The 117,644-nt window shown below is 36.9% G+C and overlaps 1 protein-coding gene across 5 annotated transcripts; it reads right to left on the bottom strand.

Annotated features, from left to right (window-relative positions):
* Positions 1–35,781: 35,781 nt before the first annotated feature.
* On the bottom strand, positions 35,782–106,916 carry KCNN2 (potassium calcium-activated channel subfamily N member 2). 5 transcript variants are annotated; one of them, XM_021524996.3, is made up of 9 exons: positions 106,815–106,916; positions 105,386–106,584; positions 105,118–105,213; positions 85,352–85,770; positions 60,727–60,868; positions 47,925–48,035; positions 45,790–45,917; positions 41,189–41,258; positions 35,782–39,331 (listed from the first exon to the last, which is right to left on the bottom strand). In XM_021524996.3, the coding sequence occupies exons 1-9, from the start codon at positions 106,834–106,836 to the stop codon at positions 39,044–39,046; spliced, it is 2,475 nt and encodes an 824-aa protein (XP_021380671.2). In that variant the 5' UTR covers positions 106,837–106,916; the 3' UTR covers positions 35,782–39,043. The 5 variants fall into 5 exon arrangements, 4 of the variants coding, with proteins under 4 accessions (XP_021380671.2, XP_077646591.1, XP_021380672.2 ...); XM_021524997.3 differs by lacking the exon at positions 41,189–41,258 and having other exon boundaries at positions 39,197–39,331; XR_002464905.2 differs by lacking the exons at positions 35,782–39,331; positions 41,189–41,258 and adding an exon at positions 53,833–53,975 and having other exon boundaries at positions 45,803–45,917.
* Positions 106,917–117,644: the final 10,728 nt, after the last annotated feature.

The following is a 117,644-nucleotide window of genomic DNA, read 5'->3' as shown; positions in this document are numbered from 1 at the left end:
AATAAAATATGTGCTTAAGTCTGTGATTGTATCACAGTGCTTCACGAATATGAGATCTGGAACAAACCTTTTACTGGGAGCTATAGGCATAATGTAAGCTGCTACCAAGTTATTTCACCAGTCTGAAGCTTTAGGCAAGTAGTTCCAAATCTTGTGGAGGCTGAAATGTAACAACAAAGGTATCACAACACAGACATTACCTTTTTAGTAGGACATGATCTCAATGACATCCATAGGAATAGGTATACTGAACTATAGTTTAAATATTATGACAGAAACATTGCTGTCCTTATCTCTATCTGTTTTTCAGGTCATCTCCACATTGTAAGACTTGGGCAATACTTTGAATCAAAATATATAGCAAAGTCTTGCTAAAACAACCCCTTATTAAAAAAATGAACTCGAAGTTTGGCAGTTAGACATTAGTAACACTTAGGTTATTCAATGACAGATTTTTCAGTTCATTTCTCTTTAATGCAATCTTGATGCTCATTGTTGTTCCTTTCTTGTGTAACTGTTGAATCTGCTAATGCTAATAAATATTGCATTCATTTACAGCAATAAATGCATTATAGTGGCCTAATCTACTCTCATTAGGGTATTTCCAAGTAGATGATTCTTACTAGCATTTATGGAATTGCTACATGGTATGCATTGTTGGGGGAGGCCTTGGCAAAAAATGACAGCCTGAAGTTGTGTACCCTTTCATCATATAAGTATGTGGTTAAATTTAAAAATGAAGCTCAAAGAGCTAATTAAATTAATTATGACATCTGCAAAATTCAAAACTGTACTACCCCTTTTTACTTCCCTGCTACACAGTCTCCACACAAAAGTCAGCTTTACTGTTTTCTTTGTTCATTCTGCTTTTGCATAATAAATCATATGAAATTAATCTGCCTCTAGTGGCTAAAAAAAAAAAATCTTAGCAATTTTGAAATGTGTGGAGTAGTCATCTATATGGAACTAACATATAGCAAGTATACATGTAGGCATTAAGGTGTCAGCTTTCTCAAAGAATTGTAATTAAAGTAGCCATAGTGTGTTTTGCTCTATGTCATTGTGCTGTTTGGTTGTATTTTTTTTTTTTTTTTAAGTTTGCAGTCCTCTATCATCCAAATATGACACATACACTCCACAAATGTAACCAAAGAACCAAAGAACTGCACTCAGGCAGCAATGGTGGTCCATGCAATGTAGGTGTTCTGTGGGTCATTTCCTTTAAAAATGCTTTGCTTCCTGATCTCCATCTACAACATACAGAAATCCAAACTCTACACATACAAGTGCAGGAAATTGTATGAAATGTCAATGAGAAAACCCTTTGAGAGTCATGACAAAGATAATATATCTAATACTAATGAGTAAATAGACATATTGATATTTTTTCAAAAATAAACAAGGTCAGCCTTTAATTTCTAAATACCTTTCATAACTCAAGAGAAAGGTTTTAACCAAGAATCCTTGTTCATGTTGTACTTCTGTGAGAAATATTATCTGACAGAGCCAAGAAACAATCATGCCCTGATATTTGAATAAGGTCTCTGATCTTCAAGCTATACCTCTGAAATTCTTAATTTTCTTTAACCAATATATCATCTGTATAACTTATCACTATAAACAGTTTAGAGTTGACATATATTCTTCTATATGACATTGTTTAATTGTAGAGTGTATAAGTATCTATAATTTTCCTATAATATCAACATCTTTCTTTTGGAAACAGACCATGGAAGTCTTACAGTCCTTCTGTGTGTAAAAGTGGAGCTTTGAATTTACTGGCTTGTGTGCACTGTCTATTTTTGCTGATGAATTGAAATTACCATAAATATTGCCATAAGTATTTCTATAAATAAAACATAGCAAAATCAATACTCCAGAGATTAAAATTACCTAAAAAACCAGAGAATAACTTTTGCATCTGTACCTGGCTCGGCACAGTTTGTTATCCAGTATTCTGGGATTTTTTGGTTTTGAAGATGTATACCATTTTTCTTGGAACTGCATTCCACATGCAAGGTGATCAATTGTCATGGGCTATCCTTTTTATGTCTCATATCCTTTTACCCTTTGTCATTTGAGCTAATGTTTCTGAATTATATTTCTCTATACTGTTATAATTTCATGTCCATTTTTGCAAACTAAGAAATTCTCAGATCAGCATATAGAGGAAAATTTCACCAATGAGAATAGAGAAAAATTATAGGATATTTTTAAAATTCCTCGGGGCAAAGCTTCTTTTTGCATCTATGATTATCAGTAGGAAGTGTGATGGGATCTACCTGCAGCTGAGTTCCCATATAATATTGCAGTTCAAATTATACATCACTTAATAAAAGTTGCAGTGTGTAAGAACAACTTTCAAAGTGGATAGGTATGTTACATAATGTAAGAATTTTCCACTAAAATTATTTTTAAGTTTCACTGGGGAAGCTTGACATTAGTGAGCAGAGCTCAGCCTACAATATGCATAGCAGAATTATAGCAGAGGCTGTGTATGTCTTATGTCTTATGGTGTTATTATTCCAACTGAAGTGCACAGAAGCCTACTCAGTGATGCTTGAAAAGTGAAATAAAAAGTGGGCATGGAGAATTACCAAAGTTCTAAATTCTTAATTAAAAATCTTAGAGAATTTTATTTTAAAGCAAACATTTTACCCAGTTTCGTGGTAATGTCTATAATTTGCTAGTAAATACAAATTCATTATTTTCATGTGTTGCCTTTTATAAAACCTTGCTAATTATAATTCATAAGTGGTTGTCCTATATATAACTTACTTGAACACCCCTGTATTTTTAGAGTTAACAGTTATACTCACTCACCAGTGATTCAGCTGAATTATTCCTTTGGAACAATAATGAACATATATATTAGGCATATTTAATGTGCTATTTTTTATGATACACATATTTAAAAAAACCAAATGACAACAATATGCTGGGGATAAATATGTTGCACTTTATAATTTTGGGATGAAATGAAACATTATTACCATATGATCTCTGAGAAAAATTATAGACAATTCTTTTCACTAGTCACATCCAGAGAAGTAATAGCATCTAACTATTCATATTACAATGCCAAATTTACTGCAAAACTTCTACAGTAGTTTCAGTGTAAACGTAATTGTGATAGCTTTTTCTGGTTCTAAAATCATGAGCCAGACACAGTTAGGTGATAAAATGCAGTTATCTTTATAAAGGTTCCTTTATGGTACACAACACACTGAAATACACACCAAATATACACCAAAGATGCACACTGTAACATATAGCAGGCACGACTTTATATGTTTAGCAAGTTAGCACAACTGACAAGAATCCCCAGTTAGAGACACAGGTGATGAGATTATCCCCCTTTGGTTCAACTCTTCTCTAAAGCTCTCCCTTTAGATACTAACTAAACATTGTTTATGAAAAAGTGTCTCAAGAAGCTGTTTTAACCTTGGTTCCCAGTGGAAGCAAGATTAGTATTGGAAGTTTTAGGAGTATGTTTTGCATTTCTATGTAACACAGTCAGTGAAAGGCTAGCTATGAATCTATGTGGTTATACAATAACAGGCTACAGAGCTACAAATATATATAAAAATATATATAAAAACAAAATGGCAGAAGTCAGTTTGGCATCAGTTGGACAGAATCAAATGGTGAATTATAAGATTAAAACATATGGATAATCTGTTCCTCCATGTTTCTTCTTAGGAGGTTATAGAGTAACAATTAAAATGATACCTGAGCACTTACAAAAAATTAAAAAACTCTAGTGGTAATGCACCAGAGGCATCCAGGACCAAGAGGACATAAAGTGAATTCAAGCACAATTTCCTAATCATATAAAGATGTTCCATTCCCCATCAAATCTGTCCTTTCCAGTCATAATGTGCTTGAGGCCAAACTGGATAAGGAACCAGATTCCCCCTCCACAATACTCACCTAAGAGAGAGGTTAACTGGTCACAGAATCAGAGCTCAGATCCTGTTAGACCAACAAAATTATTCTGACAAGTTCTGACACTCTGACAAGTGTCTAATGTTCACTTGTGCCACCTGACAACCTGGACTATTAGATATACATATAACATGGTTTGCTATGTTTGTAGCTGTTAAGCACAAAGGTAACTCTTTTAACAGAAATTAAGTGGTATGTATCTTTGCCAAATTTGGTCTTTTTTTAGTGTGGTTTTGGTACCCTGTTCAATACAAAGCACAGATATGACATCTCCTTTAAGGTCTGGCTTTCCACAGCTGCTGCAGTTCTGCCCTGCCTTGGCAGCACAGCCTCCATTAGGAGGCTGGGAATCCCACTGATGCCAGCAGTGGGTTTTAATATCCCCTACAAGGAGGGCTTAGCTGAAGTGCCTAAGGAGAGAAACATGAATTTGTTTTGTAACAGAAAGGATTTATTATGGTCCCTCAGGTGAGAAAGAGAGAAAGAAATGGAAAAAGATGAAAGGCAGATGTCTTATAGTTACTACAAGCAGAACAATTCACTGTCCTTGAAGCGAAAAATAGTGATGTGAGATTTATGGTATCCAAAATGCAAGTGAAACATCAGTGAACAGGTGAAATGCTTATGAACTTTATCTCTCTCACAGAAACTGTCCACATATGAAATATCTAGCTTTAACATCCCTGAACTGAGCTTTTTACAACAAAATGAAGACTAGTTCTCTGAAGAACAGTAGGCTATGTCCCTATGACACCAATAAAACCTTTTGAGTGGAATGTATTCATTAAATACCTTGAAGCCATTCTCATTTGGGAATTAGAGAAAAGCTGTGCAAAATATCCAGCAGAACATGTTTGTCCAGTAGAAGCCACTCAGAGACAGCATCCAGGATGGTGTAGCACAGACTGCAGGCTCTCCCTCACTTCTCATTCAGACAAGGAGAGTGCAGCCTGCTCACGCTGCAGCGTTTCAGTGGCATGGCAGAGTGGAGCACCTCTCTGCTACCAGCTATGATATGACTTGGCAGGATACAGACATACATTAAAGCACCTCCTCTCATCAAATGCACAGCTCAGTCGAAATAGCAGTTTTTAAAACATAAGCAAAAGTCTTCAAAAAAAAGACTTCATATCTGGATCATCCTTTGTTTCTTCTCTCTTCTCAATGACAAATGAAGGACAGCAGGTCTTTTTCTGCACTAAATAATTTTAATCTCCTTTAAAAAAGCTGATTTTTAAAGAAAGTTTTATTATTAAGGTTTTTAGACTATCTTTCTTTAGGACTGAGTTTGTTATTATCCATAATATTGTTTTTTCAATTTCCTGAGCATAAAGTAATATGATCAATCTCAAAACCTATTTTTAATTACAATAAATTAATGGATAAAGTGTTCTAAAATTAGCTTAAAAATTAATTCTGGGTAAAAAATGTGCAGTCTGATTTAATTTTCTATATATGCAATACAGTCTTAGAATTTATTTGTGATATTTGACCAGTGATTGTTTTTCAGTTAATTTGAATCAGTCCTCATCAGCTTCTACACGAACACTTATACACATTGAATACCTGTAATATCATTAGAAATATATTACCTGTTGTACTCTACTCTGATAAATAGGATGTCAAGAAATTACTCCAATTTAGCTTATTTTACTTTAACTTGTTTATTTATTTATATATTGATCCCTATATATATGTATATATCTATATCTATATATGTGTATATATATATGTATATATAAATACATATATCTCCCTCTCACCTTGGTCTTAAAAGGAAGTATATTTCTGGGTAGAAGGGATGACAGTCAAACACCTAAGTATTCAAGTAATTGCTGGCAATCAGAAGAGGCAGAAAGGGCCAGGATACAGCTGCTCACGAGTGAAAACAATGCTGAGTAAGCTCTAACTAATCACAGAGACTAGACTTTGCTTTATTCCTTATCCCACATCTATGAGGATAAATCAGGGGCAAATGCAAGAATTAGTCTGTGACAGCAATTTTCACCAATGCATGAATATCCAGAGTCCTATCAATGTACAAACACACTTCTGTTTGAGTGAATGGATAAAAATTACAATTAATGCCCCTTATTTTACCACTGTAAGCATAAAGCATGTTTTTACATCTAGAGATACAGAATTGTTCAGTACAGCTGTATCACACTAAAGTTTTCTGGATGAGGAAATGACCTCATACACTTCTGTTATGTTACATTTAGGCCTCTACTATTATACTGTGGAGGAAAAAAATTTCCTTTCTTATGGAAATGATGGAATTTGAGATTCTGAACCTTATCCACCTTATGTCTATTTAAAATAATTCTTAACTTCTAGTAGTTGCGGTTAATGAATGTGCTTAATTCTAGGAGCACCTATTTAAATATGATTGACCTTCACAACTCTTGTATTTTCAATGTCTGAATGAGATATGTCTCAAACATTCTAGAAATTTTTGTTCTTTTTTCTCAGTACTGATTCTGAACTTTATTCAGAATCTACAGTATCTTTATAAAACAGCTCTCTTGATATTTTGAATTATTGTTTGCATCCTAAGCAGCAAAATCTGACAGATGGAAACTTGATTTATAGTCATCACTTCTGAGAACAAAGTAGTTTAGAAAAAGATGTCTTTTATTCCCCTATTATTTCAAATTTAAAAGAACAAAAATACCTAATTTTGAATGCAGAGAATAGTGGATCAGGAGTAAACAATCTCTGTAGACAGTCATCTGAATATTTTGAGGGATTGTGGTTGTATTCATGGAGCCTGTGGTCCAGTGCCATGTATTCCTGCACAGGGCCAGCCTATGCCCCTCCATCTGCTGAGATAAGTCACTGTAGGAGATGCAGCTCAGCTGGCAGGGAGTGGAGCTCACACTCTCCTTCAAGTAACAAGTAGCTATGGCTGGGTACTAGAAATTGTCCTTAAGTGCAGTAGAAACAAGAATTTTGGGTTCTTCTTTACAAAAATAGTTGTAGATGTGACATAGTCTCAAAGAGAAAATGAAGAAACTATGCCCTGAACTTCTGTTAAGCATGAAGATAAACTTTAATGGCAGATTGCTAAAAGGTTCTTATAACAGAGGTTTTCAGCATGGAAGTGGCATTGTTATTTTCCCAGTAGAAATGACCTCAGGAAAAAAATGCTGAAAGATTCCTTATGTCATTTAGTCTGTGTGGGAAATGTATTCAGAATATTTTAGTGGCAGTCTTGCAAGGCAAGTCTTGTTGGGTATTCTGGAGAGTCTTTCTGAGGCTAGTGTGGCATTGACTTCTAGGATAACAGTCTCTCTTGGTGTTTCCTTTAAAAATGCTGGAGGCATTACTCTCAGCTTTACCTGGGGCTTAATTAGTCATACACTATTTATTTTCTTTCCAGCATACAAAGCTAAATCTTCAAATTCACTTCCTTCCTTCCTTCAGGATGTTACATTAAAAAAAAAAAAAAAAAAAAAAAGGTCCTCTGGCTATTTTGTCATGTTATTGGAATGCAAAATATAATGACTGTTGTCTTTTTCTCTAATGATTTCCTCTTGCATTAAGGATTTCTTTGAATTCCCTGGTGACATCAAACCATCAACAGAACACTGGTTATGTAGCAATAGGCTTTCTAAGCCTATTCAATTTTTCCCCAATTTATTGTATGGCCTGTTAAGCACACCAAAAAAAGCCAGATCAAAAGATAGTAGTAACTTTAGGAGTAGGATTTTAGTAGTAATTTAATTTATTATCCTAGTAGTACAAATCTTTTCAGTAGTAGTGCTTAAGTAGTGCTTTGTGCAACATAATTTTAAATCCCATGCACAGGATAACAAATTCCTCTTTTACTGCTATATGACTTGGGATATGCCCACCATGGTGCATTATATGGTGCATTAATGCTTCATTATATAAAGAAAAATAATAAATATGGGACTCTCATCATATTTGGAGGGAAACTTCTACCTATCAGTGATATGCAGAAGCATGCTAATTTCTCTATAGGTCACCTTGTGGTAGAAGTCAGCTACAGTCTTCTCAGTTTCTCAAAATTAGTAGTAGTACTACTAATAATAATATCCTGAGGAAGAGGCACAATACTGAATGATGTGAGCCATCCTTTCAGGGATGCTGGAGCCTTGGAGTAGCACAGGACTCTTCTCCATCCTGGATCTTGCAATCTCTGCGGGTTTCAGACCTTCCTTGAGTTTTCTCTATGTGCCTTTCCAGACATTCTGTATTCCAAGCAGCTGGATGCTTTTGTTTCTCCTCATTCCAGACCCAAGCTCTGCCTGGCTGCAGCCACTGGAGGAGCCCAGTTGTTGGTTGTGCTCACATTGCTCACAACTGGCCTGAAGGTACAGAGAGAAGCAAACTGCTCTGTGGGCAGCTTGAGCATTTCTAGTAAACAAGGGGAGCAGAAGAAGGAGGTGCAAGATGTTAACCATGTATGAGTGTTTCATGCATAGGACTGCCTGCAAGGTGAGAAGTAAGTAGGTTGAAAACTGAAATGCTGACAAAGATGCTGACAGCAGCTAAGATCATAAGGAGGAGGAGTCTGCATGAATGAGAGAGGATATGGAGGAGGAGAGAGCAGGGTAACAGGTGACTCAGGTGTAAGCATGTGACTTAACCTGTGGGTCAGGATAGATGAGGGTTTAGATAATGTTTCCTCCTTTCTGCCTCCCTGTCTGAGTACTGAGCCCTAAAGTCTTCGTTGTAGCAGCTGCCAAGGAAATGACAGTGCAGAACAGAAACCTGGGTGCTTGAGTTTTGTTACAGTTTTTTTTAAAAGAGTGGAAGTAAAATGGTAGAGAAACATGCTTTTTTTAGCAGTGGGGCTGGTTCTGAAGCTTGCATCCTGTCTCAATATCTGCTTTATCAGACAGATATTTCAGGATCAGCAGCTCTCTCTTATTTTACTGTTAGATTAACTTTGTCCACAGTTCTTGTTAAACTTGCCCTGTTGCTTTTCTTTCCTATTTGCTCCAGTTTGCTTCTATTTCCCTATAAGGGAATATCCTAGAAATAAATGCTCTGTTTTACATATTGCCATAGTAAATCTGCTTAGTTGGAATTTGTGATTTCCTTTTCCTCTGTATAGAAATGGAAATTGTGCTGCTTCTTTTGTAATAACCCATGGCCTTGCACATGCACATACTTGTAATTTTCTATTGCTGACACAATAAATTTTTAGCTGATTAACTCCTCAGGTTCTCCTGACTTTTCAACATCTTTTCCCTACACCTTATCAAGAAAAGTGTTCTTATTATGAGTAGCACGGAAAACAATTTCATGCCGGTAGTCTTTTTAATTTATTGAATTTCTTATTATTCTTCCACTATTTCTTGGGCTCCAGCCTGCTATGTTTTCCAGAACTATCCAGAAATAGCATTACTATTTTGAAATGCATATTTTCTGCCTTCCCAGTTTTTACAGATATAGAATTTGACTAAAGACATCAAAAATTTGAGACAAACATCAGAACATTTTGTTCATTAAACTGTCTCTAGAATTTTCAGTAGCCTTTATGTGAGAATGAAGGCTATATTGTTTTTAAAACTAAATAAAATACCTTTATGTCCCATCCTCCTTTTACTCCTTGTTTCTTTGTGGTGAAGACTTCTTAGCTCAGTAATTTTGCTCATTTACCTTTCTTAGATGTTTATATGTTCTCAGAGTTTAATCTTCTTTTTAAGTAGCCAAGGGTAAGTATCCTGATGATCTTTCATGAGCATTTTCTATTGGTTATGAATTTAAACAAAACCTTAAAGACATCTTCTTCTATGGTGCACCAACAATTTGAATAGTTTTGTTCCATCAGGAATCTGTTTCTCTACAGTGTTATCCTACACATCAGTTAAGATGTGGAGTCTTTATAAATCCAGATCTGGAGTTCCTGGTAGGAACAAAACAACACAACATTTTTATAATAAAGCTATGAGACGTGATATTGTATAGGATCAGCATATGAGCTGCTGTGTTAGTAGACAAGGTAAGAGTTACACAGATTTTATAATAGGACCTTGTGATGGTTTGTGGGCTGGTGTCATAAGAAAAGGAAATATTGGCTCACTAGGTCATCAAGATGATGCTTCTAAGCATCTCTCTAAGAAAGGGTTTAGTGTACACATGGGGAAAAAGAGCTATAAGAAATGTGGAAAAACTCTGTTAAGCTCTATATGACCACTTTAAATAGCAAGACAACTTCTTTCTGAGATTTGTGAAATCCATGAAAAAAAGTGATGGCATGGATAGGGTGGAAAGAATTATATGTGAATAGATGTATGGCCTTAAAGTAATCAGTTAAACCACATGACATGGCCAGGGCATGGAAAAACATTTTTCATCACATATGCCCTATGAAACAGCACATTTAAAGTGAAGTAAAATTTAAGTTAGCCTGTTACTCAGCTAGACGGTGTCAGGGATAGGAAGTGTATGGGGCAGAAGGGAAGCTGAGCAATGACAAAAGTGACTTAGACTCCGTTGTAGCTTGAAGAACTGTCATCTCCAGTTGGCTGAACCCTGTGGCTAATACAAGTCCTCTCAGGCAATTGTGCAGTGCAAAGGGATGGCCAAAGCCCTTCAGGAACACACAGGAACAGTTTTCAAGACCTTAACTCATGGCTGCAGAGCCAGCTTGCACAAGTGAAGATCTGGAGATCTAAGCTTACAGGAGTAGGTGTTGAGAAGCATTAGTATACCTTTTAAATAAGCATCATGGTCAGTGGGACTATCTCCCTCCTTCTGTGCTTCCCTTATATCTTTGAAGATGTGAATGGAAAAAAGCATATTTCTAATTTTGATGTGTTCATTTTATTGTTATGCACAAAAGTCAAGATGACATTCCTCAGATCTTCCTATAACCCCTGTGTGACTGTTTAGCAATGAGGATGAACACTACAATTTCAGCACTTACACGGTGGGACCCAAATTTCAGTGGTGCTGTTTCCTAACCTGTGTCTTATGGTTCACTTTAAAGAAAATTCGACTGTGTGGATATAAATAATAGTGTGGTAAAAGATAAATAAAAGAAAAAGGAAAAATGTATTTTGTTCTGCAGAGTCCTGCATCACCCGCCTAGCCTCCTGCCTTCCGGAATGAAGAGATAGGAAAAATATTTTTCTTTATTTCATGTTCATTATAATATCAAAATGAAACAGTATCATAGCCATTTCTCCCAAAATAATGAACAAAAATTTTAATAACTTACTGAATAAACAAAACCAAAAAAAAGCTGGTTCACAGAACTGTTCCACAATTGACTTGTTTACTGTGATATAAAACAGAAGTCATAAAGGTGCAATCAGTTCTGTACTGAATACTTTGGAAAAGCTGGTTAGTATAATTTTCTGCAGTGCTTAGTTTGGTTTTCAAGTACTGACCAGTCCTGGGACTATTGACTATTTTATGAGACAAGATCAGTGCTACTGGTGGCTTGGTTGCCATGGTAAGAAGAGTGATCCTGTAAGAGATTATAATGAAACATTGGAAAACAGCAAAAAAATGTTTAAGCATTGTGAGAAAATTTCTAGAAGCACTAAATGAACACTTATAAGTGAAGAGACCTACTTAGAGCTGAATTATGCTGTGGGATTTGGATGGTGCTCATTTTCAGGCTACTGCACTGGAAAAACAGACATTTCAGGTACTTGAATTAGTATTTGCCTTCATGATACCTGAATTTACAGTATGTTGAGGCTCATAACATCTAAAGGCAAATTGTCATCAGAGAGGTTAAAAACTGTCATAAATAATCAGTATGCTGTAGGGAAAATCCAGAAATTCAGTGTTCTCTATGAAAAAAAATTAACTGGGAACCATGTTATTATTCTTGTCTCTCTGTGACTGTCGGTTTCCAGTTAGAGAGGAAAATGGTTTCATACAAAAATATTTTCTGATCTCCCTAGAAAAAAATTAACTTTACATCGTCTACTACTACTGTTTCAAGCAGTGTGAAATACTAACTTACTGAGAACTTCTAATAAAGAAATATAATCTCCCGTGAGACTTTTGGAACATAGATTAAAAAGAGAAACAGAAGGATACAATCTCAAAACTTAAAATAGCTGAAATAAAATGAGCACCACTGCTTAACTCTGGGGTAAAAGTGATTGAAAATCTATAATATCTCCAGGGAGCTAACACTCGTAAGAGCCAGGAGCAAGTGTTGAGGGTGTTAAGAAGGTTGGTGTAGGATTATGCCTACATCAGCCCATGTACAGACCCATCGCATCCCAGCAAAGAGAGTGGCCTAGGGCTGGACAGAGTGATCAGGGATGACCAAGGGATTTGTGGCCATCACAGCTGCACCAAGTAGGAGGATGCTCCAGGCACAGACAGGAAGCCAAGTCAGCAGGTCAAAGATAGCCAGGGTCTGCCTAAGCTGTCATGCAGCTTCCAAGCTAGGAAGGTAGAGGTGGTCTGCAAGTCATTGCACAGCTCACTCTTCTTTCTCTCTGGGAAAACACTTTTTTCCCAGCAGTTCCATTCAAGGTTGCACCATGGCAGAGATGACCTTGAAGGCAGGCATCTAAACACTTGTGGCAGAGGGAAGCAGTGTTTGAGTCTTTAACAGTGCTAGGTCATGAAGTTGTGGTTAGTTTCTCCTCAGTATAAATAACAATCTTGTGTTAACTGGTGTTAAAGCAGAAGGCTTAAGAAAAAAGAACAGATACAGTTACAAAATCCAGTGGAGAGATATTTATTGAAAATGTTAGAGCTGTTTATCTCCTAATAACTTTGCATGTGCTACACATGGAAGAGAATTTACTTGTGAGTGTAAGGTTCATTATCTTATAAACATCTCTTCCATTTTTGACTGCTGTTTCCACAATCATAGAAAAGGATGGGCACAGTACAAACTCAAGTTTTCATGAATGAAGATCTGAATTGGGCATGGCATGGGACCACAGTTCTGTAGAACTACTCAAATGATGTGATAAAAAAACAGAACAGGTAAAACCTTGTCTTTCATTTATTAGCCAAGATAAAACTATCCCAAAGCCTGCTTATGCAAAATTGACATTTTCTGAGAGTATGACCTACCCACAATAGTTTACACCACAGCAGGACTGTGCACTTCATGGCTGCAGCTTTTTATGGTCCAAAAATGGGAGTTCAAGAGCTAAAGGCACTGTGTTCCTAGCATTGCAGTGTAAATCCTTTTGTTATCCATGGATTCAATGCCACCAGGATGTCATCTAGGTTGTCTCACTCAAACCTAATTGTTCACACATTAATTCTATCCCATGTTGAAAGAGAAGACGTATTGACTCTTGTGCAAATGGGAAATGTGTTTAGAAAACAGGTGAAATTTTATTTCAAAATTACAATTTTTATTACAAAATTAACTGCTACTAGTTCACTGGTGTGAATGTTTTTTAAAGAGTGCATTGTTTTCTTTTTTTTTTTTTTTTTTTTTTTAGTTGGAACCCTTAATCTAAAAAGATGTTACAGGATGATTTCCTGCTATGATCCATGAACCTAACATAACATGTTTGGTCTTTATAATGATGACTGAATCTCAGTGTGAAAAATACCTTGCATTTGAGCTACTCTTACATATTTTACGTAAGCTGCAAGCAATGTAGCATGCAGGACTAAAGACCACCTTTCAGAGTGGAATGGAAATCTGAGTTTATAATCGAAGCAGTCTTCAAGCACAGCAGAAGCCCCAGCCCAGAAAAGACTTGTTAATGTTCATATGCTTGAAAGTAGTGAGCAGGAAATGTCCTGCTAAATTAATCTATGCTGGCATTTATACCCCTGTGGTGGTTCTGGCCTCCCACCCCTTTCCAGGCTGCAGTGTGATCTGAGAACTTCTTCTTAGGCCTTGAAAATAGCACCTGGGTTCATCTCTCTCCAAGCTTATCTGGAATAAGCTTATCAGGAACAGTTCCTGTTCCCAGGAATTGCTAACAAGATCCTGTTTTCCTTATGACAAGCCTTGGAAAATATTCCTCTGGCCTGAATGGCATAACCTTCCCATTCTCACACTTTCAAGGAAAGTGCCAACCCAAACTGTGGCTGCGATGAAAATCGTTCTGACTGAAGCCCACTCTCTTGTCATCCTATAAACAGCAGTCCAAGGTGGGGCCCTTTGAGATCCTCCTGGGTCGCAGTGGGCCTTGACCAACAACGTCCCTCAGAGTGGGACTCAGAGCAAGCACACCCTCAGCTTTTCTGTGCCTGAAGAGTCACCAAAGCATTGCATGTCCTGGGTTGACACCTCAGTCCTTGAGGCCTGATCCTTCTCTTGTTGTGAGATGCAAAAGCATCCGAAGTGAGGATTTCACTGACCTCTGAGGGGAATTTTTCACAGGTTACCTTGCCTGCACTATTTCTGTCTGCACTTAGGCCCCTGTGCATATGTTACAGCAAATCTGAGAGAAATGCTGCTTTCTTAGATGCTTAAGTATCTTGGATATAAAAATAAGTAACGTTAGTTATAGTTATAAACTTAAATGCTGTTAAGTGTTGTTCTTTTTCTAAATTGTTAAATTGTTAAAACATAAGTTACAAGCTAGGTGTTGCTGTGTGTCCTTCTGTGTAGTTGCAAAGTTTGATGTTGAAGTAAGGGTTATAACTTAGGTTAAATGCTATTAAGTATTATTCATCTGTGAGATTGTTAAAATATAAATTAAGGCAAAAGCTAAACTGGTTATCTGTTAAGTGTTTTTCTATGTTAAATTGCTAGGTTTAAGGTATAAAGTAAGTCAAACTACTGCTAAGTTTCAGTGTTGTTAAGCTTTTGGGCTGTGTTCCTTTTAATCCTTGCCTGCACTGTTTTTTGACTCATACACCCACACCCACACTCCTAAAAACACACAAATACCCCCCTAGATAGTTCTCAGTTAATTTCTTTTTTATTGCCTGGATATTTGGTTTTTTTGTTACTCACTTTCCCTTGTGCCTTAGCTGTCCTGTAAGTAGTAGAGTGAATCTTGCCAACAAACTTGGCGTGCTTAGTCGCTTAAATATAAAATCTGACTTTTGCTCATGCCCGTGCCAATGATTTTTAAGTGATCTCAAACACTCTAATTTGTAACAACTTGTAAGCCTAACTCTATGCAGTCTGGTATGGGAAAAGACAAATGTTTGGATATCAAGTCACATCTGTTTTAACATCTTAACATCTGGGAGGTCTATAAGCAATTCTAAACAATTTTTCAGCATAGACTAGAAGCTGAACTGGGAAAAGATCTGCACTAATCTCTGGAAAGGGTGAATCTGTAATGGACAGTGCAGACCAGAAATATAGAGGACCATGCAGACTAGGAATATAATGTTTATATAAAGGTGTATGATAAGGACCTAAGCCTTGGGCTATTTCCTTTTAAATTGATGAAATTTAGCATGGAGCTTGCTTTTATCTATCTCCCAGGGGATTTTTGTTCTGAAAAGGCAATAGTAGTTTCTGATAGAAATGACAATAGTAAATTAGAATTGCAAAGGAGCAGAATAGTGAATATGCCAAAAAGCAAGTAGCAACTATATATATATATTGGGATGGAAAAAAAGTGCATCTAAATTGTTTTTTGGTTTTGTTTTTCTTTTTCCTTTGTTGTTTTTTCTGATTTGTTTTTGGCCTTTTTTTAAAACATTTATTTTTTTCTGCTGGGGAAGAAGATTGATTGAGGCAGATGTTAAAGTTTAAGGGTATGTCTTCAAGGAAAAATATATACATCTACCTTATTTGCATGTAGAAATTCTTTCCCTACAAGCTTACAGGTCTTTGACTTCTTTTGGCATGTATTTCCACATGTGTTCTATGTCTGACCAGAAATATAGACTCTCAGTGGTTCTGATAGTTATTTTATGCATACTCCATGAAATCTGTAGCAAGTTATGGAAAAAATGCCCCAGTATTGCCTCAGCAGTTTTCTCTCTGCAACCACATTCTAGATGTGGCAGTTGAAGAAAAAAACAAAACCAAGACCAAACAAAAATACACAAAAAATAGCAACATCAAATCTACAATTTAAAAAAATTCCTGGCTTTTATTTGTCTCCTTTTTTTTAAAAAGCATAAGCTGAGGGAGGGAAAAGTTTTTTTATGCTATATTCAACTTCACTTTATTTGCATGGTGAATATACTTCCTCAGTAGTTTTAATTCTAGATTTTATTTATCTTGCCTTTTTATGAAAGTTTTGGGACTAACTAAAGTGAGGAAAGGCAATGCTTTAATGCAGTAGATGGATAGTATTTGATTTAGCTCTGCAGCCACTCAACCTCAGATTGCAACAAAGATTCTCAGAATGAGTTTGAGAAGACTATGTAACAAATGTTCTCAGCAATATAAAAAAATCATGTTAATGTTATGGTTACTGTCTTGGCCTTTTGGGGGATTTTTTTGATGGATCTGACCTTGTATTTCTGAATTTCTATGAGGCTGAAATGTGCAGTCTTGAAAAATCCTAATGACTACTTGGAAACACATTCAAGAAGCTAACTTTTTATCTACAAAGGTTTGGCCAATGCCAAAGTCTCTTGCTCTGTAATCACTATGGTGCCTTAAAAACACCTGCAGAGTAATTATTGCTTATGAAAGAAAAACTAATAGCTAGTAGCCAGCCATGGTTAATATAGCATGTGGAAGAGTTGATGGCAGTGGTGAGGAAAGGCAGTTTTGGTTCATTTTTGTAGCAGTGTGGTGGGTACCTTTTAGAGCAATCCACTGAGAAGGCAGGTCAGAGTATGGTATAAGCGTAGATAAGATGATTTTGTTAAAGGAAAATGGATATGATGGTGGGAAGCAATACAGAAATTATCAAACTAAGGATAGCTTTAATAAAATTGGATAAGGTGTATATATATATATATATATGATTTTTGAAAACAGAATCTTGCCCAAAACGTGACAAATTTGAAATATATGATGGAACTTGATTGTAACATGTGTACTATTAAGCAATTACAATCCTAACGACTGTTTTCTTCTGGAATGGAAGCATGAGTGGTGTGTGGACAAATCACTGCTTGTACACAAAGAGCTGCATTGTTTGAAAATGTAGCATTGCATGGTAAAAGTTTCTATTCCTGATGGAAATTAGAGTAAAATAGAAGGTTTAATTTGAAAGATGAGATAGCTCAGAGTAGCTGCATTTTAATGCCAGTAAATTGTAGAAATTTGTGTTTTGTAAAATACGGTGCTTTTTTATAAGCAAAAAACTCAATGTTTGTTGTGCAAAAATCTTTTGCTACATAGTTCACATGCTGAAATGATACATGACAACTTGCTTAAAAAACTCCCACCAATTGGTAATGTAATATTATGTATTTCTAAAGATTTTTTTCTTAAATAAATAATTCCCACTATCTTAATAGAGCTGTTGGGTGAAAGAAGAAGAATGATGGTTTTCTATTCCTGCTATTCAGCAAAAAACCTATTTCTTCGTATCACAACAAAGGGCAAAGAACTCATGTCCCAGATAACATTTTATTTTTCTCTTGTGCTATATGAAAGTGAACAGCAAAGCAGCAAATGTCTGCTCCAAATCAACAGCACTTGAAAAGTGCTCCAGATTAACCTAACCCTCCTTCCTAGACAAACCTCAGAAACTGAAGAAATTAAAATCTCCAAATGGGCACTTAATTCACTGGAATGATTGCAAGCATTTCTTGGTGAATGTTTTCAGAAATTTCTGACATGTTCTGAAAATAGAACTGGAATTACAATAATTTGATGCCTAGGGGCTGCAGTGCAGCAGAGCTGAGCAAATATGTAAGAAGGAGTATCCCTTCCCTGAAGCAGATATAATTTGTGATTTATACATCCTCCAATATGTCCTGATTTCTGTTTTTTAGCACCCCTGGGATCCCACGCAGACTGCATAGGATGATTGGCATGTGGTTTTACAGGGTGAGTAAGAAAATATATTTGCTCCTCATGGATTTCCCCATCTGCCACCTCCACTCAAACACGAACAAATTCTGAAGGAATTCATCAGGCTTTCCTGCCTTCTGCCCCTGGCACACTGGCTTAGCCTTGCAAAAGAAAACAGGCAGGGGTGGCTGGAGAGAGCTGCTCAGGATGTTCTGGGATGGGCATCCATGAAAGAAATCAGAAAATCATCTGCAGAAGGAGTAGCATAGTGCATCCTCCAGATAAGTTTGTGATGCTAATACTCTGGTTCAAAAGTCTTTTCATTTTTAAGACAATCTTTGTCAGGGACCAGCTGCTGACAAAGGGAGAGGCAACTGTGTATCTGCATGATGGCTCAAGAAATGACCAAGGAGCAACACCCTGAGCTTTAATGAATCTCCTGAGCCAAGGGGTGCTCCAAAGTCATCACAGAGCTCTTTCTTACAACAAAATTATCAACACAGGAATTTCACCCAAGACTGCACTGTGGCAGAGCCAACCACGGACATAGGCAGCTAAACCCTGAGACTCAGTATGGAAGATTGCAGTGTCCCCTTCTCACAGGGCTCTCACATCCTATAACATTAAAAGAAATACTTTATCTCAGTTAATTTTTAAATTTAAATATTTCCAGGCTCATGGAATTCTTAATATTTCATGGATTCTCTTTTATAATCATCTTTCAACCAACCGGACTTTAGAATATGGACCAGGAAAACATTGCAAATAGCAATGTATCAAGCAGGCTATTAAAGCTGATTTCTTTCAAATGTTCAGTTAGAAGTAAGCAGAACAATCACATGTTATGAAATTACATTCTCAAAAGAACATTACAACTGTAACTGCAGAAAGTATTAGAAATGGAAAACTCTTAACCTTGTCTTGGTTGACTGCCTTCATCCCAGTACAACACGCCACAAGTGGAGATCTGTGATTCCCTCTCCCCATTCCTGTTGAGTCTGTTTTCCAGTTCCAAAAATTAATGTAGCAGCCGCACAGTCTTCCTCCAAAACCTTCCCTTTCATACCTCATTCTGTCACTACTTATTCCAACAACCCAAACAACAGAAAGGGATGCAACAGAGCAGCTGTGGTGATGGAGGTGGAGGCTTTTTGGAGGTTTGTAAAAGAGGCAACACTTTCCCTTGGCCCCAGTGCTGTGCTACTGTATTAACTCAGTTTGGTACCATGTGAGTTTGAGACACCCACATCGGCAGAAAAGTGCAGTATTGTGAGAACTGAGTGTGAAATGCTGTGAATTGTTCAGATGAGACAGCTTGTAAATGGAGAAAACACCTCTTAAGTTATACTCAAAGGAACTTGGCAGTTCCCAAGGGTGAACTTGGGAACATCTTTTGGTTTCCTTTCTCCTCGCCTCCCTTTTCGACCTCATGTAGTACCAAAATGACCAAGAAAGTATAAAAGTCAGGGCTTTGAAGCATACTACACTGAGTGCTCTGAGTTTGTAGGGATGAACTCAGATTTGACCTGAAAGAAAAATATCAAGAAAAATATCTCTCTTTTCCTTTACAAATGCACTACCTATTATTATTCAGTTGTGATTTTTTTTAGCTTTGGGTTCTGTGGTGAAACAAATCTGGATTCTGATAGAACTTCTGAATGACATCTTCCCATAAATCCACCCAGGAGCAGATGCAGCTCTCCTGTTGGTGAGCCAGCCCTTGTCCTGTCAAGTCTTGTGACAAATGACAGGTGGGACACTTGCCAGCATGGGTACAGTGAGCTGGCCAACCTTTTCCCTGAGGAGTTCTCCAGTTCTAGTTGGGTACCCTCCTTCTAGGTGGAGGGACAAAAAGGCTGGGGAGCTTATGAAAGTTACAGGGAAGAGCTAAGCACCCTCAAAGTGTTTCTGTGCTATTCACTCCAATAGTGAGCTGCAGTTTTGAGTCACAAGCTGGAAAAGGATAGAGGAAGGATTAATGCTAGAGTTATGGGGGTGTCGTGGTTTGACATGGGAAAAGAATTTTCTTGGAAGAGGTCAGTCCAGTCAGGGGTCAGGTTTGGATACTGACACTTGGGGTGACCAATTGAAGGTGGACACGCCTCTGAGAACACAGAGGGGTTAAAAGCAGAATTCCCAGGAGGACTTTGGTTCTGGTCATTGGGGAGTGCAAACCTCCCCTGCCCAGCCATGAGCTGGGTGAGGGAGGGGAAAAGCCATGTGGCCTGGGAAGGTAGGCCAGGGGGTGAAGGATCAGGAGCCGAGCTGGGCCAGTTCCTGCGGACGGAAGGGTGGAGAACGTCTGGGATGTCTTTGTTCCCCCCCAACCTAGAGGGAAAGAGATGGAGAGCCTGCAGACACCCAGGAGTTTGCTGGCAGAGGAGGAGGAGGGGGGGAAGATGCCCAGCGTGGAAGACAGCACAGCGTCCTGGGCCAAGATTTCAGCTGTCTGGGGAGTCCAGGAATTTTAACCCTTTCCTGTGTAACGAAGGCTTTGTGAAATATTGCTCCTCCTCAATTTGAAGGAAAGAGAGACAGCCGGGGACCTCAGTTGTTAGGGAAAGAGGTTGGGGGGAGATGATGGAGTGGCTGTTGGCTGGACTCTTCTTGTCATCCATAGACTGAACCAACTTCTCCAAGAAAGATTGCATTTTAGGGGGATGCAATGGTGAGCCAAGAGACTCCTTCAGCAACTACCAGTTCAGGAATGAACAGAGAAAGGCTGAGGAGGGTGTGAGGATGCCATCCATCTTCAGAGAAGAAGAGAAGGTGATCTCTGTTCTTGAACCCCCGGCCCCAGGGAAATGGGGGGGACTGTAGTCCCAAAATGAGACACTGGACTGTTGTTCCTGTTGGTCCTTGGCAAAGCATCCTTAAAGGGGCCCTGTGAGCAGTCTCTGTCCATGCATGGTGGTGAGAGCACTGTGACATGGAGAGGAGAGTGTCACACTGGCCGGTGTGTCTGGGCAGTGCCATGTGTGACATGGAAACACAAGAGGTGGCAGCTGTGTGTCCTGGGGGTCTATGGTGCAAGGGAGACTCCTCTCTCCCCGTTGGACTCAGTATTGATTATGTGGAAGGGTGAAGACTGGATTAAGGGTCCAAATGTGTCTCACTGTGATTTATTGGAGTTGGGTGGTGGGAGGAGGAATGTTTTGAAAGGTTTTCATTTCGAATTTTGTGGGGTTTTTTTCCCCTTTTATAGTAGTAGTAGTGTAATAAAATTTTTCCCTTGTTATTAAGTTTGGCCTGCTTTGCTCTGTTCTTGATTCCATTTCACAGCATTCAATTGATAGGTTACATTTTCATGGGGGTGCTGGCATTGTGCCAGTGTCAAACCATGACAGGGGGCTGTGCAGACCTACAGCAGTTTGTTCATATTCCTTTTAAGTGCTATCCTCTTGAACATACCAAATTGTGATTAGGCCCAAAACTGCCAATTTGCCCTACCCAAACACAGCTAAACCCAATTTTACAAATATATAAAAATTTGTGCAGCCCTTTTATGCTCATATGATATTTTTTTTTCTGAGCAAAAATTTGTTGCTTAGTCTATAGATGGCTTTATATTCTCTGGGTATTTTTTGGAAATAAGTTATGCAGCTCCACTTGCTCTATATGTGCCAGTAGTTACAGAAGTTACATGTCAGATGAGCTAGCTAATGTTCAGATGAAACAGTTCTTGGCTGGGTCTACCTGAGATCTGTGTCTCTGCAGATGTCTTATTAAGGAGTTCTGACCTCTTTGCCTCATTCCTCTAGTTTAGACTATGAACACTCTTTTATAAAAAGTGAATTATTTACCAGCACTACAAAGCAAATATTATGGTTTATGAGTAAAAAATTCTCTATTTGTATTAATCACATATCTGAAAACTTCTGAAAAGTAATGTGGATTGTGTTTCTGTGTGAATCTTTTGTGTCAGCAACCAGAAAAAAAATAAATGCTCAGAATCTGGCAATCATTTTGCAATACTTATAGTTGCCTGTTTTCAACTCACTGGGGCAAATCAATATTTGGGGAATTTCTTGACTGTCCTCTGTAGCAGAGGGAATGGAATACAAGGTGGTTTAACTTGCATTGTAAGCAATCCTAGATTTTTAAAAATAGATCAAGTGTTGTCTCCCTAATAGTTACTGGGTTGGCTGCTTCAGTCCCTTCCCAGTGAGACAGATGCTATCAGTGCTTTAAAGTCTGGTGGCTTAGCAAGAAATCAAGAGATAAATGAGTTCTCTGACCCAGAAAGTTTTAAAAATTCTTCTGACCCTTGTATCAAGAGGATCCGTTCTTGAGCCTGGAAAATGCTCTCTGCAAGGAGCTGGCAGTTTAAAAACACTGAAGCTGAACTCCTCAGGCACAGCTGCTCATTACAGGCTATTTTGTTTCACAGTCTTGCCTCTAATACAGTTCAAGTTTCATGGTAATTTCAACAAGCCCTTACAAACAGCTGCTGCATTTTAACAGAAGACTCCTGCTTTCTTATGCTGCTGAGCTTTCCCTCAGAGCGACTGACAGAATGGCTAATTAAAAAAAATAAAACAAAAACCAAAAAATACCATAACATGGTGTTTCATCATTTCATTTTCAGAATATGAATTTGGGTCCAGTCTAAGATAATTGAACTTCCTCTTATGACACTGGGATTGACAGTATTTATAGCAACCTAATTTAAGTTTTCCCTTCCCCAAATGGATATGCTGTTAATGCTAAGTTTAAAGAAGTACTTGGATCTCCCACCAGGCTCAGTTTTCTAGTCTAGAAGACTGTTGTAAGTGGTTTTCAGGAAGCTGCTGGAAGACAACCTTGTGCCTCAATAATAAGTTTGCTTATGTTCAACTGCTCATGGAATTTCAGTCTACTGGCAGAAATTAATGCCTGCTGTAGGACTGTGGATTTGTGAAAATAAAAGTTATTTTTAGGTGCTTCTCATGGCTGTGCTCTGAATAACAGGGAAGATTCTTGCACCTTATGATTATGAACATCCCCTCACTATTCATGTCCACCTCTGTCCTCCCAAAACTTCATTAAAAAAGACTTAGGCTTCCTTGGTATATGTGTTTTCAGATTCCATGTTTTATTCTCGTCTTTCATTGCACACAACAAAAAACCTGCCTATAGGTATGAGAAAAGATAAAACAATACTTGGTCAACAGGATTTCCTGTCATAGGTTGAAGACAGTTCAGAAGATGGTCACAGTACCATCATTTGCATTATTTTAATGAGCCTCTTTATCTCCCTTATCTTTTCAACAACCCTTTGCCTTCCAGCTGTGACCATAGTTTCAGACAAATAAGTCATACTGACATTTGATGACCTCAATCATACAACAGGAGATTTTCATGGACTCTTCCCAAGCCTATAAAAGTAGGCACTACATTTTATACAGTAGTAAAACAAAATAATTCCAGATTGTTCAGTATTTTGTGGGCAAAAAGGCAGAATTTTATTTAAAAAATGAAATCTTTACAACTCCTCAGTTTTCTGACTGAAGCAGCAGTCATGCTGTTTTATTCAATTTTCTTGAGTGTGTCTACATTTAAAAAGGAGACCAAAATGGTTGCTATCAATGGTTTAATGGTAACCAGAGAAATCTTGATACTCCAGAAAATTTCACCTAACTGTTCTGCCAAATGGTCCTTATTTCTACTTCTGTGGCTTTTCAGGGAAAATATGCTGAGAGCTGAAGCCAAAACAAAACTTGAAGGTTTTGTCTAAGCTTCATGTCATGGCCAGAGGTAAAGGATCAAGATGTGTATTACTCACTCCTGAGGTCTGTTATTTAGTAGAATTCTTTGTTGTTGATGTGAAGGCTGCAGCTTACACCAGTACAAGGCAGTTCACCCATGTGGGAGCCATGTTAATTAGATAATCCAAGCACCAGAATCTGTGTTGCTCAACAAGAGTATCTGCTGAAATCCCACATCTGTGGAGAACTGCTGCAGCTTCCTGTAAGTGCAGATCATTTCAAAGCCACTGCTGTCATCCAAGACAAAAAAATCCAGTTACATGCTTCATTTGTCCCTCCCACACACCCAGCTGTTGTTGGGCACATGTCTCTAAGTGTACACTGTATTCCTGCAGACTGCTGAACATTGTCCTTCTGACAGCAATAAGTCTAAACCAAAGCCCTTACTCACACCAGCCTCTGATCAGATCTCTAAAGCAGCAAGATAGAATTGCATAGGGCTGAGACTATATTTCTGCTTTCTGCTAAGAAAGAATGGACTCAATATGCATCTCCTATTCTAGCTGCCTGCTGTGAAGCTGTGGAAGTCTTAATGCTTCACAAAGATCCTCCACTATTTAGTGTATGAGGGGAAAACATTTTAAAAATTCTAGTTAATGCCAGAAGACAGCTCCCAAAGGAACTCCGTGCCAGCGCAGCCAGAAATAAATTTTTCTTCCAGTGTCATCATGGTGAGAAATATCATTGCCCAAAAAAGTTTAGATTAAGTTAGTTATTTGTTTAAGAAGATAGAATAGCATTCACTAAAAAGTTTATATTTTAAAAGACATGATCTTTGCACTGGTGTAAGAAATATAATATTTCTGACCCATGCTTTTTGAGGTGCAATTTCAGAATTGTAGTGTTAAAATGAATCTCCTTTGGTTTTGCTCTCCTCCTTTTCCCTACCTCCTCCTTCTCCAAGGTCTCATATGTAAAAGCATCCAGTTACCTTTTTCTTCATCTTCTCATATAGGAAGCACAGAGAAAAAAGGAAGACCTCCTTAAAGACTTTGGTCCATATCTCTTCTGAAGCAAAGTATTTAGGAACTAAAAATACACTGCTTTTAATTTTAAATTGGGATTCACTTAAGTTTAAAATAAGTTTTTGGTTGAATTCACACAATTTTGAAAGAAGTAAGTCTGTGATACCATACTCTATACTGGTGTCAGCAGAAGCTGAGTGACTCTAAAGATATGTGATACTGGCTGAAGCTGCCTGTGACACCAATATACCAGGGGGGAGGAGGGCACAAGGGAAGCAAGCACACTTGTTCCATGTTTTGTTTGCTATCACTGGATCTTCACATTAATTGTTGGTTGTAGTTAGCCTTGCAACTTGCTCTCCAATTGCCAAAGTAATGCTTCATATGAGAAGTAGAGGGCTGCTCTCCACAAAGGAGACTGCAGTTGATATTTGTTCTGCAGTATGACACTTGAATTTTCTTTGCAATAGGATACTTATCTTTACTTATCATGTGCTTAATATTAACTACATATTTTCCTTTTAGCATTAACGTACTTAAGAAAAAGGGTTTAATCAGCAACATAAATGGATTAGATTATCCCATCCTAGCTTTAAATCACATTTGACAGAAACTTTATATCACTGCCAGAGAGTACAATAATTATGGCAGAAGTATTTATTTTCATATCTAATTTCACCTTATCACTAAGGTCTGATTTCTTCCTTTTGTTTTCTGTTACTCTTCACTCAGATGTTTACCTCCAAGATTCATTGAAGTGACTGGAAAGATAGGTGATCTTTCCTCTTCCTGCAACTAGTCCTGATAGCAGACTGAAGAAAGCTTCCATTTCAATGGAAGACAATGCAAGACAATGTCTGTCTTCCTTATGAATTGTACTACTAAGCAACCCTGCCTCTTGCAATGCTGGATGTTCTAGGTATGTTTTAGAGGAAAAAGAAACCAACAAACCACCATCCACTTTATCCTTTCCTATTTTCTTTACTACATCTCTATGAAATGAGATGCATACAGTGCCTCAAATAAAATGTAAAATATTTAAGAGAATGGAGACTCAGTATCTGCAAACACAGTAGCAGATGATACAATTACGGTTCAATTTTAATTTTTTGGGTGGTGCAGTCCATTATGTTGAAGCTGATAAAACTGGACAATGGTATTTTTATTTACATGATAGGCAACAGTTACACTTGTTCCCAAAACAAATATATTAATTAGTTTAAATGGACAGTATGTTCAGAATTCAAGGGGGCATGCTGTTGTTCAGGGAAGCAAAGTACTTTAGAAATATTATGATATGTAAAGTATCAGGAAATTTGATTGAAGCTAATGCATTCTCAAAGCTCTACAACTTGGCTGGTTATTTCTGTACTGGCATAAGGATTTAGGAACTATATCTGGAGTCATTTAAGGCCAGCATAAAGAAGTCAGTATTTCTCCTCAAACTTACACCAAGAAATGTGTCATGACATAACTGTATAAAAAGACTAATACTAAGTCCTCCTTACAGCATTAAAACTTTGAAATTGATTTACTGTGTATAGGAAAATCAAGCAAGGTGTGCTCTATATTCACCAAGAATTTGATATATATATTGGCATCTCTCTAAAATTATTTTTCACATACCACCATCCAATCAAAATTTTTTTTTTTCAATCCATGGAAATAAAAGCTGGACAGATGTTAAGATTTAATGAACTGGGCTCTTTAGTAAAAGCTTTTGCAGAAAGAAAGTCCAAAAGAGGAAATCTGATAACTAATGCGCCAAAGTAATATTTACAAGGCTTTTATTTCCAGTGAAGAAAGAATGCTAACTGTTTTTTGGGAGATTAATTTTGGTTTTATTTCCTGCATGTATGAATGTAATGTACATCCTGTGGCTTGGAGTAACACATAATTAGTGACTAAGAACTGTGGACTTACTCAGCAAAATAGTAAATTATGGGCATGACTGCCAAGATGTGCAAAAAGTTTTGAGAATTAGTAGTAGTACCTGTACATTTTTTTCAGTTATGTGTGTGCAATAAAATATCTGAATACATAGTTATTAAATACATGTTTATTTAATATAAGTGTCTAGGAGGGAACTACTGTGGTGTGGGCTTTCTTCTCCTATGAAAGCACAATTTTGAGGTATCTGGTAGAGTGGGGATGAAGGAAGAAGAAATGAAAATCTTTGTCATTGTTGTTGTCATGCTAAAGACAACTGCAAAATTTATATCGATTTCATTACCTAGACTTCATGTCTTCTGTGATTCTGTGATCTCTAGGCAGGATGGGCTGAAGTGTCATGCCATACCAGTGTATATACACACACTGAAAATGGAATGGATAACTAATATCACATTATATGGTGAAGAAATCAAAGAATCATCTGGGCTGAAAGGAAAAAGTATGCTTCTTTATGTGTACATGAATAAATGTATTTGCTTCTGTATTTATGTGGCTATGTAGCTGTGGCCTGAACAGCTGTATTTTCAGGTAGTCAGGGTCTGATGTATTCCAGATACTTTGGACTCCAGCTCCCAAGGAGCTGACAGCACTTTCTAAGTAGTCATGCAGTTAATGCATAAAGCATATATTAGAAGATATAGGCAAACATTTTATTTTTTTAACTCCTATAACTGCACCCACCAACTTCTTCTGAAAGGTGAGTATGCACATCTTCACCACAGGTCAGCCAGGAGATTTAATTAGCAAATACCTGTGTATGGAAGGAGCCTTGTGGAGATATCCATCTTAGGATTCTTTGCAGTCATAGGGGAACCAGATTTTGTTACTCTACCAATAACTGCAACAGCAAACTAGCTAGCTAGTTTTGGTAGAGATTGCTACCAATCTCCACCAAAGCACTTACACACTGTGTACAGTATATAAAGTTATTTGACCTGTGTTCTTGAATCAGGGAGGCATGCAGGGTTATAAAATTAATCAGTCCCTCCTCTCTTCTTGAAAGTGTTACCTAATTTCAGAAACAAAACCCTAATGTTGTAGTAGAAAATTAAAACTAAATATTTTTTAAAAACTTCTAGGATCTTAAGAGCCGGAGAAAGAGAGGATCTATTACTACAATGCTTGTGGAAGAGCCATTTCAGTGGCAACACCCTTGCAAGAGCTGGATCCACAGACAGTTTCTGTTGGGCAACCAATTTTATGGCTTCTCCACTCAAGGGAATGCTTATCTGTCAGTATTTGTGAATTATGTGGAACATGTTGAGTGATATGTTTGGAGAAAGGTGGATAGGTTTGAGTTTGGGGTTTTGTTGTTTTTTTAAGTAGTTTTGTAGAGGATTTGGGATCTTTCCTTGCTCTCTCTCTCACTTTTTCTCTCTCTCTCTCTCTCTTTTTTTTATTTTTCTATAAGAAGACAGTGGGATCATCCTGACTCTTTTGGAATCTTGCACCAACTTTCTTGCAAAGACTTTTAGACCAAAAGTTGTAACAACTTTTTTTTTGTTTGTAGCAACCAAGCTAAAAACAGGTCTCTGAAGTTTGGTAAAGTCACCAGCCATGCAGATCCAGCGAGGCATGAGCTGGAAGAGTGCTGAGGTTTAGAAGTGTTTGTCAGAGCTCCCATTTGATTAATGTGACATTCTGCATCTATTCACCTGCAAGACCCAGCTATGGCCAGAAGTCCCCTTTTTGTCTCACAGCTTTACTAAAACTTACAAGTATTTGTAAGGAAGATCCAGACATCAAAAAAGGATTTTCCAATATTATTCTGTCTAAATGGTAACATACTTTAATCAACATGGATTCCTCTCTTTCCTTTTCCAATTTCATCTGTTGCTACAAGCATTTTTGTATTTGCCTCTGTGGAATTCTCCGCAGAAGTTTGCCACATGTTTGGTCTCTGGCTGCCTTCTCTCAGGGGGAAAAACTGTGCATGACTCTAAGGACAGAAGTTCTTCAGTGAGAGTTCCAAAGCAAATACAGAAATTGCAGAAACTCTCAGGAATTTAGGAACAGAAGAAAAATAGCAAAGATTAAATATTCAAATAAATTAATTTTAGAAATACATTATTTGCATCTTAAATCTTGTAAAAAAGTTGTCTACAGCATTAGTTTTTTATTTAGCTTTCTTAATGCTAGATAGAGAACAGCCTTCAAATTTTTATGGTCTTTGGTACACATCCAGGTCAGTTGCTGTGACCAAGGAAGTTATATTGGATGTATAGAGACACTTCAAACCTTCAAACCAACATAATAAGGAAAGGGAAAGGAAAACTACTTAACGAGGAGCATAGAAATCCAGAGTCTTAATAAAAGTTTTCATATTTTTTGCACGATAACTTTATAGAGCTGCAAAGGTTAATTTGAACAAAAGATATCATGGGCCAAAGGCACTATCTCAATACAGAGTAAAAATGTACTAATAAAATTAATACTATGACATATCAACCTTTTTTAACTAAAATACCCCACCCAACTCAACTCATCCTCCCCACAAAAAAAAAACTCAACCCTGAAAAAAAAACAAGAAAGAAAGGCAGGAACTGTTGTGACGAAAGCTTTGGTTATATGAGACTTGTGCACTTCCTTGCTTATCCTGTGTGACCCTGACTGCCAAGGTTGTGTCAAGGATTTGCAGGCAATGTATCTGAAAGGTGATGTCTTTTTGAAATGTGATATGCAGATCCTGCATGCTTAGCAGAGAGCTGCCAGAAGATTGCTGGTAGAAGTACTGGTAGGGCAGCAGGTGGCCCGTGAGCTTAGGGGTCCAGTCTAGATTGAAACCTTGAAATTCCATGATAGTTTCTCATGGGTGAGTTTCCCCCATGCTTTTAAACTTGCATAGACTGAAATGCATTTGAGAGAGAGTAGGAATTGTCTCACTGTGTTCAGTGACACCCTAAACACAAGACAGCCCCACTCATTTCTAACCAGAGTAAACTTATGTTATTGTCATTACAGATCTACAATACTCCTAATAAAGAAATAAAGTAAATATAGAGAAGAATGTACTGCACCTATTGATTTCAATAGCCTGTTGCTTTATTATGCTGCTTTCTGTTTAATTCTGTGATGGATGTCACACAGTTTGAAGCAGAGTGACCAAGGTAACTGCAAGATGAACATATTTGTGTAAACAAATGTGATTTTGTATACCTCAAACAAAATCTGGAGAAGTACTCTTCTGTTACTGAAGTGAAGGAAAAGACCTAATAATGTATAAACATCTTACATTAAGTGAAGAAAAAATATATTAAGGGGAAAAAGTAAGTTGCACTTAAATATCAGAAAGCAAAAGCACAGAACTTGATAGGACAACTGGTGAAACTGCTTATTTTTAATTCTGACTCCTTATGGGATTAGTCTCCCAAGTGCCAAATTATTCCATTATTTCTGGAAAAAAAAATTTTGTTCATTCTTTCTGTTCTAGAAGAACTTTTAAAGTAATTATTTTTTCTTTCTTCTTTTAAAAGTGCTGTAGGCTATTTTTTTAACACCTCTTTCTTTCCCACTAAACCAGACTAGGGACAGGATGAGCCAAGGACTAACTTCACAAGAGGTATTTAACAACAGCATTAGTTCTCAAACACTGTCTGGCACTTGCATCATTGACCTGCTCTCTGTCTGGTTTGCTTTCAAACCCCACCAGAAACAGCTTCATGTTTTCTTGGCTATGTTACACTTGCACAGTGTTGCCCGATAGCAGAAGTTCAGACTGTCTCTGCCTCACAGAGGAAGAAGCTAAGCACCAAGCTGCCCGGGGTCCTTCCCAGACAATAAGACAAGAAAGAGGCTGTAGGAAAGTACCTGCTTACTACTTCCAACAAGGATCTGAGCCCAGTTTTCCTGCTTTCTCAAGGAGAGCATCCTGTCACTGAAAGAATGAAGTTGATGAATGGGGAGCTATTATTGCATGTACCTGGAAAGGAGGAGAAGAAATCTGCTTACTGGTGCTTGCTCCAAGTGTCTTTATACTTCAGTCCTTTGAGGACACAGAGAAAATTAGGCAGCTAAACCTTCCAGAAACAAAAAGTATCTTTTTCCTACAAATGTCATTGCTACCCTGCTTTGGCGTTAATTCAAATGTACCTCCCCCCTCACCTGCCTGAAAATAAAAGGAAATATCTATTTACAGGTGTGGGTGATGTACATCCATGCCTGATGGTTTAGAAATCAAATCTCAGTGAAAAGAGTGGTATTTCCTACAAATTACTTTGGATAAATAACTTCATTGTTCTCAGAGACTTCCATTCCATATGAGACTTATCTAGCAGAAATGCCAGGGCTTACCAAATAAAAATTTATTTCTATCATGATTTTCTGACAGTCATCTTGGAAGTTATTTGGAAGAATAACACACATGCAGGGAAGCTTCTGGCTCTCTTTAAGTGAATTAAACAGAGTTGTGGGAAAATGTTTCTTCATTCACAAAATCAAATCACCACACTCTTTTCTGGGCACATTTGTGCAGCTGCTTTGTACCCAGCCGTGTTGCTCAGCCTTTTGCATTTCTCATGCACTCAGCTGAGCTGAGCCAGAACTGTTCAAGAAACTGTGAAACTTGAGAAGTGTGAGGTGTGCTACTCTGTAGCTCCTTGCAGAGCAAATCGCATGAGTCACAGAGAGCAGAACTTCATACCATGAATTGTGCATTCAAATACCACCATGAGTCTCTGGCCATTTCATACACACATAAGAAATATTTTCTCCAATGATTTTTTTTTTTTTTTTGTAGTCCATTATGAATCATGTATACTACAGCTGCAGATCTCTGAGCAGAAAGCTGATGGAGAAGTAGAGGTTCATGAGCAAAATGTTGGCAGCAAAGAGATGCCTTTATGCTGCTACACGACACCAGACTCTTGCACTGTCTGCAAATATGGCCTATTTCCTCTCCACAGCAGATGTGGGCATAGTCTTCAAGGGACAACCAAGATCTATCCATAGACCACTATTAGAGGGGCTGAGGATCACACCCTCTCTGTCCTATTTTTGCCTCTCTGGAATTCATTGCAAAAATTATTTGAAAATCCTACCTGCTTTTTTGCCCATCTCTCTTCTGTTTCCCTTCAACTGAAGAGTATCTGTAATTCTGGAAATGCATATAGATTCATGCTGCTCTATTACAGTAATTGCTTCAAACTGAACATAAGTACAACTGAATTAATAAATGCATTTTAAAGGCTAGATAAAACAGGGTAGAAAGGCAGGAAGTATAACCCTGAATATATAAGCTCTGGAAAAGCAATATATTTCTTATGTTCAATTTTTGTTTTCATTTTATGAACCTGAAAACTGAAAAAAATATGACCCAAATTCCTGCCACTGTGCTATTGATAACTGAACATCTTCCTCTGTGTGTAGATTGCAACTAAAAAGTCTGAACGGAAAGAAACTCTTGCAGCTGTTCTTCCATTATTTTCCAAAGTAGCTTGGGAAATCATCAAGGAGCTTCTTCTATGCATACCTGACTGGGGGTGATGTCCTGAGCTCAGTGGAAGGAGTTACAGTACAACTGACCATGTGAATTCAACAGGCAGAGATATTTTCTGTCAGGTCTGCAGAACTGGCTGGGCAGCAGTGCCAGCTGAGCAGCCTCAGGTCAATGCAAGGGTACTGAGCTCTGCAGAAAGAAGTGCTTTCAAGCATGTTGAAACTACTGGAATTGTGATGTGTTTGATCCACCATTATTAGCCACAGTGACTGAAAACTCTGTTTCAAAGAAAGGCAGCAAAACTAGGTGGTTTGATAGCACATTTCAGCCTTGGGACTGTTTTCTGAACTTGCATGGTTAGGAGTCAATCTACAAGACTTTTGTCTCATAACCATGCAGCACAAGTGAGACTGAACTCCAGCCAACACAGACTGGACTAATTGACATCTCTTCTTTTGCTATTTTGTCCCTATTTTTTTAAAAGTAGATTTAATTTTAACTATGGAGAAGCCAAGATTCCAAATCTCATTGCCAAACCAGAACACTTTTCTAATGTTTATGCCCCTTGAATCCTGATAACTGATGCTGGTGGAGTGTTGTTGGTTTCTATCTTGAAATCAGTTCATTGTCATACAGAATCCTGCTGAGTGGCACAGCATTGTCCTTGCCCACAGTGGAGAAGCAGACCCTGTGGTTTCTTCACAGTAGTAGCATAGCCTGTCACAATGAGTGACATCACATTTCAGATGTGGTAAGAAAAGCATTTTTAAGTCTATTAGACCATTTAAGAAACAGAAGAATGTAGTGATACAGTGGTGTGGGGGGAAGAACAGAGGTTATACTCTGCTGCCCCATTGAGGGGCCATGGCCACCTTCAGGCTGGGTGTTGCTATCTGCTCTCTCCAGTGACAGGCACTGGGCCAGTGGCCTCTCAGGTGCCCCAGGGCCACCTCCTTTCACATCAGCCTGGGCAACTTTGTACCAGGGATACTGACAGAGGCAACAACAATTCTCAGTGCTCAGCAGTTGCTGGAGGAATAAACAGAACAAAAGGTTTGAGAGTGTGCTGCAACAACAGAGGGAGTGGCATGCACCCTTCAGAGGCCTCTTATCCAAAATGCATTCATTTGTGCTAAGTGTTAGGATAAAAAAAACCCAAACAAACTGGAGCTCTAATCGTTACTATTATTCTACCTAGGGTGCCATACTATTTGAAACTGCAGGTTAAATTAAACAGTGGTTCCAAGAAAGATTTCTTGTTCTCCTACATGCATATATGCTCATGTGATTATCATTCTAACTCCTCCATCAGGAAAATTGATCTGGCACATTTCATTTTGTGAAGATTTGTGGTACTGAGCACAAAAACAGTGATGTTTTGTAAGTTCCAAACTATTCCTGAGATACATATTTTTTTAAAAATTTTGCTCAAAACCACTTGAAACCTCATGTCTTGCAATTTATATTAGCTGATGGAGGCTAGAGGCCTTGTAAGAGAATAGTCTAGCACAATGTCTTTCAGATCTACACATTTCTATTAGAGTTTGGAGTTCTTTGTTAAAAAAAAAAATTCCTGCTTTATTTTTGTGTAACGATCAGTCTTCATATTACTCACATTTGGAGACCCTCTCCATATAAGGCTATAAGCTGGTATTGAACACTTACAGTGTACCCCTATAATTCATTGTCAGGAAATATAATTGCACAGTCTCTCATATTTCATTGATCCTCATGAAATTCATATATGGAATGAGGCTTCACTTAAACCTTTTCTAAGCTCTGAATCAAACATTTTAATTCTATTATTATTCCTGGTGCTATATGATGGTTGGTCATTTATCTGGACTGAAAATGCTTTTTTGTTCAGAGACCTACTTTGCTGTAATCCACATAGGAAAATATGCATGTCCTTTTTGGACTCAGGTACTTTGAAATTCAGGTTAGAAAGGGAACAGTAGGTCAGAATAGGAATAGTCTTAAAGTAAAACCTTTTAATCTAACTAAAAGCTTGTGGCTCACTTCATGTATAATTGAAAACAGTATAGGTTCTCCTAAATATTTGAAGACACTAATGGATTTAAGTGAATCTAAATGAAAGGGAAGTCAGCACAAAGCTTCAGTTCTCCATCTAATTTTGTTACTTGCCATGCTAGTTCGCAACAGGATCAAGACTGTGGCTAATGTTTTTCCTGTTTTTCCTTTCACTGACACTGTGTTGCATATCCTTCAATGTGCAGAAAAGTTTCGCAATCCTCTGCAAAGGAATCTTCTTCACATAAAGGTCTGAAATTTATTTATCTAATAGATCTTCAACTATATCACTGTAACAAAATCTAATACATGGCAGTATGGTGATGCTAATTCTGGTAACTGCCTCCATTTTAGGATGTCTACATACCCTAGTCCAGACCATGCTGCCACCTGCTCCAGCCATGTGCTGTACTGTCCAGCTGCAATTCTTGGCAGGGAATCAAGTGTCTGCATTGGACTTGATGCTGTGCTAAGCTGTAAGTCTTGAGTAGAGTTGCATAAATTATCACAATCGTCCTTTCGTATTTATTATGGTCATCTTTCACACCGAGCTGCTCTTGAGAGATGGGATTTACTTGCTCAGTGCTGTGATAATTCCCTCTATAGTGAGAGAAACCTGCTCTTTCTGGAGCGAATAAAACCCTGTGGTTTTTGGGCCAGAACTGCTGTGCAATGAGGATGCAGGCAAGTCAGAGTTAACCCTATTCACTCCTGACTGCAAAGCATCTTCTAAGTGTCTCTTTTTCTTTATTCTCTAAGTCAGAGAGAGAGGTAAGATCTTACAGGTACCCCTTAAAATGCTCAGAATAAAAAGGCTAATATACATTATAGCTTAGTTTTTGCTGAATTTGTGCCAACAGATATAGGACCACATTTGTAAGTCCTAACTGACACCTGTAGGTTAATTTTATTATGCACATATAAGGTTCTGTGGTCATTAATTTCCACACACAAGAATAGTTGCTTTGAGTGTGTGTAAGCTCAGAACTTTTCAGATATGGCAGTGCTCTTCCCAGGCTAGGGCTGGATTGGACCTGGGTAGCCAGGAGTGCTGGCTAAAATTTTTGTGTTTTTCTACCTGAGCATTTAGATATGCTGATGCAGTGGTGGAATTCTGAAAATGACATACATAAGTGTTAGCTCCTTCCTACCTTCCCCTCTATTATTTTATATTTATTATTTTATAATTATTTTGTCACCCCTTAATAATTATTAATAAAAGGATAAAAAGCCTTTAAGGACTTTGATGTAAAAAATAGAATGGATACGAACAAACAGTTTGACAGATGGGGAGAACACACATTAATCAGAAAACCTTCTGTGGATAAAGCTTAGTAGAGAATTTTTCATAAGTGTTAGGGGAAAAGAGTTTACAAACAATTTAAATTTTTAGTATTGATAAGGGTTACAGATTTTATTCTGAATTTTAGACACATTGAACACCTTTTATTTTTTTATGCTTAGATATGCTCTTAATGTGTGGCATATCAGCTTGAATGTTTACATATGATCTGACATGGAAAGAGTCTTACAATTTGTAAAACAGTATACGTATCACTTATGTTTGCTCTAATGATGACAGTGATTCCAATTCAGTCTGGGTAGCTATAGTTTTGAAATAGTTCACAAGGTATGAACCTCCAGAAGGCATTTAGAGCTCCTAAGCTGGATGCCAAACTTCTAGATAGTAAATCTCTTTCCATATTAGATACATCCTTATGGAGCAACAGGAGGTAAAGAAAAGCTGAGTTGCACAAGTCTATCTGGAAAGATCTGCAGGCTTAAAATACATAATGATTTACAGAATCAAAAATTGCAGAGCACTTGCAAGCATAAAACATATTAATGTATTATTCTGATTCTGCAAAAAACATAAATGCAAGTAAAAAGTACTATTTAAATCAATGCATTTAATTTTAAGCATAGTGAACAGGTCTACTTGTGATCTTACATTTCAGTCCTCCCAAGCAAGTTATCTTCGCTTGGTGTCTTTACAAAAGCAGACTAGCAACAAGACTCCCAAGAAACTTATAAATGGAATCAGTGTCTGGAATGTAGTGAAAGGAGTTTAATAGCAACTGAAAGCAGAATTTTCCTACTGGTGAAACTAAGGCAAGAGGTGCATGAAGCTTTACAATATGGTAAATATGCCATATGCTTTGAGAAAGACTCGCCATTTGTAAACAATCTTTACAAGAAAAGTCTACATTTAAATATACAGTTTCCACGATTTGTCATAATGATATGTTTTCAGTGATTATATATGTTGACAATGATAGAGCTAAACTTTTAGAACTAAAAATTCAGTAATGGAGTTTGTGGTACTACAAAAGTCAGACAAGGGAAGACTAAAAGGAGTTTAGTGTCAAGAGTAAGAAAATCAAACCAAGAGTGCTTTGTGCTCTCCTGAATAAAAGTTTATATCAGTCCTTTCATGTATTGTATCCCCATGCAGCACCTTAGTGCTGAAATCAGATATTACAAGAAAAAATCATATGTGCTGAAAATGCAGATAAAATATCTGTAGTGATCTTGAAGGTAAATTAAGATGTAGAACTGGAGTATAACATGGTGACATAATTTGTTTTTTGCTTTAAAAAGAAGAAAGGAATCCAAAATTATTTGGCAGGTTGTTACAGAATGCTACTGATGGAAATAATTCTGATGAATCTCACCATTGCATAAAGCTGTGGCAATAATATTAGGTTCAGACTTCTGAGTCCTAGTGAGTAAAAGAAATAGAGAGGTCAAAGATTGACAGCTGCTCTTTCACAACAGAAATAGCCAGCTCAATACTTGCAGCTGGATCTTAATTAAAATTGACAGATTGACAAAAATTTTCAAAGTGGAGCTACAGTTCTTTAAAAACCCTGTTATGCAAAAAATGGGTGTTATATTAAAAAGATGTAAACAATGAAAGAGCTAGTTCAAGCTGACAGGAGAAAAAGGAATGTATTCAAGCTACAGAAAGTGTATTTCACATTCAATGTCAAGAAAAGTACTCTAAACTAAATGCAAAAAAGGAGAAAAAAGATTTCTAAAACTTGACTATTAAATTCCAATATTATTAATTACTACTGGCCTTATGACCACTCACAATCTCACCTAGTTAAGGACTGCACTAGAAAAGTATTAGGACTGTATAATATTCATATTTTCCTTTGAAAATGATCTCCATAAAATAAAAGCAGAACTGCAAATATGCATACTGTTTGTTATTTCCAGTCACAAAATACCACAGTCTGTAAATAAGGCACGCCAAAGGCATGCAACTGTCTTGCTCTAGGGGGAAAAATACTGAAGTCATCATCTTTCTCAAGGACATAAAAAGTTGGAGAAATTCTTGACCTTTTAATAAGCATGCAAGACCTCTGGATGTCACTTGTACATTCATCATTTATACATTCGTAACACCAGAAAAGGAAGATCCTCTAATTTGAATAGGCCTAAAGTGTCTGCTGTTTGATTTCAGATTATGTATTTGGTTAGGGGAATTCTGGTTGCTGGAAAGCTCTTCTGTCTTTCCCAGAAGGGCTCTGCCCTGACTTCCTGCATTACTCTTTCCTGCCTGTCCTTGCTGACCAGAAGTCACAGTGTTTCATGGAGCAATGTGCATTTCCTCAATTCCTTCAACAAGAGGTAACAAGTTGGTTACCTCTAGGCAGACAGAAAGTCAGCCATGTCTACTTTCTTAGCTACAGATATCACCCTTGGCTGTAAACTGGGGGAGGGGCAGACTGGACTGGCACATTTCATAAATAGCAAGTACTAAAAGATATCTCATAAAGTCAACTAATTTCCTGTTTATAACTAGGAATTGTTAATGCAAGTTGCATGTACTAAGCATTTAAACTTACCTAGTTTTGCTATTCTGGAACATAAACCAGGAGAAATGCCAGTCAAAACCTTTTCACCAGTGCCTACTGGTGACTATGCTTTGTGATTTGTGGGTTTTTTTTTTTTTTTTCCTTAAAAAAGTAGGAGACCTTCTTTTTATGCATGAAAATAAAGTACTATAGATACCCTACTGTTGTAACTCCAGTCTACAGCTGGCTTTTTACAGGAGATTTTGGAAATATTGCTAGAAGTGTTTTGCTAAGCTTGACTGCATAGCAGGAACCATAGGGGTTGCCCAAACATAATGTATACAGAACACTGTGCTGCCATCACACAACCAGGTGTACTGTAAGTCTGTGTGTCAGTCATTCACACCAGAAACTCAAAGAAAGGAGTGGAGAAAGCAGCAACCTAACACTTTCAAAACCCAAATAGCATTATTAGGAGACTTCTGGGTGAAAGTGATGTTTTTGATCTGGACAAACGTACCTGGCATTTTTATGAGACTCTGAACAAGTAAACAGGACTTTGCCTGTGCTTTTTGCATGCCAGTAGCTTTACGAATAGTCAGTTTAAAAGATCATTGCTATGGGCATTGCATAAATAATTTTATATACATAAATACATATGTATATATATATTATCTATGTGTGTGTGTGTGTACCAATGCATGTTAAATAAAAGCCCTAACAATACTTTAAAAACCCATAGCTTACTCTGAGACTTATTTTCTAGGATAAACTATATTTTTAATTTATCACTTCAGAAATCAAAGCTGTTCATGACCTTTTAAAATGACTATACATATTACAGCACACTGTTTAAGATTAAGATTGGTTTTTTTCCCCCTCCACTGTAAGCAAAGTTTAGACAGTTAGCTTTCATACTTAGAAATAATTATTAAGCTTTGATTTAGTTTCTTAAAGTTCATAATTAGGTCTTTTGATTGTGATCTTTTTTTTTGGTTGTATAGGTCAAAGTAATCAAGTAACTATGTGCAGAAATTAACATTATTATATTAGATTATGTATTGCAGTAGTAAAGCTTGTTTGAAGTGCATGAATAAAAAGTGAAATTACAGGAAGAACAATCTAATATAGCAATACTAGGTGCATTCACTGTGCATCTGAGAGGAGGAGGGGGGAAAAAAAGAAGAGTTTTCACTCATTTTGGCCTAAAATGTGTTCAGGTTTCCAGGATTCTGACATCAGAACCCAGATAACTCTGGCTAGAACCATAGGGCTTTACAATAAAAGCTAAAATATTGACCATATGATGGCAAAAAGTCTTTATTTTGCGGTTAACTTATTCTCTTCTAGCTACTCTCTGATGAAGTTGGTGGTGCTGTGGAGGATGATCTCCTTCTTCTTGACAAAGATCGTGATCGTTCAGCACTGTAGGCAACATGCTTATCGTAATTTTGTATCTGAGCCTCGAGGAATTCCCTCTGTTGCTGGCTGATTGTCTGGCTAATCAGTCCAGGAAGAGCTTGAATGCTACCAATTAAAGTTTCCAGTTTAGTTTCCAGAGTAACAATTCTCTTCTCAAAATCTTCACTTCTTTCATTTAAGTCAGAAATCATGTCATACATGATGTTTTGAGTCTGAAAGTAGAAGGATGTAAGTAAAGGTTTAGAGAGACCTTACACGTATTGTAACAAGTAGAACAACTCTACAAGGGTTTGTAAAATAGGATGAGTATTATAACAGTATCTAGTTTTGTGAAATAATTTTTCCTACAGATTAAATTACAGTAGACTAAACTTTCTATTAGATTTCTTGAGCAGAAACATAATGCCCTTTAGTAGCACTTTCGATGTTGAAGTTGAAATCAATTAAAGACCAGACCCTTTTAGGACATTTGGGTGCTTGGGAATGTACCAGGCCAAGCCTTTTGAGCAGTCAGGCTAAGCCAAAAGGGAACCGAAGGCTCCACTGATGTGCTCCATCCTTAAGTGTTTTTAATTCTGGTTTTAAATACCTTCATTCTTCTAAGTGGAGCACAAATGTTGTTCACTGGCTTGCTCCTTAAACTGAGTAGATTTTCTTTAATTGGCAATAAGAGGAGTTCAGTGGATTGTTTTTGAAAAGTAGTGCAAGGAGTAAAAACTCAATCGTATGCTTTTCTACTTTTGCACTCTCCAATCTATCTGGCCTCTACAAAACACTGCTGGAATACAGCAAATATATAGAGTGTACTTTAAAATGACACAATGGTCAGTGAAAATGTAATCTGAAATGTGTAATTTCATAGAGACTTGGTGAAAAGGTAATGGCTGAATGTCTGCCTCTTATAGACTGAGACTTCAGATTGTTTAAACTAGAGTCAAAACTGGATGTAATTCAGTAGAAAAATCAGTTGAATTTTATGAACAATCTGAAGGAAAGGCAAATTAATTGAATGAATGCCTGAAGTGTAAACCACTTCAGTATCAGGTGTATTATAACCTATTGCTCTGCCTCTTATTTTAGGATGCTAGCATAACTCTTGAAAGTGAAGTAGTCTACACAAAATAGTATATTAAAAGTCCTTATTAGCTGCCAAAAGCATTAGACTGAATTGTATTTTCGCCTGAGGTTGTCACGTGGTTCTGTAAAGCAAGAGGGGAATGAACACTGAAGAGTTTAATCTTTGCTTTGATGTATTTGAAATTGAGGAGGATTTTGAGGTAAATGAAGAGGTGTACAAGAAACCCTTAGGAAGAGCCCATTAATGCTTCTAATGTAGCCTCAAATTAAGCTCACAGTAACTGTTAAATATTAAGTTCTAATGAGAAATCCAAAATGCTATCAGCTCAGACCTCTCACTTTTTAGTTTATAATATATGAATATTTATGAAAAATATTAGCAACAGCAAACAAGCAGATCACAACTGGATAGCCTCTTTTACTTCAACTCTAATGGTTTAAAAAAGATTTTAAAAGACTTATGGTATATTATCAAAGCAGGCAGCTGTTATTCCCTATAAAAACTTAAATAAATGCAGATCTAAATTTACTTGTCTGAAGTTACTGCTGCATAAGACAACAGGAACAGGAATCCAGAACCTCTAACTCCAGTCTAGAGGCCATTTACAATGGTCTGTCATGGCACAGTCACTATCACCACATGGCAAATCTTCTTACTTCACAGCGCAACACAACTACAGCCCGTTCACAGTTCAGCGTTTACCATGACCACTGCAGTCAGCTCAGGAGCTCTCAGGATCAGCCTCTCAATTGTGAAGTCTTTTTCAAATGTACAAAAAAACCATAAATAAATATGGCACATTCAAACTTTCATCAGGATTCTTTTTCAGGATGTAGGTGCTACCACAAAACACACACATATTTTCATTTCCTACATATAACACCTTGTTACCTTGTTAACCATATTTGCACATACAACGCATAATATTTTCACTTAAAAACTGTTCGTTTTGAAAGGATGAATGTTGAAACAACAGTAACTGCCTACTAACCTTTGCCAGGTCCACCAAAGTGTTGGCTTGATCATTCAGTTTCCTTTGTTCCATTTTTACACTTCTTAATCTAAAAAGTGGAATTTTAAGTCAAATTTTTTTCTTTGTATGAGGTCATACTAGGATTTCTAGAGAGCATGCACAAAACTTACAAGAGCAAATAACTGCATGGACAATGCCTTGACTACTTTGTGTAGAGTCAGAATCTTTAATGTGCCTGCTACAATGAGAAGCATGCTTCTTCAACACCGCAAAAAAGGAAAGAGCAAGGAAATGTGATGTCCTTGAGAATACCATTTGCCATGGTCAAAGTTGAATTCAAAAAAGAAGATAACAATTTATCCAGACTACATGAAAGAAAGCCAAAACATTCCTCAAAGCCTCAGTATCGTGACAAGTAGATATAGGAAGAAACATAGAACAACAGGTTTTGGTCATTATTGTTGTAGTAATCAAGAATCTTCCCATGCCTACATGACTAGATACAGGTATTAGCCCTGTTCTGTCGGAAATGGATTGGGTTAGCAGGTGTTGGAACCTGATGAACATACAGTGATAAGTGAGTTTCTCCTTTAAACAGAACTTCCATCAGACCAGCAGCTAAATAACCAACATGCTTGCCAATACATTTGGATTTTTCAGATAATTTGTGAATCTAAATATGATTACCTTTTAAATTGACATCATTCTTTTTCAAAGCACTATTTAAACTACAGCACTGAAAAGCTAAGAAAGAAGCAGCAAAGGTATATTTGTTTCTTTGATGTGTACCTATCTGCATTATTGTTGGTTATGCACATTTTTGGCAAGATACATGACCCTTTGTATGCATTCTCTGATATGAACACCATGTTTTTCAGATTACCTACTAGAGGAGTGGTTTGTAGATTCCATTTTCACAAATAGGCAATTTCTCCCTTAAGTATGATTAATTTGTTCAACATCTCATAATAGATCCATACCTGGACTTTCAATGGCTTTTCTGGGTGTTCTAGAGCAGGAAATAGGGTTTGCAAAACCAAGGTATCAATTTATATACAATGTGTGATAAGGCACCACTTCAGTCTACCAGTCTGCCAAGGGCCTACCAAAATTACAATTTGCTTAGCTGTCAAATGGAAGTATGGCAGCATTTTGTGACACGTGGGTTGCTAACGCATTCTCTGCCCATTTCTCAGTGAGGGTACTACTTAGAAAGCTAGTTTAAAGAAAACCTTGAAGGTAGTCCAAAACCAGAAATTTTATTTCATGTCTTTAGTTTACAAGCAATTCCTTTCATATGTAGTCTAACCGGTATGAGAAAATAAGTTGTGGAGAGTGAAGTATCATTTAAAAATATCTTTAAAATATAAATGGAAATAACTCTGTTAAGGTAGAAATGAACTGATCACATAAAACTGGCATTCCAGGAGGTTTGTCACTGGAATGCCATATGCTCTTCTTTCCCTGGAAGCTTCTTTCAGAGCACAGCATAGATGTAGATGGTATGAGTGGTGTTTTCACAGGCTACAAGGTGGAGTTTTTCTAAATCAAAAACTATATAGGAGTCTCCAAGGTACAGAATTATATAATCACAGTGTCAGAACAGAATAATTATTCAAAGGAAATTATTTCACTGGAGAAAGAAAACCCCAGTGTTTTGATGACCATTCTCTCAAATAATTTGCAGAATATGTGCTTTCTGCTTTTCTTAAGATTCACTGAGTCATCTGTTTGACAATCAGGATTTTAATTTTAAATTCCAGGAAGTTCATTATTATTGTAGTACTACAAGTACCAGTTGACACTAACATGATAATTCTTCATAGTAACCAAGCCAACACCTACCATAAGCTGTAAGAATGTAAAGATATGGCAAGTCTTTAGCTGCAGCAGCCGGATTTAAAGAAAACCAACAGACTTTCTTAGTATAATTCATTAAGATAAAATTTTGATTTTATGAACTTCACTTATCACAGAAAAAGATCATGATTCTGGATCGCATTTCCATGGCAGCAATCAGACCACTGAAGTTCACAAATAAAAACTCTATTTTTTGCATGCAGACAGTGGTAAATTCTGCAAGTTTAGAAAGGAACAGCTTGTACAACTTACTTCCGAGCTCTATTTTCATTTTGTTGAAAAAAAGACAAAACAAAAGAAAACAAAGTGTAAAATATACTAAAACAACCAAATGAGCACAGTGGGCTCGATTTAGCAGGTGGAAAGTCCTAGGGAGTTGCTACTTTTGATCAGTAGCTGCCTGAGGAGGCGTCTAACTTGCATTCATGATGAAGGAAGTGCCTTCAAGCCTTCCCATTAACTATCATCTGTAGATTTTCTTATTCATACAATACATAACATGCCTTTTTATGATTTTACCTTCATCTTATCTAATGTGCATGAGAAGCAGAACACCTAGACCAGCTGAACACATTTCAGAGCTGTGACCATGACTGTCATCATGATAAAGTCTGGTTTCTTTTACGAAATTGGCCCTGAAATGCCACTCTTTTTATTTTTGTCTCCAATGAAATGGTTGGAAGGTGAAGGAGAGGGACCAAACAAAACTTAAGACTCTGGGAAGATGGAAAACTGTAAGTCATTTGAGAAAAAGTGCAAAGATGGAAAGGGACAAAAAATTAATTTGCATCCGTCTAATCAGCTGCAGGAAGAAAGCAAACTGCTAGTGCAATATTTTCTTTCATGTTGCAGTCTTCAGCATATTGGAAAAATTATCTTTCATTTGCTTTCCTGAATACAAAAGTTTTGGGGCTGTAGTGCAAAGTGGTAAAAGAGAGAAATTATTAAGATGTGCAACCTGGCTGTCACACCTAGGAAAAAATTACTGATGCCACCTTTTTCCCTCCACCTGATTAATTAATTTTTAAGGGAGGTGCAGAACACCCTTTACATCCTGAAAAGTTCTTCTGAGCTTGAGTGATAAAAAAAGCTGGAGATCGAGCCTGCTGTGCTTTATAGATTCTTTTCTGAACATATGTGCTCATACACACACAGACACACAAACACACGCACACACACACAAAATAAACAGTAAAGTTAAAATATTAAGGCACAACCTTTGCAATCAAGGATTCAAGTCCAGCAAAGATGCACATGACATGCTATCCTCTTCCCAGAACCCTTCCACTCCCCTCCACCTCCCAATCCTTTAAGCTAAGCAGGATGGCTAAATTACTATATACAAATATACTTCTTTATAGTCACATAAAAATCCCTCAACTTCTATTGTATTTTTATTCCTCAAAGTATCTCCACAATAACACAGTAACATTTAAATCTGCAAGTTTGCTAAACATAATACAGTAATCAAGGTTTACAGTGTACTTCACAACTTAAGCTTAGCTACTTACTGCTTCAAAATTATGAAATAGAGAAAGATGGTTAGTCTAAATTTACTAATAGAAAATGAGTAAACCTGGACTTTCCTTCCTGTCTTTCCTGTAAGATGCTACACAGATGTTCTTTTCATCATAGATGCTTCCTTCACAGCTCTTCCCTGGTTGTCTCAGACACAGGCCTACGCTATAACTGATGGTTATGAAACCATCAGTTTGAAAATAAACTTAATTAATTTACTTCTTCCCTGTAACTCATGAGAACTATCTTCATAGGCTATACAAATGGCTGCCTCAGGCTGAATAGGGATAACAAATAGAACAGACAAACACTGACTGACCATTCCTCAAAAGAATTCTGGTTCCTGAGGACAAAAAGGTTCCTGAGTTTTTTTTCCCCTCTCATGCAGTTCAAGAATAGTAACCATTGTGCAATTCTGCTCATTTGGATGTGCTTTATGACAAATACATACTGCAAATTTTAGATAAATACTCGTAGTTTGGCAATACCATAGCACAGCTTAATCCTACAACCAGTTTTAGGTCTCAGGCTTGTTTTCAGACTCCCAAGTAGAGGGGAAGAACTCATTTGAATAATGCCAGAGATGCTCAATAGTCTCAACTATTGGCATACAGTCCCATTTTCTAGAACAGATGGCAGGGGTTATAGCTGACATACCAACATTTGATTTTGTGCACTGACAATATGCAGTGGAGAGAGGCAACTAAATGCTGGTGGGCTATGAAATGATACTTGATGAATATTCTTTTCATCAAACACTTCATACATACTCTCTTCTATCACATCATTCTGATTTTAAGATATTAAAACATCTACTACAAAGAAATTTTTTTTGTTTTGCTTTGATTTTTTTTTTTTTTTTTTTTTAATTTCCCTCTGTCTATTGTAGCTCACATCTTTCTACCTGGAAGAAAATGCACAAAGGATGGTCTCAGTGGCATAGAACAAAAAAATATTGATAATTCAAGAAGTATAGGAAGAGTCCAAAAACCATTGACCAGTTTATATGGACATAACTTGCCAGTGTACCTTTTTATTTTATTGTAAACACATAATACAGTAAATGCTTATTTTTGTCTTACTCTGAAAGAAAATAAAACTCCAGAACAATCTTCTATGAAGGGAAGGGAATAGTGAGGGGAGAGGAGAGAGGGGGCCAGATGATATTAAGAGTGACTGAGAGAGAAGGAAACTACCAGCAAAACACCTTGGGAGGGAAAAGAAAGCAAAATAGTACTTACTGATGAATAGCTTGCAAGAATTTGCGTTGATGTTTCCTTACTTTTGCATGGTCTATTTTTTTAACCAGCTTTGTGTTTTTATAAATTAACCATGTTTCCCTGAGTACATTGGCCGCTGCATTTTTCACCTGTTTAATAAAAGAAAAAAAATAGGCTGACAAAAGTAGAATAATCTTATGTTTTCACTTTTCTGTTATTAACTCCTCCTAGAGCTTTTGAAATGCTGTCTTAACTGTGAGAAGTGGGTACCTCAAGAAGCTGCAGCACTGAGGGAAGAAAGCAACAACTGGATTAAGGGGACTGCTGAGTAGTTTCCTTTTTATATAGATGTGATGTTCAGATCAAGTATTTTTGCGTCCAGGAATAGTTTTCCATCTTCAAAGAGTTGGAACTGTTTGGTGTTTATGGCAATATAAATTACAGTGAGAAAATACTATTGCATTATCTGTACGTTAATTAAATGTATTCAATAGGAACATAATCTTTCTCTCTTTCTTGTTCTTGTTATCACTTCTTAATTCTCTTAGCATTAATGGTCTTTTAAAATTCCAGAGCTATTTGAGCACTTTGTCCTTTTTCTTGGCTTTCCATAAGATGTTAAGAGAACCTATAGTTCTCTTATTAGGCCCTCCAAAATTTTCACGAATGCTTAAAAACATACAAATAATTTGAATGCAATATTGATTAACGGCTGAATGACTAGGCTACTTGGAAATAAAAATTGTCCTAATTATTCACCTTTATTTTCTCTCCCTCCAACTTTATATCATGCCAGTCACTGCAGTGTCAGAGCTAAGTCAATGGCTTAGACATTGCAGGAATGTCATGCAATAGGTTGGCCCAGCAACAGGCCCCCCTACCTTGCACCTGTAAGTGCTGGAGGACCTTCTTCTGTCTTTACTGAAAGCACAACCATGGTTTAGAGACCTCCTCACAATCCCTAAGTAGCCCTTGCATTTCCACAAGGTATGGCTACCATCAGGCTGTGCGGAAAGCTCCCAGCATCTGCATGATTTGTGATCTGATGTGCATCTTGAATTTGTTTGCTTGGCTCACTTTTCAAATGCTTTGAGTTTCACAAGATTAAAGCTCTGAAAGCACCACCTGGATAAAGTATTAGATTAACGTTGAGATTTATATGAAGAATAGATGAACAAATGAACTTTAATATGCATAAATAAAGACTAGACTCAAAATCTGGCCAATCTCTGAGACACATTTTGGCCTCAGATATCAGATAACACTAGAAAACTAACTGTGTTAGGAAGGAAAAAACTGTTTTCTATAGTCTAGTATCAACACCTTAACTGACTCCAGTAGGAATGTAAATCAACAAGCTCAGAAAGACACCTTGTCAGACACCCTTTATACCTATATAAGACCTGTCTTCCCACATTGGCTCTTCTCAGTAATGAAGACTGAACGAGTTGAGTGGACTGTACAGCTACTACTCATGTTTTTGTTTCCCTAACACTGACCTGTTTTATTCAGCAAAGGATTTGTATTGCCTTGTTTGCTGCATTTTCTTTCATTTAAAATATTTCTACAAATATCAACGATTCTTATTTTGTGAAAAATAGGTACTTCTAAAAATAATATACAAATATCTTTCAGAGTCCTTCGGTACTGTATACCACTAAATAAACCATGTGTTGTGTACAAAAAGAAGTTGAAAGACTGCCCCACTGCTCCTGTTCATATGTTGTCAACATATGAAAATATATGTTGTTGTCTTAAGAACATCTCTCATAGCTTGAAATTTTTGTTTTTATCTATCATTTCACCTATTTTAATTACAAAAAATATATTTGCATATACCACACAAAAGCTTTTGGTTTAATACGATGGTTTAGTTTTACAGCACTTAACTGCTAATTAACTCATTCACACCAAATACCTTCCAGATACAAGGGCCCTCTATACAATATTCTATACAAATACTTAAAATTTGCTGACAACTTGCAATTACCCTCAATTTAAAGAAAAACTCAAGGCATCCAATTTCTAATCTTTCAAAATAATACCCATGATAAAGTTCAGCAAGGATACCAATCAGGAGACTACTTAAAAATAAATGCAGAAATAAATTAATACATAGTATTCCTTTTCAGCTGTAACTTTAAAATGTGACTTACTCTTTTAGTTAGCTGGGTGTCCATCATGAAATTATGCACATGTTTCTCAGCTTTGGTAAGTTCTAACTTCCTTGCCACCACAGCTACCACCAGTGCAGTGCACCCAGCACCCTGAAAACAATAAAACAAATGCCCAAGATGTTATTACTGCATTTTGCATAGTTTTTAGAGGAAGTTTCTCCTTTCCTGTAGAAGTGTAGCAGGCATCAGGTGATTCATCCCAGTTAAATACAGTGAACACGCTACAGCTGTTTCATTTCAGAGTATTACGACAAGTCAGTATTTACAGGCTGGTAAATTATTAAGGCACCAAAATAATTAGTGACCAGAATGACTTAAAAGTTCTGTTGTTTTTTTTTTTTTTTTTTCCCACAGAGGGTGAAAATTTCAGCATATCCCATATCTAATGCATAAACAAAGGGGGTGATAAAAACAACTTTTTAATCCCAGTAATAGAATACCCTATTCTTAAAATTTTTCTCAAGGTTACAATGACTACTAAAGAGGAAATAAGATTAGATTAGTATTTAGCACACACACACACGAAAAAGAAAAGTTTCTTAGGATTATCTGCAGGGCCTAAAAATAATAGTAAAATTAGTATTTACTCACTCTAGATATTTTCACGTTGTTCTGAATCCTTCAGTGATCTTTTCCAATATTATTCCTGCTTATATTATTACCATATAAAATAGAACACATACACAGGACCATATCTTCAAAACTTGGACAGAGGAAATAACAATTTTCTCATTCATGCTGTGTATATATATGCACATGCATATATACACGTGGACATGCATGTGCACAACAGGCAAATTCCAGAAGGTGCCTTCTCTTTGTAATGACAGTGGCTTTATCAGCATCACAAATTCAAATGCTTATTTATGGGGCAGGTTAAAGAGAAAGGAGGCTAAAATAAGCCAGGTAATAAAAACAGTGTCAATTTTATACATTGATAGGTATCATTTACTTTACACTATAAATTGTTCTGCCTGAATATTTTGTTTTAATAAACAAATTTTTACAGCTTTTTTTTTTTTTTTAAAGTATAAATATTAAATATATGAGGCTACATTTAACTTGCAGGTTCATTCCCATCTAGCTCTTATTCACTTCTGTTACCATTCAATATAAAGCAATCTCTCATTGCTTCTCATTTAAGCGTAGCACGTTTTGATTCACAGACCTTTCTTCTAGTCATTCTGTATTTCTCCCATAAACTTATTCTCTATCCCCCACATCTATAACTGCCTTACCCTCTCCAGAAAATCCAGAAGAAATCTCAGAATTTAGTTTTCAAAATACAAAATCCATTAATAAAAACATAGAGAGTGCAAAATAAATTAACTCATTGGAAACTCCTTTTCCACACAGAATCCTTAAAAAACTGGATCTTGTCTCTCTATGTACTTACTGAGGCATGGAATGAATTCAGTGAAAGCCTTCAATTAATAATTTCTCCATTTCCCTGGTAGACTGTTCCAGAAAGTTCATCCAATTATCTTCTCATTTTCTCCAATTAATTCTCATCTTCCAACCTCAACAACTCTCAGCATTCCTTCAAATGAGTCCCTCATAATTTTGTTTCATTTCCTGCTTCTTCCTTGTCCTTGATACTAAGCCTTTGTTTTTCTCTAACTCTCTGTTGTCCAGTCTTGTGACAATAGACGTCAAAAGAATTTACTTGTAGTTTTGCTCCTTCCATGAGTCAAAATGGTCCTAAAAGTTCTTCTGCTTCTCTAGACTCCATTAACACTTTAAAAGAAAGAATACAGCCCACACAGCTTAAGGCTAAACAATTCAGAAGCTCATTGAGCCTCTACTGAGAAGAGGACAAGGCAGAAGATGCTCTAACACATCCTACATCCCCAGAAAACAGACAGTGCTCTTTAGGTCTTCCTCCTGTCAAGGGAAATGCTAATATGCAGAAGACTTCTCTGTAGGCAAATAAATTAATAAATTACCCCATGTAATAACAAGGAAATGAAGATAAAAGCAGACATCTTTTGGTTCAGTCATATCAGGAAAGCCAGGGCCAGGTGTTGATTTAATGACACAACCAGAGTTCTGCCTGCTCACAGCAAGAAAGTTAGAATGGAAATGAGCTTATTAATATAGAACCCTGGCACAAAACACTTGTTTAATTTCTCTCCTGGGGGAGAGAAATACTAGATGGTTCTTTCCCAACCCTCCTCAAAAAGGCTAGAGGAGTCGTGGCAGGCAAAAGAGGCAAAATCATTCCAGCCTTTGTGATTGAGTCCCATGCTTTTTCAATGTGGCACAGTAGCTGTAAGGGCCAAACGATGTCAAAAGTAGGAGTTTTATGTCTCACATAAAATATACTGCCTGCAGCGTCACCATACTGTCACTGGTGAGCAGTGACAACCACTTCTATGGTGTATGTGCACTCCTATCTTCCTCATCTCCAGAACAGCTTATTGTGATGGCAAAGTATTCTAAAGTCAGTTTAAACCTCTTGGTTTTGTGGCAAGAACATGAGTTCTTCTAGTGTTTCTTCAGAAGTAGGAAGTATTATACTACCTGCATGTTTACATTTCACATTACTGTGAAGGAAAAATAATCACTCATAGCAGCTTACAACAATGACTAAAATTGCACTTAAACTGCATGTTCATGATTAATATTACACCAACCTGCAGTATTACATGGTTCCTCTAAAGAGCTCTGCATCCTTAAAAGTATTAATGAAGTGAGAATTATTAAAAATTGCAGAAATTAAATGGAGGAAATACAGTTGCTTTAAAAATGGTAGCATTGTGTGCATGATACTTGCCATGTTTTCTGAATATGCTGGATTCATAGGAAAATCAGTAGGTCAGCTTATATGCCCAGTGTCCAGTTTGTCATATCAGTACTATGCAATGCATCAGCTACTTATTTATTAAAATTACTCAACTAAGTAAAAGCACCAATAATTATTTCAACTGCAGGACAGGTTTTATAGAGAATAAAATTCTACAAAGTCTTATGTTTGACTACTCTATTAACTTTCAACATCAGCATTTTTATCCAGTTTTGAAGTAAATAATAATATAAATCATTGCTTCAAGCTCTTGCTCAGGAGAATTATATGTAAGATGAAGAAAATGAAAAAGGCAGGACCATATGTATTTTCAGGTATCAAAGCATTAATAAATTCTATCTGGAATTCATACTCCTTAATCAGCTGCCTGAGCATCTCCTGCTTTACAGAGTTATCGCAGTGTATTTCGGCTTGGTAAGCAGCCTGGTTTCAAAGGCACTTAGGACAGAAATTATTACAACACATGCAGTGTAAGCAAATTGATCAAGCTAAGGCTAAGGTTTGACTACATTGTTCATCTGCTCTACTTAGTGGAAACAGGTAATAACAGAATTAACCATACATTAATTTGATGGTGTTCAAGTACTCTGTGATCAAGTATTTGCCAGCAACCACCCATTTTAAAAGCTGATTTTGATACCAGAACTCTTCTGTTTTCCAGAAAACATGTACAAGCTGAATGAAATTATCTACTAAAGCATGAGAAGCTCTTAAAGATCACAGATAGAAGAATAGGCAAGATTAGGACTCTGCTGATGAGTCGACTAATGCCTATTTCCTGTTTGCAAGGATCAGAAGATGAAGCACATGAATTTCATCCTGAACACACAGCATTTCTTACTTGATATGACATGTAGCATATTTGTCTACAATAAAGCAAGAAGTCTGAACTGAAACATATACACAATCTTTCAGCTGAACAAACTCTGGATTTTACAGCGACATCAGATCTCTGATGGTGATGTAGAATTTGCATTTATGAGCAGCACAACCTCTAGCATAAGTTTCACAACCATTTACACAGGAAAGAACTTGTCTTGACTGTCAATCTATTTAGCTGTTGTCCCTTATGAAGACAATTTGATGTGACTGCAAGCAACTTGAGGACATTCTTTTTGTCTTTAATTCTAAGTACACTCTTCCTGTTAAGGACAAAGAATGACACTTAAAGCTCAAATGTTCATTTAGGTCACAAGTCTGTGAAAGCCATTCACCCCTCTAGCCCTCTTTGATGCCTAAAATACAAAGTGAGTTTCCCTGATAGAAATGTAAGTGGAAGTAAATGTTGGCATTTTACTCAAATATGGTTAGGCAGTTCTTAAACACTAGTAGGATAATAATTTTCTCTGTTACATAAGCCTAAATGATGACTGATACACCTTAAAAAAATTAATGGAAGGATAGTTTCAATTGAGTGGGATAAAATAATGTCATCAGGCATTAATGTCAAGCCTATGCTATTTGAAAAGAGAACAAACATGAAATTAATTGTATTTTAAGTTATACTTCAAATTTAGCAACTGAATGTGACATTAATTTAACTTAACCATGACCCTCAGAAAAACGCATAACTATTACTTGGTGTTGTCTTTCACTTTACTTTCAGGCATCATAAATTACAACTTTCCATATTTTCCGCACAGTCTTTCTCTTGGCACTTACTTCTGAATTATTGCAAGCCTCCTTTCAACTGCTTTAACAAAGAAAACTATGTCTTAGACACATCCGAGATTGCTGCAATGGTTATTTTCTTTGCCTGTCATTCTTAAAATGTTACACTGCTACGTGACGATGTAGTCTCTTCTCTGGGGCATTGTATACAGAGCATTTGCCCTCAGTTGCAGTATTTTATGACTTCTCATCGATTTCAGCTCTAGCAAGACCTTTCAGACAAGATTCTTTGCATCACCTGTTTACTTAGTAAAAGCTCCCTAGAAACATATAAATCTAATACATAGTTTTGTTTTAAAACCTTCCCCTTCTTTGTGTAGGATTTTACTTACTACACAGCCTAGCAAAACCAGTGAAGGTACATCAGATTCTGGTATGCCAAGATCACTTCTACTGACCCTACATAATTCCTCCTTGTTTCTCATTCTTTTTGCTCTGTGGAAATGCTATGCCCATCAGTAATTTGGACCATGTATTTCTATTCTCTTTATACAGTACTGGTATCAATAGGATTAGGAGTCCTGAAAGTCTACAGGGATATAAATAAGAATTGATAAAGACAGTAGGTCTGTATTACCCAGTTATAGCATGTACACCATACTAGACCTGACTTTTCCTTTTTCTTCCTTATGAAAGTTACTCTTCAATATACTTACTACATGCCAGCTGAGATGCCTTTTGCAGTCCAATCACAATCCTCTATCCTCTTCACTTTTGCAGTCAACACTGAGGTTTCTGCTTATATCAGCAGAATCACCGTATCAAAGCCGACAAACTAAAAGTTACTATAGGGTTTACATTACAGTAAACCACATCTGACACAGCTATGGCTGCTGGAGGGGAAAAGCTGGTGTTTCTCACAGCACACAATGAATATGTGGCTGTGGAATCTGGATCAAGACCATGCCTTTACTACCACTCACAAGGGCTAAGACTGAAGGTTCACACTACCGCAAGACAGTGATTGCAAAACTGCAGGGTTCAGACTTCAAGCGCAGTCTAGCATGTACATATAACATTCTTGTCAAGGCCCAGTTTTACTGACAGCCAGAGAAGTGCTTTCAACTCTTCAACCAAGGGTTTATCTAAGGCAAATAAAGCTTAGCACTGGCTGCATCTTCAGTTAGAACTGAAAGCAGCATTTGGTCAGTAGAGAAACCCTGTAGTGCTCTAAGTAAATGCCTAAGGCATTGTCACTTGGTACTTGTTTTGATAAGGTTTTGAAATACCTTTACAAGACTATTGAGTCACTCCTGCAACCACCTGGAGGGTGCTGTTGGTGAGAAGGGAAACAACACTGTTCATCAGTGTCTCTGTTGAAAGTCACCTGGCATCTGTGGTTTACTGGACTGGAAGTGAAGTGCAATCTTAAGTGGTGTAGGTGCCACAAAAATGTCCTGCTGTACTTGCCTGTAGCTGAAAGAAGGCAGTTGCCACATTTCTTGCTCACTTCTCTTGGGATCCACTGAGGGAGAGAGAAGGTGCGCTTTGCAGACATATGGTTCTGGTGGGAAATTTAGCTCTGCACCAGAAAAGGCACAACATTCCTCCTGCTGCTCTGCATAAAATGAAAATCCTGTAAGAATTTAAACAGGCATTTTGTTCATTTGGCTCTCTCAAAGGTGGACATACATGACCACCAGGGAAGGGGAAAAAAAAAATCTAAAATGTTGCTTGAAGTAAAAAAAAAAACCTCTCCAAAACAATACAGACAGAGACTAGGGAAATGGTGCTGTATAAATGTGGGTTTGCATTTGTTACTGTTTATTGGGAAGGATGCAAAACCTTGCAAGACTGATTTTACTAATCATTTTATAATGAGTAATAGGACAATAGCTATGCTATCTCACCAAAGGGTGATCTAAAAAAACCTTTGCATTATTTATATTTTCATGTATTCAATATTTGCCTGGCTACTATTGTCTTCAGTGGAGTTTGTCTGCATCACATTTAGAATTTCATTGCAACATTTAAATTTCTGATATACATAAGAGTAGATGAGCACGTTTGTTTACTTCTAATTAAGCCATAAGGTTTTTAGCAACGTTGTGAAAATAAAAACTATGAAGACCATTAAAATGTTATGTATAAGTGTGACATTGATTCAATAGTGTCACACATAGAATGGATAGTCATAAGTAAAGGTGAAGTAAACTTCTTGAGAAATTAAAGCTGTGTACTAGAAGAGACGTGGGACAGCACAGGACAATCATTTATAATATGAAGACAACATCTCTTCAACAGGAGAACCTGTAGAAACAATCTCTTTGAATGTGGAATACAATGACTGTAGTGTTAATGACTGCAGACTGTCAGAGAACCCTGACAATTGAATATGCCCTGATGACTAGGCTTCTGGGAGACCTTTAGTGGTCATAACAGCTAAAACACCCCTGGACAGTTTATCCCAAAATGCATAAAAAACTTTTTGCTGTGCAAGGGTTGAAGTCTGATTTCCTTAAATGAGCAGGCTTAACAGCTTGTTCCTCACCTGTGTTGTAAATACAAAAGTTTTATAAGAATATGTGTAAAAGTATATGAAAACCCTTGTATTAAAGCTAAGGTTACTGCAAATGAAATTATATTTTCTCAGATCAAAGAATTTTTGCTGCAACAGTCATCAGCTCTAGTCATACCTATGTAAGCAATGGCAGCATGAGACAACTGCTTCTCATTCCAGCCAGGAACTAATTGCCTTTAAATTTATTGAAATACATCCATAACTAGACCTTAGTGGGAAAAAATTCCTGTGTCCTCTGACACTTCAAAAACTTCCCTGCTCTACTTGTACAAACTAAAGACCTTCTGAAGAAGTTTTTTTTCCTTAATTTTTCTAGTTTTGAAAGATGGTAAAATCTTTCAAGAGGTGTTGTTTACTCAAATGGAGTAGAATCTTTGTCATTGTCTCACCTTTCAGATTAAAGCCCTCTCAACCATTACTACAGGGATCACATTTTAAAGCTTCTCAACTTGAATTTGATCATTTATGATCCTTTACTTCAGCTAGAAGTTTCATACCACCAAGGCACAGACATGAAATAATCCCAAACTACCTTTATTCCCTACAAAAGTTACCATTTTTGCAATTTGCTGTGCTGGAACAACAATAGTAGAGGAGCTGACAAATTTCTCAGAAGCCCAACCTTTAATAGCTTTACCCCAAAGAATGCAGGCATCATTAACTGTCTTCTCCATATAAAATTTCTGCTCAATACATTGTCTACTTAGGTTGCACTACGATAGAAAGAACAGTCTGCTCTAAATCCTGATGTCACTTATATTTATTACTAAATTATCAGAATCTAACGCACTATATTCTAGCATATATCTGAGATATGGACCCAAGATGCTACCAATTCACACTAAAAGCTTTTCATATTTTCTCAGAGAAGTAAAAACTGAGCAGTGTTCTAGATGTTTGAGGTATCTTCTTATCCACAGAATGATGCACCACAGTGCTTTAACTTGAATTGATCATACCTTTTCAACCTTTAGAGTGTAATTCAAAATACATTTCTGTATTTTATAACTCATTATGTTTCTCTGACACACTACACAATTAAACAATGTGAACAGAAGTTTTGATAAAATCACACATTTTAGACATTATTATGCACAATAATTTATGACCTTTTTGTATATTATACACGAAGTTCTATAAAATAAATTCCACATTTTACCTTATTTAACTTAGGTAAGTTTACCTTATTTTTCTCTTTTTAAGGCCTCATCCCAGAAGACATGCAGACAATGTTAACTATGCAGTTAGAATCTATTTGTTTTTCACCTCTTTTTTCTTACAATCTAGCAACTATTAAATTTCAAAAATAATACAGTTCAGATCTTGCTACCAACAAAAAATAAGACAGTTAGAAACTGCTACTCTAAGTGCCATGTTCCTATTTTAGACAGTTCTCTGTATTTTTTGGTAAGACCAGACTGTCTACAATTATCATTTGCACATACATCACAATTAAGCCTTAGATGAAGAGTTCTCTGTTCTTATAGCAGAAACACCTCATCCTCATCACTTTTTCAAGATTCATGGCAAAGAAACCGTGATTGTTTAGAAGTAAATGCAGACTTCCAAAGGACATTAAAACCTTCAGCATGAGAAGATTTAAAATGAGATCTTATTAATTTTTGATTCACCATTTGGAACTAATAAAAACTATTGTCCCTAAAGCCAGATTGTACACACTGACTTCATTGCAACTACTCTAAAAAGACTACTTCATCTACATGAGTGATCTTCAAATAAAAGATGCCACTTAAAATTTTTGCAAGGAAAAGCTTGAATCTTGTCCACAGCTATTGTATACATTTAAGAAACTTCCCTTATTTATTTGGTTCTTTCCTAGGCCTAACAATCTCTTTGAAGTTCATTTCAACAAGAGAAGTAAAATTTCCACATTAGCAAAGCAGACACTTCAAATAACATCTATTTCATTTAAAGCAAAATTCATCAAGCTATACCCAACAAACTGCATCCTGTGACAGGACAATTGCAAATTCATCCATTTTATTTCTAGCAACATAGGTTTGGCCTACATGTCTGCTTCTACCTGTTGGCGGGTGGCTTTGAGGAAGATTCTGCATCATAAACTTTGCATCATACAATAAATGCACCACCTCACCACATAATGCTGGTTCTAAAAGGAAAAAAAAAACCTTAGAATACTTGTAACAGGTCCTTGTATTTGCAGTCAGAAGAACTGATTGTCATTGTTTTATCTTGCGCACCTGCAGAAGCTTACAAAGGTCTGGAAAAGTTATCCATCTCACAGTCTATAATTATGCATATTTTCATATTTTCTCACACTCCTTACCAATTCTACTGACCTTCTTTAAATTTTTTGCTAACTTCATTAATCTCCTTATAAAGCAGGGAAAATCGTGCAAACCACTCCAAGGCCCTAGATGCAAACAGCCATTAAGAAAGTAGAAGTGCTGCCTTACACAAGCAGTTCCACTTAGAAATCATACAAGGAAAGTGTTCCACCTGTAGCTGAGATCACCTTGCTGATGAGCATCTGAGAGATCTCCTGGGTGGGCACTGACAACCGGGCACAGCAGCTTCAGTAGGCATAAAACACAAATGCAGCACACTGACAAGCTGCAGGGCATGGTGAAGATGCCATAGGTCTCCCTATTTCCTCTCTATCCTCTTTCTCTCTCTGTGATTCTGTGAACAATCACAGCAGCTATATATGTATCCATCCAATACACTATTGCAGACCTATGTAATGTACGCAGGGGCAGAGGATGCATTTGCTCTGGATTTATAGTCCACCTGGCCCACAGCCTGCTACTTCTGCCTAGTAAAGTCTCACTGGAAAAACACAGATTGCTAATTGAGTTGAGGCATCCAGTTCAGTTTCACTTGCTTGACTGAAAACATCTCTGCATTTGCCCTTCTTTGTAACATGCCGTGTCAGTATTTTTATGAAAGTTTCATATATTTAAGTGCTTTGCAAGATCAAAATGTAAATTGTTCTTATTTTTTAATTGTTTGCCTTTTTGGTTCACATTCTTTTGTTTGTTTGTGTGTTTTTTGTTTTTTTTTTTTTTTTTTTTAAATTTTGATTTTTTTCCCTATTTCTCTAATACATTAATCAAACGTCTTTGCTATCTTACTCTCAACAATTCTAAAGGCATTTTTCCTTTTGGTGTAATCTGAGTATGTGTAAAGATGCCTCTCTTCTCCATCACTGTGCATTTGTAGAGTTTAAAAGATGTCACTTGACCCCAGTGAGTCAAGACAGCAGTAGTTAAAATTTCAATCACCAACAGAATTTGATGCCACCAGCAGACTGCAGAAAGTCCCCTTCCCAGGCTGGAGTACATGCAGAATTCAGCCTGAGCACCCCCATTTCCATTGCACAGACAGCAATTCCTGAGGCAGAAGTGGGAAGATAGGATTTTTGCTTCACAGGGATCAAGACACCAAAGTAGGCTTCCTTGGGCCACCAGTTCCACAAAGCCAATATTAACTCTTGAGTTGTCTGTGTATCTGCTCTTGTATTCACAAGTATTTCTATTTATTCCCCCTTCCATCCTTTTCCTTACCCAAAAACAAACAGCAGTATTTGGCATTGATCACACTAATCCAATGCATTTTCTGCTTCAGACGCTAGGGAATTACATTTACCTCTTAAAACCAAAAATATGGTTTTATTTTACTACATCCATTCAACAACTATCTTTGTGTGTCTTTTAATTAGATCATCAATTGCTTCTATTGAAATAAAAATCACTTGGTCTGTCCTTTAAGGATTTTATATTTTCCACAACAAATATTAATTAATTACTGTACAAGTTTCAGAAGAGTAATTGGTTTTAAAGAATGATATTCAAGACATGTAAGCTTTTTGATATTATAGGTTAGACTAGAAGAGAGTTCATTATTATATTTACGGTGCCGTACTTCATATTCCTCAGGTCCTTTATGAAAATAAAACATAACAAAACAAAACACAAGCCTCAAAAAACCCAGAGTAATTCCAACATCTGACTTCTTCTCATTGCTCCATGTTTTTTTTTGTCTCAAACATTATTTAAATTTAATTAGTGGTTAGGCTTTCTATTATTTTACCTATCATAAGACAGCAGCCACTTGGCTTGTTTTTTTTAAGAATGCTTTCTGTCTCCAAAGATGTTTATCCTGAATTCATTACCATGACATCCTGATTGGAGCCTTTGCTCTTCCAAAGCAGCTGCAGAATTTATAATCACTAAAAAAACCCAATCAGAGACATGAAGATATCATCCATACATTTTACAAGTCTGACAGTTGTGAAAAAGAGATGCCAATGTGTGAAAACAGTATGTATAAATCCATACGTGAGTTTTCCATGGAAGCAGTAGAAGTGACTTTGTATGAGGGTTCTGTCCTCATTCTGCAATCTCTGCCCTGCAAGGTGGCAATAAACACTGCTTCTCTACCCCTTTTCCCAGTGAATTTATGACCACATATAATTTTCTCTGGCATCAATATCCAACACGGAAAGGAGTAAAGGCAAATACCCCAGAAGATGGCAGATTTGAGCTCATCCAACAGCCTTCAAAAAAAAGCCCTGTGAGTCATTCCTCTGCTTTTAGCCTGTACCTTTCAACTCCGCTGCAAACTCTGTATTTAAGGAGATATGCATTTACCGCCTTTTGCAAAATATACTGGAAATCTTTATCAATCTTTATCAATAAAGGTCAATTAACTGAAACCTATCAGTTTTTTTTTAAATTTTTTTTAAGCATTTGTAAAAAAAATCCTTAAACATAAAAAAAAAAAATTCCTTTTTTTCCTCTCTGGAAGTAAAATATAAACTTATTATAAACAAATATGCTATTGACATATCTGCTCAAAAGGAGCAATGCTTTGATACCATTTGCTTTCAGCCATAATCCCAACATAGCTGTTTTACCAAAGGCAGATATTGGGACTGCATTGCTTATAATCAATGGCAAAAATTCAGAAGCAAGTATGTATCTTATTGTTGCATACAATACATATATGACATTCATTCACAGGGACATTTACACAGAAGTTGGTACAAACAAGAGTGGCAGAGCCCAGAATTTGTTTACATCTAATTTACTGTAGACATGCCTAAATTTTCCCAGCATTACAATACATTGTCTTACTCCCAGCCTAACTTTGACCAAATGGTGCAGTACAAAAACTTAAAACCAGACATGAAATACAATTAATAAATATATATTGAGCATACACGACCTAACAACTGCTGCATGGCACCAATGGCAGCAAAAGGTTTTACTGTGCAAATTGCATAGCATAATTCCACTTAAAGCAATGGACTGCTATGAATATGTTATTAGACTTGTAAGAAATAGAGTAGAAAACTATCCACCAACAAAAGAGTTTTAAGAGTTTAGCCACCATTATGTCTCTTTGTGATTAATTTTAAGAAACAAAATTCATAACTGAAGATCCATTACTAGTACTGCTCTGATTACACATGCCCAAAGATGATCAAGATGATCAAAGATGATCAATACCTTAACATTTAATGAAAGATTTTACTGAGATTTCTGAAGCCATGAATTATGTCACGGTGCAAATTGTTTCTCCATATTTCTTTCATTACACAGCTAGTAAATTTTTGCCTAAAGAAGAAAACTCCATTGCATTACTAGGAATGAAAGACTATGGGTATTGTCTGATTAAGTATACACTCTACAAGACAGCAGATAAATATTTCTTTATGACTACCAAAAATTTTGGGCTTAATTTCAAATTAATTAACAGCAAACAAAATCTCATATTCAATTAACAAATTCACTTACCATGATTCCAGTAAGTAAACAGACCCCCTTTCCACAGTATGTATTTGGTACCATATCCCCATATCCAATGGATAGAAAAGTTATTGAAATCAACCACATTGCTCCAAGGAAATTGCTAGTAACATCCTGTTGATCATGGTATCTGAAAAGAAGAAAACAATTTCTTTACCATGAAAACATTTGTTTAACTATTGTTTGCTCATAAAAAAAAATGCATTAACTGGTCCATACAACCATTTTTGTATACAATCTCATTTTAAAAACAGCTGTAAGGAAATAAATATAATTCAAATACAATTAAATGAGCAGTAATGAATAAGAAGGTATGAAAATAATACCAGTAGTAGAAATGGTTTATAATTCAGCATTTGGTTATTATTGTGAAGTGGCAGAAATCTCTGTTTTTAACATAATCTCTTCACCAAGGGTACAAGTCCTGTTAATAATCTGCAGTAGCATAAGACATCAAAATAAAACAATTGCTGTGGTCTAAGGCAAATATGAGAGCCAGAACAGGTTGTGTGCACAACCAGACAGCAGAGTACATCTTCACCTCCTTGGCCTGAATGCAACTTTATGATCAGAAATACAATCCTAAACTAACACATGCTGATTTAGACAATGTATGGTCTTCCCTCTCCTTCTACAAGTACAAGGTAAATAAAAAAGTATGTCATTGTATTTCTCATCATCAAAATATATTTTTCTTAATATAGCAAAAAATCCCTTTAGTGTTTAGTCAGCTATAATGTGAAATTTCATGATGTGACATTTCTTGACTTAGTTACAGTATTATAGTAGAATATGTTCATATTTCCCTTCCAAAAACTGCCAAATTCAGATTAATAATCTTATCTTTACATTACATACATACCAAATGGAAGGTGAAGATACATTTTACATTTAAAAACCTGTTGTCACCACTCATCCTGTGGTGGGAAAAAAGATGCCTAATAGGATAAAGTAGGGTGGAATTTTGCTTCCTGGACAGGCCAGCTTTGCCATAGAGACTATCTGCAGCAGCCACTGCAGACTCAAGGTTGCAATCACCCCTGCAGCTGCTGTGAAGCCTTAGGTTAACTAAATGCTGTTAGATTCCCCAAGAGTATAATTTTAGCCAGTCCCTAAATCTGTGTCTCACGGGGGTCACAGAGGGTCATTTAATTAGTTCACAAATCCGTAAACAACCTGCTTTCCACAACTGAAATAACTGCTTCTGTTTCTTCCTTTCTGGACTGCATTCTCTGTGACAGACCAAGAATGCAAAGCAAGCACACAGGAAATTTCCTGTTCTCACACTTTTAAGATATTCACCATAAATTTCTGCAAAATATTGTCTTCAAAGTCCCACCTATGTTCTGATGTTTACTACAACATAAAACTCTTTGACTACCAGAGACCACAGCAATCACTCCGATCAAGTCTGTTCCACACTTCCTCTGGATTTCCTCTCTCCTGGCGTCAGTGTTGTCTCTCATATACTTTATGCAAGTTTTTCTGTTTTGCCTAGAACAAAACCTAGAAAAATGTAGTACAAGCCCACGTTGGGAGGTCCTAAGGACATAAACAATGATAACCACAACAGCAAAAAGAGTTAAAATGACCACAGAGCTTTGCATATAGCAAAACACAATCTGGCATTGTTTATTTTTCTAGACTGCTCTAAATGTTAGGGATTTTAGTCTCCACTTAACAAAAGTAGCAAGTAACAGCCGTGAAATAAATATATAGATACAGAGAGAGAGAAACACAGTTGTCCCATCCAGGAGGCAAGAAGAAAGCTTGAGTACCTATCATGCCAATCCCTACAGAGTATCAAGTAAGAGATATGATCCATAGGGTCTGGATGAGCTTCACAGAAGGGTACTAAAGTTACAACACCTTCTAATGTTAGCATTTCAGGCAAATATTAATAAATGCCCACATAAATATTTAAAATACATTTCTTTCATGTCTCCCTTTGGATTTTGAACCAAAATCCATGCTTCATATGACTGAAAACAGAACATTCAAAGACAACTCACTAAGTTCCAGAAATAAACAACCCATAAGGAATATCAAAACTACTTTCTTAAGTCTTGAACAACATGGGGAAGAGATAATGGAAGCCTTTACCCACTTATCCTCCTTTACCCATGTCAGAAAACATACAAGCCAACCTACACATAAGTTCTTTAAAAAAGTTGACATAAATTTTAAAAGACACAGCAGAAGCCTTTCAAGTTTCATTGGAGACATGGAGACAATAAAGGTTCCTTAGATGAACTATTCATTAAAGCTACCTACATCAATATTTGGTAGCACAATTCAAGGACCTGTTTAAATGTTTCCATCTTGTCAGGCCAGGCTTCCTGGATTTCTTACTCAGAGTATCTCACCTAGTTATGATTGTAAGGCTATACCTCAGCAATCAAATGTTGCATACTTAATTTAAAAATCATCACCAGTACTTACTAATGAATTTACTGTCATTAAGAAACAAAGGCCATGTCATGTCCTCCCTATTGCTGCAACTGCTCAAGCACAGTAAAGCATGCAAATTACCTAATTTTCCTGATTTTATATTAAAAAAAAAACAACAACCTTATTATCTTGAAACTGTACATGGAAAGTTGAAGGACTGACTTCTGAGGTTAAAAATCTGTAAGTACAGTGAAGACAGTATAAAAGGTTATCCATGATAATCCTATAATTTCTTTGCCACATTTTTAAGAGGGTGGTTTAATCTTGTCTTATATATTTTGTAATCTTACTTCAGATTGTTGAATCTCTGTGGTTAGCAGTTCTGGTACTTGTCCACACGCTTTGGATTTTCATAAGATTACATCTGTGTCAGCAGAAATTTCCTGTACCTTCCTTAGTACTTTACTAAGTCACTAGTCACCACTATCACCTGGAACTCAAGCCTGAACCAGCAAAGCCAGGACAGTCTTCTGCTACCTTGTGTCCAACAATCATGTAAAAAATTATTATTACATCTGTATCAAAGCAGGAAAAGCAATATCTTAAGAAAGTAGTATTGCTGAATCTTATTTGTGCAGTCATGGGAATGGCTAAAAATTCATCACAGGTATTTAAAATTGCTTTGTTTTGAGGAAGGGGAAAGAAATTCACCCACTGCCTTTAGACATGTTTTCAAACTTATGCCAGCATCAAAGAGTGAACTTCTCAATTTATGCAGGGAATAGCAAAATAGTCACAGCAGAATTTAAACATTCTTATATTTTTCTATGAAAGCATCTCTAATGTGTGGCACTATAAGTCACCAGAAGACCTCATAAAAGCCATTCCCACAACTGTATCTTTCACTTCACCATTGAGATTTTCCCCAGTAGAGCCAATTCCAGTGGACATTATAGAGAGCAGAAAAGCCAACCACTCCAGCACTGGAGCAGAGCTGTCTTGCTCACTGTCAGTAATCACAAGCCACTGCAAACTTCTCATTCCAGCTGGGCTGTGAAAGACAGCTTGGGTGTAACACATTGCAATATTCAACTGTAGTTGAATATCCATTCACTCTACATCTGAAACTCCTGAAATCCAAGAGGAAAACACTTTACCATGAAAAACTAGGAAATCTGAAAGCTCAGAATTAAAGAAATATAAACAATGATTTCCTTTCAGTGAAGTCTTTCACACAAAGCAGAATCTTGTCATTAGCAAACAAATTCCAAAATGGACGATTTGTTGTCATTAATTCTTACTTATATAAAGGGGTTTTAAAATTATTTTAAAATTAGTCATGGCAAATATATTCATGTAAATATTTAAAACCCATTCAATAAAAAGTTGCATAAGAAAGATCATTAATCACTTGAGGATAAGAGCTAGTATTTAACTGTATTAAAACTGCATCTATATACAGTTTGATTTTCTTGATTATACCCAGCCTCACACAGCTGCTGAATAAAGGGTCATTTACAAAAGCTATGTGTTCCTGCAGTGTACAAAAATCATTGGCTGAAGTCACACAGGTGTAAGAATTATTTATCACACTTCTTTTCTAATAAGAGATATGTCAACAGGCAGGCAGTGCTGCAGCTGGAACACACTATTCACCAGGCAATCACCACCCTGTCAAACACCACTATCCAGTTCTCACCAATCAGCATATATAAGTCTTGACACCACTCTATTTAAACCAAAAATAGCTGAATGATTATATTTGTGGAAAAATAGCATGGCTCAATTCCTTCTCAAGCCAAACTGAGTGGGAGTTTTACAACTCATCTCAGAAAAATAGAAATATATTCTTCAGGCGACAATACTGCAGTAGCCTTGTTTGTCAAATAAATATTTCAAAACTTTTATCAAACAGCAATCTCCTTCTACTTTTACTATTGGTGTCATGATTTTTAGTATTGCTTCCCTTCCCTGTTTGTATGTGATGAAGTTTAATTTAATTGGTAGAAAATCTGCTCTTTAGCTGCACATAATTATCACAGATTCACATCTGGACATCTAAGACACATTCTAATAAGAAGTAATCAAGTATAACATTAAGTTGACCACTGATACATTAATTCTCACAGCAGTTTCAATTCAGTTACTCTTGCTTCCATGAACAGTTTCTGATAACTTTGCTATTCTTGGTTTTGCCTCCTTGAACAAGTCAAGGAGAGAACTAAAAATGATTGAAAAGATGACCATTTCTGTAGGGAAGAAAATGGACTGCTTTTACCATAATCAAGAAGAAAACCCTGGCAATGGCAACTTAGGCCGAGTTTTTCCTTGTCAAATGTTAAAATCTTTTAGACTATTAAGAGCTGGAAACAGGCTTATCCCAATAAATCAGAAACTTGTCAAGGCTCTGTTGAGAAACTGATTGATCTAACCACCTATTAGAGTTCCCCCACAGTATCCAACCATTCTGTTATTAACTGTCTTTTTAGTCTTAGTCAGTCAGTAAGCACCATGTTGTCTGTGATGATAGCAGAGATGTCTTTGTACTCCTTCTCCCTTCCTCCTGTTTAAAGGAAAGGAAAAATGAAATCCATAATAGCACATGGAAAGAACAGTGAGGCTGACTCCAAATATGATGAAGTAAATGGAAGAAATTCTGCCTGTCTTGGGCTTAGGATCAGAAGGGCAGCTTGGAAAAATGCATGCTGCTCCTCAGCTTTTTTCTAACACTTCTGTTGATGTCCCCCAAATATTTATGAAGAGCAGCAAAAATGTTCTTGTCACAATAACTGCTTAATGAAAGTGCAAAACACCACAACAAATGCCTGCATTTCAAACAGACTGACTCACAAAAGTAGCAGTTGTGAACCCAATCAAAAGTAATGGGTAAGAGTCAGCTGATTGGATTGCTTCTGCCACAGTCAAAAACGTTCATGAACTTCCTGCTAAGACCATTTTCAGGCTACTTATGAAAAGCTAATAAAACAAAGAAATGTGACATATTCTATGTAATTACCATCTTATTTGCTAAGAAGAATGAAAAATATTCCAAAAGAAAACACAAGGACACTGGGGAGAAAAATCAACACAAAATCAGATAGGTGAGATAGTATATTTTAAGAAATTGTACCATTATTTTTAATACAAACTATAGTTTAAATATAAGGGTGAAAACATAGAATTACACATAGCCTCTGTCAGATACCCACCCATCAATGCTTGAGCAACAGATAACCCATCAGTAGAAAAATAAGGATTAATTGCCAATTTAATAAGGCTTCCAAGCTTTTATTTGTCCTCCACTGGTGGAGGCCTTGTCTTCAATGGTGCTGTAGATAGATAATGCTGTGCTAAATCAGTACACCTGTCTACAGCTGCAGTAGATGGGAAGATTTTCCATCTTTCCAAGAGAAGCCATTCAGTTACAACCAAAAAAAGCTGCTGAATCTCCTTAAAAGTACCTGATTTTTTTCTTTTTTAAACTGCTTTCAATAATACTGTTAAGAATGTTAAAGAGAATCTGTTGAATCAATTCTGTAAGTATTGGGAAATTGTGAAACCTTTAAATTTGTGACAGGCAGCAAACCACTAGAAAGAACAGAAGTAAAGATAGGAGAGCTCAGAAATAATGCATCAAAAAGTAATTCTGCAAATAAAGTGGTAACTGCTTCAGAAAGTCTTGACTATGTGAAAAAAACAATGTGTCTTTTCAAAGTTTCCAGAGTATTTAAGGAGAATTTCTTCTTACCTCAATTAAGAAACACACCCACCTCTCTTCAAGCTCCAGTTTTGGTACTTATCCCCCAGTACAGGCCTATTCTTACTCCCACTGTGTTCTTTTCAGCAGTTTCAAGCTATTTTGTTCCTGAAGTGGCATAACTGAAGTTGTGACTTGTGACTCAGCAGAATAAAGAATAATCCTAAAGCTTTTGGAAAGCTGTACAAAAAGTCTTGAGCTTTGACTACAGATGTTTTTTAAACATATAATCTGACTGTTTTGATAAACAATTAGGTTCACTGTGCATAAAAATAGCTCATTTTAATAAAGTTAAATGTGCACAATGGAACAGAAAGTAAGGCATGTAGGAATACCTTTGTGTCTCTCAGAGGTGAAAACTGGGACTAACAGTAGCAGCTGTCACATAGGTTCCATGACTAATTTGTCTCATTTCAAAAAACTTACATTAATTATTCTTTGTACAAAATTCTACTTAATCTTAAGTATTTGGACTAACACATTTTATTATGTTCAGAACGCCTTCCTTCAGAAAGATCTATCTTAATGCTGTAGAGCAGGCTCAGGAATTCAGCTTTTTCAGCTCTGTTTGTTTACATTTGATAATATTCTGTCACCAATAAACAGAGTTTGCACATTTCAAAGGAGTGCTTTTAGCTTTTAAAAACTCAACTCTCTATCCTTTCACTGTACCTGTATACACACCCAGACTCGGCTGAGTAATGAAGCATGTGTCACATAACTCGAGCTTTAAGAGGCAAAATCAGGCTCTAATGGTTGGTGTTAGTTGCTGGATTGAGAATAGTAATCAACACCAAAACAGTATGGAATGAATTAGTATCCTTACTCATGGACTCTGCCACATGTATTACAATGTGCTCCACAATTCCATGATCACATGCCACTTTTTGGTCATCACAAAAAACACACTAGCAGCTTTTTCAATGCAAAGCACAACTGGTCACAGCACAAAATACCTTACTGGCATAGCATTTTTGGCCTCATTTTTTTAAAATGAAATATCACATTTTAATTTTTCATAGCTCTCTGACAGACTCTTTGGATGAAGTTAAGATTTTTTGTTACAGCTGATGATTATTTTGGTGGCCTTCACCTTGCTAATTCTCAGCTTCCAACTTCCCAGTTTGATTAGCCTGTATGCCCAAAGCTCTGACTAAAACCCAATGAACTCCAAGTCCTCTATAATGACAAGCATGTTTAAAAAGAATTATTTTAAATTAGACATTAAAAAATTGTATAACTCCAAAATTTTTAACTTTGCCAGAAATAGTGACATATCCCAAAGAAGCAAAATAGCCTCTTAAATGTATCAGCACCCATACATGAAACAACGTGGAAAAAATTCTTACTGAACAAATTTCAGGCTTTCCATAAAGCACAAGAAAAATGCATATTGACACCCTTTTGTGACTTTAGCAGCTTAGTGAGGAGAACACTGACCATGGGAGTGAACTTGTTGCCAGGCTCCTCTTAAGCACAAAGCTGATTTACATCAGCATCCTCATCTCACTGTTCTACCTGTTAGTATACAGGCTGTCAAAGTATCTAAGAATATGTTTTTGAAGCTAATTGAGTTTAAAATCAAATTTTAAATGGTTCTTTAACCCAGTAGAAAGACATACTGTCTGAAAAGCTTGAGACAGAGTTGAAAAAAGGAATATGTATGTTAAAATCCTTGACATGCTACATTTTGAGTAAACATTAACTCTGCTTTGAAAGCAAAATTTAACAAGTAATCCAAAAAGGACAGTGACTGCAAACACACTGACTATTAGAAATAAAACCTGAAATATGCAAGAGCTGCTCCTTCTGTAGTTCTATATGTTATCTTTATCATAAATTGTTCAGTGAAATAAGCTACTATAAATATGCAGTTAATGTGATATTAAAATATATGAAAATTAAATAAGGAAACCGAAGTGAGATAAGGAAGCTTGAGGGAAAACTCCTAATTTTCAGTACTTTTTAATCTTATTTTAAAAGATATGCCTGCCTATTTACTTACACACATATTTTTCACAAAGTCTAATCACTAAAATTTGTTAATACAAAAAGAAGGAATTTTATTTTTAAAGTTTGTTTTGCTTTAATTTTTCAAGTTTGCAAAAACTGGCTAAAGCTGTGTTATGATAGAAATATGAATCATTCAAAATCAGAGATTTTCTTAATGAGCTCTCTGTGAATCATTCATTATATTCACTGGCAACTAATTCTAACCCTTCTAAAATTTTCCCTTATCTTGTATTTTGCATTTCTTCTGGAGATACCCTGTTACTATTTTATACCTAAACTCCTCATAGAAAGAGGAAAGTTTTTTTTTTTTTAATTGAGATTATGAGAATCAATTGACATCTAAAGATTATTAATTAGTTTTCTGAAGCAAAATTTTAGAAATAAAGTTTTAGAAAGTAGAAACAGAATTAATCACAACAGATTTTAAATGAAACAGACCTTTTTTTTCTGACATGAAACAGCAGAACTAGGTAAAAGTTAGCCTTTTATGGAGGGAGAAAACAGGAGGACATAAAATTATATATCATAGATTATGCTGAATTCTTTCAAAATATTTCTGACAAACAGAGCACTCTGAATGCATTTTTCACTAATGGAACTAATTTACAATCACAAAATTTATTAGTTCTGTAGTTGATGTATTAACTTCTATAAAAAGAAATTAAGTACAAGCTCATGGTCATAAAGCCTGCTGGTTTGGAGTTTTTTGTCCAAATTTCATTAGGATATCATATTTGCATATTTTACCAACATATGCAAGTTGTCTAATTTTACAAACATAAGCAAGCTCTAATGTAATGGACATTGGGAAAAGATGACTAAAATAAAATAATAAAATACAATAAAAATACAATAAGAAAAGAAAAGAAAAGAAAAGAAAAGAAAAGAAAAGAAAAGAAAAGAAAAGAAAAGAAAAGAAAAGAAAAGAAAAGAAAAGAAAAGAAAAGAAAAAAGAAAATTCCCTTTCCTTTAGAATTGAAAACAGAATATTGGTTTCATCAAAATGTATGTTCTGGATAAACTGGAGAATAGAACTGGTTTAAATAGGACAGCACCTTACAAATAAACATTTTTAAAAATCTAGGCAGAATTTATTTTGTTTAGATCAGAGCAGAAGCCTGCAGCCAGTGCAAGTTTCATTGAGTTACTCAGCAATGGGGACCTGTTTAACACTTTGTCTCAGGAATGCTGCTGCAGCTATATGCTTAGCTTAAATCAGCCATGTTGAGCTTATTGGCTTATTGTTGATTATATTTTAATTTCTTTTATAACAAGGAATGACTGTATTTCCAGTTCAGCTTCTGTAAGTCACTGCTTGAAACTAAACAGATTTTACTGAATATTTCTAATGACAATTCCAAGCCCAAAGTCTCAAATACTTTTGAGAGTCAGCTGAAAGTAGTACCAGATCTCACTAACAGTTCATTAGTGAAGTACTGGGGACTACACATTTAATGTTCTGAAGCATAAAAACATAACTATGGATTGCTGTATGGGAAAAGAAACAAAGAAAGCACTTGTAACAAATTTTTCCCACTTTTTTACCTATTAAACTTCAGGATGAGATTGTAAATATTTAAGGAAAAAAACCCAGGGCTCTCTCTTCTGAAATTTTGTTCTCTTCGTCAAACCAATTTGAAGGCTAGGAAAATACTTTGAAGTAAATTTTTGTGATTGACGTAAAGATGTTCATTTACAAGGACTGAGAAAGGTGATCTACATGGAAGACATTCTTGTGACTCTGTCACCATATGTCATACAGCACGCTGTCCATGTGCACAGACCAGCTACAGGATTGACTTCTGCCACAAGGTCCTCAAGGGAAATGCAAATTGAGAGAATACCATAATTTCAGATAGGCTAGAAAAAATTTAATAGGGCTACATGTAGTGCTATACTCTGGTGTGGTAATAAAGGAACATCACCCTCATTTGCTTATACAGACCTCTGCAGTGTCACATTTGAAGACAGATGTGTTGCCCACCTAAATGCAACCAAAAAGAAAAGGCTTAGGAGACCTTCACCATAATATGTTAACTATGCTAGATGCAATTATAGTTTTCTTTGCTCTGTCTTAAGCCTTGACATGTTGTCACCAAATTCTGTTATACTGTCAGTATGAGATTATATGTAGTCTGAACCTCATGCTTTTGTCCCCCTCCTTAGCCACTAAAAAGAGTAAAATTTGACATTTTGCTTGTCAGGCAAAAAAACTTGCATTTTCAGTTTGTTTGCCATTTGCTTTCAGGATAGGATAACTTTTGTAGTGATAATCCTCATTTTAATGACAAACATTTACCAAAAACAAAGGATCTTGTATTATTTTCTCTGAAGACTATGAACATGACAGAACACTTTCTAATGATATTTTTTTTTTTACCAAACCCATTTTGTTGCCCAATATTTTGGTCTTCATTCAAGACTTTCTGATTGCATTTTAACTGCTTTCAATGAAGCACTGAAGAATCAAATTCTGTGCTCTGAAGGAACTTGAGCAGATAACATTTTCAGAAAAAAATGCCCACATATTCTCACTCTGTTTTTAATGGAGGGGAGTACTCTGGTTGGTGTGGCAATAGAACTTACCTTTTGCACTATCTGCACTTGAAGCTTGTGTCTTAGAGTCGATATGTAAAACATGTTGGAAGAGTCTTTTAATAAACCAGAAGTTATCTAATGCCTATTGTTTACACCACTGGAAAATTCTATGGCAATCATACAGTAGATATGTGAGTTATCAGTGTGATTTCATGCTTCAACTCAGCTCCTTGGTCAAGATTTAGACAGGCAAGCACATGATCAGGGGTCATGCACATATACATAAGGATGTACACAATGGGAACATTCAACTTTGGGACTGCTGTCGGTAACTATACTGGCTTGTTAGGACTACTAGATTTAATTTAAACTGTTACTAATTATTCACTTTTCAGAGTGTTGAATGCTTCATAAAGGCTGTCAACATAATTAGCATTAAATTACAAAAGCATGCTGGAAGATGAAATGTTAAATAAACTTGAAATCTAATTTACAGTGCTCTCTTAGCCCTAGAGATGAGATGAGTTCACTGATGGGACAAATATAGAGAAAGTGTAATATGCACAAGCAGGTATTTTTATAGCAAGAATGGTGCTCTTAGGGAGCTATTCAGCCTCCTCCACTCACTTGTTTGACTTGCAAGGCTTTGCAAATATAAGAAAAAACTCAATCCAGTTAAATAAAAGAATCACAAGCATTTTTAAGAACTCCAAGTGTGACTGGAGAGCTACAACTTTTATGAAATTTTAACTGTTTCAGCTGCCCTGCTTCATAAAAAGTATCTGAAATTATAACTTGAAAGCAATGCAAAAAGTAGCAAAAAGAGGTAATTATTTGGGGTTTTCTCTCCCAGTCATTTTAAATGAATAATGAAAACTTTCTTGCAGGTCAAAGACACTTTATTCCATTAGCAAAAGTCCATAACATTAAAGAATAAACAAGTTTGAGATCTCAGCATATTTGGTTTGGAAAAGAAAAGCTAGACACTGAACTGTAGATGCTTGTCTCATTTGAGTAGAGTTTGGGCCATGTTATACCTATCTGTATCTCTGAAGCTACAAAACTTTCACTTTAAAAATTTAGAAACAAGCATATGTTGTAGGTAGATAGATAGATGTATACGCAGAAAGATCTTCTGTAAGAATTCAACTATATTTGAGTGTTTACCTTTTAGAGAACTCAAAACCATGATGTGACTAAAGAAAAATTATCTTTCATGTTTAAAAACCCTTGATTTTCTCTAAATGCATCCTTTGAGTCCCAAAAATTCAGTTGTGACTCCCTTAAAGGGGGAGAGGAAAAAGAATTCCAACTATTTGGATTAAAGATCCCTGGAAAATACATGAGATCTATAGTCTTCCTTTTCCATGAAGTACAACTTCAGTCAATTTATTCTCCAGATTCTGGAGTCCTGACTAGAGAAGTATGCGTGGAGCAGTGGTACAGCCACAAGGACTTCAGCAGGGAATAGGTTATGTATTCTGAATATGCTACCCAAAAGCATAAGAAAGAAAAATGTAATCATACACAATTAACATTTCCTCTATTTTCATACCTCTCACCTGATTACTCAGACAAGCATATCCAGATTGCATGTCTACTTGCACAATAATTTAAAACAATATGAAACATCAGCACTGCACTCACACTTCAGTAGAATCCTTTGCTCACTAAGTTCAAATAACTTTTGTTATTCAGAATAGGGACATCACGTTTACTGCAATAGTTCTAGTTCTATGCATGACATAATCACGAAGAGCTTAAATGTCTTTGGTCAAGGTCACAACAGAATTGTAGGTCGGATTCTCTAGCTCATGCTATTTTCAACAAACAGAACACCTTTTTTTTTGTCAGTAAATAATGCAGTTTGTCACAAAAAAAAAATGCACTATTTACTGCTTTTATGACTTTACAAACTATTTGTATATATTTACCATACTTTTGTTCGTATGATAAAACATTCACTCCAGTCTTCTATACTAGCAAAAATGCTACTGCCACTTACCTCAATAATGGAAGAGTGCTAGGGGTTCATCCTACTAAAACCATGCTAACATTATTGTAGTCTAAATTTTTGCTTTCCTTTGAGAAAAAAAAAAAGAAAGTAAACTAATAGAATGTGTAATTCCTTGTACAGATTTTTGTGTCCCCTGCAGATACCAGCTCAGGACATAGCATCTGCTTCTTGGTCTAATATCTGTGCTAGATGTGATTTTCTAAAAATCAAGAGAAATCACAGTTCACATCAGAAATACAATCACTGAAGGACAACAGTGTCCTGCTGAGGTACACTGACTGTGTCAGCAGGTCTTCTGCCTCTCAGTAAACAAGGAACAAGGAAGTCAGCTGATGAGATCTGCTTGCAAGGAGAAAATACCACTCTAAAAGCAGTATTATTAAGAATTGCCATGCACATTTTTTTGTTAAATTCTCGTAGGCTTGGGAAAGGAAGAAAATTAATGCAGAAGGTATTACTGAGAGCTGACAAGTATCAAGGTGTTCAATTAACTAAATGTAACATAGAATTTGCCTTTAAACACCTCGGAAAGAATCTACTGTGAAAGACTGCAATTTAACATCAAAGTTTAAACAGTCAGGGTTACAATTTTAGAAGCTCATTAGTCTGAAGGTGTATCGTGATTTTCTGAAAAGATGAATGATTAAAAACAGAGTTAAAAAGGGAAGACATTTGGGCATGAATACCTGATTTGAAATCTCTGTTCAATTTTAGGGAATGCTGTATTTCTGATTTCAGACTGTGAGAAGCTTTGCCAATTATATCCACTGCATTCTTTTTAGCACAAAATAATAAGAGGTCGCCTTTAACTCTAGGAATTAGAACATCAAATATCTTCTTTCTGAAATGTAGTGAAAAGATACATTCTTTTTATTAGAAGGCTATTACTTACTGTAAATATTTTGCTAGGTTGTTTTCCACGTGTACTACTGCCTGCCCAAAAAATGCATAGTCCAGTGACACTACGGTCCATATATATATTCCGGACAGTTCTCAAGGCAAGCCAATTAGAGTGTCTACAAACTGGTAAATTCAGGTTGTTGAATGAAAACATAAGAATGCAGTGACTGAAGAACATGGAACAAAGATTAATGTCATCCTTCTGTAGCTACCAAAAGCAAGCCTGAAGCTTGATGGTTGCACTTCCAAACAGTACCTGCACCAGAGTACGCTCCACATTCTCCTGCCCCACTGCAAGCCCAGCAGCTGGTGAGGCATGTGTTACAAACCCATGGCCAGGTTCCTCCTGCAGGTGTACTATAGACAACTACTGAATTCAAAACAAAGACACTGACCCTGCTGGCACAGCTGATTATTATCAAAATACCTTCCACGCTCTGCTGTACGTTTTGCCAGAGCTGACTAAGAGAGCAGTTTCTCTTCTTTAGAACTCACGTCCTACATCCACCCTGTATGTACTAGATAGGTGACAGCCAAAAAAAAGGAAAACAGGCTCAGTCAAAATCCTCTTCACTCCTCAAGCAGTATTATGTTGCAATAAGACTAAAATACTGCTTCTTGCTTCTACATAAAATTCTTCAATTTAATGTTTATACAGTAGCTGAGGAAACAATGTTTTTTGGCTCTTTGATGCTTTGTTTCATTAAAAAAATATCCAGACCTTATGGGACATCTACAACACAGACTGTCTCATGGTTCTTTCTGTAAACTAAGATAAGGTACTCCTTCTAGGTGTCTCTTGTGTTTATTAAAAGATAATCGATTTTACAGATAATAATTAGGCACTGGTTAGAGTCTTATTAAAAAAATGGCACTTCCATATCACAGAACTGTTAACTCCTAAAAAATTTATCAAGAGTTTTCAATCAGCACCTCTTTCTGGACATGGATTTTTAATGGCAGAAGCTAAGAGCTTATGAGATCACCAGGTTACAGGCTGAACCATATAGGTTTTGACAGCTGAGTCCCAAACTTTTAAAGATTCTTAGTCACATTTCTGTGGAACTGTTTGCTCTACTGTGCAATGACCAGAAGCTCACTACTCTAAAACTATGTCCTTTGTATCCTTCTTAGCCTGCTGTTTCCTATATTGGATAGGATGTTTCCTGTTTCATAGGATCTTTCCTATGAAAGAAACACTCAACCAAAGATAAAAGGATTTAAAGATAACATAAATAAAATCCAAGTTCAACTGCTGTGCTCAAGCAGCAAGATATAAGTGTTTCATCATATTATAAAATGGATAGGCATGTCTTAGCAATGCCTTGGGTAACAGTCACTAATTTTTGTTTTAACTAAAAAGAACTGTATCAGCTCTTCTTGAGATATATGGTCTATAGCCCAAGGACTCAAGGCCATTCCCAAGGCGGAAAGGTAAAATCCTGAAGAAAAGAAAAAACAAACAAACAAAAACAAAAACAAACAAACAAACAACAAAAAAAGCCTCCAAAAAAACCCCAACACAAAAAAACCCCACAAAAAGCCCCAAAAAAACCCTAAAAAAACCCCAAACAAACAAACAAACTAAAAAAGAGGGCCAGCCAAGCTGGTTGGTCCCACTGGAAGTTGGGAAAATCACCAATTCATGTCTGGAGAAAACATATCTGGACGAAATACCACAGCAGCATGACAAGAGGCGGGTATGCAGCAGCACAAAGGGAGCTGTGGAAAACAGACCTTTACTGCCTATCTCACTTCTACATGGCCAGCAAAAGCTCTTTTGCTGTCTTACTGGGCTAGAGAGTGTCATTATGTTTAGTCTAGCAGTCCACTAAATTCCAGCTTAAGCTTTTGGATATTTTGCTTCTAGTAAGTAAAAATTACTTTGCGGTTTCATGCTGTGTATACCTTGCTTGTATGGTCTCTTTGCACCTGTTGAAGGTTCACAAATAACCTGCTGCAAAAGAGGAATGACAGCACTACAGGCAAGGAAACTGAAGCACAGATGTAGTAAGTGAAAGCCCTTGGACTGCAGAACTGCTTGTGTGGAAAAGCTACATTTTAATATTCCAGCCTTATAGAAAATCCTGATCATTGAAAAATTAAGTTTATTTATCCAGTCCTACACATAATTTTCAAGTCCGAGGTTTTTAAAATTCTTCTGCCTCATACTCCAAAATCACCTACAACTCAAGATATTTTTAATGCAGCCAGTCTAATTAGACAAAACATGCTATGGAACTGCATTTGTGTCTACTCAAGTTTAAAAGTATCAACATATTCTTTAACATGACCAATGGCCTACTTTATAATGTCATCAAACAACATAAACACTTGTGAACATTGCACTCCTATGCCTGGGACACAAACTTTTGAAGTCTGGCATCCCTGAAACATGAATCCCATTCAATTCATATTAAGTGAATACGTTTTTACACTTTCAGCTGACTATGTTTGTCATAGAAGACTGCATTTACACTAATATTAATAAAAAACTTCTGTTCTGCTGGTATATATTTAATAATTCTTGTTTATATATTATAATAGATTTTATTGTTTTAAAGACAGCATACACTGGTTTTTACTGCTATTTTCACATTTTAAGTAGTCTTTTGCAATTCAAAGTTACACATAAATATTTAGTTAATTGAATAAATACAATTTTTAAAAACAACCACCCCCACAAACAAAAAAGCAAACAAAAAAACCCCAAAACATTGGAAAACCAATTTGCAGGCATGTACACAATTCTGATGCTGATACTTAAGTTTGTACCCAAGGCTCATGCTAACAGTTTGGCATGATTTGCATGATTACCCACGCAGATGCAATCATTTTAGCACCATCACGAAAGGATTTTAAGCTAATGCAAGCTCACTGGCTTCCACAGAGTCTGCACCAGGTTTCAAATCAGGCTGTAGCCCCACAGCACTGACACCCTCTATTTCTGCGTGCTCTTATCCTATTCAGGTACCTGCTGCTCTGGAACATTTGGAGTACTTTTTACCTTCACTGCACCTTCCCAGTGATTAGAGACTGGTCTCTTTTGCTGTCAGTCTTGGCAACAGAAGATGCCCTCAAGCCCTGAGTCGCAAGCACCGTGTACAAAGCAGAGTACAGAGACTTCTCTTCGGTGCCGGGCTGCTCCAGCCTGGGGTGAGGCCGCAGCGCTGAGCACGGAGCCGGCACACGCCTGGCAGGAGCACAGCTTCACTGGCCAGATCAGGGACCTGGAGACCCCACCACCAAACCAACATCAGCTTATTCCCCCTGCAAGTGAGCCCACAGAGGCTCTTACCTCAGGCTTCTCCACCTGATGCAGAGAACACAGAGGGAAAACAAGCCAGCTAGCCGGGCGTAATTCCAGCCTGGGCAGTGTTCTCAGCACGAGCTGTCAGCACAGCCAGCATTCATCAAAACTGAACTGCTCTATCAACACATGAAGGCATCATCTTCATCTGAGCACCACCAGCCTTCAGAAATGTTTAGGTCCCCTTTTGCCTCACTAGAAAAGTGTTATTCTTGGACACCACTGTGCTGAACAGTGCAAACACAGTTCAAAGACAACACCTGAACCAGAAACTTGCAACCTAAATAATCCAAGATACTTGTCCACTTATTACACCAATGCCTTCAATACTCAATTAATATACTTCAATTCAGTGAACCACTCTTCTGTGGAATGTCACAGAAATTTTGCCAGTGGATTTCATTTATCACAGAAGAAGGCTTAAAAAGAAATATTGGATATCAATCTAGTTTAGAGAAAAAAACAACTGCAAGTAGAGTCATGTTCTATTGTCTCTGTCAGAAATGTTCTAGATTGATCAGCCTGAGCTCTAAACTAATATAATATCACTGTTTTGGGGAGCACAAGTGTAAATAAGGACATATACCAATACTTGCTACTTCTAAGTTATGTTGCAAATCACTTACTATCTCAAGATCAGCTGTAGTAAAAACTATAGCTTATTTTGAACTTTTAAAGAAAAAAAAAAACTACCCAAGGAAGAAAAGTCTGCTACTGAGACAACAAATTAAAAGGACAAAATCAGAAGAGAGAAGGAGAATAAAGAACATACAAAATATTGAAAAAGCACCTTTGCCTGTTTCCCACTGTAAAACCATTAATTCCCTTGAACTGCACAATTTCACAACACTAAATCCTCATACTAACCTCATAAATTTGAATTTTTAGGGCTGAGTTGTAAATTCCCAATAGAATCCACTCTTCAATAACTAAGCTAGACTTCAGTCAGCATATTGGCAGTTTATTCACAGTGAAGTGATAACCACGGCTATACTCCTCACTTTGCCCAAGAAGCAAAAGAAAACCAGTAGAAAAGCTTAAATTCACAGTTCAGGGCCCACTTTTCAGAGACATAAACTGTTGGAGCAACAAATTCTATTTTGAAGTGACAAGACATTGCTTTATACTTCAGTATGACACTATTTTATAAGGATTGCTTTTGGGGTACTATGGGAAATAGCTTTTACTCATTTTACTCAAAATAGTTTAAAAGGCTGGCCAAAAGAGGGAGGAAAAATTCAATTATCACATCTAAAAATAAGAGGATCAGAATATGCAACTTTGGATCCAGTAACGAAATAATGATAAAAAAATTCCATAAATTGCTTTCTTATCTGAAAGAATTTGGAGCACGTACAACCATTCTTACTGACCAGAACAAAGGCTGTCCTCTTAATTAAGTTTTACATATACAAGATTAATTAAAAAAAAAAATCACCCTTGAAAGCAGGTAAGTAGTGCCCTGTAAGTATTTTCATTCTTTTCAGACTCTTCTGAAATAGTTTTTAGAGAAATAGTTTTTACTTTGCTCATGATTTTTGAGCTACACATGAGCTTTTCCACTTCATTTATTCTACAACTGATATACATATAAGTCTTTGTAAATAAAAGGGAATTTAACCTAAGAAAAGTTTTCTTGCTCTAGTTAATCTGAAAGACAGGTATTTTTTTCTTTAATTAAGTAAGGAATTTTTTTTTTTAATTTTTTTTTTTAAACAACTTTTTGGTTTTTTGCACTGCCTTCCTGAGAGTTGGGCCTGCTATTTTTGGATTACAGAAACACTGATCTTCTTTGTCTTGATATATTTTTGCAAAGGAATGATTATATCCAGTGACACTTCATCAGTTATTGCTACTTTCCATATTTATATATAAGAAAAATTCTAATAACCTAAACAAACTGATAAGTATTCTTACTTATAGTCCCTAAGTACTTTTGCTGAGAATACACACAAATAGCATTTTCAAAGAGAAGGAAAATATGAATTTAAAAGAATAGCAAACTCTACATGCAGTAGAACAGGTGCATCTGCTTCCTCCCTTAAATATATATAACTGCTTTGTTTTCAAGCAGGAAAATAACACATTATTTAGCTATTAATCCTTCTGGATATACCTAGAAAAGGAACATTTTATTTAGAACAACTGCTCTTTTTTGGATCTTTTGGGTTACGTCTGTCAGACATTCACCAGTGTAGTTCTATGAATAGATTCTCTTGTTGCCTTCATTGTATGGTAAGATAATGGATCTGATGGTCTGCAGAAAAAATGCAATTGGTTACGTGTGATTTTAGTTAATAATTGCTTTGAGATGTAAATATTACAAAATAGTAACCTAATATTTAAAGTTAAGCTACATTCAGTGTGCAAAACCAGGAATTAAGACTAGTAGGGACACAACCATTTATTCACAGCACAGGTGCAAGTCAGGATGATGACAGGACATCATTGCTTATTTTTGCTTTGAATATTTAACTTTAACGTTTGCCACCACTGAAAAAACCTGGCTGCCAGTAGCACATTCTAGTTTCAGTTAGATGTGAGCCAAGGAAAGATAAAGTACCATGATAAACAGCCAGCATTGTCCACACACAAACACTATTTGATCTGTTGACAGTCATGAGATTGAAAAACATGAAAATAATGTCATTGCTTCTGACCTTCTGAGCCTAAAAATAGTCTTAAAATTAAATATCCAGGCTTGGCTTTTTGTTGGTGGGGTTTTTTGGGGTTTGTTGTTGGCTTGTTTTTTGGGATTTTTGTAGGGTTTTTTGGTTGCTTTTTTTTTTTTTCCTTAACTAAGAATAAGAATCTTCGCACTGTCACTGCAGAGAATACAAAAACCAATTTCTGTTAGAAGGTGGCCTTGTGAATATGCATGCAATGTACAATGTCAGATAAGGTCCTCAGGACAAGTAAAGAACTGAAATACATACTGAGAGAAAATTAAATAGCTAAGAAACATTTTTTCCTTCATGAATTACAACTGAAGTATCAGTGTATCCACTAGCTTGTATCAAATGAATTCTTAACATTTGCCTCCCAGTTGTCATGTGTGAGCTGCTTACTAGAAACTTTGTAATGCTATCATATTTCCAATAAATAAAAGTGACATTGTTTTGTAGAAAACAAGGATAAGCAGAAAGCAGAAAAAGATTTCACCATCACACACAGATGGGATTTTGCATATGTGTGTGTATTTTTTGTTTCAGTTTGTTTTTGTTAAAACAAGGAGAGAATACAGTGCAGAAGCTGACAAGAGGGAGAAATGCTGACTAAAACAAACTGCTCAAACTGAACTGACTTCATTGCCAGGAGTCAAAGAAGAGATGAACAAATAGAACAACAAATGGTGCCAAAAGTGTGCTCTGTGTAGAAGAAGAAAATCCAGTTCTGTTCTCAGTTCTCCTCTGCAAATCCACAGAAATGCCAGGCATGTGATAGTATCTGTTCTGGACATACAACAGTGTAATGTGGGCATTTGTGGTTCATACTCCTTGGTACACGGCACTTCTGAAGTGTGTATTCAGAATATGTTATTTTTAATTCCTTTCCATAAAAAAAAAAAAGCCAGATCATAAAGAGTGGCTACTTTCCACACAACTTGGAAAAGCAGCTCACTTCTCACAGAAGATAACCCATTCTACAGAAGAATAAAAGCAAACTTGTCAGATTATTCAATGATTTAATGCTAAACATATTAACTTTCTTTTTCTTGAGAAACCAAACTTTTTCTATTTTCAACTGATGACCATGCACAAATGTATTTCCATAATTCATATGTTTCAGTAACAACATATGTATGGGAAGCTGAAAAAAATAAACTGCTTGTAGGGCTCATAATTCAAATGTGAAAGTAATATAAGACAAATACTTGTGTATTTGTCTTCTAGATCATGTGCCTCAGAGATGTTATAAACACAAACATCTTTTGAGTTAGACCTAATAAAAAATTTAGATTTTCATTATGAAGCCTACACATGACAAACAGCAATATACTGCTACTGGCAATGAGAAGGCAGGTGAAACCTATGCAATACAATCTTCCCCTCAAAACAGACATTATGTATGCAGCAACACTTGATGCCTTCCCCACCTTCACCTTCCAAATTCCCTCATCTAGATTACTCTGCAGCCCTAGCAACCTGTTTATAATCAGCTGGCTGTCCACCACCATTATCTGTACCACGTTCTGCCCTCATATATGACCTTTAACTCCAATCATGGAAAATACCTTGCTCACCAACCCAAAAGTGTCACTTGCTATAATTAGCATTCTGGGAGCTAACTATACAGTCATTAAGGCACTGAGAAAGACACATGTCCTGTCTTAATTCAGTGTATATCAAGTGATCAGTCAGATGACCATTAATGCAGTGAAGTCTTTATTCAGACAGCCAACTTGCCTGGCTCAAGCTATGACCTGTCTGCACAGATTATCTTTTGAGAGATGGATAATGATGCTCTTTCATGTTACCTTGCTATGAAATGTGGGGCTTCCAATCTCCCTTCCTATTCCCATGATCATCTGCAATAATAAAAACCTAACTTTGAATAGAAGAACAATCTGAATACCAGGTTGTCATTCAGCAGTAACAACTTTTGCTGAGCACACACAACTCCACAATAAAGGACACCGCCTACTGGAATTTCCCTTCTCACTGAGAACATGGAACAGAATGAGAATCTTTCCCCTCCATTCCCAAATCTCAATATGGTAATCTATTATGTCTTATCACCATTATCTTGCTCCAATTTGGATGGTCAGTTAAATGATTTAATACACCAAAGAAATATTGCTAATGCAACCTCATTTAGTGCTACTGTATAACAGAAATTAGAGCATGGTGCTAGAGTGATATAAATAAACAGTTAACACCATCAAATTTTATTAATATAAATCATCCTTTATCAAACCAAAGCTACCAGGCTGCTGCCTAATTCCCAATTTCTATTAGATGTACTAAAATTCATTATGCATTCATATATAGTGTCAAAAGAAAACTCCTAATAACAGAATTTATTTTCAGGATCATTTTGTGTACATTAAATAGTCTATTTAAAATAAAAAAGAGACTCCCTCGAGTTATAACTAAGAAACACATCAAGAGTAGTTAGGAAAAAGTGTACCTCATTTGTGGAAACTAAGCTTTTAACATCTAAGCAATTTAAAGCCATAAAGACCTTGCAAGACATCTTCTGAGGACTATGATTTCTACACAGAACAGAAATTATTCAGTGGCCATATCTGTCCTTTCCCATGATACATGGCTATTGTATCTGCCTTCAACTACACAAAAAAAAGGGGATGTTTGACTTCAGATGGCAGAATATTAGGAGCATTCCAATGTATGGGATTTTGAGGTTTTCATCTGAGAACTTTTTCTTACCACTTACTTCTATATGGGCTATGGATTTAAATGGTTTTGATGGGCTGACTAGTAACTGGAATCCAGAGTCAGTATAATTTGTTTGGCAAAACACTAACATATTCCCTCAAGGGAAAATTGGAAGCAAAACACAAAAACTGGACTGTGCAATTAGCATGAATAACAAGAATCTAATTCTGAAAGCCAAAATATATTCCTTTTATTTTTTCTGAAACATAAAATCAACTTTTTTCCTTTTTTAAAATATGAATCTTGGATTGTGAGCCAGAGACAAAAGGCAATTATGCTAGGGATATTTTAACCTAGTACTAGTATGTATATTTAACTTGCTTTTAGTTGTGTTGTGTTGTGTTTCAGTTTTAGAGGAGTCTGTGACTATTCAGCCTACTGTCCAAACTATTACAGTCAATTCAAGGACAGCAACTGCAAATTAAAATGTGGAAAATCCATTACTAATTTAGCAGAGTTGAAGAAAATTCAGCTTTTTGCAACCCTGACTTCTGTGTACCTAACCAAATAAATAATCTTCTTCCCAGAACAACAGTGATGCAGAAGTGTGTCACTATGTAAAAATAAATAAGCAAACTAAGAAAATCAAAACTTTATGAGAATGTTTTCTTCACTCCCTCTGACTGCAAAAACAGTGAAATGATCTTTGTTTCTTTTATATTTAATATTACTTGCATGCTATACATTCTTGTCCTGCAATCTGTATACTAACAAATAAATATGTTTTAGAGACATGTATCAGACAGTAGCAAATACTTTCAGTAATTTTCACTGAGTTGTACTGGTTAATTTTGAAAGCACATGTATAAAAAGTTAATGAAAAAGATATTTTTTTAAGCATCATCACCATCATCATCATCATCATCAAGCAGTTATATGTAATGATGTAATGGATGTTGAAGTTATTCAGAGCCACTTCAGAACTGACAGTTTGGGAAAAGCCTGAGTAGACACTCAAGAATTCCTGAGCAGCAATTGGATTGAAAGAAAACTGGTGGGAAGAGAAGTGGTGAATATGAGGTAAAGAGAACAGACTTTGCATAAGTCAGTTAGATCTGAAACAAGAAGAAGCTTATGAAAATACAGGTACTAAAGACTGAGTCAAAATCTAGGGTACTGCCACTATGGGGAATATTCTGAAACTATAAAATGTCATTATGTCATAGTATTTTCAGAATATTCTTAAACAATTAATCTTGCTGTAATATGAGGAAACAATATTGATACAAAGAAATTTTAACAATAAAACTACAAAAACATGTACAAAAACATGATTCCTACAGTCATTTTATAAGATCAGATATTTTTCCTTATAAGCTGAAAAGGCATGCAAGGAATAACTTAAAAATGCACAATGGTGTTTGATTTAACTGCTGACTTGAATAATTTAGCTATCACAAGTAACTCCCCTAAACCGATTCTAAAATGGACAGATATGGAAAGGAAAAACAAAATGGTCAACAAACAGCAGCAGAAATACCTTAAATTTGTTGATGATTTTTCAGCTTAAGGAAGGAGAAATCAATTCCAGGATCTAAGAGCTGTCCAAGGCATTAAATCTTTTATAGAGAATTATTCTAATTGTCTTCTTAGAGTTAACCTGTCTCATATTCCTAAGCAATCCTATCTAATCAGCAGCCCATTACTTTTTTTTCTTAAAGCCATGTCTGAGAAATTCAATTTCAAGTTGTCAACACTGACAGACATTTATTCTGCACCTACACTGAAGTCTGTGGTAAAGGGAGGTTGAAAAACTAGCTGAAATTGAAAGTCACACTCTGAAATGCACTTCTGGATTTCATTCTGATCTTTCCAACTACTCAACTGCATTTTGCACTCTATTTCTTTTTTTCAGAACAACACTCAAATCACATATCCCCCCCAAGCATTTTCCCCATCTATTTTTTCTATTTTATCCTCACTACATTTCATCTTACAAAAATAAATGAAAATTGTTTTAAATGCAGAATATTAACAATTACTCTTAAAGGCATTTTATGGTATATGTCCAGTGTTTTAAATATATGAACACACTGAAATGAAATTGTAGTGCTACAAATTAACAGTGGGGCACAGATCTCTTTGCAGAAGTCCTTCAGATTAAGAGGCAAATCACTCCTGACAAGGTCTGGCACAGAATACACCTCAACCAATGCTCAAATTATCAAGGACTAGGGAGCTCCATTCTAACAATGTTTAGATCCCCTGAATTCAAAATGTAAGAGATAAAACAGGAGTGAAAAATAGAAAGACAAACAGAATGAACTGAACATAAAAAACAATCTTACCTTTCACAAGCTCGGACAGTCCATGCAGCAATTATCCATAATGAGATACTAAAAACCAACAGTACAGTTCCTGGACATATTGTCATTAGAGTCTTCATAACAAAACGGGTATTGAAGTTTATCTTATTTAATGCTCCAATGCTTCTAGATGAGGCATCAGTGAAAAGTTTGCTATGCAAAAGCATAACTCTGGCAATAAGATAAAGTCTTAAGAACATTGGTATAGATAAAATAATATCCACATCAGCTGTTGTTGTGGATGGAGCATAAGAAAAGGCGAGCCGGGCTGTCCATGTGAATGTGTAATTCCCAGGTATGGGATGTATAGCACACACCAGTATTTCCAAGCAGATAAAGAAAATACGCTCATAAGTCATGGCTATTCTCCAGTCATCTGCTCCATTGTCCACCATGAACAACTGAAATAATAAAATATAAGGTTAACTTTAGTACATCATTAAAAAAACTGTTATAATTCCATTTTAAATTACCACAGTTTTCTATGCTGCCAAAGACCACTAAAAAAAAAAAAAAAAGCCATCACAGAAATTACATTACATCACTATGAAAGGAAATATAACTTTGGTTAATACAAAAAGAGTTTTTAATACCCTATTTTTAAAACTACACATGAAACTGAATTTACAATCATTCATTATTAACTAAGAATGCCTCATATTTTAAAAATTGTAATATTTTATTTAAAAAAAAAAGTCTGGACCCCTTATCCATTCAAAATTAATTGTTTACACCAAGTTCATAAAATTGAGAAGTATTTAGTGGTTTTCTGAATAGATAACTAAATTACAAAGTAAAAATATTTCTTAAGATTCCTGATAAGCTTCAGCCAAGGTGATATAGCTTCTGTAGAAGTACCCAAGCTTTCTTCAAGGCATCAATAATGATCAATGTAAGATATAAAACTATATGAGAAAGTGCACAAAGACTCAAGAAGATATCTCATGCTGAAAATATGAAAAATAATAGCCAGCAAATATCAGAGTAGCCCAGGTAGCCAGGTGATGCCCAGTAGCTGAAAATTAAATGTACATGTTAGCTGTTGCACAATCAAGGCCTTCAACTGTTTGTCCAGGAACAAAGGTACTAAAACATTTCACACTGTTTATCGAATTATGTGCCTGATAATTTAAGAAATAAATAGCTAATCAAGCAGTACTTGTCACTAGCTGAGACAGAGATATACAAGACCTTGGAAATTGGCTTCTTCTAGAGAGGAGCATAACCCATATGTACAAAAAACATACAATTTAAGACAGAAGACCTCCCCATCACTTCAAATATAGTTTGAATCTAAAAAGGCTGTTCAGTAAACAGGTAAGGGGGGGTAAAATACTTTCACAGAATTTTTATAACCATTCAAAGATAATGTGTGAGAAGACAAAGAACATCATATGTTCCCTAATGTAAGAAAGTTATTTTTGGCATCCTAAACCCTGTAACACCAAAACCCCATTGATCTGCACTGCTCTTTGTCCCCTTCCTTCTTTTAAAAGTTTAAGAATACAAGCTTGATTTCTCTGTATTTTTTAGTGATCAAAAACCACTCTACCTCCTCCTCACAATACCTTCAGTTTATCTTTCATAAAAGTGCTCTATTGAAACTGTATAGAGAAGTGATAATCACAAATTAACTTCATTGTAGTTGATCAAACAACAAACCAAATTAAATTTCTGTCTTTATGGATCTAGTTTTTATTCCCTTATGTTCTTCTCTCCATCTTATTACACTGGGTGTTGGTGACAAGGTTTTGGCTCTGGGGATGGTTGCAGGGCTGATGTCAGCAATAAGTGGTCAGGGCTGCTCTGCAATGCACACACTGCAGGACACAGCTGAGTTCACCAGTGAAGCAGGTGGTACCTCTGTGAAAGCACAGTTAAGAAAGGGCAAAGCATGGCCCAGGCAGTGAGGAGTAAAAGTAAAAATGTGAGAAAAAACACTAGAAACTCCAAGGTCAGAAAAGAAGAGTGAGAAGGTGCTCCAGGCACCAGAAACAGAGAGGAACCTATGGAGAAGAAGGACCATGATAAAGAAGGCAATTCCCTGAAGCCCATGGAGATGACCACTTTGGGGCAAGCTGGACATTAGTTGAAAAAGCACTCACTTGCAGAAAGCTCACACAGCAGCAGATTCTCCTTAGAAAAACTAATGCCCATGTAAGTCCCATGCTGGAGATTTGTACTGAAGGGCTGCAGACCATGGAGAGGACCCACACAGCAGCACAAAAAAAGCGTGACAAGAAACGAGTGCAGAGACAAACCGTCATGGACACATTGTCATTCCTCATGACCTCTGTACCACTCATGGAGGAGAAGATGCAGGAGCTGGGAATGAAGATGTTGAGCCTGAAGACAGGTTGAGCCTGAGGAAAGGGGATGGGGCAGCATATTTTTTGCCATCTTAATCTGCTTTTAAATATCAATAAAGTAAATTAACTTTCCCCAAGTTGTGTCTATTTTGCCAGTGCCAATAACTGGCAAGGGATCTCTCCATCTTTATTTCAACTTGCAAACTTTTTCATCTTATTTTCTCTCCTTGTGCTGTTGAAGAGAGAGCAAAAGCATAGCTGGGTGGGGGTCTCACAGCTGGCCAAGGTGAATCCACCACATTTACATATAGGTCTTATTTTGACCACAGTATTATTAAAGACAAAGTCATACACTGTTGAATTAAGCTAAAGAAACACTCAGTGAATTCAATGTATGAACCATGAGCATATACAGCTTCTTTTACCTGCGATCACTCTGAAAGCTACAGATACTAGGTATGTGAATTGATACTGGAAGGCCAATTGATGTCTGTCTGTATATCTGTCTTACTAAAACAGTGCAATTTTGCACCTAGTAATTGCATGGCCAAAGTTTCAAAGTACTGTAAAGCTTCAGTGCATTTGAATGTTGTGATTAGCCTGCAAATACTTTAAGTCAGATTTTAGAATTGTTACATCAGTCATGAAGAAATCTAGATATTTAGAGCACTCAGAATACAGATTAATAGTAATCAGCATGACTGAAATAAAAAATATGATAATATCAGATCTCTCAAATGCTGTGTGGGTTTGCAAAAAAAAAAAAAAAGAATAAATTTACAATGGATTTAAATATTTCAATTGTAAGAAACATGTCAAAGTGGCAGTGATACAAACTTTCAAAATCTGCTGAAAAAAGCAATGGTCTTTTCTCCTCCCATTTTTATGCATACTTTTCATAGATTTCAGAAAGAATTCTATATGCGGAAAGGCAATTAATGAAAAATTATACCTTCAGTACTGATTCAATTTAAAAGGTGAGAACAGAAAAACATTGAGTTAAACATGGGCATTAACATTTGATTTTGCCATTTTCATAGCAGATAATGTTATTTTATGACTGAAATTTTTTAAGACATTGAGATGTCATTATGAATTACATACTTGATAACAGTCACCTGTCAGCAGAAGAAAACCTAACATGCAACATAGAGAGAAATTTCTCTGCAGATCTCAGTGGAATGGGTTATGCTTATGGACACAGAAGGTTCTTATCAACCTCCCGTGACCTTAGCTGTGACAATTTATTCTAAGAAAATTAATATTTTAAAGCAATAATATCTTAAGCTGTCATATAATGAGATTTAGGAGCTAAAAACATGAAAGGCAGAAAACACCGGAAGTCACAAAGACACAGATCCAGTAAAACATTTCTATTTTAAAATAATGAAACATTTCAAAATTGCATTTAGAAGAATGACTTCATTACAGTTCTTTGCCTAAGTTCAAACTGTGATGGATATCAAACACTGCAGAACACAAATAGGCGTCAGTCACATGCGGCAAATAACAATTAAATTCAGACATAATAAAATGGCATAGAAATGAGTACAGGATTACATGTACATTTTATATAGTTGAAATTATGCAATATACTTAATGCAAGGTTACTTCTAATTTGGAAGATACAGAGGCATTTGTGCATGCTTGTGTGCTTAGCAATGTACATTTCCACTCCAGAAAGTGAGGAACATAAATGAAGGGAGAAGGGGAAGGACAGCTTAACAGCACCATTCAAAGGGTAAGTATGCACACTCTGGTCTGATTTCAGACAAGCTGGCTGTAACAACCATGCATTAATTTAATCAGAGAATGATCAAACCTTCCTGTAGATTTGAGTCCTGCACTTCACAGAGAAGGACAAATTTCCGTCAAGGTCACATATGTTATGCCTATTCATAGTTTTCCAACTTTTTGTAATTATTCCAAGTTAAAATATATTGCAAGTCCTTCATCAGTGTCCTGCAAGGTTCTCCAAATATACTTTTATATGTCATATACTTTTACTATGTCTCCATTTCATGTAAAAAATCTGACATTATTTTCACCTGGAATTATATAATGTATCTCTAGCATGTTGTATGTGAATGCAATAGAATCAATGCCCCACTTTAAAAACATAAAAATGACAGCTATTTATGTAGAGAGGTATGTATATATTTACATAACACTTGTGAGTTACACAGTTGCATTCATATAACACCAGATGAAAAAAAACGGAAAGGCATTCTAATTGGACAGATTGTACACAATGACAAAATGTATCAGAGACTCTCTAAAGGAGAGAAACAAAAGGAGAGAAGTTAATTTCTAAATGGTGGTGAATGCAAAGAAAAAGGAAACTCGTCATGTTTTAAAAATGTCTTTACAGGCAAAAGAACAAATCTGAGAACTGCATCACTACCCTGCTGTAATACTGTGGGAATACAATAATACAGGAGTAAAAGGGAAACAATAAACAGTGAGAAAGTGGCATCAGCTGTAGTGCTGGAAGCATTCCTTGGAGAAAGGAAATCAACTTTACTTACAAGCATATTGTTGCAGTTGTTTAAGAACCCAAATTAAAAATTGCTAAATACTGGAGTCACTTAAATCTTACAAAAGAACTGATAGGAATATGACTAAGAGTAACAAAATGTAGCCTTTGGGATTGATGGCTTACCAGAATTTTGAGCCAATATTTTTCTATAGTGTGTATTACACAAAACATCATTCACACAATCAAAAAAAAAAAAAACAACATTATGGTAGACAAAGAAGATACTCTTCTTGTCTCACTACTCCAAAAAGCCAAGTTACTGTCTCACAGCATTAAGTAAAAATTATTTAAAGCTATTTTCAAGTCATGACAGGAGACTGCCATCTTAAGCCTTTAGCACAGTTGCCTCTAACTAGGAGATGGGAATTAATTTCTTCATTGGAAGGCATGTAATCAAATGGCCTGTAAGTTACCCAAATGTCTGTTGACCTTGGAGAGCCTACAGGAGTTCCTGGAAGCTGCTGTACTTTTCTTCCTAAGTACAATGGCCCAGTTCAGACATGTTAGTGGGTTTAATACATATGTAAAGTAATGAGGCACCGAACTCCTTCTGCATATACAAAACACAGAAGGCAAACAATATGTTTTTTTTCAAAAAATTACATGAGTGACTGGCTATCTTGTATTTGCCAGAATGTTTTTCATATCCAGAATAAAAACCAATCTTTCTAGTAGGTCACTAGAAACTAATCCACAAGGCCTAGTTATCTACCAAATAAAACATGCTTAGTTCACTCAAATGAGGAAGCCAGACTGCTCTATTACTTATATATGTACACATGCATGAACAAACATATTCCCCTCCCAGTTATAAACATCCCAGTTTAAGCAGAAGATTTGAAAAGTCTGGTACTTAGTTTCAGCCCAAAAATTATTATTTGCATAGTATATTTAAATTTAACATCTCTGTGAAAAATTGTTTTTTTTTACAATGATTAATATTTTGCGATAAATAAAGCATGTATGTAAAGCAAACTTCACATTAATAATTCCTGATGGCTAAACATGCCCAAAATTCTTCTTTCAAATACTGCATTTAAATGTTATCATCTTGGGAAGGGATGGGGAAAAGAGATTCAGAGAATTTATAGTCTTTGTGAATTATATTTTCAGAAGTGCAGTACCAAAAATTTCACATTTAAAATACATCTGAATTTTTCACATTTAAAATACATCTTGGTTACTCTGACAGGTCATAAATAACCACAATAATTTCAAAAAAACAGGTGTGTGTTAAAAAATGCTCTTAACTGTGTCTTTTTTTTTACTATCTATCCCTCAGATCATTATTAAAACAAAAAGGAGAGTTTTTAGAAAGAATTTAGAATCAATGAATAACATAGGGTTAAAATCTGCATGAACACACAAAGTTAAATTCCACCTACCCATACTTCTCTCCTGGTTTAATCCACATGCTAACAGTATTCTTTTTAGCCTTTTCTCTGTAAAGATATTCAGAAGCATTCCTCAACATTCTTAAATGCTACTGTACAGATTTTCAGCTGTACTCTTCATTGCAAACTATGAAATAGCTTAACACCCCCTCCTCCCCCACATCAGCCTACAATGACAAAAGACCATTACAGCCCTAGCAATTGATGACACATATAATATTTCTTTTCATATAGGCCTCTCCATATACATATATGTGCTCTAGTCACTCTAAGAAGGTGAGACACTCCTGATAATGTCATTACTTTCTATGCAGTATTAAGAATTAAAATCAAGGACTACCAAAAAAAAAAAAAATAGAGAAGACATTCCAAGATATCAGGATTCTTTCCCAATGATACAGAGAAGGACCCCCTGAGAAAAGCAAAATTATGGACTGAAGTAAGAAGTCATCAAAAGCTCATAAATATATTTAAAAATCAAAGTAATTAGATAATGAGCTTACTAATAATAATATATTGTAAACAAAATTAATACAAAAACAGTTTTTTCACTTTCATTATTAAACAGATATTTCACAAGACTATTTCCTGGTATTATTCTGTTTGGAGTCTTACTTGAACAATCACAGCTGAGCTTCCCCATATCTGTAATCAACAGAGAGCTATTTAGTTACATGAATTTTTATGAACCTTTGAACAAATTAGAGCTCCATAAATAAGAATCCACCACTCAGGGTGAGTATATTCATTTGAGATATTCAGCAGAATAAGCACAATTGACTCAATTTAACTGACTGAAACAGGAGTTTCTACTTGTCAATGTCTATGGAAGGTATTCCTTCATTTTAACAATATTCTTAATTTAATAGCTATTTAATTATGCCAACATTTCAGATCCTACCCCCTGTGCTACACAAAACAACCAAAACAAACTCCTTAAGTTACCACATGTAGAAGGCTTCCATCCAGCATCAAATGTTTCCAAAAACTCGTGTTGCCTGTCTTTGAGAATCAGTAATGTCCTCCAGGCAGATACAGAAGCTGCATGATTTATCAAAGCTCTGAACATCACTGAAGTGCAAGAACAATAAGAGAGAAGGAACAAAACTGGGGAGTGGCTGATACGCCTGAAGGCTGTGCTGCCATTTGGTGGGACCTTGATAGGCTGGAGAGCTGGCTAGGGAAACTTAATGAGGCAGGTGTAGGGTGTGCCACACCTCAGAAGGAATAACCCCAAGTACCAGCACAGGCTGGGGTCTGACCTACTGGAGAGCAGCTCTGTGGAGAAGCACCTGGGAGTTTTCATGGATGACAAGTTGACCATGAGCTGGCAGCGCCCTTGTGGCCAGGAGGGCCATTGAGAACAGTGTGGCCAGCAGGGTAGGGAGGTAATTAATGGCTAAATACTGGAGTATGCCCCTCTACTTCATCCTAGGGAGACCACTCCTGGAGTGCTGTGTCCAATTCTAGGCACCTCAGTACAACAGAGACAAGCAGCTACTGGAGCAGGTCCACAGGAAGCCACAAAGAGCTGAGGGATCTGCAGCATCTCTAAGGACTGAGCAAGGTTATTTGGATGTAGACAGCCCTTAAAAACCTACCAGTAACCTAACCTAGCCAGACCACACCTTGTTCTGAGTTCAGCTTCCATCATCTGCCAACCTGCACTGCCCTGTGCTTTTGCTGGCACCGCTCTGGTGCAGTCTCCCTGCTAAAAGAGTGCACAGAAATTGTGCCAGTTTTATTACATCTAAAAGGGAAAGTTCCAAAGTAAATGAATTGCTTAGGTCTACTTTCAGAAATCAAAAAAAAACCAAACAAACCCACACTGAACAAACAACCATGCTAATAAAATAATATCTTAACAACACCAGCAAAAAACAAACACTCTTAAAAATTTCTTCTGGTCTTTTAGGTCTGCTTCAACTACTACAATGAACTTAGTAGTACAAGGATGGAAGCACTGATATCAAAGTAAGGGATGATTTTAGCTTTGCACTGGAGCAGCAGTTCCAAAACTTTGTACATGAAGAACACAGCACATCTTTGTACAAAGTAACTGTGCTACTTTGCACAACTAACTTTTAGAATGTATATCAAGAGACGAAGTAGTTTGTGATATTTTTTTCTCCATTTCGAGTACCTGAGAAATAAAATAATTCTAATTCTACATTCATCTTATTACTAATTGTTTTACAATTTTTCATTTAGGATTTGTTTTTCTTCATTCAGTATTAAAAATAATTTTTATCTATGGATCACTGCACGAAGAAGACACCATCTACCAAAACAACTGCCATCTACCACTGTGAGAGAAGCCTCACTCTCTTCAGGGGTGATCAGCTTCACTACTACTAGGAAAACTGGAATCAATTAAAAAAAAAAACAAGACATATTTTCTGAAGAAACTCACAATATTTTTGCAGGGGAGAGAGGAATTAAAGGAAGAAGCACTGAATCTGAGGCTAAATAAGATGACCTAACTCATTCATTCTACCAAAGAAGCACAACAATGACTGTAAAATAGGAAATTGTTTTTAGGAAACAATGGCTACCAATACATCATATACACAAGACTTTTTCTTCCCAGTTCCTCCTCTAGTGTTTACTTATTACATAAATACTTCAGGTATGTGAGAAAGCTTGAATGCTGGGTTTTTTAGATACTGATTACATTTTTATTAACATGACAGTGGGTGAGTACACACCAGCACCACAGGAATAATGAAGTGTTTTTACTATCTTGGAAACATAGTTTAATCCAGAATTTCATTCAAGTGTACGTTAAAAACAATTACAAATATAGAAATATAAATTTCAAATATTGTCCTAAAGCATGACTACTGAAATAAGGGAAAGTATATTGTGCAGAAGGAAAAGCAGAATGGAATTAAAAGTACTTGTTGTATTTAAAAATACTAATAATATAGTTCTGCACTAAGTCGAAGTGTTTAGAGGCTTTTGGTCTTTTTCAAATGTCTCTGTAATACATCCTGGCAAGTAAAATTTTAAAGGGGCAACAACAAAGAAGGTATGTACTTGATATCTTTTCCTCTTGAAGGCCTAAAATGGGTTTCTGGCTAAACCATATAGCAGATAAAGTCTTCAAACTGCTTCAAAGGTCAACTTAAAATATCTTTAAGTAGGGCAGTTCTCAACACCAGGTTAAATAAACATGGGCACAAGTTTCTTTACAGGTATATACTTGTATTTCTTAGTAGGTAAAATACTATTTTACTTGATCACTACTAATTATGAGTGCATCTGCTTCATTAGAGAAAACAATTGTCTCAGCCTACCTCTTAGTAAATAAAGTTATTTTTACTGCCAAATAATTATTTGAATGTTACAACTTCATCAAATCTGTCTGGTTTACAGCAGCTCTCAGGTAAAAATGCTCTGTTCTCAAAGCAACTTGCTTTTTTAATATCTCTGGAAATCAAATACATCAAACATGTTTGCACCAATGGCAGTCAACCCCCTTACCATCCACAATTTCAAAATAAAATTGCTGTTCAAAATGTTTCAAAAAGCTTTATTTTCACAACCCTTATGCTCAATGGGACATATTAGAGCAGCAAAAATTCTGATTTCCCGCAGTTAACACAGGATGTTCCCATCCACAAGATACATACAAAACTACAGGTAAAATGCAAGGACTATTAATTTTGGTTTAGCTGACATCTCTGATCACAAGCTGTGTATTAAAAAAAAAACCAACCCTGTCACCTCTTTTCCTTCCCAGTGCCAAATGGCGGGGGAGAAGAATGGCCTGCCAGCTGACAGCCACACTGTTAAATTACTCATCTGACTCCACTGCATCCTATTCTGTGGCTGGGAGGTAGGCAAATGTCTATTCATGTACGGCTGCTCATAAACAAAACCAAACATTTTCCTATCTCACAAATGAATCTGAAAATCAGACTGACCATGGGTAGTCGTATATCTTTTCAAAACATAGAGCCATTAAACTGTCTTAAAATTATATTGAAACTGGACAGACAATACATCAGGTCTAGCACTTGTCTATCATACCATATGAAGTTTAAATTATTCTAAACTATCATAATGCAAAAATTACAAAAGAATGTAAATTACTGGCTTTTGCCATGAAGTCTAACCCTGAATAAGGGCAAAAGAATGGAGTGGTGCTAGTGTGAACCCATTTACCCATGACACCATTCAGATAAGGATCATATTCCATAGCAGCTGCCATAGGGTACCTTTTCAGTTATACTTTAATTTGGATGGACAAGAATTTCTGCTCTAGCAGTCCACTTCTTATGCAGTACCCAGCCAAAATTCCTGGGTAGGAAACTATGAAAGAGTTTAAAAAAAAAAAGAAAAAAAGCCCACTACAATCTGGCTATAGTTAGCTGCATTGTCAAAATTGAATTTTATTGCTACTGCAGAGAAATGGCCAAGGCAAAATGGGTTAAGAGAACTTGAGCTTATTCATAAATCAGTTTCAGTTTGTTCAAGAGTTTTCAAATCCTTCTGAAAAATATTTTAATGATAGCAAAGGTGTTGAGGACCAAATTTTTAACACATAATAAGGATGCTCTAAACTGAAATGCTCTAAAGATCCCACTAATTTAGATACTCCCAAATAAAGATCCACTTCTGAAGTCAATTGTGCATGACTGGTGTAAAAGCGATAACTAGGACTTGTATCAGAAACACAGTAAGAATTATTTTGATGGAAATGTCATTAAACTTAGATGCTATCAGTGAATTTTCAGGTTTAATATTTCTAATATTTTTTTTTTATATTTTCAGGTAGGACCTAATTTCTTTTGTGCTGTCAAGCCACACCTGGACATTTTGTCTTTCTCTAGTTTCCCAGACTGAATTCAGATTTCTTACACATGTGGATTTTATTTGTATTTATTTATTTATGTTGTGGATGGAATGGTGCAGACTGAATTGAAGTTACTGTGCTATTTTTTTTTTTTATTAAAGATGTGCCTTATTCTTTGGCTGTGAGAGATTGTATACATAAAAGCTACTGACAGCTATTAACAACTGTCACAAAACAAGAAATACCATTCACCAACTAGAACGAATCTTTGTTTTGCTAAGCGACTGAAAATGCTTCCTAATGCATTACTCCAGTGAAAGACCTTAAGAGGTCAGTTATAGAGCAGATGAAAATGACTGTATAGCTGTAGTAATGCTACAGAACTTGCAGAGCTATGAAAGATGGAATAAAACTTTTAATAGGAATAAAATGCTTCATAAAGAATAGTATCTCATTAGAACATATTGTGGAGCACTGGATTCATTTTATATTGCAGGTTTTGGGACATCTGCTAAAGTAGGCATATAATTCTTGAAAATTATAGGCATAAATGGATGGCAATTATAATGTCTTATTTACATGGCAAATGACTGATCTGAGCATAAGACTACAAGATAGGCAAGCTTGACCTTCTAGTTTAGCTATGATGCCATCCCCAGATTTTTTCCACAGCACTTGATCTCAGTGGTCCCTTTCATAAAAACATCCTTTATGTGGAAAAAAAAAAAAAAAAGAAAGTGAGGAATAGTCCAGGTAATTGCCTTTTACAATGAAATACTTTTACAATAGAAATACTTGTTAGAAAAGCTTTTCTTTCTTTTCAGCCTATCTTACACCTTCTCATTAAACCACAGAACTGATCTGTAACTGTTTATGGAAGACACGCAGTTACGTAATTTTTTGCACAATACAGATAAAGGTTACAAAGATCTTTATACAGGTGAAAATAAAATCTGTAGATATGAGCCCACATATATTTACTTCTCAATTTTTTTAATATCCTTTTACAAGAAGGGGTTTTGAAGACAAACTATACTTAAGGAGTTACACTATATAGCCTCTTAACTCTCTGGTTTTGACCCTCAGGGTTCCTGCAGCCTTCAGTAATTTTGTGATTGTATCCAATTAGAATTCCATAAACAGTTCTGTTGGTCAGTCATATAACAGAGAACCCAGCTCTCCCCTATACATCAAGATAACCCTGTAATACTAGTATAGATAAAATTTTAGAAGCTGCCACTTTGACACAAAGTTTTGTTTTAATATGTTTCTGTAGGGGAAAAAACCCAACAAACCCAGAGCACATTATTCTTAAAAATAAGAGCAGGACTTTAAAATATAAAGTTATTTGAGGTTTACCCTTTTGCTTTACTTTACATGGAACACATAAGAGTGCTTCCATCCATCATGAAAAGGTTTAGCATTTCCTCAAAAGAAATCTAATTCAAAAAAATCAATCCGTCTCCAACAAAATGAAAGAGATAAGGAAGCACCTTAGAAGATACAGACATTGCTCTTCAGAACCCAATTCTCTCACTCCTTCATGGAATATATAATACTCACACCCTTCTATAAAATGTCAATATAAAACTATGCTTATTAAAGACTTTTTTCACACAGGTAAAGGGCACAGCTGCAGGGACTGTTCAAAGGGTAAGAAGTGAATGAAACAGTAAAGAACAAATGTGTGATACTCTGCAACTATAAAAATACTTATGTATGATATTAACTAATGATTTTTTTTTTTTTGCAAAAGTCTGGGTTCAAACACACCAGTTTAAAATATAAGATGTTCATATTTGACTGCTGCTTTTACAAAAGAATTATTTCTAAGCTGTAAAGCATGTTCTTAGGACAGTTTCTTCTGATCATCTGAGAGACACAGGAAGGAATCTCTTAATGTAGCTTTCATTAAAACAATGGGACAAGGTCAATTTACACAAATGAATCAAGAATACATCGTAATATTTCTCTACGAAGAATAATCACACTAAGGAATCAATATCTGCGAATATCTAAATTAACTGATCTTTACAGCATTTCAACTTGGAGCACTCAGTATGTGTTAAGGATTTGAACTGCATTTCTCATATCACTTTTATTGAACAGAAGTTTTCCCGTTCATATTTTTCAATGCAATGTCATTTAAGTTATTAAATATTAAAAAAAAGCATAAGAAAAATTTAATTGTCATTTTGTGTGTGTGTTATTATGATATGCAACTTCTCTCTTTTCCATAGAAAAAAGCTGTGGAAACTTCCTTACAAACTCCTGAACACTTTATAGTTTTTTAAATTAAATTTCACAGTGATCAATATTTTCAGCTTACCTGAATGCTAGTTACAAGATCAGTTACAGACTCTTCTCTTAGTAGTAATTTACACCTTAAAAGGAGCTTCATAGACTCAGAGAAATATTTTGTCCTCTACTAAGTGAAAGTGACAACTTTCATCATCAATGGTGAAAACAGCTGATTGAAAGAGAACCTTTTAATTCTCCAGAGTCCTAAACAGCAGCAATTCCTGTTCTGATCTTCACTCAAAACAGATGTCAAATACATCTCAAATCAAACTCAAAGCCCAAGATACTACATTTAGTAGATCACACACAAACCAGAATCAAAACGAAAATATCATTTATGTGCACTCATCAGTTCTGGCACACTTTCACCTAAAGTCAGGCAAAAAAGAGCTGTAATCAAGTACCTGACAGAATTTCCTAATCCGAAGGTCCCACAGCTGAAAGATCTGGCATGTACAATAGTTTCATATTAAGATGGGTATGCAGAATGCGTCTAACACTGCAGATAAGAGCATCTGCTCATTTCAGCTAAGCCACACAATTTACACAAATCCAGAATCTGATCTCTGGCTACAAATGTTCTATATGCTCTCTCTCCTCCAACAGAAGCAAAGACATACCTTCTCACACCTCATAATGCATTGTTATGCCTTGAAAAACTTCTAACAGCCTCATTGAAAATGGTTGGAACAATACCAGACATAAATAGATAACTCTATGGACCAATCACTCAGTGTACTGACCACCACACACCACCTCCTTCTACGATTAAAGGATTTTCAAGCCTGCCTTCCATGCCATATGATTCCAGTGCTGCATTCCAGAGACAATGGACATCTGCAGTGTTTCCTACATCAACAGGAGCTACACATAATACTACCAAAAATGCATTGAACAGAATTGAAACCTAGTGTTTTCACAAAGATACTCTACAGTGTTAACTTGACAGATGTGCTGTAAATTTGTCAAATACAGTGTCCTTTGATTCCTGTGTGATTCTCTGCTGTTCATTACAGAAGTGAAATAGATATTAATTGGTAAAGGGAATTTTTGAATCTGCATATGAAGTTACTGCATCCTTGATCAACTGCCACACAATGAGTTTGTTGTTGCTTGACTCAAAATCTATCAGAATAATTAGAAAAAAAATAATTTATTCTAAAGAGACTTCAGATCACGCTAACACTCTAAGTTTATTTCTTGATTTGCAGCAGTTTTTCATCAGACTTGCTCTCTGTGCTCTTAGTCTAACTCATTAATTTCTTAATCTGAAGATTAACAGTCTGTATGAGCAATCCCAGATTCTTCAATACAGCAAAGACAACTTGAACTTTACACAAAGTCAAATGATTGCCAGCAAGACAATGAAATGCACATGTACCACTCCAGTGAAGGTAAAATAATGATATGGATAGAAATAAATAAATAACAGATAAATTAAAAAAAAATAAGTTGGTCTGTAGAATAAGCATTACTTTTTATGACAAGAAACTGTAAGGGAGCTTAACTGTTCACAAGTGCACAATTTTTACCACAAAACTTTCCACTGATTCCGGTAAGATAATGAAACTCCCATAAACTGTTTATTATCATCATGTATTATGGGATGTATTTGCATAATAAACAGGTATTATGTATTTATTACTGTTCTTTTCTGTTACCTGATATTGCTTGTTCCAGTTTTTCAAGTTTTCAGACACAAGGAAAAGAAGATTCTTGATTGTTCAGCAAGACATTTGGTCTCTCAGCTGTAGTAATTTTATAGAAAGGTAATGACAACTGAAAATGTTCCACTCCAAATCTATCAGTAGCATGTTATTTTCCCACCACTTCAGACCATCGGGACTGACGTTGCTTTTCCCCTGCAACCTTCTGAGGCTCTGCTATGCAAGCAATAACTTAACTTTAACCTTGGAGTTTGCAAACCTTTCCACTGGTGTTCTATCAAAGTATGAACTAGCAATACATTTTAAAAATTGTTAGAAACCTCAGCTGATACACAAACACGCACAAAAGATTTCTCTTTGCTTTAACAAATACCAACAAATTTTATGTTTCTACATGAGTGACAGCATCTGTACCAGGGAAAAGAAAAAGAAGCCCAGATGCTGTCTGAGACAGCACAGGTTAGCAATGCTCAGGTTACTATTATTCAGGACAGGCAGTATGTTTATTTACAGAGAAGGTACCCTAAGCAGTCCAGCATTAAAGAAGAGTTCCAGTGGATATATTCTTCTGCTGACCACCATCTCTCAAGAAATACTCAGCTGTGGTAGAATGCCCAACAAAAGACATTAAAGACCTCTGAATGGCAATCTCAGAGACTTTTATTTAATCCTTTTGCTCTTAGCAATACAAGAAAGTATCAATACTGGTTCAGGGGTGCATAGTTAAAAAGCATTTCAATCTTTAACCATACTAGAGATAGGCAGAGAGATCCACTATCAAATAAAATTAGAAAAACTGCAGCTTTACCAAGTAAACAGGATTCAAAATTTTCTTAAATTCTATTATATTTATGGATCGAATTCCAGTAGAGAAATGTGGACTGGAACAGTAAGTTCTAAAGAATATAATTTTAATTATGTTACATATTGCCTCTGCTTTAATTATGTAAAATAGTATTAAGTAACAAACTGTTTATGCATGAAGGGGATAATTAGCACATCAAAAATTATTATGATAATTGAGTAATGCTGTGTTTTTAGCTCTTCCCTGTTCACTTCTTCAGACTCTCAACCAGAGTAACAGTCAGAGAAATACCTGTTCTAGGCTGGGATAGTGATGAACTACATTTTCCCCACTGATCTTTCGAACACAAAGCACTTGTTCTGAAGAACTGAATCAACAACCACATAGACCTGGAGAGAGAGCAATCCATATTTCATTATCTCCCAACTGTAATGTTTTTAACAGTACTACAGGCATGACAAACAAAAGTGAACACACATTTTGGAGTTATTATGAGCCTCAACTCCAACTCTGTAACTTTTGTTTATTAGGGTTTTTTTCTAGAAGGGGGAAGGATGTGAAGCAAACTTGCTCACAACTTTTTATCCTCTTTTAGAGAAATTATAAAGTAAGCTATGAATTAACATTTGAACCCAACTGTTACCAACTGACTTTCATTGTATTCTTAACATTAACTCACATTTATTAAAATTCGTAACAGCTCACATTTTTACTCCTGGAGTTTGGCTAATACAGTGCCATCACTGACAACATATTTGTGGAAAACGTTTAAACAGTTCCAGTATTTCATAAAGACTACACAGCATCCCTACACTTAGCCTTGTCTAAGCACTGCCGTTAGCGCCCTTCTGGAGCCTTTGCCGGATGCGGAGCTGTGTGCCGGTTCCGCCGGGTACCCGGCCCGCTCGCCGAGCCGGGCGCTCCGCGGGAGCTGTCTGCGGTGCTGAACCGGCGGCTGCGACACCGCCCCGGCAGCGCCCGCAGCGCTCCAGCCGCCCACCGCACATCCGCCGCGCTCTGACCACGGGAAAAGACGAAAACTCAGCTGTCTGACGCTGCTGTATCACTTCTCGGCTTGGGAAGAACCTTTACAAACGTCCCGCCCTTAAAATAAGCAGTAAGTCTGGGGCAGGCAAACTCTAGAGACTGGTTTAACTGGCTGACTTTCCAAAACAAAGCATACAAGCAATGTCACTTCAAGAGAAAACTACAGCTACCTGCTGTGCTGCTAGACCCTGTCCCGTGGACATTCTTGAATGCTAGAATGCTGTTTCATCTTCCTACCAATAAATCAAGGTCAAAGGCTACTGAAAATAATGAAAAAGCTGAATTCCACTTGCCAGCATTCTAGGTCACCAGGAGTTTCTTAGTATTCATCCTGCACTCAGTAATAATTACTAAACTGTCAGCTCTTTATCTCCCAACATTTTTTTTTTTTTTTTTGCCTCATGCTTTGTAGAAAAATCTACTTATGCTTAGGTTGGTTTGCTCTCACCAGAGTGTGAAAGACACCACAGCCACAAGCTGAATACAGCCACCTTCTTCTGTTCTATTAAACAAATGTTCCTCTCACAATGAATTCCTGCTTATTTACATTAAGACAAATATTTAAGTATGTTTCAGATAATAATCAGAAAAGAACATTTCAACGGGAACTGGACGGACAAATAGCTGGTGCAAAAAGTCCTCTGGGACACAACCAACCATCTGTGGGCTCTGTTCTACAGACCTTATTCATTCTTCTGCACAGGGCAGAACGTTTGCTTGAATTAATGACATGTCTGCCTTTAGAAAACAGTCTGCTTTAAAGGTTATTTAAAAACAATACATTATCAGGGTTACACAGTATCTTCTTTTGACTGGAGAGCATTATGTATATTATGTACTTAGCCAAGGGATTTTAAAGATACCTTTTTTCTCCAGGTGTCTAGTGCAACACAAATTTTATTACTATAAATTGACATAGGCTTTGCCCTGCACTCCTATCATCATATTTTTTAGAAGTCAAGTGTGTGCAGAAAAACATACTATGCTCAAATTCAAAAGTGAGCATATAACTAGTAGCTATGGAAGGTACTACATCCTTTCCTTCTAATAAACTTGAACAGAGAACTTCTTTTCATTTGTGATGTGAATGACAGAACCCCTTGAAGCTGCAGCTCCTCCAGGCACTGTCATGACTACTGAGTTTCTGTTGTTTCTCATTCTGAAACATGGGTATTGTTGTTTTACAGACAGGTATACTTGTGCTCTGTCCAGCAGCACCGAAAACTACATTAACTGGGATTAAACCATACGATGGCACAACTCCTGCCATGGAGTTGCATATATGAGAAAGTTCCTTAAAACAATCAGTTTAAAAACAACCAAAATGGAATGACAATTTAAAAAAAATATTTCCTTTCTGATGCATAAGGGATCCGATTCCTAAGACAATAAAAACTTTTAAATCTTTACCTGAAAAAACCCAACAAACAATTGAATCTTGCAGTAAGTACTCAGTATAAGCTGGGGTACCTGCACAGACTTACAACTATTTCATTTTCATTCAACTATTTCATTCAATTATTTGTTTTCCATAAAATTCTTAAAAGTTTCTGAAAAATGCATAGAATATTTTAAACATTTAGAGAGGGCTTGTTTTAAGCTTTGCTGCTCATGCCTGAAGAAACATTTGTGGGAAGATACACCAGATAAGACTCTCACACTGCAGAAGTGCTACTTATTTATTTTTATACTGAAAAAGAAACATGTTCATCAGTTTTCCTGTAGTTTATAAATTTGCTCTCTCTCCAGAACACTTGTTTATTCAATACAATATCATTAAAGAGCTTTCAATATCTTTGACATTCATGCAGAAAAACTGTGTTCTGAGCCAGGAAAAGAAGTTTTGTATGTGCAAAGACTGTACTACAGGATTAAATTTGGCAAGAAGTCTTCAGTGATGTAATACTTTTCAAACACTAAGTAGGAGACTAGGTACCATTTCATATTGAAACTACATGCATTCATTTGCACAGAAGAAAAATTGTACCACACAATGCTTAACTTTTTATTTTCTACTTAACTGACTGGCAGGTGGAAAATCTTCATTGCCCTTGAAACTTGACATTTCAGTCTTCAGCTCAAGGAGTCTCCAATCCGAAAAAGCAAAAGCACCAGATCTTTGAGTAAGGTTTTTTCCCCTTCAAAACTTTGAATTCTGTCTGTTGTACAGTCTGGTTGAGCTGAAATGCTACATTTTAATTTCTTGGTCAAAAAAATCGCAGCTGAAATTAGGACTAAGTCACCTGGAGAAAAGCCGCAATGGTAGCTGTGAGATTTATTCTATAGCTTTGACCATTATGTTTTTCTTACCTTTGGTCCTATCCTTCCTAACACTTTTCTCTGGTCACATTCCTAGACACTACATCATTAAATAAAAAAAGCCAAACATCAATCTCCCTCCTTCTTTTAAACAACTCTCCTAGAGTATGCTCCTATTTCAGACACCTCACTGAGGATTACATACCTTTCACAGTGAAGACCATTAACCTTGCCGTCAAGAGAAAATGCACAGCATTAAATTTAGTTGTTGAAAAAGAAAAGACTATTGCTGTACATCTGCTACAGGAGCCAACAGGCACATCACCTAGAAAGCAGGTTATAACCTCAAGGCTAGGCAATCCTCTAGCAGAACTGCAGGCAACATTCCCTGGCAGGCAGAATTGTCTAGCAGGCAAAGCTTCCTGGCTGCTCCCTGCCCGTCGTTTGGTGCCCGTCTCCAGGGCTGAGGTCCATTCACCAACTTGGGCAGGCTTGCAGAGACCACGTTTGCTTTCTGAAGCGGCAGGACGTGTCCAGTACTTACCATCACATCTACCCTGCACAAACTGCCTCGCACCCCACATCTAAGCCAGCAATGCTCCCTGACCCACAGAAGGAAATATTACCTGGATTTCTCTTGCGTGGTACACGATGATGAGCCCGAGCAGGATAATCGTGGAGAGGCTAATAAGGCATTTCAGAGCGAGGGAATACAGAGACTCCTGCAAGAGAAAGACACCGCCGTTCCTCAGAGAACCCGTGCGCGGGGGCCGCTCCTCCCCACCGCCACCCCGGCCCGGGGAGGCACCGCGCCAGCGGACAGCGGGGACGCCACGGGACGGGGACGGGGCGGGGGCCGCGGGCGGCGGGACCGGCTGCTGCCCGAGCTGGTACCTTGGTGTAGGCGCCCCAGGAGAGTTCGGTCTCGATGACCATGACGACGATGCCGAACATGCCGAAGATGAGCGCGTAGTCGCTGAGGCGCTTGCGCTTCTCGAAGAGAGCCCGTCGGTGTCCCAGCTTGTAGCCGATGTTCTGGTTCTTCTTCTTGCTGGACTTGCCCCCGCCGTTGTTGGAGCTTGCCGTGCCGGGGCCGGGGCCGGCGGAGCTGTACAGCGCCAGGTTGTTGGAGTTGTTGTGTTCGGGCTTGGAGACCACGATCTCCGGGGCGGCGGGGCTGCCGGCGGCGGGGGCAGAGCCGGCGGCGGCGGGGCTGGCGAGCGGCGCCTGGAGCGGCTGCGACTCGGAGTCCAGATCGTGCAGGTTCCTACGGGACGAGCTCAGGTTGCTGAGCGGCCGCATGACGCCGCCGTTGTACCTGCAGCTGCTCATGGCTATTTCGGTGAAGGGGTTGCTCTCTCGGCGCTGCTGCTGCTGGTGATGGTGGTGGTGATGGTGATGGTGATGATGATGGTGAGTGCTGCTGCTGCTGACACTGCTGCTGGGGCTGGCTGCCTGCTGCTGCTGCAGGCTATGGCACTGGTGGTACTGGGAATATTGGTGAGGCTGTCTGGACGCGCCAGCATGGCTGGACGGGGTGAACTCGCTGACGTTCAGCTGGCTGCCGTGCCGGGAGGAGGCGGCGGAAGACAGCGGCGAGGAGTGCGTCCGAAAGGCGCCCGAAAGCGGCGAGGAGGCGCGGAGCAGCAGGGGCAGGTTATCCCCCGCGGCTGCCGCACCAGCCCCGTAGTAGGCGCAGTTGTTGCACTGGAGGCACGGGCTCTGCTGCTGCTGCTGCTGCTGCTGCTGCTGCTGGTGGAGGAGGCTCTGCTTGTCCTGGCCGTGCTGCTGGCAGTGCGGCGGCGGCGCCGGCGGGCGCTGCTGCTGCTGCTGCTGCTGCTGCTGCTGCTGCTGCTGCTGCTGCTGCTGGTGCTGCTGCTCGGGGCCGAAGCCCGCCGGGAAGTGGCGCGGCGGGTCCATGCCGGGGCCGTTAAAGCCGCAGGAGGACCGGGCGGTGGTGCACCCTGCGCAATGCGTGACGGTCGGCAGGGGAGCGTCCTGCTGCCGCCACGACGGGCCCATCCCGGCTCCCGTAGAATCCAGCCGCCGCGTCCGATTGGTGGGGCGCACCAAAACAACGGGCATCACGTCACCTGGCGGGGCGGGGCGGCCGCGCCGTCAGCGGGGGCGCGGGGCCGCCGCGCGGGGATCCCGCCCCCGCCCCCGCCGCTCAGGGCTGCCCTCGCCCCCCGCCCGCCCCGCCCGCGCCGCGGAAACCCGGGGCTTCCCGGGGGCGGGGAGCGCTCCCGGCCTCTCCCCCGCCCGCCGGCTGAGGGGCTCCGCCGCGGCTCTCCCCGGCGGCTCTCCCCGGCTCGCTACTCACATCTGCGCCGTCTCCGGAACATGGGCGCCGCGTCGCGCTCCGGAGCTGTCCAGCAGCGCCGCCGCCGACCTGCAAAACACAGCGCCGGGCTCGCCCGCCGCCCGCCGGCCCGGGCCGCAGGGAGCGGGCAGGGGCCGCGGCGCGGGGCGGGGAGCGCTCCCCGGCACATGCCGGGCGGCGAGGCGCGGCCGCTCCGGCCGCTCCGGCTGCCCGCAGCCGCAGGAGGGAGAGGCGCGGCCGGGCGTGAGGCCAGCGGCAGCCGGGGGTGGCTCGGGGGCTGGCGACCCGTGCTGCCGAGCCGGCAGGAGCCGTGCCGCGGAACGGGAGCGGTGTCACTGAGTAGCTCCCCTCCGCCCCCGGCTCTCTGCCGTGCACTGCCTGCGCAGTCCTGAAGTTGGTGGTCTGCTGCCATTTTGCTTTTTCCCTTTTTTTTGCCTCCCAAGCCCCCACTGAGTAATCCGCTCTGGCAGCTCCGTTAGGCAGAGCAATGTCTGCACCAGGTAAAGTCTCTTCTCTGCATTTATTTAAGGAAAGATTATTTGAGGAAAGAACGATGACAATGGGAAGTGATTTACCTTGTTACATCTGTCATTCCTGTCAACTCTCCGCCAGGCAAGACTAGAAGAGGTTTTTTTTTTTGTTTTTTTGGTTTTTTTTTGTGTGTTTTTTTTTTTTTTTTGCTTGGGGTTTTTTTTTTAATTTTGGTTTTTTTGTTTGGTTGGTTTTTTTTGTTTGTTTGGTTGGTTTTTTTTGTTTTTCCCAGTCAATATTTCATAGCATGGAAGATTCCCTTAAATCTGTAATTTCACAGCAATGTTAAAGACAATATCCACCAAGCCTTTCTAGGATAAAAGCCTGCATCCTTGTAATTTCTGTGTCTCCTGTGACATTCAATTTCGTTTGAAACCCTTAGATGAGTTGTAGGTTAGAAAGATGAGTGAGGCAGTGTCATTAACAAAGTTTTAAAATATGCTCTGTTATAAAATTTTAATTAATTCCTAATCAAGATGTAGCTTTTAAAGCAAGTACATGTATCACCCACACAATGAAACAACCCTCACTAATGTAGTAAATATCATGGGCTACAATATAGATAAATTATTTAGAGACAGCCCAAAATTTAGTTATATTTATACAGCATGTTATTTTGAAAAAACATTCATAAGTGGGAATATGTGTGATACACAAAATCACAATGACTTGTGATGAACAAAAATCTGTTGTACTACCAAGTTTTGAATAAAAATCCACACACACTTCATTACACAAGTGATAAAATACTTTAGTTTATAAGTTACATGGAAGTGTATCTGGATGCTTAATATTGCACTAAGTTCCCTGAACAATGGTCAAGATAAAAGGTGCTTTTATTCTTAAGAATGAACAGGCTGTTTATCACAGCTTCAGAAAAAACACACAGCTTTTTTTAAAAAACATGATGTTGTAATTCTGCTTATTCATTTTACCTGTGTTTTGAAACACACGTGAATCTCAGGAATCTTTGGAAATTGAAATTCCAGGGAACCTGGTCTTCTACTATTCTGTAAATAAAAGTCTTGCTGAAGCATGCTTTCAAAATACATGTTTTGTGAACTAATTAAAAATAGATAGGCAAGGTTTCATCTTTCCTGTTCTATTCAGGCTGTGTCCTTAATTTTGCTTAAAGGTACATTCTTTTAAGCTTTCATTTTACCAGGAGATAAATTCTCATGACCTAGTTTACCTTGAAAAGCCTTTTAAAAAATTTGTAAATTTCCATGTTTTATTTAGAAGTCACCGAGGCTCTGTCCTGTAACTTCATCTACTCTGATCATGGAAGCTTATATTAGAATTGTGAAGAAGAAAAAAAAAATATTTTTAAGGTCTTGTTATACTAAAATCCCTGGTATCTTTGTGCTATGTGGGTATATTATTGCTTTTACTTTCTATTTCATAAATAGAAGTCACAAGTCCCAAATGTTATACCTGTGTTTCTGCTGTCCATTATTGTTTAAATACAGACAGTGCTATTGCAAACTTTTAGATATTTTGTCTACCTTCTTGTTTGTTTCATTGTAGAAATAAAAAAAATGAATATTCCCATGTCTAACACAAGAGGTCATACTCATCACATAGCTTGCTAGAAAACTGATAAACCAGGTTTTCACTTTAGTCTCATTGTGCAGACTGGGATATTTTATAACAATTTCAAGGTATAAACTAAGAATTGTGGAGAGTTTGCATTTTCAGAAATAAACCTTCCCTTCTGTGGCATGATTAATGAGAAAGAACAGAAAGTAGCTATTTGTCCTACCTTCCATTGCTAAACAATTTTGAAGTTCATTTTCTAGTGTATTTGTTTTCAGAAAAAAAAAATCTACTCATCATGGGAACTTATTTGTTACATTCTTTCTTACCTCACTTTATTTAGTGTGGCAGCTCGGAACTGCTCAATCATGCTAACGTGGTAACAGTGAACACCTAAGAAAGAAACATTATCTCTTTGGGGTAAAGCTTTGGGGTTTTTCCTATTGTTTCATTATATACTGGGTGGAACTGCTCTTACTGATTGTCATAAAGCCTGTATCTGCTGTGCCAAAAAGGGAGAATCTACACGAGTATGTTTACATGCATGTGCGTGCATGCCTTAATATAAACTAAGAGAGAAACAGTTGCTGCAGATCTCACTTGATAATTATGATTAATGGAGATATTTAAAAAACAGATTTTTTTTTCCTAACCTCACTAATTGCAAGAACGAGATAAATACTGCAGAGCAGTATTGAGCTAAACTGTATTAACAACAGGACTGGAAACACTACAGACACAAGAAAAATTAGATTTTTTGGAGTATAAAAACCGCTGTAAAATATTTGAAGTGACATGTATTGGCTGGTCATTTGAAAAGCTCACGTAGCAACATGCAATGAAGATACAACACCTACAGGCTACAATAAAAGATATTAAAAAGATACTTTGGCTGTTACCCTATTGCCCCTAGTCCTGTTGCCAAACTCCGGTTAAAATAACTGAAAATTCTGCACTTATAATAAGGTCAAATATGTAGAAAGACAGTAAATAAAAGTAAACAAAACAGAGGGAAAAAAAAAGTCTTGGAAATTCCATTCTCAAAGCATATTCTCCACAACACCTAGAGGTTTTAAGAAAGCAGCAAAGGAAAAAGCCTTGTCCTTTTTCAACAAACAGGCATTGCAGATCTCAGTATTACACTGAAAGGTGTCATTCAGTGAAGACAGAGTCATGTTAATAAAAACAGAGGTAACACCAGGGTGATCTAGGGTAATATAACATCATTCAAGGGTATCTATACAGCAATAAAAATGCTTTTGAGACCATACAAAATGACTGTGGTGTAGCTGCTGAGATGATGGGCATGTAAACTAACTGTATGAACCATGTGTGTAAGTTACCTTTTCCATGCCATCTGGGAGAGCTTTTACCCACCACACCCCTCTAACTTTCACCCCAGCAATGTCTGGTGTCATGTAATCATATACCCTAACTGGAATACCACCTGCATAACTATGGTTATTTCAAAGACCTTTTGATAACGTTCCACATTAATGGGACAAGGAAAATAGTCTGATTCCATACAAATTTATGTATTAGGAGGATGAATTCTTTGCTGTTTCTACTTTTGATTTCATACAATTAGACTAATTTTCTGCACTTCTGCTTCTCCAGCAACACCACCAATGGAAATGAAAGTCTACTCCAGTTTAAAACCTCCTTTTGTAATTTGGGATATGTAGGAGGTGGCACATAAGGACACTGGACTGACAACAGCTCTAAAACAGTAAAGAAAGTTTTCAAGATGGAGGATGTCCTCATTCATATGGATGTAGCTTAAGAAATATCTAGAATTGTTGCATGCCCTTCCTCCAGTTAAGGGGCATTAAGGGATGGGGGTTAATTTTTTTTACTAACATCAATTTTTATTTTTATTATATATATTAAAAATACTGAATGTAATCCAAAGAAAAAACCCAAAAAACTTGTAAAAGTATTTCTTCACTTAATGGACTTTCCATCTTTTCTGGATTTTTAATAGTACTTGAAGGTCACACAAATCTAATGACTTCTTTTCTTTCCTCTGCTTTTTTTTCATTATCAAGGGATGCTGCCAATTTTAAAGAATTTCATAGCTAGGTAAATGCATCAACATTAATACTGTTTTAGCCAGTGATACACATGCTCAGCGGGTGACTTTTAAATTATGTTTTATCAGACTGCTTTTTATTATTTTCACAAATTGTTGCAGTTTTGTAACTGAACTCAGATAACTCAGTACATGGTACTAACATGGTAACTTAATGCAGTTTATTTTCTATTTCAGCCTGTGCAAGAGCACAGAGTGACTTTTAGCATGTATGGGATTATCAAGTGTAAGAGTTTACTTATAACTTCAGAATGTAGTTTTTGTAGCATTTTGACCTCTCAAATCCAGTGAGATAGCACTTACACCTAAATATAAGATTATTCCTTGCAGAGGTGGATGTTAGCCATGCTTTTTCTCTCTGTAAAATATGTCATCTGTGATTCATGTAGCAATTTGTTCTAAATAATTACATTTGCCCATGTTTTAAAAATAAGATCATTGGGTATTTTTTCCATAGGTACTTTATCATCAGCGGTACATTTAGCTTTAAGAACAGAATTGCTATAGATTTGCATTTTCTTTGTTCAATTTGGAAAGTTTCTTCAAGGTTACTTAATAAAACAGGTTCCCTTATTAGGCTGTAAAATGTGAAAGATGGACGTTGCTTTTATCAGGTGTGTATGAATGCTTTCAAATCTTTAATGGTAGGTTATTCTAGACAGTAGCCCTCACAATTCAAAAGACATATAAAATGCAAAATGCTTGTGTTTATTAAGAGATTTTTTTAATTGTTTCTGCATTCGTGATACCCTGAAAGACTGCAATTTCCATAACACATTCAAATCTCTTGTCACAGAAGGCTGTTTGTTTAGTGCTGTCATCATCACACCTAAAGTTTTATGAATGTGCTTATTGTACACACAGGTATCAATGTATGTTGTGGTCCTGCTCACAGAAATGATCTCTTTAACAAATCTGGAAAGCTTATGCACTTGCAGAACAAATGGAAGCTGGGAAAAGATGAAAGCAAATGTTCAATTTTATGTTACCCGCAGTTACACTTCCTACTCAGTATACACTGGGTTGTATTTATGTGCTTGTTTTCCTAATTTATTAAATGGCTTGTTTGAGAAATGAGTTCAGGAAGAGCATCTCCTTCCTTCTTAGTTAGCTATGTCTGCAGTGCTTTATTTTCTCCCCTCCTTTACCTTTCACATTACCCCTCCTCACCCTTCCCTACTGCAGAGGAAACAGGACACTCTACATTACTTGAAAGCACTTCTGAGGTGGAATAAACAGGGAAGCATTTATTAAAGTAGGGAATTACTCAAACAACCTCTGCTTCAATCTGGTTCTGGCTGGATAAGCTGTACAACTAAACAAGTATTTGAAGTGATATTCCAGAACTTGATGGGAAGTTTTACAAAATTTGCATACCCTGAAGTATAATTCTTCTCACTTCTCTACTTTATCCCTCAGTTCAATATTAGTCCACCAAAACTTGTTTTTGAGGAAAAGACTAGAAAGTATTAGTTATCAAAACTAATTTTAAAGTGAAAGGGCTTAAAACATTTGTGCTGCTTTCAGGTAGGGAAGAGTTAGTTTTCTTCACAGTGGCTGTGTTTTGGACCTGCGCTGAAAACAGGGTTGATAATAGAGACATATTTTTGTTATTGCTTAGCAGGGCTTACACAGAGCCAAGATCTTTTCTGCTGTTTGTATTTCCACACTGGTGAGGAAGTTGGGAATGCATGAGAGGCTGGGAGGAGACACAGCTGGGACAGGTGACCCCAACTGACCAAAGGGATTTCCAGACTATGTGACATCATGCTCAGGAAATAAAGGTGGGAGGAAGAAAGAGGAAGGGGGAACATTTGAAGTGATGGCATTTGTCTTTCCAAGCAAGCACTACTCATGATGGGGCCCTGCTCTCCTGGAGATGGCTGAACACCCTGCCTGCCCATGGGAAGTGGTGAATTAATTCCTTATCTTGCTTCATGTGAGTGCATGGCTCTTGTTTTCTCTGTTAAACTGTCTATATCTTAACTCATGAGTATTCTGGCTTTTTACCCTTCCTGATCTCTTTGTGATCTCACTGATGGAGGACTGAGCAAGCAGCTGCCTGGGCCTTGTTGGCTGGCTGGGGTTAAACCATGACAACTTTTCACATGAAATCCTACTCTATTCAGAAAATAGAATTTTTATAGAATTACAATTAATTGCTTCCACATGAAGGTATATTGCAACCCAATATATGAGATTAGTAGCTATTGTATTAGCAAAGTGACATTTAAAAATATGTATAACACAGTAGAATACTTTAAAGAGTCTGGATAACCAGACAATTTCTCAACAGAAAAACTACTTTTAAAAAAATCATTATTCTTTAATTAAAAATTATTATTGTTCACACATTCAAAATGTATTATACATTAGAGTAGTCTGATGCAAACATGCAAAATACATAGACAGTGTGATTTCTTCACCCTGACTAGTATTTTAGATTCTTTGTCTTTTCAGAAGATCAAAACCAAGATCAAAGTGGAAAAGATCTTCCTGTTTTAATCATTAAATATCTGCTATTACTGTTACAAAGTATGGCCTGAAAGTTCCTAGAAAATTTTACTAATATTGAAAACTTATCAATGTTCAAGCCACTCTGAATAAAACTAGCTTTTTTTCTGTCTCAAAGAAGCCTGTCAGCTAGAGTAGAAAGCCTTTCATAGTAGGAATCCATTTTCACTTTTGAGATCATTCCTGCAGAATGATCAAGGCACATAAGTGAAAGACCTTCCTGTACTATCTCAGGAAACAATAGTGCAAGTGACAGTGTTGAGAGCAACAAGTCGCTGAAGTGTTACACACACTGACAATGAAAAGTATTTTCAATAATAGAATTCCAGTATTCAGGATGTTCTCTGACTGGTAGAGTGGCAATATCTACGAGCACCTCCATGTACCTTCTCTCTAGGCCCTTGATCCCCACTCTGGAGTTTGGGGATGTGGATTACAGGGTTTAGCAAGCCAGTGTGCAGAGCTTCAGCTAGTCAGAAGTGTGAATATAGGACAGGGACATGATCACAAACCCAATGCTTAACCAATGATTCTATTCAGAACTCTCTTCAGATATGGTGGGAGCATAATACCATCAACCATTGTGTTCACCACTTCAGTCTAAGGTATATGTATCTGGATGCCCTTTGCTTAAACACAGCAAGGAAGAAGTTATTTTCTTTTCTGCCAGTCTGGATGAACACCATCTCAGAAAGCAGGTGCTAAAAATCAAGTTGTATTGTAACTGAGGGAAGAAACAGCTCCCTTACAATTGTCTACTTATGAAATTTGAGATGATTCATCGGGTCACTGAGCAGGAAAGGACACAAGTCATGTGTCTAGACAAAAATTAGTCACTCTCATCAAAATAGGAACAGGACCCCACCCTCACCTCCACCTCACAAGGAGGTGCTGAGAGGCTTTTTATCAGGAACCTCTCCAAAGTAGTATGAATATACTCATCAAATGGCAGCAATATCTAGTGCTGTCCCCTTTGGAGGAGCCAAAGGAACCAGTTGGTCATTTCCAGACTTTCTCATGATCAGGCTTCTACATCTGCTTCAGGGCACATCATAAAGCTACTTTTAGAGTTGCCCTGAAATGTTGAGGCTTGTATAATATTTGCTAGAAATTTCTGACAATCTCTGGGAGTTTAATCTGATATTCAAAGATAGCTTATGCTTTAAAACATGCCAGCCTGTAGTCACCTGTAGTGACCTGTAGTCACTGTTATTCTTGCATGTTAAATTCAGCATGTTATCTCTCCTAGGTATGATACGTATGTGGGAAAAGGGGGATTCACTACAAACTAATGCCATCAAATTCATTTGTCATTCAGCTAATATACATATGTCAGTTTATATGAGTTTTTGCATTGCTGCCCTTCTCATGCACAAGCTACATAACTGACAGGACAGTTTTTTCAAGAGGTGGAGCTGCTATTTGCTGCTAATTTAAAATAATTAATTTTAAGTCTCTGTATGCATTCTTTACTTACTCTGAAGAGTCACTTCAGCTTTGGCAATTTCTTTTTAACTTCACCAGGATTTTTATGAATTGTGATTTATGAGCATATTTTGCATAACAGAAAAAGGAAAAAAAACCTTTTTGTTTTACTCAAATATCCACAAATTTTATTTGCAAAATGAAATGTGGCATTAGTGAAAAAAACTCATATTATAAAAAGTTTGTCTATGTTTATTCACAAAAATAAATCAATAAAGCCCATCTCTGTTTCTCAAACAATCACCTGTAAGCAGTGCTTGCATATCATCCCCTTTTCATGTACCCTTCTGTGCATTAGGGTATTAGAAAAGAAGGTTTTTCTTATCCCCTTATGAGGGTGTTAAATTTAATGTTGAACAAGAAAATCACAGAATGCATTCAGGCCTTTGAGGTCTGGCAGCTAAGACTTGAAGGTGAACATTGTCTTTTCTGCTTCTGCACTGATGAATAGTATCTATCCAATGCACAAAAATACTAAAAAAGGTGGCACAAGAATGTCTCTGCTCAGGCCAGTTTGTGCTGCCCTGTGGGGCTGGATCTCCCAAAAAAATGCAGAAGTTTGCAAAATTCTGGGTGGCTTAGTCTAGCAGAAGGATTATGGAATAAGGAAGAGATTAATGACACCTACTATGAAAATATGTGTTTATCTATTTTCTTTTATTTGTGTCCGCAAAACCTCTTTCAGTTTCTAGTTTCATCAGGGATTAAAAAGAATTCCTAAACCTATTTTGATGTGCACATAAATTGCCTAATTACTCTGTGGAAAATAAACTATTCAGTTTTACTCCTTCTAGTCTAGTTCAACTGTTTTGAGTGTAATGCTTTAATTTCTACAAGCAAGTATTTGCAGAGATCAAATGTATGTGTCAGCTAACATTTGCTCAAGTCTTTTTACAGAAGTGTCTCTTTGCACAACTAAACATTTATTTTGTAGATGTAGTCCAAAGGCTTACTTTTCAAAACTGTCCTAGAAGACAGTGGCAAATGTAATTGCAGATTCTAAGTGAGAATGATAGATCTACAGCAAGTGAAATACAGGAGGCATGAGGAGGCATTAATAAAAAGACATACAACTATAGGTGTCATTTTCTAATGAAATATAGTGATTTACTTTTGCAGAAGGGTGACTGCTTTTGATAGGCACAAACTCTGCCAATATGTTTGTATCTACATATGTACTTGTGTAATAACAGAGCTCTGGGCAGACTGGGAAGGTGGGCGGTAAAGTACTGGAAGTGATTGCACAGTCACACACTGAAGGGAAGAGGGTAATTTCTGCTTATTATGATGCAAAGTGTGAACTTGCATGAAAATGTCCTCTAGTATGCTCATAAACAATTTCCTTGTAAGCAGGTAAAAGCCATTCAAGTAGAACAGTATTGCTTACTGGTCTCTGATCTGAAGTATGAAACTGACTCATGGCAGCAGAGCTAGAAATAAAAACAAGACAGCAGTCACTGTGAAGGAATAGTGGAACTATACAGATGAATTATGTGAGGTGGAAAGAATGGTAATGAGGGATAAAAAAAGCTGCAATTCCTAAATAGATGTGACAGAAATGTTAAAAAAATATCTGAGACACAGGGTTTGAAAAGGGTGGTTAAAAGAAGAAGAGGTGATGTTTTGGACTGAAATACAATATGTACACAAACAAAAATTGTCTCAGTTTGAGTGTCACCGTATCTGAATTTCTTAAAATGCAAGAATCCCTGTAATTAAATGCCAGTTTTCAATTCTGGGAACACATTTTATCTATGTAGAATACAAATACCATCTTAGCCTAACTCCTGAGCTGTGAAAACTGGCATGCTGGTGTAAAGTACTTGCTCTTTTAAGAATAGTCCTACTACTGAAAATACCTTGCCATTTTTACAAGCTTGATCTAGGTCCTCAGCAGATGATGGAGGTGGCTGACATGTCCTTCTCAGCTACAGAAAGCAGATAAGGCCTGTGAGCACCAGGACTGTCCCCCTTTGTAATCTGTGAGGAGAAGGCAGTGTCTAGACCCCAAGTTTAGGAGAGTATCCCATCTCTGATAGAAGCTAAGCAGACATTTGGTACATGGATGGTGCTCAGGACTTGGCAGTAGATAAGGGGACAATCCATTCCCCTTGCTAGGGCACGTGTTCAGCCTGACTTTAAATGCTGTGGGTGACAGAAACCTGGTGATTGGTGTGGCTGGATCATCAAAGTGGAGCAAGGAAGCAGCTCTGCTTCTGGCAGGAGTCCCTTTCCAGTGCATCTCCAGTATGCAGCAGCCTGACAGGATGTGCAGACCTGTCTGGTCTCAGATGTACCCTGTAGCAGTTTTGGCAGTGATTGCAATGAGATTATAGGTTGGATCCCTCTTCCAAGGTCTACTATTTGAAACACTAGTTATAAATCTAAATTGATACCCATCTGCCTTCTAACCTCTCTGACTTTAGAGATCAGACTCCCCAAGATAATAATTTGTAAAGGTTCATATTTTAGGAAAAAAAAAAACCAATCCCATTATAAATTTTGAAAAATCTTTCTAATATTTCATTTAGTTGCTGCTAACTTTTCTGATAAGAAGACACAAAAGGTCTAATTCCTTTTATTCTTGTTGCATTTTATTTTTGGGGTCTTTTATTTTAAAAAACTGCTGTTTTATAACATTGTGTTTTACAAGAGAAGCCCACTCAATAAAG

The sequence above is a fragment of the Lonchura striata genome, chromosome Z (genome assembly GCF_046129695.1).
Source record: "Lonchura striata isolate bLonStr1 chromosome Z, bLonStr1.mat, whole genome shotgun sequence".
Lineage (NCBI taxonomy): Eukaryota > Metazoa > Chordata > Aves > Passeriformes > Estrildidae > Lonchura > Lonchura striata.
Note: the sequence above shows the minus strand (reverse complement) of the source record. Positions and strands in the feature narration are given on the sequence as shown.

Excerpts from the sequence above, each read along its gene's own strand:
- KCNN2 (XM_021524996.3), bottom strand. The coding sequence starts at position 106,836 with ATGTTCCGGAGACGGCGCAGAT. Across the intron at positions 60,869-85,351 it reads ACTGTCCGAGCTTGTGAAAG|ATACCATGATCAACAGGATG; the intron begins GTAAGATTGTTT and ends TCTTCTTTTCAG. Across the intron at positions 45,918-47,924 it reads ACACCCAGCTAACTAAAAGA|GTGAAAAATGCAGCGGCCAA; the intron begins GTAAGTCACATT and ends TTTATTAAACAG.